At 42.2% G+C, this 144,179-nt stretch overlaps 1 long non-coding RNA gene across 1 annotated transcript; it reads left to right on the top strand.

Moving 5' to 3' along the window:
• The first annotated feature begins 39,200 nt into the window (after positions 1–39,200).
• Positions 39,201–128,509, top strand: LOC119910972. Its single transcript, XR_005445729.1, has 4 exons — positions 39,201–39,299; positions 39,396–39,488; positions 84,034–84,258; positions 127,989–128,509. It is a non-coding gene; the product is annotated as an uncharacterized LOC119910972 (long non-coding RNA).
• Positions 128,510–144,179: the final 15,670 nt, after the last annotated feature.

Here is a 144,179-nt window from a genome sequence, read left to right as displayed (position 1 = left end):
CAAATAACTATGTGTATATGAATTATACCCTCTTAACTCATTGTTTTGGATTTACAGCCCGTAACTTTACTATTTTGGGTCATTCTCACTGCTCTCATTGCGTCATTTTCATTCACAGCAGGCAGCTGTATTCAGTGGAAAAAGTTCAGTGAAAAGAAAAGATCATTTGACTCTGCTATAGTTTATAATTCTTACCAGAAATATAGTGAAAAGTGAATGATTTCTAACACAGCGTTTGCTTTTATTTCCCGGCTTAGTAAGTCTTCAAAATTTGCCCAACTCACTGTAGACATGGCCTTGCATGGGTCCCTCTGAAGGTGTCTTGTCATCCCTCGCATGCAGATTTGCTGCTGTAAGCACCTTGAAGTGGTCAGATGGATCATTGAGAGGCAGTGCTTTTAACTGATCACAACAACAAAGGTTCTCACGGCCCTAATCCTCTTTGGCTCTTATCTCTCACCCCTCCTCACCCGTCACCCATCTCATTGGCTCACGTAGGATCAGACCTACCAGCGTAGACTTTCTCATGCCTTTCTCTTTTGGCACGCTCTTAACATCCCTATTACCTTCTCTTTCTTTCTCCTCTCAGATTATCTGTCTCGCGCAGTCTTTGCTCTCAATGTCTGTCATTTTTCTCTCTCGGTTTCTTTTCTGCCTTCTCTCTCTCACTTTTACCAATTTGTCTGTTCTTTCCCACCAAGGGCATCTGGGTCTTAAAGTACCCTCTTCACCTTTGTGACTAACAAAAGCTGAGTCACTTTTGAAATGAAGAGTCTTTGAACAGACACTTGCTAAGCCTCATTTGAAGAGAAGCTTCAGTCTCTTATCAACAATAGATTCAGCCCTGGGTGTGGACTATGATCAAGCATAAGGCGGTTCACTCAGGATGGTGGGAAACTAAGCAGCAGTGGGAGAGAAAAATCATTTGAATAACAATTTTCTTTAGCTAGGACATCTTTATATCTTTGTGGTGTAATTATATTAAACCCTCAAAACCTGCTGTGTTTTATATTGCCAGTTATATTATCAGTTTGTACCTCCTCACTATGGCAAGCTCCACTACAGTTTGTCCCAGCCAACACAGGTTAATGTGGCCATTTACTTTGATATCAGTAGAATGAATCAACCTTTAAAGGCTATTAGTGTTATTAAAAATACCCCAGAGGGAGCAGCTATGGCTGGTGTATTTCCAGCGTCTGTGTATGGGTTGCTGTTAGCTTTAGATTATTGGGACTTATTGGAGTAACAAGCTAATGGAATTAAGGTGCTGGATTTCATGCGCCGTTGCCAAGATTCAGCATTAAAAGGATGTGTGCTGAATAAATAGTGCTTTAAGTAGATGAGATTCCGACACGAGAGATTCGCTTGTCAGAGCAGCATTGTTTGCTTGGCTCCTGAGCCAGTGAAATTGTCAAGTGTGCTAGTGGCCACGGGTGGATGGATGGATGGAGGCTTCTCTTCTTAAAGTGCATTTTTAGAAGCTGAAGTTGACAAACTCTTCAAATGCTGAAGGCGAAGAAACTTTCCTCTCATATCTTAGTTTACGCATGGAGCGGTTCCGAAAAGAGCTGCTGGAAGCACACCTAAAGACACCAACACCCTCTTGATGAAAAAGCGAGGATTTCTATACAGATCTATATTTGCCAGCTAATTACATACATGAAAAGCAGAATCAAACAGAAATCCAAATATTTACCAAAATAAACTCGTGTTTTGTTTCATTTCTCCGTCAGTGGTGCCAGAACAGAGTCCTCTCCATTACAGATAATTCATCTGATGTTTGTGTTTGTTGGTGGATTAGCTGGGAGGCGTTGCTGTTGGCCCAGGCTGTAAAACGCTCTCATCTGTATTTTAATGGACTACGAAGCAGTGGGAGGATATGGCTCTGTGCCACAATTTCACAGTGAAAGAGAGGATCGTATGTAGCAGGTAATCTATTTGTGAGAGTGTTTTATCCGTATAAGTGGAATTAGTGGATGGTTTGACGACACATTAAAAAGGCAACACTGAGTGCGTGTGTATGTGTGTGCCTCTGTGCTCGAGGAGCCATATTCGATCGACCCTAATTGGGATTTCTGTGCAAAATGTTTCTTTGCGTTAATGATGCTGGGGATGTGAGGTAAAATAAAAATGAAATTAGAGTACACACAGACTGAGAAGTGGGAGTGGATTCACAAAATACACATGGCATGAAATCGGCACTGAAAAGAGATACAGCTGTATGTAGCTGCATGTGTGAAGTACATTAGCTACTGTAAGTAAGATGGAAGTGATTATGTTAGATAGTATGATGGTGTCTTTTCACAGTAGCGGCTATAAATTTGATTTAAATACTCAATCATCCATGGCAGTTTCCGGTTAGGATAAAGAAGACCGTAAGAGAACCTGCAGATGCTTTTTTCCCCTACATTTCACAGACCAATGTTTCAAAGTTGAAAGCTAAATGACAGCATGCACTCACATACGAATACACACACAGAGCTTGCAGATGGTAGGGTCTATCTAACTCGCTCTTTGTAGCCCTTTCACAGTGTGAGTGGAGGAAGAAAAGGCTTGTCTTTTATCAGGCACCGAACGCAGCAGTGTTGACATTGGGATGGCACCTAATTAGGTTAGGCCCAGCACAGCATGCATGGTTAACTAGGCTGGCCCAGGCCTCAGGCTCCACAGATCCCAAGGTGAACGCCACGCTACAGCTGAGGAATGGTACCTACGACTGCTAATGTACTTTTAACGTTATCTATCTTCTAAAAATGTGACCACAGGAAATACACACAGCCACAGTTATTTTTCCTCTCCCTCTGCAATTAGCAGGTAAAATTCTTGATGCTGGCAGAGTTTGATAAATATGGTGACAGGAGGGATTAAAACCAAAGCCAAGTTTTGTCTGTCAGAGTTACAATTCACGTTACTTTTTTTCAAATAGTCTAATGTACTAAATAGGCTTTTGACATACTTCCTGCAGAACTTCCTGTTTTCTTTTCCAAATGAGTTTGTCTACAACCTTCTCTAACCGCTGGTCTTTGTTGCCCCCACCCCACCCCCTCCCAGGATCAATTTTCAAAATTGTTGCGTTCTCAGTTCTCAGTAATTACTTTGGTGAGAATAATGTTATCATAGCTGGAAGAAGTGATGGCCGATCCAAGTTTTAATAAGCCGTAGTTTTCCTTTTAGGCAAGCCACCAGATACAGTTTGGAGGTCAAAATACGTGTAGACATCTAGTTTACTGGGCTAAACTGGGTTGAAAAATTGGTTACACAGGCAATGCTTTGGTTTTGGCTTTTTCATCTGACTGGTTGCCAATAAGAAAACTGTGGAATATCACCAGACTTGCCCTTTTAATTGTCTGCCAGTTTTAAAAGTTGTGGTCACTTTCACCCTTACAGATTGAGGCCTCCAGAGGTAAAAGTTCACAAACCCATACTGCGGTGCACCAGTTAACAGTCCTGTCACTAACAGAGCTGCAAAAAAAAGCCTTTCATTGCAGTTTCCTATTTGTCTGCTGACTAAAGGAACAAGTGGGACAGAGGGAGGCTAACAGAAGCTCTGTTTGGGTTTAGTTTCACAGTCCTCTTACTTCCCCCAAGGGGCTGCGCTTTGTAGCATCATTAACAGTTTCCTTGTGTGGAATCCCCTTTCTCTGATTCTATTTCCGCTTTATTGCCTGTTTGGTCTCAGTGAAGTGAGATGGTCAAGCTGGAAGGGAGATGCGAGCTGAAAAAAAGAGGATGTGGTCTGGGAGTATTCCAGGTTTGTGCTGACATGTGACAGATTTAAATAAAAATGACATTTTGACTCATCGCTGCTTCGAAATATGAATGTAATGTATCAATGTTGATGAGGATGGAGATGCACATTGGATAATAAGACTGGCAACAGAACATCTCGGCCACTTACGGTCACATTAGCTCTTTGCAGGTGTCAGGGAATGAAATGAGATCATTTGAATGTCTGAGAGTGGGTAAAGGGAGGAGAGGAGAGTGTCTGGGCTGCTTATAAAGAAAGACAGAAGGAGAGAGAAGGAGGAGGAGGGAGAGTAATAGGAAGAGAACAGGAGGGAAGGAGGAGGAGGGGGTGTCCGGTCATGCTCAAGCCCGGCGTCTTTGAGAGAGAAGAGGGGAAAGACACGGGGAGAAGGAGGGGGGGGGGGAAGAAAGGAGAGCGCTTTGCAAGCCACCCAGGCTTCATTACCACGTCAATCTGAAGAGAGAGAGATAGAGAGGGAGAAACAGGCCGGCCAGGGCCCAGCAGTGGGGCCGGATCCATATGGTGCTGCCGGCTCTGGAATGAATAGTGAATGGAGCGGCTGGGCGCTGGGCTGCTGGAATCTGCCTCCAAGCCTTTGTGAACAGGATGACCAAAGACAAGAGGGAGCTCTGCAGATGGCCCGGGCTATAAATAGGTAGCTAGTCTATCTCCGTGCTGTCACTCTTCTTGTCTATCTGCCTCCCAGCTTCCCCTTACCCCACCCCACATGCTGCCGAGCCCCTGGACACCACTAAACCCAGGAAATAAAAGCCTATGGTTGCATGCCTCTATGATATCGCCACAGGGCTGAGAATCTGAGTTGTCCCCTCCTTACTCCCCCCGCCCCCATCTTCAACATTTATCATTCAGATGTGTTACGGATGCAGAGAGGTATAGGACTCGGTGTGTGTGTGGGAAAGTGTGTGAGTGCGGTCTGCAGAGAGGCAGATAGAGAGTTGCTAAGTTGCTCAAACACAAGCCTGAGGAAGGCAGAGAGATTGTGCAGTTGTGTTTTCAGTCCAAACTTCTCGCAGATGGACTTTAAAGTGAGTGATAAATCCGTGTCCAGATTGAGGGTCCTTTTGTCATTAAACTAAGCCTTAGCACTGCTGTCCATCTGGCTCTGTGTATGTGTGTACGCGTGTTTGTAGTGTGTCTTTGTGTGTACACACTGGACATGATCCGGTAGCGGGAAGAGCACTTCAAGCCTTCCTTTTAAAGTGTTGCTGACTGTAGCACGCTATAAGCTAGCCTTCTGCTCTTCCTTCTCATACATTTTCTTTCTCTCTCACACACACACACTCACACACACACACACACGCACACACTTTACCCCGAGTTCTTGTAAACACATCTCTAGGCCAGCGTGTGCTTCGTCTGTAACAGCCCCTCTGAGGTGCCCAATCTGTGAGCTAACACCAAAGATAATTGTTAGGAGTGATTGAACTCAGAACCAGACTTGACGAGACAGAGATGACGTGTGTGTGTGTGTGTGTGTGTGTGTGTAAGAACCCACTAGTAAACAGAGTGAAGCAAGTGGCCTGGATGACTTACGTCTGGACCACACAGAGAAAAAGGCATCAATCTGACTGGTGCCGTGTGAAAGCTGTGCCATCACAACCGAGGCTGGGTGGTACTAGAGAGAGAGAGAGAGAGACAGGGAGGCAGACAGACAGACAGAGAGTGAGAGCTCTTTCCAAATTGACCAGGTTTCTGTACCATCCAATGGATTGTGATGTTCCAAGTTTTATTGTTTTGTCCAGTTGGAGTTACATACCAGCTGCTGGCTTAGTGTCTATGTGTGTGTGTGTATGTGTGTGTGTGTGTGTGTGTGTGTGTGTGTGTGTGTGTGACGACTCTGCGCTCTAAACACCTTTCTGACATGAAATGGCTCTCTTGTGGTGAAAGCAGCCAGGTGCTCACCGCAGGCGACATCACCAGGGTCAGCAGCTGATGTGATGCACTGGCTTGGCTTTATGACATCATTGTCTCTCCGTCATCTTGTCAGACTTGATTGGGCCGACCAAGCAGCTTGTGTGTGTGTGTGTGCGTGCGCAGTGAAAGCAAATCTTAATTAAGTCATTAAATCTAGGATTGAGAACATTAAAATCGTATTTTTTCCCCCTGAACCGATGAAAACGATCTTCCAAGAGCTAATTAGCAGATGATTGCAGTTTTTTCCAATATGTATCAAATTGTTTCAAGATTTTCCTGAGGTCAAGTAATATCTTGAACATATTTTCCCCCATTTTGAAGTCTAACTCTTTTGGAAGCAACTACCTCTCCATAACAGCAGGTATTGTTCTGGCCCTAAACGAAACCAAGATTTTAAGATTGAATATGAGAATAAATGGCTTGTTAAGACAGACATATTTGGCTGTGTTCTTTGGGGAGGGAAGTAAAATCTTTAAAAGGCCTTCCCAGATGAGGCCCTCCATCTGTTTAAACTCCAGCAGACACCTTGTATCTGTATCTTCACTCCTAGAAGATGGTACAGAGCAGAGACAGATGAATTTACGCAAGTTATCCAACCAAACAGTCAGATATGCTGCTGTAAAAATAGAAAATACAGTGTTTATCAGCTGGAGTGCATTTTTTTTGTTTTGGTTTGCGGCAATGGTTGTTATCCATCACAGTGGTGCGGTGTTGTGTCAAAGCAACCCAGAGGTTGTTAAACGTCTGCTACTATTGCTGCGGTGTTCATCTGTGAGAATGTGCTATTATCAAGCATGCTCTACGCAGATGAAAATAAAAATATCTGTGCGGTGGCGCCATGACATCACAGCTGCTCTATCTGGGTGGGGAAAAGGTCGTGTAATTGCAACATACTCTGTCATTAGAAGGCCAGAGTGTCATTACATTACATGAGTTACTACAAAGATAAAAAACAAAACCTTATGTTTCTGCTGGTGTTTTCCCAGGTTGGATATATGTCTGTCCATCTGCTAAAAACTTCAACTCCCAGCTGGCCAGGGTGTGATTCAGCTCACCTTCGTGCTGTTTAGGCTTTAGGACAGTGAGGGACTTAGTAGGTTTAGACCACAGCATACAGGAGACCACCCTAGAGGGAGGGAGGAAGGAGATGGAGGGAGCCACGAGAAGCAAGACAGATGGGGCAGGGATCAAGGCCTTGCGTCTCTATGTCCGTCTGCCTCTCTACCATTCTCCTTGACTTATCTTCTCTTCTTGGTTCAGGTCTTTTAGCCATTATGCAGCATCAGATGACAACCAGCCTGTGAGTCTCTCTCATTATGACCACAGATGTCTTCTTGCCACTGCTCTTAAACCGTTGTTACATTACTATTTTTATGATATTATGACATTCTATTTCAACTGCTTTTTATTTTGCACGCTACTTTGGCCTTAAAGGATTTTACCCAGCAGAGCTTAATCTGGTAACCAGTCTTTCCCATGACCCCCCCCCACCTCCTTCCATCACTATCACCACCACCACCACCACTGACACATGCAGATAGAAAGCACCAGCAAATGACAGACAGTGAGACAGAAGTTGTTTTTGTCTTTTCCTTTTTCTCCCTTGCTTCCGCATATGGTCATCTGTTCTGCCTGTCTATCTGTCTGTCTGTCATTACAGTAAATCAGAGGGCTCTTCGGCTTTATCCGAGCGTCCTTCTGGCTGGGACGGCTGCAGCAGATGTTGGAGCCTGGGACAAAATGGATTTCCCCCTGCTGAGAGCAGCTTTTCTTGCCCTCCTTAATGGAGGCTCCTTGAAATGCTAATGCCCCACCATTAGTATAGTGGTGGTCTAGCATAGTGATGGTGGGAAAAAAAGGAAAGACCGCGAGCCCGACTGAAAAACCTTTGTCGCTGGATAACCCCTGGAAAATATACTTTGCTGATCCAGACAGACAAGCGTCTAGTTCAGATCTGACAAAGAGAAAGCAAGAGAGGGAGATATTTGTCCCACCACACACAGAGTTAGGGTGTGTGATGGCATCTCATCCACTGGCCTCCTCCCCTGTCTCTCAACCCCCTCCATCACTTCCTCAAAGTTTAGCTCAAATGAGGGATAATGGTGATCGAGCATATGAATGGAGGAAAAAAAAAGAAAAAAAGAAGTAAAAAATGAACCAATTTCTACTTTGCACCGAGCACTGGCATTTCAAGGATCAGGCAGTGATTCCCGAAATTAGGAGGCTTAACTCGTTGAAATCATTTGATTATCAGCCGCTGCTTGCTGTTATCGGAGGAATCAAACAGCGAAAAAGCAAAGCTGCTTTGCTTGAACAGCATGTACCACATGTTTTCACTCCTGGAGGCGTGCTGTAGGTACAGAGGAGGTGGAGGAGGACAGCAATTGTAGGAATTTACATTCCTGTTTTGTGCAAAGAGTCAGATGAAAGGGTTTGCAGGTAAGAGTGAGGCAAATACAGTATTGGCAAAGACACTTTGACAAGCATATAATGGTAACTTTTTCATGCAAATCTGTGCCTGTTATGTGATGCAGTGACATCTGTGTAGCGTGTAAGGCTAGATGGGGCTTTTTGCTCTTTTGCTATTTCTTTCCTTACCCCATTCACACACACACACACACACACACACACACACACACACACACACACACACACACACACACACACGTGTACACACGCACACACATGCTCACAGATTTATCACTCTGGACACTCTTGTCCCTGTCAGCAGCTGGCGGGCTGAGTCTTGTTTGAGCTTGTGTGTGTATAAATGCTTGTGCATGAATGTGTGTGTGTGTGTGTGTGTGTGTGTGCAGAGCACCAGAAAAGCCTGCTGCTCTGCTCTGCTGTGCTGGCCAGGCCATGTGGCCACTTTAAAGCTCCTTTCTGAGAGTCCTGTGAAGTTGTTAAGGAGCTCCACTACACTGGCAGTTGGCTCTGGGAATCCCTCTGCCAGCTGTAGCGTACACACACCCCTCCCTGCTTCACTTCCCTCTCTCTGTCTCTCATGTTCTCCCTCTCATGCTTACACTTGCACTTCTCTGTGTTTGCTCCCGTCTCTGTCCTCTCTCTCTCTGTCTGCATTTGTTGGTCGCCTACTCTCTGTCTCTCTGTCTGATTCTCGTGTTCTCTTCCTCCCTTTCCCTGTTCCCCTCTCTCTGTCTGTTCCTCGTTCTGACCGCGGTATCTGCATAATCTATGTAGTGAAACATCATTGCGGACCTTCTGTCTCTTCTGGCACCGGTCCGGCTGCACATGTTTTCTCCTGTATACCTGCTCAGATCGCTGGAAATGTACTTTGGCAACCAACACGGAGCCACGTGTGGCAATGATGGCTATTTAGAAAAAAACACTGAGGTGAAGATGAGCTGCAGGGAATCTTCTGCATCACTAATTCTACAAATAATAGAGCATAATAGATATATTATAGATACATATTCAGACTATAGATTTACCATAATAGTTCTTGTGTCACTCTCTCACACTTTCAGCTTTTTATTATTGGCTCACGCACAAACACTGGAAGGTTGCATCCCTCTCTGAATTTGGCTGACCTTTCATCGAGAGCAGAGAGCAGGTGCACCTGTGTCCTGTTCCCTGGCTTATACTCCCAAGGCCTGCGGTGCACATCTGCTTGAGTGCGCTTGCTTGTACACACAAGGAGGACATTTGCTTGTATTGTCATCAACTCCATTTGCAGTGTCCCTGGCTGCAGGGTTAAGGATGAATTGTTGAAGAAGGCCAACGTCTCCAATATCTATTTGCTTATCTGCTCATATTCACTGAGGGCACTTGTGAACATTTTTTTCCCTGACGGAGGTACTTTTTATTCTGTACAGATCATAAAGAAGCTCCTATTCAAAAGAATTCATCACTAAGGCAGACATACTTTTATTTATGGCTTTCTATGGCTTTAAGTTCTCAAAGTCATCATCACCACAAAATCACATGCAGTTATTGCTCAGCTCGCTCATTATCAACTTTATATGGTGGTTCAGGAGTATGACATCAAAGTACACTGAAAGAATGTTGATCTTGAAAAGTAACTGAATGTGTTTTTTTCAGTGTGTATGTGTGTGACAGAAACCTTTTCACTTGATGGAATAACCAATAGTTAATTTTGTTTCATGGCCAGTCTTGAAATACAAAGAATATATATTGCAAAAAAGAAAGGATCCCTACAGAGATAGATCTTTTTGTTTCACTACATCACTCTTGTCAAAGCCACCAGACCAATAAAAACTCTAATTTTACCTTGCAGAACAAAGGAGTTGCCAGCCTACTGCTGCCCCCATTGGTTAGTTTGTTTGTGTTATTGTGTGACTTTCTAGTCTAACTGATAGAGGCAGCGGTAGACCAGAGAGGTAATATGACTCTGACGAGAGGCATATAGCGATTGTTTCTGGTTAAGCAAAAAGGATCTTATTCTTTTAAAAAAGGTCTATCTGTGTAGGGACACTTACAGTAACAACCTGAGCCTGTTAGTGGCAAAAACAAGCACTTTAGTGGACGTACTTTGTCGGGGCTTAATTGCCTGCAAGGATTACGTTGCAGCTGCTGTCGACTGCAGCACGCTCACTTAATACTGGACCAGTTTCAAAAAATGTTGTCTCAATTAGTCACAAGGTCCATGTTAAAAAAATACCAAAGTTTCCCATTAAGTTGGGAAAAATTTAAAGTTCTCGTGTTTTACATCAGGACATAATTGAGAAACTTGTTTGAACATTTTCATCTCTGTCTAAACTAGACGGGACAGCCTCTAATTATCGGCTGACAGACAAGGTTTATAGCTCCTGCCGACTCTCCTCCATCCTCCTTGCCCGTTCCTCTTCCTACTCCTCTCCTCGCCTCTCCTCATCTTCTCCTCCTCCCATCCTCTTCTTTCTCCAGAGACGGCCATGCAAGCTGGCGTCCTTTCACTCCACAGATGTCTCTGTTCCTATAGGGCTCTCGCTGCGAGGAGATGTGTTGGCAATCCTGTGAAACACACCTAACACACGCGCCCGGGCACGCACACACATTCACCGACACACGCAGAAACACCCAAACACACGGTGTGATACTGCTGTTGTCGCTGCTGGAGTCTGTGCAGACTCTCATCTTCGCTCCCTCACTCTCTGGTTCCTTCCTTTTCCTGTGTGTCTCTGTTCAAAAGAAAAACAAAGAAAAGTGGAGAGAAGGAGCAGAATGTGTGTGTATGTGCGTGTGTGTGTGTGTGTGTGTACACACAACACATCCTGTGTGACAACCTGGCGTAGCCTAGATCCGCCAGCGCTCTCAAGTTGGGTGTGAGAAGGTTGTCACCACATACCTGAGGCTGGCAGCATTAACACCTGTTCTGAGCGTGAGTGTGTCATGTATGTTCGTCAATGAGCATCTCGCTGTATTCAATGTGAATGTTACATTTTAGGAAGTTGAGCTGAGACTTTAGGGTAAAGAAACTTGCTATGAGTCAGTCGAGCAATGCTCAGTTCCTTGATTAACCCACAGGAAGAAGTTCTCTGTAAAGTCAAGAGACAAAACACACAGCTAATAGTACCTAATGATGATAACTTTGGCGCGTCTAGTTTTATTTGCATATTTTATCCCTTTTTCCTCAAACGTGCTGCGTGTGTGTCTGTGACGCCTGTTTAGGCTAGCATGTTGGTGTGTTTTTCTGTTTTCAGCAGTCGTGCTCTGATATGTTCTCTCGCTGGCTGTACTGTTGTGTGTCACTCTGTGTGTGCGTGTGTGTGCGTGTGTGTGTGTGTCCACAGCATGGCAGTCCATCTGTCTCCAGGAGAGCAGCTTCCTGTTCTCTCCCTCTCATCTCTGCCACTGCAGGAACACACAACCTGGTCTGACATCCGCTCACACACACACACACGCACACACAGACACACACACGCATGCACAAACACACATGTATATATACCTTCTGTCTGTCTATCTGTCTGTCTGTTTGCCGACACACATTTGTCTGTCTGTCTTTCAGCACACATCCCCATAAAGCTCATCAAAGCCAGTCATCTGCCTTCCTTCTGTCTCTCTGTCTGCCTGCGTGTCTGCCCATCTATTTGTCTGTTATCCAAACGGTCACAAATGATGGGGGGGAACCGTGGGGGTGGGGGGTTTCACACGTGCCATTTGGCATCCCCAGCTGAAGCCCAATAGAGTGCTAAATGGCGGGGACACAAAATGGCTGCAACAAAGTAGCCGCTGCAAAATGGCGACAGATGATAGGTGTGACATCGAGTCAAAGGTTTCCTGATTTCGCCGGCCTTTTCTAACTATGTTGTGATAATTTTGAAGTACCGAGTGAAGTTCAAGGAGGATACAACAGCTGTGTTGACTACCTGCATGTGACGAGCTGATCGATCGCCCTCACTGCCGGCCGCGGTGGTTTATGCAGTGTTTGATTGTTCCACAGATCCTTGTTTGCTGGGGAACAGTGGTGCCCGGTGTGTGCGAGAGCATAGCATGTGTATGTGCGTGTGTCCGAGGGGGACATTGATTGGAGCTATTTCTGCTTTGCCACATGACAGATGCAGCCTGTTCACAGCAGAAACGTCAATGCCCACACCTGCTTGGGTGGTGAATGTGAGGCATCACTGACGATTGCCTCCATGGAGCCAGACTAAGAGACTGACAAAGTAGGAGGAAGGACTTTGTTAGGACACAAATATCTGGTAGAATGTGAATTATTGCTGTGGCACACCATCAGCACTTTATAAATTTAAAATCCATCCAAAGGAGTGTCACATGTCCACTCTGTCCTGGGCGTGCTTGTACTCACTAACACAGTCAGTAACATGGGCTCGCAACATGTGATTTCAAATGAAGGGTTGTTTATTGTTGCCATGATTGCAGTATATAGGCCAAAACATTGCAATGTAATGAAAATAAATATTATTGTGTATGACTCTCCTTTACAGTTGGTGAAATTTACTGTACGCCGCATGTTGCGCCTGCATTTCCAACTAGTACTGTCAGCTTCCAGCTCTGCACCATCGTGGGGCAATCTGTTGACTGTTGATTTAAAGGAAAGATAACCCTATATCATATTATCCTGCACATATGTGTCAACCACGCAGTTTAAGGATTAAAAATACAGAGAGAGACAGAGAGACAGAGAAACTCGTGATGAGGACTTTTTTGGCACATAGAACTGTTTTAAATGAGGCAAAAAAAGGAAAAAAAGAGAGCCAGCCCTAAGCGTCGGGGCGTGTTTGACGCAGGTAGGATTATAGGCCCTAATAAGTTATAAATGATAGTAATGGCCATCTGTTCGCCTATAGGGAGCTCCTAGCCAGCTCTGATTTGGCACGCCGAGCCGCGGCACGACAGACACTCCTTTGAGCATTGGGCATTTAGAACGCAGCCACCTCGTGCCTGGGCATTTGCTAAATTCAGACGTGACACTCTGACAGCAGATGCTCAAAGCTAGACTTCAAGACGAGGATAAGTAGAGATTTTTCCCTCCTCACCAGGAGCATTATGAACAGTGTAGTTATGGAACTGTCAAATGTGCCTCCTCCATGGACGACTAATACCAACCAATTAGGAAGTGATAGTTGCAGCATAGGGACAGAAAATCCACACGCCGCAGAAAATACACAGGTCTAAATGAAAATATGTTCTTAAACAGTACAGAAGCACCTGAATGTCACACTGCTCCGGCACTAATGACTGCTTTGTCCATGGTAACTGTGGCCTCTCCATCTGTGTGTGTTTGTGCGTCAGGGCTCTGGTCTTAGCCCTGTGGCAGGTGTCTCATCCCAGTGCAGTGTTTGCAGTCTGGCCCCTTTAAGCGCTGTAGCCTGTCTGAGGCAGATTACACACACAAGGAGCAGATGGGTGCAGACCTCAGCACCCACAAATACACAAAGCAAGGCCAGGCCAGCTGAATGTACTGGATCTATATGAGTGTGTGTGTGTGTGTGTGTGTGTGTGTGTGTATACATGAAATTATGCACATACAACACATGTCTGTTCTTTCATGTTTGCATGTACAGTATCTACATTATGTGTATCAGAGTGTGTATGTCTTTGTGTTTCTTGCTTCAGCGTAGCCAAAGACATTAGCGGGTAAACATCCTAATCCTGCTGCCCAGTGATGAGAAGAGTCTCTCTGCCTCTTCCTCTATCTCCCACACACGTCTAGTCTCATATCAAGCCTAGCTTAACTGGCATAGCTGGCTAAGATATTTTTCTCTTCCTCCTCAGGTTCGCTCATATCAAAGCAGGAATTACTAGCATAAGATTCCACACTAATGCACCACATGTCTTCTCCCTTATCAGACCTTGTGTAGCTGGGATAAAATGCTACGCCTTGCTAAATGTTAAAGTGCCCAAGGCTAGAACTGCACCGAAGCTTGCTGACACAAGAACATGGGTGGAACTGCTGTTGTAAATCTAGACAGGCATCTTAAGGGTCGTATATTGTTAAAGCTACACTAGGCAAAATTTTTATGTGTAGTTGTACTCCAGTCAGATCAGGGTAATTCACATCGAAGAGCACCCATTTTCCCTTCACTGAAGCACCAGATTCACTTTCACCTCCTGTGGTTATTTTAGTTTTGCCAATATGGACAAAGCTGGAGAGAATAGGCTCACAACAAATGTGTGATCTTAGAGAAAGACCTTTTGGATCAATAATTGCACAGTAAATGAAACTAGTGTACTTGATGTATGCTTATTGAAGCAATGAAACTGACAATTTTAGGCCACTGAAAATTAGGGTTTATTATTATTACTACTGCAGCTATATGGTCTGAATTGTCCTCTAAGTGATTTTTTTACCAGTTAAGAATTGGCAAATATACGTTTATTAGTCAACTGGTTATCAGTCTGCACACACAATTTGCAATCCAAACAAGTTTAAACACTGCTTGGCCAAAAGTATGTGGACCCCTGAACAAAATATGTGGACACCTAAACATTACACCCATATTAGGTTGTTAAACATTTTATTCTAAAACAGAAAGGCTGGGCTGGGCTAAGCTAGGCTAGGCTCCTCCTACAGACAAACCAAAGTTGATATGGTTCACAATCAATTATGTCATTTAAATTACATTTCTATGTAAAAACAATGAAAAACACTTTATACTGATTTTACTAACATGGAAATATTTACAATATAGGTTGTTTGTTCTTTAAAAAGACAATTCCCTGAAACAATAAAAAAATCCTCTGTACATACTGAACATAGTACGGTCTTAGCACCCTCTATTAAAAATCTATTTGGATGCTCTCACTTCTAGTTTGGCAGTTTGATCAGCATTTGATATGGATGGGAGCTAATGCAATTAACATTTGGTTAATTGAAGTTGGACATAACCAATACATGTAAGTATTTAATTTAATGTGAGCATTGTCATGTTTCAAAAGTTGGAAGCACACTATCGTCTGAAATATAGCATGTTTTGGCATCAAGATTTCCCTTAATTTAATTTAGGGTATATATCTTGTAGAACACAGTCAGTAGTGTCATTAATCATTTGATTTGTTATGCCCACAGTGGTGGTATTTGGGTATTTCCAACGGACTCAACTGAAGCTCTTTTGAAAGTACCAATTTCATTTGCACATTCTTACCTCCCAAACTAAAACAAATTGAACAAAATACAAGAAAATATCACATTTTGATTCAACAACTCTAAACAAAGCAGGTGTGAGGCCCTGCATTGCCTTTTTGTGTCTCAATACTTCGTGACAGTTGGCTCATTCTGCTCAGAGATGCAGCTGTGGTTTTACACTGATTTGTTGCTTTTTTTCTGTCACAGTCATTTTCTGGATAATGTAGTTTTACAGAGATGACAAGGTGATGTCAGAAGAAACTTGTTTGGCTCAGACTAAACTGACAAGAACATGCACACACATATTCACACACCCAATGCGTATTTACAGATGCTCCTCTGTGTGTTTCTCACAGCTGCTGTTAGATCCTTCATGTGACCATGGGTTGCTAGTCACACATGAAAAGGAGAATGTGTCACCATCAAGGCTGATATATGGGACCTTATAGGCGACACAGTGTATGTGTGTGTGGATACAGAGAGAGGGAGCGAGCTTTGTCCCATCCCCAGCTGTGCTTGGCCTCAGGGGCCTGATGTCCAAACAGGAAGAGGTGTCAGATGGTCTGGGTACCCATCACTGGGACACAACAACTGGAGAACTGTCTGTCTATCTATCTCCTACGCGCACAAACTGTACGTCACAGCAGCAGTTTGTCCTCATTCCCCCAGCGCCCCGCATAGATGCTCAGTCGACAGCATTCTCCTTCCTGCCGAGTGTGTGCATGCCTCCTGTTTGCATCTGTTGGCACATACACACACACACACACACACACACATAGAAATCCACAAGCACAAGCTCAGATAATGAGTAATTAGCCAACCAAACAGGTACTGCCTCTGCTAATGGCTGAGGGTGCGGTATTGAATCTAGGAGGGAGGAAGGTGTTGGGGAAGAGAAGGATAAAGGAGGAAGCTTCTTCTTTCATCATCCATTGGAATCTGAGTTTGACATCAAGAACCATAAGGTGATTGGTTGATTGGTTGATTGATGCCTGCCATCCACCACAGGAGCAGTGTCCTTTTGTGGCATCAGATTCATATTGTTTGATACTACAATTCATAGCTGTCATGTCAAATTACCGTCACTCATCACCATTTGGAACTGAGATTGGACATGGCTACTATGGTATATATGTGTGTGAGCATGCATGTGTGCTTGTTTGTGTTGTTTTTCTGTTCTTACATTGGTCCGCCTCTCTTATCCTTGCTCTTTTTGTGTGTTTGTGGGTGTTGAATGCATGAATGCATTCTTGTATTTGTGTATGTTGGGACAAATTAGTTTTCAGCTTGACTGCTTGTGTGTGTAAATGAGTTTGAAAGGCTATGTAATCACCCAAGATGGGGACTAAATGTGCCCTGTGTGTGTGTGAAGGCAGCTGGACCTTAGCCAAACCCTTGCCAGGTCCTTTTTGGTGCATCCTCTCAAGAATGAAGCACGCACTTGAGAGAGAGAGGTAGAGAGAGAGAGACAGAGAGAGAGAGAATGAGTGAGAGTGTGTATGTGTGCAAGAGAAAGAGATCACCGAGAGTCTTATAACATAATTAACATCAAGAAAATGTCCATCTCGTCTCTCCCTCTAAGTTACAAACACAAAACAAAATAGTCTGTAGACTGTATGCAAAAAGGTCACAGCGCAGCAACATGCCATCTGGTCCTTTAAGACGCCATGGAAAGTAAGCTTGGTAAATGTTGAGAGTGGGTGCAGAGGTGGGTTATGGGAAATTCCTGCTAATCTTTTTGTAAGTGTAGCAGGGCTGATTCAACTAAACGTCTGGGATGGAAAGTGCCCCTACATAACCCCAAGAATGCACCCACACTCACCCCTCGTCCTCGAACATCCAATTTGCTTGCTGTCTACATACAGATGGAGCATTCCAAAAATAACACAAAGGACAGTGCTGTATAGTCATGGTGCTGTGTAGAGTTTAAGGCCGGTACAGTCTACTCTGCAGGCAGCCATTTTTCTGACGAAAGAGGATTCTCCCTTTGTACACACTTGGCTAGTTGGTGAACTACTGTAGATGGTGAGCTAACGGCTACCCTCAAGAAAGCCAGGAACCTGCTAGCACTAGTCAGTCAAAATAGCTCTCTACTATTTTCTCTTTGTTGTGTCGTTTACTCCCCGCTGGTGTTTTGTTCTCAGTGTTGAATATCATCACATTGAATAAATAGAACTACCGAAGAGAGAAAAAAAGCTCACCAAACCAACTAGCTTGCTAACCGTTAGCTTGGTTGCTAATGTGATAGTTTACTCAATTTATTCACAAGATGTACCATTCCTGCAAACCATTCCTCTTTTGTGTAGCATTTCATACTCTAACAGTGGAGGGTTAAAAGTGGATGGCGCAAGACAGTGTGAGTTCACAAAGGCGCCTTATTGCCTGAATTCTTCATGCTGTTTCAAAATGTTTCCATTTTAATTGTAAAAGTTTTGTTGTATTGTGTACACTTTATCTATCATCCATCCATCCATCCTCTTTAAATGTTCCCACAGTACACATGGTTGAATTCTTTTCCATTTCACTCATTCCCTCTCAGTTGCTTTCTCACCATTTCCACTGTTGTTCCTGCTTCTCTCTCCTCTGATATATTTAAACCATCCCCCTGGGGAGAACAGAAGCCTGTCTCAATCTGGAACCAATTGTTTTGTTCGGTTCACGAATCCAGAACCAAACCCCGACAAAAGATTTCTTGTAAGGGCCGTTTCGTTATTTGTTTTTGCCAGAGTTAAAAGATTGTGCTATTATCAAAGTATTTATTGTGCCACTGTGCTGTATTTGTGGATGCAGAGTGGGCCTGAAGCCTCGCAGCACATCAAAGCTGTCACAAATATGGAGCAAGGGCCAAATGGCATAAAATGCTGCAGGCACAAATGGGATAAGCACACACTGTTACTGATAAGAAGCCACTTTTAAAGGCTGTCTTAGTGTTGTAGTGATTGTGCTCTACAAGTTTGGGCTACTAGTTAATATTCTCACACTTCTATCACTTTGCTGATTTCTCAGAGCGACTGAGTTTAGTTCCATTCACATTTTTCAAAGGATGAATTAATTGGAAAGAAGCTTGGCATTACAGAACAATGATAAGCTACTGATTAATAAGCTGAACTTTGAATTGTTCCTCTATCAAACTACATGAATAATAACATACTCAGGCCTTGCTCTACTTCAGTCCCCACCAGAGGAGCCTTATGCAGTAGCACATGTGAGATCAGGGAATTACAGAAACGAGCAGACTGCGGGATGTCTATCCCCTGGAGGTCGTCTTGGACAGGACCTCTGCCTGTGTGTTCATGGCTGATATAGGTGTGTTAGTGTACATGTGCATGTGTGCGTCTGTTACAGGCTGAGCCACTCAGCTGGGAGCCTTTCAGCATATGCTAACAAGCTGAGTAATGCTGCCGAGAGTTAGTTTAGTGAGTGGAGCCACCTGACCTCAATAGGTCACCTAATGACCTTTACTTCAGATGTGGAGCTCCAGACACGGGTCCAAAATTAACTGCCAAGTGTCAAATGCCAGATCAATCAATAAGTGTCTGCCACACTGCCAAAACGTTGTGATATAATAACATTTAAATGCCTTTCTTTGTGTCCCTGTTGGCCATCATACGCTCTCTTTTACCTTCAACAAGTCAATCCAAATCAACAAATAGCAATTTATTTTAAGCTTGCACATTTCACTTATAATTTAAACAGGCTACCACTGCGGTGTGTTTTGGCTCCTTGACCTCTCACGCGTCTTCCTGTGCAGTCACATGCGGAGACAGGAGGGCTCAGGTCTGGATAGAAGCGCAGGAGGATCTCCGACTGCTCTTAAACCCATTAAGGCCACCTGGGTGTGTAGCCATGCATGGCTAGAAAGATGGCCAGGAGGTGTGCGAGTGTGTGTGTGTATTTGTGTTGTGTATGGGCCAAGAGGTGGCCAGGAGGAGCAGGCTGTTCGGCAAGATTAGCAGGCTCTCACATGTTGCATAACAGATTCCCCGTCTCGTGAAAAACCTGCCTGCATGCTGCCGCCTGTTAAGCGGGATGGCCTTTCACCAACGCCCTGTGTACTCACGTGTGGACACGTATGCATGAACACCCCCAACACTTTGCAATTTCATTGTTAAGCCTCACCACCAAGATGCTTTTGCTGCTATGTTGTGCATCGATTACACAGCTATTCGTTTCTCTATTTATATCAGTGATGTGTGAGAGGAAAGGTAGCCAGACTGGCCTCCTCACTCACGCACGTTGAGTCAAAGCCTTAACAAATGTCATTATCCAGACCAGCCTGGAGGTGATTAGGTAGTGTGCTGCTTATGGCTCTGTGTTTAGCATGGGCCTGCTGCATCCATCCAGGCCAACTGCTGTGTGTGTTTATGCATATGGGCCAGGGCTTGCTTGGGGCTGTGATCCGATGGGTCCTATAACACCAAATCAAACACAGAGGGAGACGCAGCCTGCCTATTTTCCTGTCACAGTGTGTGTGTGTGTGTGTGTGTGTTTGTGAGCAGGGGGGGTTAAGTAATAAACAAGGTCTCCATGGTGACAACAGATGCAGCTGCAGCAAAGAATGAAGTTGAGTGTCAGCAGTAAGGCACTGTGTGCATGTTTGTGTGTGTGTGTGCGGGAAAAAACACCAGCAGTAGGGTCCCAGTGAGAATCGTAAACACCAGCAGGCCATGACTTCCGCAAATAGACCTCTTAGGTGGAAAAAAAGGGAACTGGAGAAGGGGAGGGGGGGGGGGGGGGGGTTGATTTCACACACAGCACAAAAAGAAAGACGTGTAGAACAAGAATGCTCGGAATGTAATGAGTTTACAGTCGTACAAGGCAAATTAAGAAAAATAGCTTACATTGAAGAAAATCCACAAACAAGCAATCAATGCTTTAAGTAAAGTAAGCTGAAAAAAACAAATCTGCGCATTTCTTTGCACTGGAAATCCTAAACTCTGGCATCCACGCTCGAAATGTCAAGTTCCTCACAGAAGCACGTTGTCCTCCCTCCCCCATAGCTAAAGCGCCAACAATCTATTCATCAGTCTTCATCATCTTTCATCATTATATGGTAATCTTCCCAGCTCACTCAGGGTCTGTCTTGACAGCCCTCTGCCGTGTCTCTTTCTAGTCCTGTTGTGTGGTGAGTGTGCCATCTTGATTCACACATCCTGTCAGTGGTTCCTAATCCCTCCTTTATCGAGGCAGACTAGCACACTGCTGTCTCACTTCAACGCCTAACTTCAAGGCCAGATATCCACGCAGCAGCTTCACAATGCGTTTGTATTGTCAGAGCACCTCTGCTGGCAGTCCACGTCTCACCCCAGCATGACCCCCCATCACACCCCCACTGCCCAGGCTATTTTCCAATATTATTTATGCAGGGACTCTCTTTAGTCCTCTCTAAGCTGGCTTTTTCAAGGCTTTTCACTGAAAGGCTAAAAACATACAAATCCACCCCCAAAAAACCCTCCAAAAAACCATATGGAGCACTATACCTTAATCAGAGCAGTGTGAGTGTGTGTGTGTGTGTGTGTGTGTGTGTGTGTGTGTGTGTGCGCGCGCACTCACTAATATTAGAATAATCCCTGGTGATTATGGGAGTGGTTATTAGGATGAATATGGCAGTGGGGTTGGGTCGGGCCGAGCTGAGCTGAGCTGAGCCCGGGCTGTTGTGAGAAACAGATGTCAGTTGACCCACATCTGCCGAGCATGCTGGGACGTTGGAGTGTCAGGTCACAGCTCTGATCACCTCAGGGACACTGTACATCTGGGCCCCGAAAGATCATTGGCTTTTTCTCTTGGTTCACAGTGTCCCCTGAAAGCTGCCTCTAACTGTCTCTCTGCTGCTGTCTCTCTCTCTCTACCTGTTTGTCTTTCTGTCATGCCCACACACACACACACACACACACACACACACACACACACACACAAAAACACCTACACACTTACAAATATTTCTAGCATAAAGGACAGGTTTCAGACACTGATCTTGAAATGAAAGGTTTTGGCCCATCTACCCTCTTGAATTGTGACCCAGACTGGTAAATCTAGAGGTATGTGAATATAAACACACACAGGTGCAACGCTGTGGTTGAAAGGTATATTGGATGAAGCCCTGGCAATGAACTTTAAAAAAATCTCCTCTGCACTAATTTTATTATTATGTGTCATCTTTGACCCATCTCTCTGTGCACGCTGCCAGGCATGAGCCACCATTCTTTTACTGGTCACCTGAGAGCAGCAGAAGAGCATAGAGGATGTGTGATTAAATCTGGATCTAGGATTAAGCTTGTGCAGGATCAAATGTTTTGACCAATATATATTAAAAATACTATAGTTCATGACTTGACGCAGACAAATCCTTACATCAAGTGTCATGTGGAGCTGAAAAGCCGCAGATCAGTACATGTATATGTGCTACAATTGGCAAGTGCAGCTGTAGTGAGGCAGCAGGCACGGAGTAAAGCCATGAAGGTCCTGTTAGAACAGCATGGTTCCTCCCAGACTTTGATCTTGATGTGATTTATACACTTGGTGCCATTGTTGCCATGTGATGCCTATGTGGCTTTATTTTCTATTTTTCTTTTCTGCCTTTTGTAAAGAACGTTGTAGTTTAGCTTCAAAAAGTGTATAAAAAATGTGTGTGTGTGTGTGTGTGTGTGTGTGTGTGTGTGTGTGTGTGTGTGTGTGTGTGTGTGTGTATATATATATATTTAAAGATTTTGTAATTGTGATTTCCCAAACTTATGGCTACTATTTCACCCACATCTGTCTGTCCTTTCAGACATTAGGTTAGGTCAGACACCATAGCTTTTGGGGACATGGCTTTAAAGCCCACAGAAACATGTATGTAAGTATGTTCAAATAAACTTGACTTCACATAATCATTGAAGTGCTGCTTCACTCATACCCCTTTCCCAAGAATATCATAACACGAGAACGTCTTTCAAACACTGCCATATATGTTCTCTGTAGAGGCAATGGCATGGTGCCATTTGTAAATAAAAACGAGGGTGGGGGTAAATTTTGTCCCCACCAGGGATAAAACATTTTCAGCTGAGGCATGGATATATAAACCAGAAAGGGTGAAATCCCATGCATCCCCCCGGCAAATTGCACTCTGGGCTTGGCATTTTCCAATGATCTAGTGGTTGCCGCAGTTGAGTGAATTAGTTTTGTGTTACGTTTTCGTAAGATTACATCACTATAAAACATAAAAGAAAGACTTTGCTGTACCACTGAAGGATAGATACAGCACAAATGCATGTCAGAGGACTTCTGCAGTGGCTACCACTGACAAGAGAAAGAAGAGAAGCACACATTGCCTCATGGCCAAACCAAACATTGTGGCTTTAAGCTATGGTTGTGTTTACTTGAAATGATGCGGTAGACCAACACTGAGAATCAGTGAGCGCTAATTGAAAACAGCTTGTTGGAGCTCCACTGACTGTGGGATAGCGTCTCTTTTTCTATTGTGTTCTAATGTACTGGTTCTCTGGTCATTCCTCTGTGTTCCCTGGAGGCCTGAGGGGTTACGGTCCTAGATAGCTGGAGTATGACTCATATGGGCCTTTCAGGCCGTCAAATAACAAGTTCATGCAGTGTCATATTGCCTACTAAGGAGAGGGACATCAAATATTTCATTTCCCAGATGGCTCCATGATGAAGCCCAAATTGAAAAGTGAATAGGTGCAATTTTCACTCGCCTTTTACAAGACAGCGCAAACTTCATGAGGTTACACAATTGTTGGGTTCCTCAATATCCTAAGATAAATGACATTGGTACATTTCTTACATAAATAATCAGCTTGCAAACAACTTTCTCATACTTTACTCATTTCTCCCTGTCCAATTTCTCTCTCCTGCCTTTTCTATCACTCCCCCTTGTCTCTCTCTCTCTTCAGCAGGATTAGGGCCCATCCTTGTCATCCCATAGGGCAGAGTGGTTTGATTGACAGCTGGGTTCAGCATCTTGACACAGGGCCGTGCCCCTGTCATCATCGCTGATCGTCCCATGCTGGCCCTCAGAGTGACAGGCGCCTGCAGAGCCATTTACTCCTGGTGCAGCCGAAAAAAGCCCTCCTCGATCACTGGCTTTCACCGGCACCGCAGACACACACCCTCCCTCGCTCCCGCCCTCCTTTCTCCCCCCTCCTCCCTTACCTCTTCTTCATAACTTCCTTTTCTTTTCACAGCCCATCCCATTTTGCTTTTTAATCGTCAACCAGTTTTTCCTCTTCATTTTTTCATTCCTTTTTAAAATATTTTTTATTGAATTGTTTCTCCCCACCTTTCTACTCCTCTTCTTGACCTTCTCTAATCCTCTTTTCTCTCCTCTGATCCTCGCTTGTATGTAGTACAAGCTACTATTAATCTAAAGGAATCTGCCAGATCTTAATTAGGGTAATTACTGTTTGTTTTAACTTAACACTGATGACTCCACTTGAGCTACTATCTTAGAGCAGGCCATAACAGATGGGGTGCTTAGTACTCTTTTGGGAATGCTGACAGGAGTCAGGATGGAGCTGTATGATTTTTGAGCTTGATGTTTGCCAGCTTTATTTACCTTGCAAAACTGTTTAGCAAGGAATTCTTACTAAACCTTTCCACATAGGAGGTGAAGCCCTTGTAAAGCTATAGTAATATGCAAGAAATGAGACAGAAATGGTTATGTTTGCACTGGCAAAATGACTGGTTTGTGACCAAAATGAAGCATCACAGTTGTTTTGATTGATGGAGTGTGAACAGGCCCTTTGGCCAAACTTTAAGCTTCATAGCCCTCTAATACAACATACAACAGTGCCTGAAACTGTCTGTAATGTCACTATGTGTTGCATCTCTTTGATGACCGTTGGGCCACACATTTCTGGTTCATTTCTTGTGTTAACACTATTCTTGTTCCTAATCCTAATAATCCTAATTATTTCTATGTTCATCCTAATTATTTCTATGTACTATGTATTTATGCACTTAATATGATATTTGGCTTGTGACCCTTTAAAACTAAGCAATGTCTACATGTGAGTCATTGTCACTGGTTTTCATCCTTACCAGTTGTGACCAGTTTCAGTAAACCAAAGACTGAAGGATATAGCTTGTGGGAGTAAAGTTATCCAAAAATTCTAAATTAAAGAGCAAAGATCACAGTAAATATACATAACCTTGTGTAGCACAAGCATATTTTTTCAGCATTCCTATTTTGTTAATCATCACACAACTTCTCAGATTCATCTTGCAACCTGCTGTGGAGGTGCTGAGCTCAAGGTTAGCAACCACTGAAGTACATTATAGAGACCCAGAGTATCTCTTCCTATCTTGTAGTTCACTCAGGAAACTCCCAGGCTACAGTAGAATGTCACTGAAGAGTATGTTCTGAGTTTTTATTCTCTCTGTCTCTGTCTGTCTCTTTCTAGTCTCTGCCTTTTCGGGGCTGCCACAGGGCCACTCACTGCAGGGCCTCTCAATCTGAAACAAAGATGCAATTCAGGTTGTACGCACTGTAGTACGGTTATGACCAAGTTACATGTGTATGTGTGTGACAGAGAGAGAGCGCAGAAGGACAGGAGGGCATCAGATGAGTACAGACTGTTTCCACCTGCCAGGTGCCTGGTCTGTAATCCCCCCTCTCTGTCTGATTAAACACACACACACACACACAGGCGCAACAAGGTCATCTCTCTGTCAACCATACAATAGCGCTGTGTACCCATCTGGCCTACATCCTAAATACTTCCTCTTTAGAGAGCAAATTAAAAAGGAGAAAAGAGCTAACACTTGGTGCCTTAGAAACAAGTTACAACTAAGTTACTATCATTCATGCAGTTACAACAATACATCAGTATTGTATTTACTTGCAATTACCACATATTGCTTATTTGTCAGTCATTTGGGAGTGTTGCAGACATAATCTTGGTGACTGTGTGAAAAGAGACAAACACTCAGTTGTTTTGTCTCATGGCCTCTCTGTCTTGCTCACTCCTGAGACACGAAGTTCACCTCACATAATACTTTCTTTGTATGATGTCAACAACATCTTTTAAGAATGCTGTTGCGTGTGCTCTGCCAAAACCACATTAAATCCCCCTCCCCCTATACAATGATAATTAATTCTTTCTTTCTTTCTTTCTGTTTTTACTTTGGCATTGGACAAGCTCCCCCTCTGGTGAGTCATATCATTCTGACAATATGTTATGCCGAAGAGTACAGCGCTTTGATATCTAGAGGATAACAGGGCTTTGTAGAGACAGTGACACCCATCCTCCTCCTTCTCCTCCTCCGTCTCCTCCCACTCCTCTGCTTTTCCTTCCCCTGGGGAGGTTTGGCTTCTTTTGCCCCCTCAGACAGCTTTTATGTCTGACGAGGTTCTGTGCTGGCGAGGTGAGGACGAGGTTATACTACTTCAAATGCTGTGCTGAGGAACATCACATTGTAAATGAATAAAGATTAATGCAATAATGTTTGTGTACAGTTGAACGAATGCCTGAACACTGTGGTTTTTGTCTTGCATTTGTTATAGATCCTTGTGGATTTGATCCTGTTAGTAAGACTGACAGTAAATGCATCCACACTGTAACATAATTTAGTATGATGTATTACAATACCATATGTGCTGGAATATGTACTGTACATTATTTATTGTATTTAGTATCTCAGTAGAGAGCAATGTGTATTTGCCATAAATCCCGGATAATGTGTGTGTGGTTTGATCTACATTATGATAGTGAAGGAATTCCATGTGGTGCCATGCTGTCTGCGCTCTGTCTCCTCTCCTCACCTGTTGAGGCTGTGATTAGATACTGTCAACCCCCAGGCCATAGCTATCACATACAGGTAGAGCACAGTCAAGCTATAGCTTTCCCTTATGCTGTGGGATGGGAGAGAACTGGTGAACTCCAGTAACTGCAGACGGTGCTGAAGGTTTGTGTCACACTAATGAGCAATCTGTCAACAAGTGTGTGCTACAGTGAACTTGGAAAAAATGTGAAAAAATAGATTATATGGCAGAAATCCTTGCATCACACACACACACACACACACACACACACACACACACACAATCCTCCATGACAGAATAATATCCAAAATAATAGTCGTGTTACAGACATTTTTGTAGGGGTAATAGTTGTCTAACTCTCATAGTTTTTAAAGAAGTTACAACGCCCAGACCATTGATAGGCTGTGATTTAAAAGAATAGTTCAAGTGAAGATCATTTATAAGTAATACTCTCATGTGTGTTTAATGGTGCGTTCCAGTTGACATGGGAAGTCTGAATTTCCAAGTTCAAAATTTCAAAGGGAACGCCCCCTTAAGTCGATTTCCGACTTGGGAAGTCGGGAGAACTGCACTTCCCTGACTTCGTGATCTAAGATGGCTGTTGGGGTATCAACAGTTAAGGCTTGTGCAGACTACACAACTTGCCGTCTTGTGACAGGAGTCTTGAAGTCATTGTGGCATTCACACTACGTGACTGATCGGTGACAGGTGGTCACACACACACACTACACGAGCTGACAGCGACTCTGTCACCCCACGCTGGTCTCCAAACCACTTTTGTCAAGAAAACACAGGTGAAAAGTGAAATGGGAAATGACGCGAACCTACACACGAAACAGCTGTTGTTTGTTATTATAAAGATACCAATTATAAAGACAAAAAATCTGTGTTAAAGAATGGATTAGCACACTCAGGTAGCAGGGATTGTCTGAGCTACAGAGAGAGCTGAGGGGAGTAAAAAGTGTTTTGCGGTGAAAAAGTAGCTGCCTGCTCTGCCACCAGCCTGCTCTCATTGGCTGGATGTGGATGTCGAGTCGGCCGACTCTGCCAGATATTTGGCATGGTAGATATCTGGCAGACGTCCGCGATGTGTCAGGGAGCCGTTTTGATGTGTCATTGTGTAGTTCAGGCATAACGACTGGCGACCGCCGATCAACCGTTGATTTAGCCCCGATCACAGCCTGACGCTCGCCGAGCGGCAAATCGGGCTAAAAATCGTGTAGTGTGAACTAGGCTTTAGTGAAAACTGTATTTTATACTGTTTATTAGCGCTTCTGTGTACTTGTGACTCATAGAAATGTTTGTACACAAAATACTGTCCAGCTGTCTGTGGACGTATTGCTACAGTGTTTAGTATGAGTACTGTATATAAAAATGGACGTAGCGTCCGTGACATCACCTGTTGGTTTCTGAAGAGCCCTTTTGAAGCTCAAAATTGCAAGTACAGTATGTCCAGCTGCAGCCCGCAGACCTGACGGAAGTTGAACTTCCAAATATGGTTTGTCCCAGAAGACACCGCGCACAAAACGTGATGACGTTAATCTTGGCTCACGTGCAGGATAGATCCTAATGCAGCAACAGAACTTACACTTACACTTCTGAGAAGTATTTAGGCAAGAAATTAACTGTGTAGATTACGAATATCGGCATTTTTACGAAACTTGGCGGCGAATTGAAAATGTGTTCAAACGTTTACGGAGTTGAGAAGCTCCGCAAGTGCTGACCGGTGCCGACCATGATGCCGACGGGTGTTGTATAGCTGCAGTAACATTACCATAGGCTGCACAGCAACACAATGGAGGTTAACCCTATCCGCTAGCGGCCGATGTGCGCCGCTGTAGGGTTAACCGGTCGACATGCATATAATCAATAACTTTAGGCATACACCCTGTGATGGTTAGGGTAAGAAGAATATACTTCGGGGGGGGGGCTGTTAGGAATAGTTAGCTAGCTAGCTCCGGTTAGCTCCCCCAGGCCCAGTCACACAGACCACTGCAGCCAAGACGTGTCCAGCAACAGCTGAACGATACTGTTAATGTTTGTACCACTGTTATTCTATCATAAAATTCTCAGTAATGTTGTAAAGTTTTAACCTAAATTGAGATACATCTGGCTCGTGATGTAACATTACAGAATATTCTTGGTTTGTGAAACTTAAAATTACTTTGGAAAAAATAAAATATACAACAGTGGTATGAATTGAAACATTGCTTTAATTATCATTAGGCTATTATAAAGAAATATTTGCACGAATTATTGTATAATATACTATATTAATAATATAATTATAGTATAGTAAATATTAAGACATAACGTACACTGATTAGTACGTTGACACTTTACACCTCTTTTTTTAACGGCTCTTTTTTTTTTTTACAGCTATGCGTGGGCCGAGCGGTCGAGATAAACGTCATCACGTTTTGTGTGCGGTAGCTTCTGGGACAAACCACATATGGAAGTTCAACTTCCGTCAACATCCGTCACGTTTTTCTGCAGGCAAGGGGATAAAGTGCAATTTATACTTCTGGGTCAAATCGACAGCGTAGGTGACGGCGTAGGCTATGGGGCTACGCAGAGGCTATGCTGTCGCCTGACGTGCACCTCCTTCAAAATGTAACTACACGTCGAGTTGACGCGGACCGTAAGCTCTGTGATTGGTCGGCTGGGTAGCCTCGCAATGCCTCAGAGCCGACCGGAAGTACCCCGCGCTTTAAAGTAACATTTAGCTATCAAAAAAAACCTATCAGAGCAATCATTGACGCTGCTTTGGTGTTTGACAGGTGAACCTTGTAGGTGGGCTGATTAAACAGTGACGATCTGAAACTTTTTGTTGGCGCATTTATACAGCTACCAGAATTACGGTGTTTCTGCAGTTGTTCTATGTCATTAAAACACAGTTATGCTGCACAATCATGCGCAGTAGACGCTGGTGCCAACAGGAAGTGGCGCTGTAGTAGTATTTTATTGGTCCAAAACTGGCTTCACTGCTCTCCATTCAAATCAGCGGGGTGACTTCGTCCAGTAATATACTGTCTATGTCTGCAGGCTGCAGATGGACCCTTCTCCAAAATTGGTGGAGCTGGCCGGCGCCATCTTGGCAGCGCGTCACCGCGTGTCACTCCCGGATAACCAAAAATGGGCAAAGAGGCGGGTCGTAGGTGGAGTTGAGGTGATGTGTTGCTGAAACCACTCCCGCCTAGCTCGAAGTGACCAAGTTAGCTCATGCTAAGGAGCTAATGCTATATGCTATATGCTATATGCTACTCTGCGTTAGCAGAGGTAGCTTCTAAACCCCTGGTGCTGTACGGTGGCTGTTGGAACCTGTGGCCGATTGTTAACTTACCAGTTTATGGTCATTAACAGACACCGCAAAATAGCCTACTAAAATAACTCACATATCTGTTATTGACATTATACTTCACATGGTTTTAAATGCTTTTTAATATATAAATGTGGTAATGTTATTTTGCAACAATAACATTAGATTTCGTTGAGACTAACATTAACAGTTAACTGTTAATCAGTTATTAATGACCTTAAGTTTACTGAATGTGGTAAATATGCACCATGCGTTTTTTTTTTATCAACCGGCAAATCAATAGCTACCTGGCTATTTGTAAACAATGGCTGGCCGAGCAGGTTTTCCGACTATCCCCCCCCCCTTTATTGCAATTCAAAAGCAAGTACAAAGTGCAAACATAGACCAGACTTGTACATGCCATCAACTCGGGTGTGTCCGAGGTAAATGGAACACAGCACCTGTTTTTCAATACCGAGTTCGCCAAATTCGAACTTATGTACTTTAAATTCATTCAGCAATTGGAACAGCAGTGGACTTGATGAGGGCTGGACCCGTTAGCAGGCGGGACCTCACATCTCCGAAAACGTCTTAGCAAATTTTTAAATCAGCTGTGTCTTGAGAAATCAACCACATATTTGGAGTTTAAACAACTTTATTCCCGCACAAAAAACTCTTAAAACTACTATATGTGACACAAGAACAGCAATATTATAACTTACAGTTGTGAGTTTTCTCCTCCGACATTTCCGCTTTTTGGCAGTGAAATGCATCATGGGATACCTGGCTATCCGAAGTCCACACAAGTCACCGCCGATGCAGGCTCGGTAAAATGGGCGGAGCAAGAATACATCCAGGTATTTGACTCTACTTGGCTAGATGCGGACTTTTGAATTGGAACAGTACTTTGGCTGCGACTTATGATGTTTCACAAGTCCACAAGAACACAAGTGCAGACAAGAACGCAGATTGAGAAACCTTCAGCATAATGTGGAGCAAGGAGGTGATTAGCCTAGCTTAGCATAAAGACTGGAAGCAGGGGAAACACCTAGCGTAGCTGTTTACAGCGTTCCAAAAGTTTTGACAAAGAGCACCATCCACTCTCTGGCTTTAGGAGTTACATGGTTTAATTTTCAAAAAACACCATATTTTTTTTGTCATACTGCACATTGCTGCAGCACCTCTTTTCACCCTGTGTGTCGAACGCTCCCTTTTAGCTATGGAGTGATGCATCTCACTTCTAAAAGATCTTTATTGGGAGTTACACATGCGCAGTACCCAGTTAAGGGTAGCCAATCAGAAACAGAGTAGGGCGGACCCTGAAAAGCCTGTAAACAAGGCTTCTGTTGAGCTGGATATGTTCCCTTTATCAGCAACATGGACAGGAGCAAAAGTTTCAGAGTGATCACAGTACAACTTTATGTCCATTGATTGCCTGGAGGGTAGCTAGTATTTGGAAGGGAGAGGGGAGGCAGCAGGCAGACGTCTTGCAGACGTCTTGTGCGGCATGTCTGACTAGTTGCTAGGTGAGCATTATTGTTCTAGGCAACTCGGAACTGGGAAATTTCCGACCTCCAACTAGAAAAAGTACTGTGGACTTGAAGTCGGATTTCCTACTTGTGAACTCGGAGAAAAAATATGTACCCCGACTTCAAGAGAAGCATCTGAATTAGGTCACAAAACAATGTCAGCGCCCATGGAAGCACACACTGTAAATGGTAAACCATAAAATAAAAGGCAATAAAAAATATATTTGCATGTTTTTAAATTACAATAATACATACGATCATATAGTAAAACCTGTTCTGCATGTACATTGATGTAGAAATATGGTTCATCCACATTACAAAAAACATACTTTCTAAGCATGCAAATAGTATCATTTTTACTTGTCTAGTTTATGAGATATGCATCAATGAGATTTATGTATCCCTTCAATTTAAAGGAAGTGAATGGAATTTTTTTTAACTTACAGCGTCGGAAAAATACCGTAAAGAAATTCAGCAGCAACTTCAATGGCCCTGAAATCTCTTTCACAAGATGGTTCCTGATTGTGCACTGATAGGGCTCATCTTGCAAGCAGGGAGGCTGACAAAGTAGGCTTGACCCTGGGCTGAGGTTTGTTATGGCGCTGCGTCTCTGGAGGGCTTGTCTGGAGGTTGGCTGTGTTCTGTCTGGGCTGCACTGCTCTCTAATCACCCTGACATTGCACTTACAGGGCTGACAGCTATGGCGCCAGAGAAAGGGAGAGAGAGAGAGCTTGTACACGTGACAAGGCCCACCTTGGCTCTCCACTTGTTCCCTCTCAAGATAATCACTTTCTATTGATTTTCCTGGAGCACACAGATCCCTGTACTTTTCAGCCTCTCTAATGCTGGTTGTCAAAATATCTAAGGGCCACAGCCTGCAGGCCTGTTACCTATTACCTTTCCTGATCCACTTAATAATTGATAATGCACGCAAACGAAAGAAGTACCATAGTGAAGCTGCTGCAGGCCTTCATTTCCGTGATCAATAATGAAACTTAATCGTAAGTGCAAATTTTATCCGTCCCTTTTGATAATAATCAGGGCTATTATTGAGGTTTGGGGGTGGTGGGGTGGGTGGTGTGTGGTGAAACATAAACCCAAACTCTGTGTGTGAGTATATGCGCGCAGTCGATGCTTCATTCCTTTACAGCTCGTATCAGTGAGATGAGGCGTCACAGCCGGCGCCCTCTGCTACTTATCTAATTAGCTCTAGGAGCCCTTGCATTATTAACAGACCCCCTAAATCATTCAGAGGGGCCCTAATGTGTTCGTGTGAGTGTATGTATGTGTGTGTGTGTGTGTGCGCAAGGGTACACACAGAGGGGGTACGGAGGATCACTGCGATAATGTCCCTCCCTATTCACGACATGTCAGACGTAATTATTCACCCTAGGAAGACATGGGTCCAGAACACTGGTAATGGCACTCTTCTTATCCCCTCCTCCTCCTCCTCCTCCTCCTCCTCCTCTCCCTTGCGCCCTCTCCCACTGCTTTTATGACTGACAAGGTGCTAGATGGCTCAGACACACTCTATAGATAGACAAATAGTGGGGGACTGTCTGTATTGTTAGACAAGAATGTTCATGTTACAAAGGTCATGTGTTAATGCGGGGAGATCAGCAGGAATAGATGGATAATGTTTATTTTATTGTGTACATGGATCTCATTAGCACGTGTGGCTATGTCATTTGTAGGCCTCATTTGGTTATATTACATGTAATGTACTAATCATTTTAGAGGAATATTACTGTGATAATGGTGCCAGTGTCATTTAGCTGCATGACTCACAATTGTGGCTGCAAAGCAGCAGAAGTGCTTGATGAAAAAACAAAGACCAAATGCAGCTGAGTCATGTTCAGCAAAATGTGGTTGTTTTCTCTAGGTTTAGCAGCTGGAAGTGGTTTGGTTCTTTTGTCAGCAGAGTCAGCAAGGCACAAATGAAAAATCAATATACATCACTTCCTCCCTCTCATCCAATAGCTGCTGTGTAGGGAGGGTGATATTGTTCTGTGTGCGATAATATTTGGCTAGGCTGGTGACCAGGAGCTCTTGCCCTGGTAATTCCACACGTGTTTACAGGAATGTGACTGTTTCCTGAAGCTCTGCAGTAGCTCTGGTATGTGGGTTGAATGCCAAAACATGGCTGCCCTTCTTTGCGGCATTGTTCACTCTCCCACATAGATTTTTTAGAGCATTACGGATGAGGTTTGTGGAGAGACTAGGAAATGATGACTTTCCTTTCTGTAAAAATATTTGCATTGGTGATTTTATGTGGATTTCTGTGAATTCTATGAATTCTGTCATATTTTGTTAAAATTACAGTACATGCAATTTATTTGGTTTATAGTAGTGAACAAACGAGATGCAGTGTTGACATGTTTTTCATCCCGCAGTGCCCCTTCAAAAATCAGTCAGTTTAATTCAGTCAATTTTGTATTCACTGTAAAAGGCTTTGCTAGCAAGTGCACTGTCTGCAGTTGGCATTACACCAACATGGTCACTTGTTACAGAGATTTCAAGGAGGATGAGAAAGATGATACTCCAGTTGCCTTCCTCTGCAGCTTTACTTGAACCTAAAAGAGTTTGGAGGGTGTATGGGTGATCGTGATTGTGCAGGCGCATGTATTATTGCTTTTGGTGTGCATAATGTACAGCTACTTTAACACATGACGGTAAATCATACAATTTGGCGTAGCAACATTAACAGTAATTACATATTACATATTGTTTAAACAAAGGTGTTGCAGTACAGCAGTGGATATGCACAACACTATAGTGCACTCATGTATAACTCCTCCATATTCTGGCAACTGAATGCTTTAGTGGTATTAGTGGTTGTGTTTGAATGGTCACACTCATAAGGCATTGCTTCTGTAAATGACAACACCATCGATTTGGTTAACGCCAGCCAATATGTACGTGTGAAAAGGCCTATAGGCTTTTGGCAACCGAGCATTTTAGAGCGCAAGCGGCAGAGCAGCAGCACGGTTCTTCAGAAATGTTTCAGCATAACCCCGTCTCGATTTAAAGATGGGTGCGAGGCTAAGTAGATAATAGGCTTTTTACTGCAGTTGCAGGATGGGGGGAAAAAATTATGGCGAGAACTGTAATGGGAAAAAGAATTAGACAAGATAAAAGTCTCAAGATGGTGGGAGAGTGCGAGTGAGAGAGAGAGGGGGAGAGAAACACTCCTTTACGTCGTTAATCTGGCTGTCCCTCCCCCCTCTGTTTCAATTAAGAAAATTACTTTTTAGTTCAATTAACAATAATTCACGCTTAACTGAATAAAGTTTATTACACAATCATGGGGACAACAGAGCAAGTGAACACACACACAGACACCCCTCCATCCAGCCTCTAGTTCGACCTCCTTGTTGGAGCAGGTGTCAGGGCCCCTGATCTGGGCTTTGGTGAGCTGTGGCTGGAGGAGGCAGGATACTGCTGAGGGCCTGATGCTGGAGGTCGGGGCAGGACGACGTAGTTGAGGGATGTTAGGGAGAAATGTGTCATCACACTCTTAGATGGAGGGTCCCCCGCTATCCCTGGCCTCGGGCAGCAGCTTGCATCACAGCGATTAGCTCCCAAACACAGACAATAACACTAGCAGCCACATTGTCATAATCACCATTATCCCTCCCTCTCCCCCACCCCACCACCATCACCATCACCACAAAACATGGCAGGGACTCATTTCTGGAAGCTTCTGCCCTCTTTTATGCAACTACAGATGAGCTGTCTGGCCATAAACATTTAGAAAAATGAAATAGCTGAGCATATAAATGGTTCTCTTTTTACATTTACAAACCAACAATAAGGTGTTCTTTGCCTTAACCATGGTCCATCCTCCTTTGTTCCATCCCTCCTCCTCTTCTCCCCTCTTTTCCCCTTCTCTCCTTCTTTCTCCCCCCCTCTGAAATGATTTATGCTGCTACAATTATTGGGTAATCTCCACTGTCATTACTCTTAACATCTGCTCTGTCCCAATGCTAAGAGCTTTTGGCTGTGCTCAGTGACACTTATTCTATGTGCTTACAGCCTTGTGATGCAGACAGATACCCCCCCCCCCCCCCCCTCCCCAACCCACCAATCCATTGCCTTCCCACTGTATGTGCTATCTGCATTAGAGAGGTGAAATGGCTTTTATATGTATGGTGGAATGATTTGCTTGTGCTGGTGTGCGCGTGAGAGAAAAGAAGAATCTAATTGGAGAGGTAGGCAGAGTTGTTAGACTTAGTTGACAGGCACTGCTGAAGTATCTAGAGGTCAAAGGCCAACTGATCTGATGAGTCAAAAGTCAAACATCAACTGAGGGGAAACCTTTTCAATATCAGATCTAGGGCTGCGGCGATTAATCGATTATGTAAATACGTCAACTTCCATTATGTGCGTCGAAGCGTCACTGCATCCGGTGTTCCCCCGGACAAGACCACACCTTCGACTGTCAAACTGAAAGTTTGGGAGGATTTTAGACACTCAACAACGTGGTTCTCCGTGAGCTTTACTGCAGCACAACTGCTGTCCACGAATATGTGAAGCGGCATGAACACATGAAGCGAAAGTATCCCGGTGCACTTTATCTAGACGGCAACGGCTGTCCCGCAAATTGTGTTTACTTTACTTTGTTTCCACACAAGCATGGCACATTATCAGCATTATCAGTATTTCTTCATCGCCTTCATGTTAAAAGTAATTTCTAACCAGTTTTTCGTAACCTTACACGTGTGTCAGCTAACGTTCGGCCGTTTTATATTTTCTGTTTATTTAACGACCACAAATGAGCGAGAAAACAGCTGAAACTAACAGTACAGACTATCTGTGTCTGTGAGTTGTTTCAGTAATTTTCTTTTCCCCACGTGCAGAAATCTGCCCGTTTGCCTGTGATTATCATACTGCATTACTCATTATTGAAATAAATCCATGTCAGAAACATTTAAAGTTTTAAGTAAAGTAGCCTATTAATGTCTGTTATTGTTATTATCACAACACATCGGCGACGTGGAAATTTGATTTATTTTAAGATATGCTGCTATTGTCATTATTCTAATGTGCTTCATCAGGATGATTGATTAAAATATTGATTTATTGATTAGACATGTTTTTGATATTGATTTTGGATAAATTGGCATGTTAATCAAGTAATAGGCAACATTTTGTTATCTTTAGAATACACAAAATTAGTCGTTAGATTAATCGACTAATCAAAAAAATAATCGTTAGATTGATCGACTTAAAAAATAATCGCTATGTACAGCCCTAATGAGATCTCACAGAGAAGGCAAAACAAACTGATATTACTTTTTCCATTCGAAACTGACAAAACTACCACCCACCATCTTGATTTCCTCGTACGCATGCACCTGTTCTCTCATGTGCTTCTGTCTGTCTGTCTCTCTGAATGAATAACAAGCAACCATCCAGCAGACAGGCAGTTAAGCAGGCTAACCTTTAGCAAGTAGGGAGAGGAACATTCAGAGATTTCCATCAGATTACCCTCTCCAGTTTCCATTGTGTGTGTTGGCCCCCTCCGCGGTATTCAACCCCCCCCCACCCACACGCAGCAAATTGGAACCATTTGGTATTCAGATAACGACAAACAGCTCAGATCTGCTGGAACAATAAGCGGGTTCTAACCAATCGCCCACCTGGACTGAGCTGTGCTAAGACAGTCTTGATAGTCTTCAGTTCTTTCACCACCACTCAATTGCCAGCGTAGGTTCCTTTTTTTCTTCTTCTAACAGCTAGCGTTTCTAAAGCCTTCCTTGTCTGATTCTGGTTTGACCTCCCTCTCCCCTCACAGCTGATTGACCTTCAGTGTCTTCACAAATCAGATATCACACTGGAGTGCCATACAAGATGAATTTGGTCTAGTGGATGTCACAAAGTGTTGTCACTTTTAGTCTGTAATGGCTCTCCATGCACTGTAGCAGTTGTCAGTGAGAGTTCATTTGTGCGTGAAACTTTCTTTGCTTCACCCCAGTGAGAGGGAATGTAATGACATGGGTCCAATACTGTGTGATTGAGATGGATGACCTGTTTTATTATCTGGGTTTTGTATGTATGTGTATGTGTGCATAAACTCCCAGAGTGCTAAGGGAACACATTGCGACCCTAGATGTATTTGGCCACCAGAGGCCATGCTGGCAAAGGCTGAAATGATGATTAAGGACAGGGGGGCTGGATGGGAAAATGTGGATTAATGAAGCTCAGATAGAATTAATAGCCATGACATCCCACAACAGCGGAGCCGCTAAATGAGAATATGTCGTGGGTCTACCAGAGTCTCAATGCCTGCTTTGCTTTCAAGGTGATGGTAGGAGTAAAGAAGGAAAAGTTGCATCTCTCAACTGACTTGTGTAACTTGTTCACACTTGATGACAGAAAAAATAAAAGCAGTGTTTCTCACAGGTGGAGAATTTAATTATGGTGGCCCCAGCACAATATCCCTAGGAATTACACTCGTAATGGACCGTTCTGCAGTGTCAGTGCCAATGCACAAAGCAGTGCGCCCTTAGCAATTCAGAAAGTAAGGTTATGATGTTTGGGCTGGCGGATGGGCGTGTGCAGTATTTCCTCACAGTCAAACAAGTAATGTTGGCTTTTCTTTTATCTGTATGATCTTTCCCCAACCTTAAAGGTGCTGGTGTCATTGCTTCCTCAATGTAATGTGTTTCCTGTTAAAACAGCATGATTGGGACATCAGACAGTGAGGAACCAATCTTAAGTGGTATGGATTGAAAGGCACTTTGATTTAATAAGACGGCAGTAAGGTGGAAGCTTAGCCATAACCAACAACTCTCCGCACTCTTAACTATATAGGAAAGGGGTAGTATTACACTTCTATAAAGGTGGGGGACTCACAAAAGACAAGCTACAAAAAAACGGTCAAAATTGAAGCAGCAGAGGCTGAGATATCCTGGCTTTTTTTTACTTTGTATTTTTGTATTTTATACTTTATTTTAAATCAATACAAGGTCATTTAATGCCACTCTGTAGCCACCACTCTGCTCAAGCTGAGATAACCCTAATTCTGGGAGACGGTGGGGTGCTCTAGCATCTCACACTTGAGCCTCGAATATATTTTGGAGCGGACGCGTACATGGACAGCTGCGGACACCATGGAGGCGGACTACTTCTGTTTATGCTACTTTGTGGAGTCAGCTTGGCGGACTTGTTCCACACAGCGCAGCTACATTGTTTGGTGCCCTGGTAGTGTAGTGGGTCACAATTAGGAGGCACGCAGATGTACGCACAGAGCCTACGCGTACACCCTCTGATCCCTTGGTACTCGACACAGAAAGTATAACACTTGCTTTAGGTGTCTGCCAGAAAACAGCATTGCATCCATGAGCTAACTTGGTAAATGTTCGGTATAGCGCCTTTCTAGTATTTCCGTCACACACTGTGAAACACAAATAGATTCAGCAATTGGGGGTTCAGTGTCTTGCCCAAGGATAATTCCACATGTAGCCTGGTGGATACAGGGATCGAACCACTGACCTGCTGATAAGTGAATGACCGCGCTACCACGATGAGAGCCACAGCCACCCCAACTTTAGGGAAGTCACATACAAGATGTTTAAATATTCAGCACTCATGGCTGCATTTTCCACAGACTTTTGACATTGCAAAAATAATATTTGGTGCAGATGCATCTATCTGGAATGGATTAAACATAGGAAACACTGCAAAAAAATAATGTTGTTACTGTTTGACTGCAACATGTTTGTCTCTCAGAGCCTCAGATGTTTTTAGCAGCAGCTGCAAAGAGTACAGATTCAACTCCCTGAAGTTTGGCTGCTTTTAGGATAAAAGTTGCTGGACCGACTTGTCTCCTCTTTGATTTCACCACCTGGTCCGTTGTTCAGTTGGTGGTCTTTCACTTCTACCTCCTGCGGGCTACAAACATCCCAGTGTGTGTGTGTGTGTGTGTGTGTGTGTGTGTGTGTGTGTGTGCGCTCACATACACGCACACCTGGACAACTTATTAGCATGTTAAGTCAGGAACCGGAGAATGGTTTAGCTCCAGGTGCTGATCAGTCATTAATGCATGATCAGTTCTGCAGGTAAATGTTTACCTTAGACTGGTTACACATTACTGGAGGCTACAATGATTAAGCCTTCACTGGAAGTATTTGTAACAGTTTGCAACTGTTTGTAACTGTGGCAGCGCATAGTAACAACTAGCTTGTTTCTTTAAGAACTGGAAAAAAAGCAAACAAGGAAAGTGAGTGGCAGTTCATGGAGTTCACTCCAGAGCATCTCACTTTCTATGAAAACATGGCAATGTGATTTTTTTCTGTCAGAGCAGAGTCCACAGGGAGTGAGAAGGCTTGAAATTACAGTTGAAACGCATAATAATCCACTGACATACTGTGCTTTATTCTGATACAGAAGAGCCTGTCAAACCTGGACTGACCAGCTCCTCAACCAACAATCCTGCAGGGCAGCGACCCCTGGTCTGTCACGCAGTGAAGGTACATATGAAAGATTAATTAAAAAAATATATAAATACACTTTTGGGGAAAGTAAAGTTCACAATATCTCTAACATGTACTCTTCATTCTCTATAGGTGTCAACAAAGACTTAAGCCATCCGTTCTGCGACAAAATATGGGTGATGAGAGATAGGTGTCATTTTGTTTCCCCCTCTTCTCTTAATCCCTGTAAGTACATTTTCTCATTCTCACTCTCATCATGTTAGAGAATGATCCCTCATCACGCCACTGTGCTGCTCCCTTCTCAAGTATCTAAAGCTGTGACTGCAGTTAGTACTGACCCCGGAGGGGCGGCGGTGGGGGAATGGGGGGGGGGGGGGGGACGACGACTCTGGGAATGGGTGTAACAAGAGAGAGAACATACTAGACTGAAAGGGAAACTGAGATAGTGAGCATTGACAGGATTGAGCTCCCAGGTGGGGTGTTACCCTCAGGGGAGGCAACAGCTGACAAAGGTGTGTGTGAGTGTGTGTGTGTGTGTGTGTGTGTGTGTGTGTGTGTGTGTCACATGAGAAGGGATGATAACAATTTGACATGTGGAAGCATCCCAGTGGTTCAAGCTGTGGCCATTGTTGCGGAAATGTTGTGTAAGTCAGATGAAAAAGCACAAATCGAACGTTAGTTAGTCCCTATTCACTTAAAAATCATATTTTCACCAAAATAATAGCGCAAGCTTTCACTCGACAATGGCAAAATAATAGACATTTGCCACATTGACCAGCCTGTTTTTTGATTTTTTACAGTAGCTTTAGGCATGCAGTAAGTGTTGTTGACTTTGCCGCTACCTTCCCATTGTGAAAGGGTGACCTTCCTCTTTCTCCCACTCTCTGTTCTGCTCAGCTCCGTACATCTGTGTCTGTTTACCAGCCTGCCTGTGTCTCCCTCAATCTGAACTGATGAGTGCAACTCACAGCTGCTCCTCTCTTGTTTCCCGCTGCTTGGGTTGTGTGTGTGTGTGTGTGTGTGTGTGTGTGTGTGGTGTCATTGTGCTTGGCGGTGATAGCGCCATGCTCCCAAATCAAAGACGACCGGCTTGCTACCGCAACACACCTCTAATCTCAGAAACAAGAAAAGTTTAGATAAAAGGAGCAAACATGTGTTTCTATTCTATTCTACTTTCATCCCTCTGTTTTTCTTTACACACACACTCACACAAAGACACACCTTAGTGGACACGTAGTTACTGTACATGCTTGTGCATGCACAACAAATATCCACATCCACCGGTGTCACCTGAGCCTTTTGGCCTTCCTCTCTTTACTCTTGTTGATGTTTTATCAGTGTTTTGTCATTTCCTGCTCTATCTTTAACAACTCAACTCAGTTTTAAGTTAAATGGGATGTTACGTTAATTTTGAGGTGTATTTGAGATCAGCAATGCTCACTAGAGGTGAATAATGGGAACAGGAAGTGTATAGTTTCATAGATGGCATGGAGACGTGAAGAAGAGGGAGGTTAAGAACTGAATATGGCTTCAGGCAAGGATGGGATACCTTTGAGAGCATGACATCATCAGGACAGGTGTTGATTGCTGTTGTTGTCCTGAAGTTAGGGCAGGGGGGCCTTCAGGTTGTTTGGCTTTCAGCCTGAACCTGTTGGACCTGTTTTGGACCCTCAGGATCATTTCTCACCTCAGATGGCAGCTGAGAGTGGGAAAGTGGTGCGTTTGAGTTTGAAACATGATGAATAAAGAATTTATAGCCATACAGTAGCTACACAACATGAATTCACACCTTTGTTTAGCACTTTTTTTTTTTTTAATTTTAGGTGTTTAGCTGTCATTTATGTTTCAATGTACATTCAGTGTCCCCTATAAATAAATGATAAACCTTGTAATAGTAAACCGAATGTATTTGGATTTAAGACTTGTTGATTGGACACAAAAGGACAATTTGATGACAAGAATGAAAATAATTGTTAGTTGCATCCTTGGTCATGATTGTTTGATTGTTATAGATGGGGTAGGCAATTTATTTCAGAGGCATTTTTGTTATACTTGTTGAAATTGTCTTTACACCCCACCCATCAATAAATCAATTGGTCTGACACAAAAATGAAAAAAATCCAGTATCTGTGGCTACCTGCCTAACTGCCTGTGTACCTACCTGCCTAACTACACGCACTCTGCCCGTGCACTCACTGCGTTTGTAAATGCATTTTGGGAGAGTGGCTTTGGAGAGAGACTTGAAGGTAGATTGCAAAATCTAGCTGTCTCTTGCTAGTTCTCCAATGTTGCCATTCCCCAGCTTTAAGGAACATTATATTATAATCATATTAGGGCTGGACAATAAAACAATAATGATAATTATCCTGATTCCTCAATAACTGTCAAAAATTTTTTAATTTCATTTATTTGAATCCCAAACAATTATTTATTTTGTTTTGTTGAGGAGTCTTAACTGTTTTGAATATTCTACCTCAGATTTGTGATGCACTGTTTGGCATAAAGTTTTTGTCATGTTCTGACCATAAAGAATAGTTCAACATTCACTCAAGAGCAAAAATCTGCCTATAAACTTGACAGAAATTATGATTTTGCATTGATTGTGATAATTATCGATATCGAATGATATGACATTACACAACATTTTTGGCCATATCGTGCACCCCTCAGTCATATTACAGGCTTAGGTTTGTTATCTTAATTCTACATTTAATGAATTATAAAATGAAGACAATGAGTAGATGTATACATGTTTAAAATACAGCAAAGAGCAGAAAGTCACAGGTAGGCGAGGGACATGACTATCATGAGTCTCAGGAAAACTTTGCAGTGCAAGTTGCCTATGAAATGGTAAAAGGGGCTCTGTGTTGTACACAAAAGATTGTACACAGACTTATTTTTGCTGTCTCACATTGCAGAGTCAAAGCTTGTGTGTAAACGCCACAGTTGCTAATGTATGTACACATACATTTGCATTTCTACATACATTCAAACAAACTTCAGTGGACTGCTGGCTTATGTGGACGTTTTCTAAGCCTCCTGTAAATATTTCTGCGAAAAACACTTTCCCCTTCAGGTAGAACTCGTCTCTGTGTCGTTTTGCCTGTCTGTGCTGGTGCGATGTTTCTTTGGTAATTCATTTGCAATTAGGAAATGTAAATCAGACAGGTGTTGCTGGCATCTATCAGAGTCTGTATTTGTTTTACCTAAGGCATTTCAGATCCTCCCTTTGTAATCACATGCACATGCATGCTTACACATTTGAATACACGCATCCACACAGTCACACCAAGGTCACCTCTACTGATCAGGTAGGGTCTTTCTACATGGGGCAGAGGAGAATTCAGACGGCGCTATACAAAAAGAGATGCAAACTTTTTATTCAGAAGAAGGAATACAGAGTCTGCCTTGTTTCTGACTGACATATGTTCACTGTGTGCGAGAGAAGAACTGGGATCAACACTCTCTGCACATAAGGAGAGGTACAGCTGCTAGATAGCATTGCTTAGTTTGTGTGTGTGAAGTGAGGGAAAGTGTGTGTGCAGGGGAGGGGGAGGGCACACGGGAATGCACACTTTCATGAGTGTGGTTGTGTGGTGGTGGAGGTGGTGTGCAAGAAGTGGCGAGTGACTTCACACAGGCGTAGTAGTAATGAAGCGTGCCAGTGTGGAGAGAGTGGAAGTTAAGTGTCAAACTGGTGAGGAGGAAGGAGGAATCTGCAACATTTGGTTTCCAGTATGTCACATTTCCACCGCATTTTAATCACCTTTATTAATGCCAAATACTGAGCATGAGAGATAAATCCTTGTTTACAAAGACTGACCAATGTGACAAATGTGCAATTTTAATATTTGGACCACGGACAAGCAACTTTTAAAAGACAGTTTTTAATATTCAGATGCCCTCCCACACGCGAAGGCACACACCGACCACATTTATAAACACACACACACATACACACTCACACTGTTTTATACCACTGGCAACTGCCTTATTCCCACCAGCTGTCTGAATGCATAAAACCCAGGCTTGTTGTTAAGTCTGGGGCTTAAAAGCACTGCCAAAAAGAAAGCTGGGCAGGAATAACGGCATTAATTCTGTGATTTGAGCCACCACTCAGACTCAGCATTTAAAAGTGCTTAAAACTAGCAGCTGGTGTCAACAAGGTAATAAAAGCAGGCACAAGGGATCACTCTGCCTGACTCGTTTTGGGCAGCGGGTCGTCTGTGTTAGTTTAAACGATAGTGATGCCGACAGAGGGGAGACACTGGCACGAGACACAGCCTGCCATACTGCCAGAGAAAGAGAGGGCAGTTAGGGTAATGTGAGATAGTAATTTGTAGTTTATCAGCTTGAGTCATAGAAATGTGACATACAATAGATTTGATGCTGGCAAGTCACACCCTCCGTGGTTTGTTTCCTGTGTTGTGATTCCAGTTCAAGCTGCTTCTGAAATGGCTTGAGAGAGCTCCGCCAGTGACGTTACTTTCACTGCAACGTCACCCTCCCTCCCTCCCTTTCAGGTGAAAGGAATCATTTGCCGCAGCTCCTGCCAAGTCAGGAGTTTGGAAAACTTTAATTTCCCTGGCTTCGGAGACGGTGCCAGAGGTTTGATGTCCATTACCCAAGCTTTGAAACAAGAGCTGAGGTGGACTTGGATTGAGCTAAGCACTCTGTGGCAACATTAACTAACCCCACAACCTCTGTATCATCTTTCTTACTGTCTCTCTACCTCTTCATTACTTCCTCCCTCTTTGCTGTCAGTTTCTCTCCTTTGTTGTCCTCCCTTTTCTGTGGGCGTCCTCATCGGCAAGGTTGAGATTCCTGTTAAACAGTCAAAAGTCACCCGCCTGGACCTGTGCCACAGAGTGCATTATAATCCACCTCCTCTCTGCTACCCATTAACTTGTCCTTCATGATGTGGCAGCGGCTTGTAAATGCCTCAGCACTTCAGCACTCAAGCTCCTCTGCTCTTAAATCTACACGCCACAGTCTGTAAAACGTCTTGACTGTCCTCACCACTTTGCACTATTGCGGGTCCCTTTGAAAGTGAAGGATCTTCGCACATCTTAACCGCACAAAATGTGATTTTGAAATTTGGCCAACTTTAACATCACAACTACCAGTAAGAAATTGTTTATGCTTGGCTTTCCATCCTGTGGTCGAGATAAATCTGTGGGCTCACCTGATAAAAAAGCATAACAACTTTTTACTTTTTTGTATGAAATTCTGCATACTTTGACTTTAAGGCATTACTTTATTTTAAGAGGTCACAATCCAAAAATTTTGCAACCACTGATATATGTGGTTGGGATATAATTTTGTATTGAAATTGTACTTAATCGTGGGGATGTTTTATAAAATCTACACAGAGCTGTCAGTCAAAGCGGGGGACAAGTGCAAGGTATCCTGAAGGTTAATGGCTTAGGAAACGCTGAGCGTTTTAAACACCATATGGATAGGCTCATCATCTACAAGCTGTTCAAGGTTGAACCCATCCCGAACACTGTAGGATTGAGATAATAGCTTTCTTCGCCCAACTGTTGTTAAGCTACCGATCTCCCCGTCAACTGATAGGCATTAGGACCCGACACTCCGAGCAACTTTCTCCATCCTCTGTTTCATTCTGTCATTGCTCAATCTTTGACTCATACTCTCTAGCGTCAGTCTGTCAGGTCCATGTAGGTGTCGACGACGTATCTTTCTTTACTTTCTTTCTTCCTTCCTTTCGCCCCCCCGTCTTCCCTTTTCCTCCCATTTATCATCTCTCTCCCTTTTACTCGTCAGCCGTACACATCCGTTGGAGAGAGGCTCGCCCTCAGAGCCATCTGTTTCCAGGCAGCCTGTGAGCATTGCTGAAATATGTAGGGCCTAATTAATTCAACCAAATTGTTTTAGAATAGATTAATACAATAATGGCAGCGCATGAAAGGTTATTTCAAGTACACCACTCAGCTAATCTCATCAAAGGGTAGATTTCACTGCTCTGCACTCAGTGAACACCCACAGCCGTATATACCCTCGTATATATACAGGAAGCCAATCTGTATGTACTGGAAAGCTTCTCAGTGTGGGTGCTGATTTCACAATCAAAATGGAAAGGCAATTATTGGAGAGGGGATTGATTCGTGCTACAGCTGATGAAGTGAAAAGTGTTTAGAAGGTAATACCAATGCAGGACATTCACAGAACTCCCGTATAATGGAAATCAATTTGAAAAAGTCTATTTCAAACCAATTACTTTAGGTAAAAATTGCATACGAGTACAGATTTTACTTAGATGGTGTTACAGCAGAGATGGTACAGCACCCAAACTTTAACAAAAGCCTTACAAAAAGGAATATAAAAAAGGATCATCATACGAACCTGTTCCTATTAAATAGCCCATTTTGGCTGTAAAATGAGCCACCTCATCAATATTAGAAGTTATTATTACTTAACTGATGACTTTGGTATTGACACGCAAACACTAGAAACATTTTTAGAGCCTTTTCTCTTTTTGGTACATATTTTGGTGTATTGAGGCATTTACGGTCAAGTCAAGTCATTCTCAGTATTTGTAAAGCCTTGGGGGTCAAAGCTTGTTTTTGAACCTTTTACTTTTAGATGGCTCTACTGATCCTGCAAAGCTTCCAGCTCATACATTATAGAAGATGGATCTGTGATTGTTTTTCTTTTGATGGTTGTTTAGCAGAACAGCTGGCGATGCTTTAAATCCTGTGACCTCTGGAAACAAAACAATAGTCACTCACTTGGAAGCACTTTATAAATGATACGACAGTAAACTCATTATAAAGGGCGTAATTTTTTTTTAAATAGCATACATATTTGGAAAGACAGAGTTTCCTTGATGTATTATTCTTTTTTTGTTGTTTGTGATTGCCTATTGATCTCTGAAGGAGGAATTTGACCTTCTGGGTGAAAAATGTCTCCTCATTCGTTACTACTACACACCCCGCTGATTTTTGAAACACACTTTTTATTTGGGCGGAGAGATTTTGCAGGGAACGTGAATAATATTTTAAGGTAAGAGTGGTCAGTAGTGCTGCGATGGACTCATAGCCTGTCCGTGGTGTATCTTGCAAGCTGGCATGGGCTCCCTGTTGGCACATTAATCACTTAAAAAATGAATTAATTTAACCATCAAGCCAACAACAATTTTTAAGAGCTAGTGTCAAATGTTTTAAACAGTGGGTGTCTCATTGTTAAATGAAGCCGTTCACATACTACTCCTATGAGACATAGAGGCTGCACCATCAGTCACCTGGACTAACCTCTGTAGGGAATGACACAGACAAGCAGAAGTCACAGGGCTGTTGTTCATCAAGATTAATACCAGCTCACTGTCCTCCCCAGAGAAGCAAACTAACAGATTCCCTACTTGACTTCTAGAGCCGGCTCCTATAGACGGCTCTGGTTCATTAACACGAGTATTATGGCTGAACCACTTGCAATTAGGAATGTGTTTAAGACAGAGCCATGCACATACACTTGCCTGGGTACACACTTACCCTAACACCTACACCTATACACCTCCCCCCAACACACACACACACACACACACACACACACACACACACACACACACACACACACACACACACACACACACACACACACACAGTGGCACAGTGGCACAGTGTCGGGTGCATTTTTTAAGAGGAGGAATATGATAATGAACCTGGCTTGATAGAGTAATTAACTGGGCTAAATGGAAATCCCACGAGGTTCAGTGATAGTTAGCAGATGTTCTCTGAAATACATTAAAGACCAAACGTCTTGTGAAGGGGGAGAAAGAAAGAGGGAGCATAGAAGAGGGAGAATATTGCCACTGTAGATAAAGTTTGGGGTTTTGCAAATAAGGATAGGAATTTGAGGTTTGGACTTCTGTGGGAGTCTTTTATTTGGAAACAATGTCTCTGTGGGTTGGGGGGTGAATCAGTTTATCAGAGTCAAAAGGGAACAACCTCAAGTAAGCTTTGTTTTAAATAGAGAGCTTTTACGACCAGGATACATTTCTGGTGAAGTGGTTGGTTAAATTTGCTATTGATTATGTCGGTGAAGCAGTATGTTTATAGTTAGGAACAAGCCAATAAATGTGGCCCAATAAATCTGGCACTAGAAATGTTTCGCAGTTAATAAAGTCTGTAACATAACAATATGTTCCTGTGATAGAGTAACTGTTTCCAGTGACCCTGATGTATAATAGAGGTCTGGTGGAATAAGTAGTTGTCCCCGATTGCTTTAATTTTACCACTTCTCCACATTATTGGGGCCTTTATAGTACCTTCTTTTAGTGACATAGTGTTCAGTTTGAATAAATGGCTGGCTGGCCGTGGCTGACTCAGGCTCAGTTTATAGCTTGGTTGTTGCCTTGTATACAGCAATATCAGTGGTACCACCAGAGGCGGTGAAGTTGCACTCCACAGCTAGCTAGCTTGCTAAGTCACACTGAGAAGAGCCATCTGCTTCCCTGTCTGAACTTTAGAACAAAGACGCCAGGCTGTCAAAGTTTCCCTCAAACAGAAATGCACCCTGACTCAATCACAAGCAGACGCATAGAGGCAGACCGCCATGAACGCATATACATACACACATGCTCGCGCACACACAAACACATGCACTCCACCCACATATGCACACTCATTTTGGACTTGTGTCCTTCTGTTCTGGAGACTAATGGACTTTCCCATTCTTAGCTCAGTGGCTCATCTGAGCAACGGATGTAATTTTGGATATTTCCTCTTTTTTGCAAACTCAAAAATAGTTCCCTCAAAAACACCCTAAATGAGGCATGTGTTAAAAAAACATGTGCATGTGTTTGTGCTTGTGGAGAAGAACACCTGTTAATATTGAGTTTATTACTGAATTTCTTCCAGTCGGACCATGTGGTCAGTAGGTGTAAAGCAGCTGCAGGAAGTGGAATAATGACTTCCTGTTTACTCCGCCTACTCCCACCCACTCACCGGTTACAGCCGGCCATGTGGTCTTGTATGGACCAACTCCTTTATTAATGGACTGGCACTGGACACAAACTTATAGCAGACTAAACGCTCAAATATACACCTACAAGACACACATCATCACGTTTTACCCTAAATCTGATCTGTCTCACTGACTCATGTTATCCTCCTTTGCCGTGAGTAACACCCCAGATACTTGTGAGTGAGCCTGAACTTCCATTGACCTCACACCTTAATGTATTGATCAATCAGGGTTCCATTAACGCCGCCCTTGCCTCCTTCTAATCCAATCTTCGTTTTCTCTTTTCCGAATCCTGCAGGCACATCCACACTATCGCACACAAGCCATCAGCAAAAAAAAACCTGGAAAACCTTTTAGTGAGCCTTATTTTGACATACATAATGTGTTCCAGAAGAGTCCACTTGAATCCTTTGCCAAGCTAATCTGTTTACATTAAGTGTAAAGAATGCCGGAGCATGAACCTTCCTGCCCTAACACGAGAGGACAGCTGATATCAAGCTATAACACTTGGCCTGTTGCTGTTTTTCACAGAGTGTAGCAGAGTGAATTATTGGCTATAGCAGTAACTGTCCATAACCTGAAATAATACTGACATTTTGCTATCTTTAACACCTAAGATGAAAACCAGAAGGCAAAGAGTTACAGTTGTGGTCATATCTATCATAAACAGTGCAGTGTAAGCGTCACTGTCAATAAAACATTGCACTAGCAGGCTGCCACAGAGTCTTCCTCTGTGCTGATGTGGAAATTGATGGATTGCACTTCCCTCCCTGACGGTAGATCCTATTTGCTCTTTGATAACTTAGGGCACAACACAGAGGGAAGTTCTAAATCATACATCTGACAAAGATTCAATTAAGACTGAAACATTGTCAGTGGAGCATTGTAGCGCTGGGACAACTTCCGTGCATTTACCTATCTAAGCCTGTCTTGAGCACCGACATCTGAGTTGACATGGAGTTTCTTTGGAGTCTGTAATCCAGTCCAGCTCATAAACATAATGTTAGAGGCTAGCGAGGAGTTAAAAGATAGATCTCTGGGGAGCCGGTGGTCCAACGACCACTGCAGCCTCAGTGGAGGGAGGATTCCTTGTGGCCCTCACATGAGGGTGTAAATGTGTGTTTACATGCTATGATTTAGAGATCCAGGAAAAACCATCACATAATACTTAAAAATAAGTGGTCTTTTGTGGTCTCAGAATCCATAGAAATAGTCTACATAGATTAGAATCTGATGAATCTTTTGATGGGTTTCTGCTTTTTATTCATCACACATGGTTCACACATCTAAATTCATAAAGCGTTCTCAACATGGCATACAGTGGTTACAGCTATAATAGATTTGTCAGTGTCTGACCACCCTGTGCTGCCATGGTAACCTCTTTAATAGTCCACAGAGTATGGACGTGACATCTGCCATGGTGTGCTTGGCTTGTTTGATTACTGAAAGCCCAGGCAAAAGCACATTGATTAAAACAGAAAATGTTCCTCTCACAAGTAAATGACTGGTGGTTCCTGCAAATATTCAAGATTTTATATTTGTCTTTTACAAAGTAGCGGAAGTGAGAATCTCTGCTGCAAAGCGATCATACTGTTTTTTTGTTTTTGTATAGTAAGGTCTCACTATCTATCACCAGTGTAACCACTTGGCAGGTCTTAGAGACATGCAGAATCAAAAGAGTTTCTCAACATAAATGAATGAGAGATTGGTTGTGTTTTACACTCCACCCAAATTTGCCATCCTCCCACTGAGCACAAGGGTCAGCTCAGTCAAGCCCTTCAGTTAATCAGTGCGACATTCCCAGGAAGACAAAATCACTCCATGCGGGTTAACCATTACCATACTCAATTAATCATTCTCGGAGCATATATTTCACGATGCCCATCTCCTCCTCCTCCTCTCTTCCTCCTTCCCCCTTTCTCATGCCACTGGTCTTACTTCATCACATCCTTGTTGACACCCGCTGTCGCTGCACTGGCGACAAAGCGTGCCTTTCATGTGCTCCCCAGGCGGCTCGGAAACACCGGTGTCGCAAGCACCCCGAAGCGCCATCTGCCACCGCCCCTCCAAGCAGATGATAAAGTTAGCGTCTCCACTTTGCATCCTCCCCCTGGACGCGGGAATACAGACACACGTGGAGACACGTCTACACAAACATATACAGCACACACAGTATGTTCCAGGTATTAGCACAACCGTGTGTGTGTGTGTCTACTGTGAGGGCAAATGACCACCTGACAGCTCTCCAACTCCTGTTCTCCCCAGAGGTGGACACAGAAAACATTTAGTGGAAAGAATGAGAGGAAGCAGTGATGAATGAAATTCAGTGATCACAATGATTGTATTAAAAGCTGCTTAAAGCCTGAGATATCAAAAAAGTGGGAGATTTACTTAACTCTATTAGAGCATCATTAGCTGTTATTGCATGCATTGGGTCCTTTACATAAAACACTATAGATAATATTTAGTATCAATGAAAGTTAACTTTTGTTTTCTCCCAAATAGATTAATGTAAATTGATCAGATAGTGTCCATGTTAGTTGGAAGAAGTGTGTCAGAAAACGCTTGCAACTTCTTTTTTTTTTTTTTTTTTACCGCAGTTTAACATAAACCTTCCTTGATTTCAGGAGCAATTAGAGCTTGAAAGAAATTAAATGAAACTGACAGTGGTTCACTGAACACATCTCTTCCACTGCGCTTCTTCAGCTTGGTTTCTTTATCAAGATAGTGTGACATTTTAATTCTGTCACTGCAGGATTTTAATGTAGGGAAATTTCTCTCTGCTCTGTCTTACTTGCTTCCAGATGGAAATGATAAAGGTGAGTTAAAAATTCAGTGCAAAGGAACCAATGGGTCTCTTTTCCGAACTGAAGGATCAGATTTTGGTAGAGTTAAGTGATTAAAGTCCTCGCCTGTCAGTCAACAGATTTGGTTGAAAGCGGGAGCTTTATCAGGGTACATCATGCATAGATTAATGTAATCAGAGTCCATTTTAAATGCATTTCACTGCCACGATAACCCCAAACAAATCTATAATGACGGCTTTAGCGCCAAACTAAAACAAGCCAAAGTGTCTAATGGAGTCATCAGCCCACTCAGATTATCATCATCTGTTTGGGCTAGCTACCTCTGTGTTCCATGCTCCTGCACACACACACACACACACACACACACACACACACACACACACACACACACACACACACACACACACGCGCGCGCGCGCGCACGCACATGCATATCCCTCAGATTCCCAACTACAAGGAGCAAAGAAGCGTCAGGAGATGTTTAATTAAGACAACAGATCAATTAACAGCTCAATTAGCCTGGCTAATTAGGGGCTCAGTTGGAACAAAAGCTTGCTATCCTCTGCTCTCTCTTTCTCTTGGAGTCTCTCTCTCTCTCTCTCTCTCTCTCACGCACACATGCACACTCATACGCTCACACCCTCTCACAGGGTTTGAGCACAGGACATGGTTGTTGCAAAAACCTCGCTATAGAGCACATAATCCCACTTAATCGTCAGTCCAGATTTTGGCTGAAAATTGCCTGGAAGGGAGGATAGGAGCAGGAATTCTGTCTCCCTCAGCTTTATCTGTGAATCCAGGACGCTGGGGATCTCAGAGGACTAATTGAAGTTACTTGCCTGGAGGGTTGGGGGCGCATTTTAGTTAACCTGGCTTTTTTTTGTGTAACGTGTTCAGATAGAGTGTTTGAATGTACAGTATGTATGCATAAACTCACGTGAAATCAGTTGTTTCAACCTGAACAATATTGTCTTCCTCAGTACAGAAAATATCTGCACGTGTGTATAAAAGCCATGCTGCCAGGTGTACCTGGGCTTTTTGTGTGTATTGAGCCTTCTGGGGGTGGTGGCGGGGACACTGCTGACGTTTACATGCCTCTGAGTCTACATGTATTTGGCAGAAGCTCACGCTCTGGACCCCCGTGCCTAGTCAATTAGGACAACTGTGCTGGGTTGGTACGCAGCCCCATTAGTGTGTGTCTGCGTGTGAGAGAGACAGAAAGTGTGTTTCCATTCAAACACTGCACATTTTCGAAGCAAATTTCCAAAAGGTCAGCAGAAGAAAGAGTGTTTCCATGAACACTAGACAGCTGTAACAAAATTATATATAATGTTAAAATTGCACCTGTATCCAAGGTTTGATTTTAACTTCAGTGTGGAATTTTCTTTGTCGAACGACCAATATGCACATTGTTGTGTGTAATTATTTGTTTGAAAATGTTTTAGTTGTTTCTATATCCTTTTATTACATTCTCATTAACAATATTTCGATCTCAGCCAAGCCTCAGTTTTGGAGAGATAGAGATGTCAAGTAGAGATGTCATTTCCCCCCAGATTTCAGTCAAAATGTGCATAAAAACATTGGAAAATTGGAAACATACGTGGAGAAAAAGGCAGAAGGGGGTGGGTTTGTTTGTGCCTCTGGTGGGTAGTGTAACCTCTGTTGAGTGTGAGATAGATGTCCTCATCTGCCCTTCCCTTTCTGTCCCTGGGGTGTTTGCCTGTGTTTTTGTGCGCGTACAAGCTAGCACGCATGCATATGCACTCCTGTGTGTGTGTGTGTGTGTGTGTGTGTGTGCGCGCCTGTGTGTGTCAAGCAGGGTTCAGATGCTCGGTCACCCCATATGTCTCCAACTCAGCAGACAGGTCTGGGGTTCTGTTGCTGATGCACTGTCTTCTCTCATTACTGAGCAGGCCCAGGAGCAGGCCCAGGCTCTACACACACACACACACACACACACACACACACACACACACACACACACACACACACACACACACACACACACACATTCATGGTCTTGCTGGGACAATTAAATGCAACTGGAAACACTGGAAGAATCTGCCTAAAGTGAAGGAGACGGTTGGAAAACAGCTTCGAATTGGTGCATGTTGAATTACCTCCACAGTACAGCCAGATTCATATAAACCCCCACATCACACACGTACACACAGGCCTGCACACAACCACACAACCACAATGGGACACACTGTGCAAGTCTTGTGACAGGATGACTGACAGAAGGACAGGCTGTTGCTGCATGACTTCCTCTCTCTCTGTTTCTCTCTCTCTCACAAACACACACACACACACACACACACACACACACACATACACACATACAGTTCCCTATGTTCCAGTGTTAATAAATTGTGTCCCAGCAGCTGTGTGCTCTGACTGCAGCCTCCGTCTGCTGTGTGATTTTTTTCTGGCAATGACGTCCAGAAGCCGCAGACTCTCCTCCTTCCTGTTTCTATTCGACTTCCTGTCCATCTGAACCTGCCCACTGACACATCCCTCATCCCAAAGTTTGCAGACGCAGTGAATTGTTTTCAACCATATCCTAAAAAAGCTTTATGCAGAGAATTTGAGAATTACATGAGGTAGTGCTGCCAGTGTTCATGAAAGTCTATTGCATATGTAAACACCATACCCACACACATACACACACTTACCCGTCTCTTAGGAAGCTGACCTCTGATCTTGGCGATCAGGTGTGATCAAGTGATCAAGTGTGGAGACTGTACACCTCGCAAATGAAAGAAAATACCCTAAAGTAGCAGGCTGTGTGATATAAATACTAGCCCCAAAGAGAAATATGTTATTTTTTCTTTGTAATAATAAGAGAAAACCAGTTCACACCCTATCAGATGTTGAGGTACAACATACTGCTGAGCAGAGTTCAATAACCAATCATAATCCAAGTGATTGTCTAAAACCAGTTTAAGGAACTTAGCAAGGGTTTGTCATTGCCGCATACACATAAATAGGAAAACAAGGAAATGTTTGCAAGCTGTTTCTTTCTTCAGCACGGACATCTACAGTATGTGTTTAAGCTGCCATCTTGGCCAGGCCTCCAGGTTTCTAACTAACCTTATTCTCTAAACAATAAAGACTTACCTGGTAAAATAAACTTTCAATACAGTTTTTTTCAATTGCTAAGATGCAATGGTCACTGGAGTCACTTTTTCAAAACTCTTCACACAGTCTGTATTACCAGCATACATCTTGGCCAAACAGTTAATCAAACCACCAAAACACTTTATACAAGTCTCAATATAAACTCGTTCAACCAAAACACTGGTAACAATTCTCACTCAGAAAGCATACATTGTCACTCATAACCTGACCTACAAAACACTAACAACAGGAAGCATTACGTAATTTGATGAACTTTTATCTTCAAAATGTGACCGATTTTTTCATATAAATCAGTATTTCATTATAGAATACAGTTGTTCTCAGTCACTTTGGTAGATTTCTCAGATCAGAAATTATACTTGTTCAACCTCCACTTCACCTCACTTGTGCACATCATATCGAAAAGCAATTACTCAGTCTTTTGAGAAAAGACGTAAAAGCGTAACTGTGAATCCTGTCTAATCCTTTGCAATGTACAGTATAACTTTGTACTGTTGAAAATGATCTATGCCATACAGAAAAAGTTCAACCTTGTGCATTTTCAATCATTGTCATCCAAACCTTAGCCATAGTTTACCAATACAAATAGTTTTGCAAATGTTAAGGATGATTCTAGAAATGTACCAAAGCGACTGAGAAAAACTGTAAGAATAACTGCAGAAAATTGCTTCAGTATCCTTTATTTTTTCCATATAACTGCATTCAGTAATTTACTTATGAAAAAAAAAAGTTTAAGCTCCAACACAGTTTTTCTCCGTTGTCACCGTAAAACCGGTACCTGAGACACAGTAACCACAACCTGTAATTCATGTAACTACCCCTTGAACCAATTCTGCTAAAATACAAGCACATTTCTTACTTTACACTGAGCTTACAGTTTTACAGTAAAACCACATTCAAAACACTACACACATTTCTCTACACACATAGACGTAAACATAAAATTTACGTAAATGTTCTGCTAAGATTGTCTATATATCTATCTGTCCAGTTACTGCAAAATTGCAGGACATTTGCAATCATTCTGTTTTGAATGTGTTTTTAACAGTTTTGTACACAGTGTGTTAGCATTTGAAAAAATAGCATTTGAAAAAATGTGCTGCAGATATATAGTGTTTTGCAGGTGGTGAAGTAGTAATGAGAAAAGAGTTCATGGATTTTGGAGAAAATGGTCATTGAATGCATTTTGTGTGAAAGCAATGAAAAATGATTCATAGTTTGGTCCACATGCATTTCTCTTCCGCTGACTGTGTGAATATAGTTTTGACAATGTGACTTCAGTTTTGAAAAATGCAGATTAGAAACTGAAAAAAACTGTAAATACAAAAGGGAATTTACTGCAAAAGCATTGTATGTATAAGTGTCCACATCACTGCGCTACACTTTCTCTGGTCTCTAAAGCTTTTATCTTTGTGTGTATGTTTGTGTGTACATCCTGGCCTGAGTAGACTGCTATGAGGAGTTGTTTCTGAGATTAGAAATAGGTCACCTATTAGGCCTTCAGGCTACAGTCTAACTGTGCTTAATCACTACTTTACTTTTTTTGCATGTAGATCTCTCTCTGTCTCTCTCTCTTTCTCGATAGATAGATAGATAGATAGAGAGATAGATAGATATGTCTGTATAGATAGATATAGATATCTATATCTATCTATAGATATATAAAAAAGAAGAGAGCGACATTGAGCGCAGAGCAGCAAGTTAGGGGAAGATTCCAGCAGTGGATAATTGGCCTTAAGCTGTTCCTCTGGCCTGCTGCTCTCTGAATAATGCATGGTCTTTTTAATGAAGCCCCTTTTTGTTGTCTTTTTACTTCTCTAGGATGTAGGGTAAAATTAGCATACTTCTGTGTCTGCATCTTAATGAGGGTTTGTCTACTAAGGCTTGGCCATGCTCAGAGCTACGCCCATTCTTACAGATCTTAGTTTAACGGTAAGATAAGGATAGCCTTAACAAGAATTCAACCACCCTGCCAGTTGATGTAGACAATGTGGCATCATCAAAGTCCTTTCACAGAGATGAAGGAAAGGCAGTTACACACTGCTTTGTCTTGTGTTACAGGGAGTGCAGCGGTCATCCCTCTGAAGTTTAGGTCCCTGGGAGGCTCTATTTAATAACACTAAAATGTTTAACAAAAAATTAACATTAATTTACTTGGTAATGCTCTTTTATATGAATTTCTTTTGAACACTTCTTTCTTTCATGGTCAATCTCTGTAGCATACAGTATCTGAATTCCCCAAAGTATATGTACATGAACATTTTCACATGAGGCTTACAGTAAGACCCTCTTGCTGCTGTCCAGATCTGAGAATGCCGTCTTTTTTGCTCCAGACTGGAAGTGTTTGAGCCTTTCCTTGAGTGGGGCAGGAGAGCATTCCTCAATCACTGGGGCATGTACAACAGTTCCCTAATCCTGCTGTAGACCCCCTTTCATCTACAGGCTAATGCTTTGTGAAGCACTGAGCTGAGATCAGGCCCAGCACTAGAGGAATGGTGGATTTGAGCAGGTCAAAGGGAGTAAAGTAGAGACAGAAAGCAAAGAAGAGAAAGGAAACTGTTGGTTTTAACCAAAGACTGTATAAAAGAAGTGGATATAATCACCATGATGTCACCCATTGGTTTTTGAAGCCTGGAGTTTGGCATTTTAAATTTTTGTAACTAGGCACCGAACGTGACTGTATTTGGAAGAGACGGTGGCGCCAGCTAACTTCGATAGCAAGGTGCATCCGTAATTCACAGTAACTGTGATTTTAACCGGGATGCTAATTTTAGCAAAAAATAGGCTTAAAACAAAATGTACAGCCGACTCCTAATAAGGTTTTTCAATGGCGCTAGTTAAATGTACACTGTGCAGTGGATACGAGTCACCTCTAGTCTGATTGACAGGTCGCCATGGTAGCAACTTGTCAATCACAAGCTCCCGCCCTAAAGCAATCCCTGCTTTTTTGTCTATTTTCCTTTAAATGGGATGATAATTTACAAAATAAACATCATGCTGTATTGAAGAAGACTTGAAACTAACGATTGAGATCATTAACTCACCAGGAAAATGTTTACTGAGGTAATAAATCATTTTGCCATTATTTCTAGTGGAATCTGACTTCTTTTTGCTACCAATGGAGGTGCTCCCTGCTGGCCATTAGAAATAATGCAGGTTTAACACACTTACGCATTGGCTTCACTTTTCAGACCCAGAGGGTCTTGCTTGGTTTTAATAGAAATTAAGATGGAAGTGTCTGTATCCTTGCTTGGTGATCTTACAGCGCTTGATGGTTATGTGGCATGTTGCGTAGGATTGAGATGGATGAAGACAATGGCGGCCTCATAGTGTGTGTGAAAATTTATTTGTGAATCATGAAATGGTAATTTCTCAGGAGTCTTTGAATGCTGGTGGCTTTTTTAGGGTGAAGATGACAAATTACACTCTCTACACAAGCAGTATTTGACTACTGATTTGTTGTTTACTGTGGACTTATAACCACCAGCTGAGTGATTTTACAACATCTGCCTTCATTTGTCCAGGCCATCAAGTCACCAGCCTTGCAAATTATACTTGCTTTCTGGCATTTCTTTATTGACTGATTTATCACGAGCTGAGAGGAGTGGTAAGTTGAGAATATCACGGATGACAACAGCAATGCTGGCCTAACAAACCGCACTTGGCTCCGACTATGTTTCCTCCAAACAGAGTTGCCTGGATAATTAACCTGTACATTAACTTCCCAGCTGATAGGAAACGGCATGTGGATATGAGCTCAGTGAGTCATGGAGATTGATCCTGAATGCGATGGGATGGCAGAGGCAGGAAGCATCACAGTTTGGCAGACGCTGCCATACCTGTCAATTCTCACATTCTGTTCAGTCTACCAGGTTCAGAGAGAGTCTCATTTCCTAGTTTGGCTCGGGAAGGAGTTTGGCACAGGAACAGAATAAGAAGTGAAGTTACAAGATTCTTCCTTGCTGGGATTGTGTACCAGCAAACTTTCTGACAGCTTGAGCAACTGACTGGCTCTCTGTGATGGACTGTAGTCACGGCTGTGTTGCTGTTCCAGCTGACAGTATGCACAATTATCACATCTATTGAAAAGTATTACGTTATTTTGACAGTTTGGGAAAATGACTGCAAGCTTATCTTATATTATTACTTTTCATTTCAAATCCTGTGACTCCTCATGAAGAGCGAAGTCTATTTTCCATCTAGGATATAACCCTCCAGTTTAGTTTTTCAGTCTTTGTTTGAAACCAGATTGCCAATAACCACTGGCTCCCTGTGCTGTGTATCACTGTTTGTTATTGTGAAGTTGGTGATCACTTCTCGCAGCTGATGGTGCACACCACTGCACATCTTTAACTGTTGGCACAAAGCTTTCCTCTGCGCTGGGTGAAAGCCTGTGGGACTCCAGGTCAACCCACTGATGGGCACTGGGCACTGGGCACAGAATAATAGGCTAGTGGCAGCAGGCACTGGGCACTGGGCGGTGAGTTGGGACACAATAGTTGAGGGCTAGTCCAGGCCAAAATCAGGCCAAGTAGTTGCAATCAGTGGTGCATGAGGAGATCTGGCACAAGCTTTCAGCTGCTTCTCCTCTCCACAGCAGTGAACTGCAGCGATGAGCGCTAGGACCAGCTACTGCCTGTCTTCTCTCAATTAGCACTATTCTGTGTTCTCTTTAGCCCAGAAAAGAGAGGCAGAGTTCTTCATCTATTTATATATCTATATGGGTCCTGTAATATACTAACAATCTAAAATGAAGTTTCCTGGAAAAGGACTATGTAATTTGGTGCTGAATATAGTGGAAACAAAGAGACAGTACATGTAGCAGGTACCCAGTCATTTCTAAGACAACCAGGAAATTATGTTATAGTTACACCGATGGGCAGAGTTTGTCAGCCATTATTGACATCCAGAGGAATTTGCTTGTAGGAAATCCTAAACCCATTAAAATCTATATAGTTAGTTATTTGTTGGAATCTTCGTCCTCCATTTTTGGTAAATTGGGTGCTTCCCTGTGATTTACATTGACACACAAAGACACATTTCACATCAATCCATGTTGACCTAATAAAAAAACGTTTAGCTACCAATTTGATGAAATTAATTAAAGTTTGCCAATTCAGGCTCAAGAAATCAAAGTTACATACTGTAATGCTGCAAATCGATAAATCTACTGATTAATTCCTTGATTAATCAATAAATTGTTTTGTCTATAAAATGTCACAAAATAGTGAACACTACCAATCACAGTTTTCCACAGCCCAAAATGACGTATTCAGATTGTTTGGTCCAACTATCACTGAAAAAAAAAGGATTTTTAATTAATTGATGATGATGATGATGAAAATGAGCAAACCCCAGCAAATATTAGGCATTTTATTTTGAGAACGGATTCAAACGATTTGTTGAAGAAAAAAATTGTTGCAAAAGTAAGTCTCCTAAGCTACAAAGTTAAATATCGGTTTCCTTCTACAAAATCATCTGTAAACTATTTGACCCGCATAATAAATTTTTGCCTAAAAAGGTAAAAGAGATTAAAAGAAACAACACCCTCCTGCTGCGTAAAAGTTCCTCAGAGTCAAGATGTTTCATGATGAGGAGTGCAAATTTCTTTATGTGCAATTGCAAACTCTTTGGGCTTCTGTTTCCATGCTTGATTTAATTGGTGAATTCACAAGCTTTTGGCTGATATTCGCCACCATCTATTTTTAATAAGCACACCACTGTCATGGAATGGCAATGAACAGGACACCTCCAATCATCAGTGTGGCTTGGAGCCTGAGCAATGTTAAATTAACTATGTGAAGGCAGCTGCTCTTTGAGCTCAAACACTTTTGTTGTGTGGTGAAAACAATGAATAATTCTCTTTATACCCCATATGTGGGTGTTGGGAGCAGGGCAGCAGGCAGGAGTACTATCCACGGCTCAGATCAAAAGCCAGGCAAAGTTTAGAATGAACACACGAATCAAGCGGAGGGGGAGGTGGGGAATGCAGAAGAATGTTTGTGTGAGGAAGATAGCCCCCTGTACCGTAATACAAAAAAAGACAAGATGTGTATTTGTATAAGTGAAAGAGTGAGGATGTTTACATTTGATGAGTGAGCGTGTGAGTGTTAACCTTCAGAGACGACATCTGTGTAAGTGGCTCACCGACGGATGTTCCTGGCGTATGGTGCAGTGCACTGTGCTGAGATCCGCAGCAGCCCAGATGCATTAGAGATGACACCAGATTGTCAGCAGTTTCAAGAGTAGGTGGGAGTCACACATGTAGATATAGATAGATATCCAGACGCTTACCTACAACATGTGGATATACTGTGGAGATGTTTAGATTTCTGCATGAGTGGGCCTGAGGTGGGACGAGCCCATTTATTGTAGTCAGATGCAGCTTCTTTTGCATGACCTTGTAGTGCAATACTTACAATATTATTTGTTTTAATACTTAATGTGCAATATTCTCTGTCCAGTACTCATTATTACTACTACTATTTACTCACTACTACTATTCATCATTACATTTCTGTTAATACTGTAAAATACATATTATTTTCTACTTCAACTTTCTATTATTATTCTATTCCTAGTACTTTGATGTGGAAGTGAGCAATTTGTAACAAAATAATTTACCCTTGGGGATCAATAAAGTATTTCAGATTTTTCTGATTCTGATAATATTTCTGTTAAAATATAATAAAAAGAAAAATTCAGAGGACGTTTCTTTCAGAATAGCTTTGAAATGGCATTCTTTTGGGGACCAAGCATGTAAACACACCCACAAAGACTTTAGTTTTCTACAATAACTTCTTGTAAAGTCATCATGTTTGAACAGTTGATGGTATCAATGCTAACAATGCTGAAAATACACAATACAAATACATTTTTTATTGCACCAAACACACAAAAAAATCTTTTAAACCCACAGGGAAACTATCTCAGCAACTCGCTATGAAGAAATTGTTGGTAAAAAAAAAAACCTTGCAATTTTCATCAAAACAGTTCTGTGTGCAACCTTACGTGCTACTTACCGCAACCTCACCGTCTCCCTCAGATCTATTTCTCTCTCTCTCTCTCACTTCAGCTGTGATTCCTGTGAAGCTTCCGCCAACCCAGAAACACCTTCAGAACGTGAAGTCAGCCTGTTGGTGTGTTGTCTGCAGGGCATTCACCTGTCTGACAGAGGGGGGAAAAGGAAAGGGAGGGGAGGCAGAAAGAAAGAGCGAGAGGGAGGTAGAGAGAGAAGCAACTTGTTAGCAAGCTCCTCGACATTGATCATGACAGATTTTTTGGTTTTGCATCGAAAGTAAGCACCGGAGTGCAGCGGGTTCAGTAACTCACTCAGGAACATTTCTGAGAACGGACGGAGAAGTTTATTATTAGCCAGTAATTCCAGCAGCTGCAGTCAGGCAGTCAGTCTATATGAAAAAATATGGGAAAATGATGCAGTGTGTGTTTACCATGATTTGGTTTGGAGGAGGAATCCAATAAAGATGATGAAGATGCCTCATCTCCGAACCTCGCAGGGCTGGGCTGGGTGGCAGAGTATTCAGCAGAGTGAGGGGAGAGGGAGCACAGGGAGAGGGAAGTGATTACTGTCGTTAAGTTGACAGGAAATGTTGCATCTCCTTGACGTTTAGTAATGATCGCAGCAGCTGGGAACAATAAAACTCCAACATTGCGCAATTATTGGCCTGCCTCACTTACATTGGATAAAAGTAATAATGCACATTATCCCCACATCCCCCTTTATAGTCGCACCAGCAAGGGAGCAGAGGCGGCAAATGAGATTTGCTGCGCAGGAAGCTGAGTAGGCTGATGGTTATGATTGACTGGAGGAAAACTTCCTGACGTGTCGTGTGACCACTCTTGCTATCTGTTTCTCTCCCTTACTTTATTTCTCATGATTCAACTTTGTGCCTTTGGGACGGAGAGGGAAAATTAGAAAGTTAAAACGGCACCCAGAGAGTGTTGACAACAGCTTGGATTCATGACAGACAGAAACCACAACGTTTTTTGTTTGTTTTTTTTAAACCACAAACATTCACCATTGGCAGCAAGTTAACATGAAATGAGTGAGAGAGAAAGAGAGGGAGAATGTTCTCACATTACCATTACATTCACTTATCAAACTATAACTTATCGTAGGCGTACACATTTTTTAATTTTTTTGATGATTTATTTGCAGCTATTTGTTTTAGGATAATATATAATGTCTCAGATTCTAGATTATTATACTTCGTACATTGTAAAAACCTTGTAAACCTAAAACCTTAAACCTTGTAAATATTACAATTAAGTACAGTACAGCATTTAGCTACTATACTATTATTATTATAGTAATGACAATAAAGCAAATTTGAATTTAATAGGGAAGGAGAGAGAAAGAGAGAGAAAGAAATGAGAGTGGGTCACAGGAAATTACATTCAGATTCTTAATAATAAACACATTCTACATGAAATTCTCTTTCTGTCACTTAGAATGACAAAAAATGCTTAGATGATTTTCTTGATGGCCGACTTGATGATGCTGCTTATTCAGCTTCCAAAAACATTCTTTAGTCTCCGCCTGCTGCTCTCATGCTGTCACCTCTCCTGCGCCGCTCTCCTGTCCAACAACAACAATAAACGCATGAATCGTCAAATAATCAGGATTAACGTTGCGTTAACTAGACTAGATATGTGTTTGACGAAAGTGAACCACCACCATCGATACTGATTTCTGTCATATTCTGTCAGTTTCTTGACAGCTACAGATGATGTTGATTGTGTTGGAAGTCAAAATTCCCATTAAAATGTTTTTTTTTGTTTTTTTTTTGACAAATTGTAGTGTTAGTGATGGATATTGTTCTTATCGGTTTGGTTCTTTATCAATACTTTTATTGGTGCTTTGTCATTGCTAAAAGTGCTTTAAAAATATGATATTATTAAAAAAAAAAATTCATAATAGGATTAGAATTTAATATTTTAAATATAACTAAATATTATTTCTAGAGCAGCAACTGTAATGCAAAGTCAATATATGCTCTCTATATACGCTTTGTACAGGTTTGCGTGTTTATGCTTGCGTACCAGCGATGACAACGCTGATACAGAAACGCTACTTTGGGGACTAGTTCCAGGGACCCATTGGCTGTATGGACAGTAGCTGAATTTGTGCTGTGTTCAAGCACAATAAATTATTTGTTTAATGCATGCTTTAGAAACAGCTATAAGCAATTTACCCCTATGAAAATAGATTTTCAAAATCTAAGCAAGCCGGTCTCTTGCGACTTTTACTCCCAGAATGGCGACAGGTATGTCAGTACCCTATATTGCCAATTGGCCTATTACTGTTACTGATTATTTATTTATTGTGCATTTAATCATTTATCATCATGAATTTATCATTAGATTTATTAATGTTCATACATTAAATGGCTCATACGCATTCATACAAATAAAGTGGATTTAAATTTGAGAGATAGCTTGATAGAGATTCTTAAGCATCATCTTCCATATTTAATTGAGGCCTACAGAATGTTTTGACCTTACTGCTTGCCGTGGATGTGTGCATGCATGAGCTTGAGGAGGATATAACCAGTTAAATATTAATGATTGATTAGGCACGTCATGGCTGTGCATAAACATCAAGGGTACGTTTGTAGTACGAAGGGCATTTTGTAGTACTTCTTCTTTTCTCTACTCTTACTCAGGCCTTAATTAAAACTGCCCAGAGTCCCTTTTAATTACCATTACTGATACTGTGCAGGAGAAAGAGGTAAATGAAGTAAATGACTGAGAAGGTCAAGCCTCAAAATGAAAAGCATTTTCATGTGTTTAAATTGCTTGTCAGTTCCCCAACATCACCACCATCCTCCTTCATGTTTCCTAAATATATATTGCTGAGGGCTGCTGTGACATTGCATAGGAGTACTAAAACCATGACATCTTTTTTTTTTGAAGAAGGAAACTAGTTTATCTTTATCTCGTGCCCTGGCTTCCTGTCTGGGTGTTGTTTCAAGAACAAAAGAAACATCTCGTTCTGTTGTAGAGAAGAGTGAAGTGGAGTAAAAAAAGAAACAATCAAATGTACCTCAGAGTGCCTTCTCAGAAACTCCTCTGACACCGGATGCTTACTTCTAGACATAGCGAGTGTGTGGTTGTGTGTGTCTTCCGGGATACTTTGGAGGGGCTTTGAAGGAAGTTATCAAAACCTCGCTCTTTCATCTCCTCTGGCCCCAGCGCTCTCCTCTCCTCCGCAGGTGGTTTCCCCTCCGGTGCAGTCACTCTCTTCTCTCGCTTACTCTTGCCCACACCTTCTTCACCCTTACCTCAGGAAAATACACATGCTACACTACTGCCCTCAAATAGTTTTCCAGTAACTCATAAAAATAGGGCGTTTTTAGCAACCCCCCTGTTTCTCACCCATCTCAGACGGTAGAAGTAGGTAGATGATAAAACAGAAAAGCTGGGTGCAGGCGGTGATGCCGGCGATGATTATGTCATGTTTATTTCTTCTAGGGTTCTATCACTTGTTGTGAGTCATGCCAGGGTGCTGACTCTGTATGCTGATGGTGGAGAAAGAGTTCACGTTCAGTGGGAGGCTTTGGGAAATCGCCTCTTTCTCTCAGTCCCACAGGTTTGAACTGTTGCTGTGTATATTGGCCAAAGCAGTAGCAGCTTTCCTATAACGGTCAGATGGTTTCATATGGTGTGATAATGTTGGTTTGAGATAGATATTGCTGGTTGTGTATGATTATATGATAAACCTGCCCATCAAAATGGCTACATGCCACCATCATCCCAATGCCTGATAAAATGAGCCGCAGAAAAATCTCAGCGCTTGGATTTTATATCAGTCTATAGCTGACTTGCCAATCATTTCAGGTCGATGTTTGTTGCAAGTCTCTCCAGTCAGACAGTGAGACCGAGCGAGATGTGGCAAACTCCTGAAAAATCCTTCTCTGTGTGTTTCTGTTTCTCTCACCCCTCTCTCCCAAAGTTTTCCTCTCTCTGGCTGGGCGGCCGCAGGTTTCCAAACAAACTAGCCGAAACATGTTGTCTGTGAGTCCGTCCATGCAGCCCTCCTGCTGGGCACCAAAGCTGCCATCCACAATGTAAGCAGGTGGCGCTGGCATCCCAGGGAGAACGGGCAGAGCGCGTGGGCGTCACGCAGGCGACGCCAATCCAAAATTCCCAGCTGACCTCCAAACCAGGGCTGTGGCTATGCTCGCCAATCTTCGGGGAACGGTAGTTTCAGTTTGCCTGCATGTGTCTTTCTCTTCACTGTGGTGCGCTTGTTTTACCAGCTGCATTCACATACTCTGTTAAATAATCTTTAATGCTTTACTTTGTTTGCCTGTTTTTCTCTTTGCTCGCATGTCTATCTCTCTGTCTTTCTCTCCGTGTTTGCTTTGTGGGGGTGCTGTTTAGCCGAGTGGGACTAGCAGTAGGCCCCAGGCCAGCCGCCTTCGGTTGGACGTTAATGAACGGAACAGGAGTGGGCACATCTGATGAAGCTGGCCATGCTGTCAACTGATTTTCATCTGGTGAGAGTGTGTTTATGTGTGTGTGTGTGTGTGTGTGTCTGACAACAGGTGCAGACCAGATCTTTATGCACTGACAAAATATAGACTCTGCTGTGCCAACACAGGTGATTTCCACCTAGAAAGGCACACACAAACACACATCCTTTACACTTTCTGCACTTTTTTTCCCATTCTGAAAAAGAAAATGCCTTCAGACCTAAATGACAGTTTGATTGCTTAAATTACCTTGAGAGTTTGAACTTCCGCACTCTCCACTGGGTCTCCTATTGATAAATAATAAATCATTGCCTTTGAGCCGACGATGTAAAACCAGTCTGATAGACAAACAAGGAAACACCTGTCACATACAGCCCTCAGTCAAATGACTCACTCGTGAGAAACATACACACACCCAGTGGAAGGTCTGAGTGACAACATCCTGTTTCTCTCTGGTTGTCAACAGGCCTGAAGCAACAACAGTATAAGCCTGTGTGTTCATTAGAATAGTACCTGTCTGGGACTCCCTTAGCCACCTGGCTTTTCAAACAGAAGCAACTAACACTCCTAATCTTTCTTTCTATATGCCACAGGCAGACAAGATCCAAATCCGCGTCGAAACAACAAAACTAAACATCACAGCGTTCCCAAATGTCACATTATTGTGCATCGTACATGGACAGAAGCTAACGAGACGGGGAGACGGGAACGTGATTCTCCTTGGAGAGAGACAATTTTTCGCTGCCGCGTCCGAGTCCAAAAATAACAAAGAACAAAGGCAGATAAATGAGTGAGTTTTTGAGCACAGGCTAGTGGGCTTTGGCAGCACCGGGCAGGCAGGAGGGGAGGGAGAGACAGGGAGAGCTAGCTAGCGGACCGTCCACACATCTGTCCACACAGCACGGGGCGGGTTCCAGCGACACCCACAGAAACAGGCTTAACCTTCTCTTCCCCCCACCACCTGTTCATTACTATGGGCCCCCCCACTGAGCCACCGCCACTCTGCTCTTCTCCTCTCACCCGCTCCCTTGTTCTTGTTCTCTCTCTCTCTCTTTTGCTACTCGTTCCAGTTCGCTCTTTGTTATCCAGCCGTTTTTTTTTTTACCCAGTCTCTCCCTCTTTCTTTTATCTTTTATCTTTTATCTTTTGCTTTCTTTCTTTTTTATTTCTCAGCAGTGCAGTGTTATCTCTCTTCTCACTGTCTCTTCCCAATGAAGCTTTTGGTTGAAGTTAAAAAAATCTGTGTGACTGATCGAAAAATGGTCTCGCTCTAACAGGAAGGGATCATCAGACAGGTTGTTTTAACTAGTGCGAAGGAGAAAGAAGTGGCCGGCTTACGTGGAGTGGGAGAAGAAGAGGCTTTTGATGAATTGTCTCTGAAAATGCATCAGTCTACCGACATCTTCAAACCCCCCTGGTGCCTCTTGTCTGCTTTCAGACCCATTTTTCTCCACATTGTTGGTAATTTGAGCATTCTCGCCCATGGCATCGTTCATAGTTGGCCCATTTAAATCCCCTTAGAAATTCAATTTGGAGAAAGGAAATGACAAGATTTAGCTTATTGAGGTATGCCAGAATATCCATGAAAATCAGACATGGGAATATGTGAGTTTGGAAAACCCTCATCATCGCTCCCCTTTGTTACTGTGTAAAAATAAAAAAAGCACTCAATATTCTTTGTGCTTGTTGGGGCATTTTTGATCATTTATTTAGCCAAGGTGAATCTTGAAATAGCCTCTACTTCTGACAGTCAGGGAACTATCTCTCTAACTGGACGGACTTTATCTTAAAAACAGCCAACAGTTTGCCATGTAGTAGGAGGGATTTTTGTTTTTAGCTAAGTTTTTTCTATACCATAATATCCATCCAATACCAAACAAAAGAGGAAAAAAAAGAAAACAAATCGCACCCGCAGTCTCTCATATGGTACTGCAGTGAGTGCAACTTGGCATCGGCTTATGCCGTCATTGTACATAATTCAATCCAGCCAATTGTTATTTTTAACTGTGCAAGTGAAATCACATTGCAGGCTGTCCATGTAAGGAATGCAGATCTGTCATGAAAACATGCAACAAAAAAAAGTGTATTATTTTTAAATAATTGCACACGTGTTTGAGACATGTCCATGCTGTAGAGAACAATGATCATCAAAAGCTCATTTCAGTCTGACTTTAATGAAAACCTGGTGGTCCTGTAATAAGCTCTTGCTTGCACTGTAAGATTGGAGACTGAAACATATCAGGGAAAACAAATAACTTCAATCTGTCATTCCAATCATCTTCTTCCTTAGGGTGTATGTTTGTGTATGTTTGTGTGTGTGTGTGGTGTGTGTATGTGTGTGTGTGTTGTGTGCACGGGGCACCGTGTTGACTTGCGTTCTGCTCTCTTGGATTCTGCATAACTCCAGATATTCTTTTTGACTCTTTAATTGCTTTTGCACAGTGGCCCTGATGATGATAAGGAGGACTTGGTGACAACATCTCAATTTCTCTCCCCAACTGAACGCTCCCCGTTTCAATTATCCTCGCCATTTTCCTTGCCGCCCTCACTCTCTTGCCTCTAAATAAATTTCATTTCCCTTAAGCCCGCTGCTTCCAGTATCTGATGGCGTCTCACTCAGTTATCCATGCATGGTATTATCAGGAAGACAGGCCCTTACTGCTCACTGAGAGGGAAAGGCTGCAGGCCCCTTATTACATACCAAATACCAGGCACCATATTCAAATCCAAAGTAGCGGGCTGTGGGGAATATTCTTAAACTGGTTCAGGCTGTTAAGAGTTTTGCGAGTAAATCCACTCGTTTTGCGAAATAAATCCACACACTGTATGAGACGAAGGAATTTGCTTGAATGTTAAAAAACTTAGTCATGTATTTATGTTTTTCAGCAATTCTGACATTTTTTTAATTTGTTAACTAATTTTTCTCTACACAAAATATGTCACTCTGGGAGGATAAGAGCAATTTGTAATCTGAGATGTTTGTAATGGTGTGTAAAATGAAACTAAATCTGTAAATGTCTCTTTTACATGTCGGGAATGTACCCTGAACTGTCATGACACCAGTGGATTCAAAGAGGAGAACTTGCTTGCGCTCTTCAAACAATAAAATCATTACTAGCAGCTTTTCCAGGTTGCTTACCTATTAAAGAAAGAGAATATGGAGGTAAGAAGTTGGATACCGCCGCTGGGTATTGTGCAACTTTACAAATGAATGTAATGAGACAATCAAACAGTGTGATATCATGTTGTTTTATTGCCTCCCAAAAGCTCCAAGTAATATTCTCCTTTTGAAAATGACATAAAAATCTCTCCGTGGACGAGTCCATGCCATTACAGTTTTCCACCGAGGAGGAACTCAAGGTCATATAATAATTACAGAGCAATGAATGCACAACAATAAACATGTAAACTATTCAAGGCAGCTGAGATAAGATAGCGCTTAAGCGTGTTTTATTGCAAGAGCTTCCCACCATTCAGGGTGTTCAAAGGTCTCTTACACAACCACAGATGTCCATAAAAACCAGCAGATCTTGATCAAAGCAGAGAGTGAATAAATATATGTCAGAAATGAGCTACTAGGCAGGCCCTTTCATTTTCAATTTAGCCCAAGCAGCAAAATAAATGTAAAACTCATATGTGATTTACAAAGAACATTTACATGTTGCAGTTTCTAGTTGATCTGGTATGAAAACCTTTTCTGTTTTGCCTTTTTATATAATTTAATTTTGATAATCCAACTTTGAGTGATGAGTGAATTACATTTGATTATATATATTAAAACAATAACAATACATAGAATCATAGAAATGTGGAAAGATATCAAATATAAAGCAACTGTAACAAATAAAAGCGATGTTAAAGTGCTTCTGAGTCTACAATAATCACAGCATTAAAAACAAATATTTTGTGTTTAATTGATTTGAAAAATCGACGTTTATGTTTTAGCCAATGAAGCAGGTCATTCGAACTCTTTGTGAATCCTAAATGAATCTTGAGCTGACGATGGGAATCAGTTGGGTAAGAAATAATATGATGAAATCAAATACAGCGACTTCACATTTGTTTTGTAGGAAGTTGTGCACCAAGTCAGACAGCAAGGTCTTATCTGAAAAAGAATGATTTTCGACCGGCCAGGCTAGTTCTCTGATTGGGGTTTACAGGTTATTATAACAGGGACAAATCAGTTCAAGTATCATGATTTAAGGAGGTGCAGAATAGTATTTGGGAAATGTTGTAGAATTTATAGAAAGGAATGTGGAAGCTAGAATCAGACTGAATTAAATGTGATTTGAGAATGCGGATACAAACTGAGAGGGAGAGGGAGAGAGACCACTGACAACGGAGGCGACTGTGGTGAAAGAAAACTAATGAAAATGTATGAAATTTGAAATGTTTAGATAGATAAAACACTCTTATTGTAGATGATTTTTAAATTAAGGTAATGTCTATCTTGTGAACTGGGTTTCACAGAAATGTCTTCTGATTGAAGACTGTTAAACATTTCCAATACATTTGAGATGACACTTTAACTGCAGCCACCTTGACCCAACTTCAGTCAGCTAACCCTGTTCTCCTATGCTCTGTTATCCAGCCTTCCTTTTTGTAAAAATATATTTTTACAGGTTGAGTATTTAAGTGTAAGACTTCTATTTAAAACACCTTTTCTGAACTACCCTGTATGTTGTCAGCTGTGTTTACGTTAGTATTTCTAATCTGACAACTGCAATCAAAACTGGAGGACACAGAAGTAGGATGTGCTTGTGTCATGACAGAAAAGTTAGTTTACATACTGCAGCTGACGATTGTTATTATTTATATTTTATTTATAAATATTATTATTAATTATTATTAGTTGATCCCCGATTATTTCTCGATTATTCGCTAACTCTACAAAATGTCAGAAAACAGTGGAAAGATATCCATCCTTGTTTCGTCACGGTCACGCCTTTGAGTGTCTTGTTTTGGCCAACACTCTAAAACTCAAAGATATTCCATTGACAGATAAAAGCAATAAGAAGAAATAAATACAAAGCTCAAACCAGAGAATGAAAGTAATTTTTCAAACAACAAAAAAAAAGATTAATTGATTATCAAAATAGTGTAAAAAGGACAATTTTCTATTGTGTATAAATCCCTATCATACAGTTTCTGTGTAGTGACTTAAAACAGTATTAATAGTTTAGGTAATAAGATAAAAGGGATTGGCTAATTGCATATTCTGTGATAATTGCTATGAGAGGCCACTCTGTAAGTGTTTCATGAATGGTGGGGACTCTTGATTTATTTATTGTTGTCTGCTTTATAATGTCTTTGATAACAGCTCAGAGGTGGGCGGGTTTGACTGCTGTAAAAGTGACCGACAAACTCTTTCATGTGTGGACTTCATGCAGTGATGCAACCCTATCTACGTGTTTGTTCACTCCCTTATTGAACACTTATCTTTTGTGACAAGCAGACACTCAATCCTGGAGAAGATAAAGATGAAAAGCACGGAGGTGCTATTTTCTCCTTTCTTTTTCAAAGCGTGAGCCTCCTATTTTCGGTGCCAGTGGATAGAAGAAAGATAGAGATGGCTGGAAATGAGACGATCAGCGTTGCGTGGTCTGAGTCTTAATAACACAGTGCTCCGCATTCAAGGCCGTATGCCTTATGGAGATTTGGCAAACCAGTCTGTAGTTCAACCAACAAGCGTGAGAGTCTTTGCCATAAATACAAAAGTCATTAGACACGTGAGAAAAGTAAAGAACTGTTATCGAAAGAAGCGTTTGTGACACCAGCCCACATTTTGCTGAATGCTATGTGCTGAGAGGCAGCAGTCCCCTACCTCCGCCGGTCTTCCTCTCACTTATTTTGGGGCTAATTCAATTTCCCTCAGACAGGCTCTCACACGCTGATGCCGTCTCCATTACAACGCGCAGCCAAACGCAAGCATTCATTAATTAGTGGCATCGTTGTCTTTTAATTATGCATGTGGCTTATTAGGCACCTCACCCGTTCACCCAAGCCTTTCCCGTCTATACTCCCCTCTGTTCCTCGCTGTGCTCATATGGGACCTTTAAACTTCCACCTGCACGTTATGCCTCTAATAAAGCTGTTATCAGCCCGTGAAGGAGATGGCAAACAGGTGAGAAAGAAAGAGAGGGAGAGAGATGGCAAACAGGCGACTGAGGGTTCTGATATGTCAGCAACTGAAATTAGCTAACTGCACTCCCGACTGTGACACAGGCAGAGAGAGGATAAGCCCACCAACTCTCCCTCCTCTCTCTCTCTTATCCGTTCCTTTAATTCTGTCTGTCTCTCTCTCTCTCTCTCTCTCTCCTTCTCTGCCTCTACAAACCATAGACACGGAGAGAGAGAGAGAGAGCGTCAGCCGGTGAATTTTTACAGCTCTCCAAAATCATTATTGGCAATTAGCGTTCGTCAGGGAAGACAGCAGCTGCTTGTAATTACAGGTAGCCCCTCATTACTTCTCAGTGTAGGGGAGAGGAGGGAGGGAGGTGAGGGAGGGAGAAAACATGTTCCAGAGCCAGTGTTTATATTTATTTATATATTTCTTTACCTGTGATGTTGAGCCACATAATGTATACCAGCTATAGCGGAGGGCTGGAGACTTCAGCAGGTGCAGCTTGAGAGGAGGAGGAGGCAGCGGAGAGACGGAACTCATTGTAAACAGCCAACGTTATCATACAAATATTGTGCTATTGCTGCAGTGCTGTGTGCTCATGAGTGGATATGATTGTATATATATATATATGCGTCAATGCGTGCTCATTACGAGGTTTAGTTACAATCATTTTTCAATCATAATGTTGATCTCCTGCTGCTTGTGAGCTAAATGTTGTGGGGTTGTGAGCGCTCAGCCTGACATGGCACAGGCTGAGGTTAAGATGACCTGACATGTTAGGGCACACTTTGATGTTACCACGCCTTAAAAATCAGTACCGCATGGCACGGTGGTAGTATTCATTGCCCCGAAAAAGCTTTCCTAACTCATGCAGGAGTGGCTGCTGCCTTATAGGCCTAAACTACTTAGAGAAAGAGTGATTTAAGAATAGTCACTCCTTTTCACGCCTCCTTTTTTTCTTTTCTTTATTATTTTTTTTAAATCTCAAGGCAAACCATCTCATTAAATGATAGCTGGTGCCTTTACTCAACATCACATTCAGCCATCAAAGGGTTATATTTTCATACCTTTCCAGCTACGTTCAGCATTTCTTCATGTTTTGTGCTGCCCATTTTTATTGTTTCATGAGGGTTTGGCAAAGTGAAATTGTTGAGCTTTCATTTGGACAGATCTGTCAAATAAACATATTTTCTTTTTCCAGAGCCAAAAAAACGTCATTTGTGTGAATGTTGATGCCAGACTGGGCAAGGTTGACATTAATTTGACCGCATAGTTGAAATAGTTAAACCTTTTCTCATGAAGGTGGAGAGGTGAAGCCTATAGTAACTATAAAAGGAGATATTTCTGATGAAAATGAGGTAAACACATACCTCAGGCAGGGGCTAGACTCCTATGAATGGTTAATTAATACCATCTGAATGCTTTATGTGCCCTAGTGACTGCAAGGTTTGAAGTCCTCCACAGACTCCGCCATAGCCTAGGGCACCAATTAACCCAGGGCATAAAACAGTGGAGGTGGGGTGTGTATGCAGCTAGGTAATACAGTGGACCATTGCTTCTACTTATCCCTTACCTCAGACAGAGCGAGGTTAGGTTCATGGGAGTGGACGCCCTGCTCCGTGTCGAGGTGTAGTTTTCAACATGGAGGTCAGGTCCGCTACATGCAAGGCCTCTCTGCAAGACTAACAGAGGGCATGCTAATAGCAGCCAAGCATTCGCCTCTTAGCCTCCGCCGAGGGTTTGGCTCGTTCTCAGAGGAAAGGAACGTCTGAGTTTGTTTTTCCTCTTTGTTGCCGAACATAACCATTAGTCTCACTTACCGAGTGAGTCATTTTGGTTCATATGTTCCACAAAGGGAAAAAAAGTCACAACTGTCAATCTCCGGCTGACTATCATGACAAGCCGTTGCCCTTGATCTCCCTCACTGTTGATCAGCATCATAACAGTATAAATAACAGTCGGGGTAAAAAAAAACCCAGCTCTTTCTGCCAACAACATAAAGCCCCTAACCATGTTCTTGCTAATTCATAAAGCATTGCCATTTACAGTCTCTTTCAATAAACATATACTATGATTGTCTGTTACAAATAGAAAAAAAAACTCTTTAGACCTTGAGGATATCTGCAAACGTTATTCGCTGCAAGGGTGCTGGTATTTATTTTCTGCACACACAGGCTCCTGCTCAGTTACAGTAGAACAACCGGCATCCTGGCAGCAGAATAGCTCACATTTGCAGGGTATCTCTCGTTTCCACTGTAGACCGTCCAACGCAAATACAAAGAACAACTGTCACATTCAAACTGGAGCTGAAATGACTGGCTGGGTTTCGATTCATCTTGTCTGTCCGGGTCTCTCTTTTTTATTCGCTGCCATGAAAAGTTGGAACTGTATGAGAACCCCGCGCTAGAGGGAGAAGATCAAGTGTGTAAGGATTTAACAGATGGAATTGGGACTAAATGAAGCGCTAATGCATGGATGGTATGAATCCACTGTGCATTTTTTAGCAGGGACATGAGGAGATGGTTTCTGTTCAAGGTGGAAGTGGGTTGTGGATTTGATTTCCACTTACAGTTGTAGAATATGTGTTATGTATCCCTGTTAAAATAATATCAGTGCTTTCAGTTTTTTTCATATGATAAATTTGCAGATTATTTTCAGGAAATCATATAGAAAAACTGGGATCATTTATGTTACTTAGTCAACTTTCCCACAGTTAAGAATGTGTGGATTGTTCCCTTTCCAGAGAAAATCTTTATGCCATACAGTTGCTGTGAAGTAATACTGGTACTTAGTTTACATGTATCTTTCTCATGTGTTGAAACAGCATTAACTATCACAGTGAATGTGTAACCAGGCACCGGTTTCATCAAATGCTTTTTTGGTAGAATGAAGAGAATCTCTGTTTTTAAATCTAGGCTGACCTAGGCACATTTTTATTTTTATTCCTTTGCCCTTTTAGCTCACTAATCTTTTAATCGGTTGTCATGTCTAAAACTCTGTATTTTGTCCTTGTTGTTCATTGTTGTTGTTGGTATGTGTCACTTTACGGTTCTTACTTTTTGCTTCTTATTTTAATTTTCTTTTTTGTACAGCACTTTGGTCAGCTTATGCTGTGTTTAAATGTGCTCTGGAAATAAACTTGACTTGAAATATAGAGAAATGACATGTCACTTCGTGTGCACTTTTGATAAGTTTTTGCACCCTGACGAATGCAGCTGGTGTAAAATAAAGTTGAGTAGCAGGCTTGTGAGGCTGTACCTAACGTGCTACCTCTATGCTAAAACAGGGGACATTACACTGTATGTTTGTACACTCAAATAAATTTTTACATTACACAGAAAACATTCTTTCTCGCATGTCCGCACCGGGCTACATGCAGTGTTCACGAGAAAAGCGAGATCTTAAAACAAACCCTTTTTTGGATGCTCCTGCCTGTGGTTACTGTAGCAGCCTTGAGAAATATTGTCGTTTTGTTCTACTGATGCTCGCAGTGCTGCAGTGCTGCATTTTAAACTGTTGAGTCAGATTTCATTTACCAGCTCTTTCATCTGTTTTAACTCAGTGAGGCGAGGTATCACACAGTGTGTGTGTGTGTGTGTGTGTTTGCAATTTAGCACCGTGAACATGTGTATAAATTTGCGTGTATGCATTTGTGTGGGCCTGTCTGTGGACCATGTTGTTTTTGCTTATTTTGTTTGTGTGTGCATGTGCACCCTTTCGTGTGTGTGAATCCATATGTGTGTGTGTGTGTGTGTGTGTGGCTCCCAACCCAGAGCTATTATGTGGAGACAGCAGGTATAATATCTGCAAACCTTTGCCGCTGTGCTGGATAAGTAATGGCCTCAAGACGTCACCTTTATCTGTATCCACACTCCTGCAGCTGAGGCCGTGTATTCCCTGCTTCACACTCCCTCCATGCTACACAGGTGTGGCATTATGTGTGTGTGTATGCCGTTTATCCCGCAACACCTCCCTCCCCCATTATGTATTTGCCACACACAAAAGTGGTCGTGAGAAAGGCAGATAGGGCCAAGACTGACACATTCATTTCCTTAACGGCCGTGGATGTGGTTTGCAGTGCTGCTGCCTTTTAAGCGGCTTTTGCTATATATCCCCAACAGATGTAGACACTGGGTGAGTGCAGAGTGAGGTGCCACTGGGAGCATCCCATCATGCCCTGCAAACGGAGAAAGAGAAGCCATGGTGGGGACAGATAGGAGGATGGAGGGGAGAAGAAGGGGGAGGGCAAAGTTTAGACAGAGATGGAGAAGGCAGAAGCAGGGAGATGCAGGAGAAAGAGACAGAATGACGTGTGAGATAGATAGGGAGAAAAAATTGAAATGAGACGGAGGGAGGGAAAGAGAGAGAGAGAGAGAGAGAGAGAGAGGTGAAACAAAGGGAAGAGTTAGATGGGGAGTGAGTGAGCTTTGTGGTCTCAGGCTCCATGGGAGGTTCAGCCCAATCATTTATAAAAGGTAAATGCTGTCAGGACGCAGGGCGTTTAAAGGCGCGGCGCTGCAGGTGTGATTTATGCTCTCAGTACGGGGCTATAAATCACCCTGCCTTTGTTTCCACAGGCTGCTGCTACTGCTGCTGCTGCCTCGTCAAGACATAACCATCCCTGCCTCATATATAGCAGGCGCGCGCGCACACACAAACACACACACACACACACACACACACACACACACACACACACACACACACACACACATACATAGTGGACAGCAATAAAGACAGAGCAAAGAAGCATGATGATGGGAATGGATGGCTGGATGGAGAGTGAGAAGAAAGGGGGTGACTGGTTGGAGTCTATGATGAGATGTGTTGAGTCAAAGAGGTGTGGATGTACACACACACACACACACACACACAAACACGCAGTCACACACAGCTATCAGTGCGGAGCAGGGAGAACCTACTCTGACACAGAATTCATGTTTCTCCATTGTTGGAATTCAAACGGTGTTTGTGAATGTGACCTGCTGTCTTCTAAAGTTTGACTTCCCCCAAAAAAACAACCAGACTCCAATCTGTGAAGCTGTCAGAAAGCAATTTCTGTTTTGGTCCGTAGACGCGTGCAGTATTACTTTATGCTCCTTCGCCCTTATTAACATTTTTACATGCACATTTTAGTCATTTCTGCTGGTCTAATCTAGATGTACTTGAAGCAGTAGAATGGTCTGTATCTTGCTTTTCTCACAGTTTGTCTTTTGTTCTTTGTAAACCGAGCTACTCCGGTAATTGTCTCTTGATGTCATTACAGACAGGATTCTTGTTCTTGTGAGCTCTCTTAGTGCAGACAAAATGGATTTATAGATCCATAGAGGACTTTTGTTGTGTAAAACATCATCTCATTCATTCAAAGCATTCTGGCTCTTTTCACCATAACAATGCAATGATAGTTACACTGTCATTTCTCTGGTGGATAACGCAGCATTCTAGCTGCCAATGTCTTGCCCTAGTCACAAGCCATAGCTTACCAGAGTCTGAGTGGTGAGAACATAGGCAGTATTGATATGAAGGGAGTGTGGGAGGGAATGGCACTTCAGCAAGGTCACAAGTCCTGCTTATGCCAGTCACGTTGTCGGCATTCTTTAACTTGCATGGATAAAGCCCTTTGTTCTCTTCAAAACACCTACCACTTTTGATGGGGTACAAAATGGGTTAAATTTTTGTCAACTCAGCGGAGGTAAGCTGTAAAAAAATGAACAAAAAAAAGTGACATTTATGAGGGTGTGAGCAAAGCACCTTTGCTAAGATTCTTCATGTGACAAACTGAGAGTCTGTTTCTCATTAGAGCGACACTGAGTGAAACCAATATCCATCACTCGTAGTGGAAAATTCCACCCTCTATCAGTCAAAATATTCAAAGCATTTCAGGAGTTATGTTATGATGTGGTGGTTTGATTTACTTGTCGCTGAACCCTGAGTCATCAGCTACTACATTTCTTTGAATGAATTTCAACAAATCCCCGAAAACGAGCCTACTTGTGTTGCAACCATACTAATGGTTCTATAAGATGGAGAGATCACTGGCCACACAATAGTGAGTAACAGAAAAAGAACAATAAAGTCCCTTACTTAAAGTACAACTTGTCTTGGTATAGAAATTTTATCTCCCTGTCGTCCCACTTGTTGGTTATATAAATACTTCACTGCTGATGTTTTAAATAAGTGAAAATAGTTATGCTCATATGTACTGTAACTAACTGGAAATACACTTGAAGTAAAAGTTTGGTTGTTTGACTTTCCACAAAACTGTCCACAAGAATCTTAAAAATGGAGGTCACTCACGTACACATTCTGCATTTCAGATTGCATACTTTTAACTTTTAGTACGTACTGCAGCTACCCTTACAAAGTACATACTGTTGCTTTCGGTATACATATATATGGGACATACTCAGGGACGTGCACAGGAATTTTGAAGGGCAGTTGCTCTGACCTGAAAAAAGGCACTAAACACAGTATCCAAAATGTATTAACAATATAAATGTCACCAAAATACATATGAGAAAAAGAGTTCCTTATATTATTGTTTATTGTTTTTTTTAATCATTATTTTTTTTTTTTCCTTTTTTTTTTTTATTTGAAAATAAATAATCTAGATTGAATTGACAGATGGGGAAAACTCGCTTCTAATAAAATATTAAATAAAAAAAACGCTTAGATTTCGGAAAAAAATACAATCCTTTTTTAACCTTTTGGCTTCCCGTACATTCAGTTGCGCTTCTAGCTCGTATTCACTTCTGTTGGTACGTATCACGTATGGTAACTGGGCAAAACTACGCATGATTTGTTGTAGTATGATTGCATAAAGGAAGGAAACAGGAATTCCGGTAGGGATCAGAATCGACTGACGTGCAGGCAGCGCTGCAGCAGTGCAGCCACTTAAACAGAGTTTGCCCTTCCCCTACTGACTTTCACTTTCGGTGCCCGAATGGAAGTGAATGAGGCTTTGCGATAGCGATTATTTTTTTATTTTATTTTTTTTCTCGGAAGGGCGAGTCGGAAGGGCAACTTGAGTCAGGAAAGGCAAACGGGCAGTTGCCCGGGCAACCAGAGCAACCCCCCTGTGCACGTCCCTGGACATACTACTTTGTCATAACATTGTGCCTTGAACTTTGACCTTCTTGCTCGTCCTCATGCTGCACATAGTGGGTCAGAATAGCCAGACAAGCATGCTGGCTTGCATATTTCAAAATGCGATCAGTCTAGTAGGACATCCGTGTACTTTTGCCATACTGCATTGACATACTATGGATTGGTACATACTAAATGTTTTTTCTGGCATACTAAATATGGTAGCATCAGTATTTGAATGCACCCAACCACAAAACCACTGGTGACCTGGAAGCATATACCATATAGCCTGGGCTGAGGATAAACCACCGTGGCATGAATCAGGCAAGGCAAGTTTATTTGTATAGCGTATTTCAACAACAAGGCAATTCAAAATGCTTTACATTAAACATAAAAGACATATAAAAAGACATTTCAGTACAATACAAGAGTTAGAAAATAGAAAACAACATAAAACAGGACAGTTTGTTACAGTTACTGTGCAATATTTTAGTAGATTCAAAAATTAGAGTCTAGCTTAAGAACTGTAGGAAGATGCATTGTAATGTGTCTGAAACTTGCTTAATGTCTAAAATATTACTTACATATAATATAGTTTGAACAAATAATAACATAGTCTGTAAGAGAAAAGCAAGAAAAGCCCTCACATTTGATGATCATTTTAGCACCACTCTCTTGTCTTTTATTGCTTCTGTCTCTTTCCGGTTTAGTTTCTAAGAAAGCAGAGCTACTGAATTACCACAAAAATGATGTAAACACACTCCTCTAGCAGCAAAAGCAGCACTTCTTCACACATAATCAATCCCTTCACCCAAACTGTATTTCAGCCTTGTACGCATCGCTCTCAACAGAAACCCAATTGTATTCCGGAAAGCGGTCAACAATGCTCTCCACTCAATACATAATACAAGTGTATAAATCACCTCAGAAAAGGCTTTCTGTCTGTCTGGCTGCGAGGGGTGGGGGAGGAAAATGGAGCTGTAACACGCAGCGAACACGTACATGCTGACCTGAATGGCTGCTGGTATTCTGATTTCCCCCAGGAGCTCCTCTCTGGCCTGTGCCGGTGTTTTAGATTCCAGAGGGAGGCCATTAATGCTCAGCCTGTCGACCTGATCCATATGTATGGCTGGCTGTTCGTTCTGTTCAGCTCCTGCCTCCCTGCCTATACCTGACGGTCTCAAGGCCTGCTGGAGCCCAAATTGGTTCCTCATCCCGCAAAGATAGAAATAGAATAGCAGACATGGCCGACACAACGGACAAGCAGGGCTGGCTTTACGAGGTGATTATTCAGACCGTGAGTCTGGATGTGTAGCAGCAGCTAATAGCCTCTATTTGCAGACTGAGGAACACAAACGGGCTGCTGTCCTTAAACTCTGTGACCAGTTGGAACGGGTTATCAGTACATGACTGATTACCACGCTGTCTTGTCAAACAGACCAGTTACCCCTCCTGACACTACAGACTGTACAACAAACGAGGGATGGAAATGCTTTTTACTGCACCAATTATCCCAGCCTTGTGAGGTGAATATAGTTTATCGGTTCTAGTGGTTGCAGTTCACTTGGTCTCTCTTTTCTTGCCTTTTTCTCCCTCATCCCCTCTTTACTCTCCGATACAAGAGGGTGTGATTTGTCACTCATGATGGGATTGGACTGATATCCTTTTAATGGTCACATACACTTATTTGCCACAATCTCCAATTGGCCAGCTGCACTGAAGAACAACGTCTAGACAGTCTAATTAACAAATCATCTCTGAAGCACTATTATCCCACTGACAGAACAGAGAACACAGAAAGTAAAAGAGAGAGGGCCAATGATTCCCTCTATGATATTTGTTTCATTGCTGTCCTTCTAATTCATCCTCCATGACTTTTTCTTGCTCATGTGCATCCGTTGTGAGTTACCTTCTGCATTGCCTTGTGTTGATGTGACGGGTTAAAAATAATTTTTGAGGAATGGCCGTGCCTCACTCGACATCAATTTATAATGCAAGTAGTGTAGGGTCTCTTTGTCTCTCTTACTGGGAGCCGTTTTGGCCTGTGTTAATATTAAAAATGTATAAAGCTAGACCAGAAAATAAAGTGAACGTGAACTGTGCTGTCCAGATATAGCGGGCTCTCATCGCGTCCATTTAGCACTCAGCATGAATCAAAGTCATCTTCTGGAACAAATGGTGATCCCAGCTTGTATCACAATACATCCCATCGCATTAGGGTGCGCAACGGGGACAGGGTCTCTGTAGGATGGAGGAAGAGTCGTTAGATAGCCTTTTGAAACCAAGCAGAAAATTTAATTATAACCCCTTTTGTTGTGGGGGGATGTACTCAATAATATTTATCATATGGAACATTTTTTGGTCTTTTCTCTGCCTCTGCAACATGGAAATACACATAATTCTCCCATCATCTGTATTTACTAAAAATATTTGCTTTCTAAAAATATTAAAGCAGCTTATTTATGAGAATAGATGCAGAACTTCTGTACACTGTAAAACAAAATAAACAGCACCATATCAATACCAGTTATTATCAGTGTTTTGAGCAATAAACCGCAAAATTAAGTAATAGCATAATACTACGCTAAAGCTGACTTATGTCTCCTCTCTGTTACGATGTGTAGTTTTACTCTGCCTACTCTGTAATGAATGAAGAGGCTGTGTGTGCAGGAAACAACTTACGGTCCTTGGCTTCAGCAAATAAAACTACAGAAAAAAATAGGAAGCTAGACAGAAAGGTCTTTATTCAAGAGGAAGCACATTTCTGATGAACTGAACAATGTGTACTGCCGTGCCATGTGTCTGCATACTGTATGTCAATTGCAATAAAAGTTTGCCATTCATATTTTGGCTTTTAAAAGTATTAAATACATTCATTGTGATTTCCACTAAGTTTTAAAATGTCATAACAATAAATGACACACAACTATTCCTACGTGTTTGAACATGGAAATTCCTTTTTAATCGCCAGATGATGAAGGAAGATCTGTGCTCATGAAATATCTTGTAAAGCAATTGTAAACATTTAGTCCCGAAGCCTTCTTTAGGATTAGGGAGGCTTAAGGCAGAAACATTTCAGAAATATTTTTACATGTTGTTTTTTTTAAATCCGTTTTTATTGGTTTATTCAACAGTACTGAAAGCAAGTGTCCACATAAACTAGATGTGGACAGAAATGTTAGATCTGGAAACTAATTTGAAATCATCCATTCACATAAAGGGATTAATGACAGTAGACACTGTATTTAATTTTTATTAATTTAATGCTTTTAATTAGATGAGAGAATTATAATGAACAAAGTGGGCACAATTTGAGTAAAAGATAGTATATTATTATTGAATTAAATGGCATACATTCACATAAATATTCCCTATTCCTACCCCTATCTCAATTAAATTTTTTATTTTAAATTAATTTGGATTTAAGTTCCATGCATACATGTGAGTTTAAGACAGACAGTATTGACTCAAAAGAGAGCTAGACCTATATTCCCCTAACCTAACAACTCTCATCTAACATTTTCTGATTTGTATTGCTAGTAAATACTATTATTATAAAAATAATACTAATATTATTGTTATTATACTATTAAAACTAGTATATAACTTTACTGACATACTGTATGCTTTTATCTGTTTTACTTTGATTATCATAATTGTCATGAATCTAAAACAATTAAGATTTACAAGTCTTAAAAATAAGGCTTGATGATTGGCTGAGAAAATGATCAAAGAACAGTTTGCCCATTACTTGTTGTTGGCTAGGGGTGTAATCCTAATGTTGGCAGTCTAGAAAGAGTCGACTGCATTCCAGTCGACACTCAGGGAATAATTTAGAAGTGTGGTTTTTGCATTAAATTCCAAATTGTTTCTCTCAAATTTGTCATCTGCATTTGTGTTTTAAACTGTATTTGTGTTAATTTTTAAACGGTGTAATAAGAGCATTCAACTTTGAAATATGTGCAATTCAAAGACCTTTTGCTGTTGGCAAAATCATTCCACATAGGCAGTCTTCTCTTTACGGTTATGAATGATTTAAAAGAATGTCTTGCTGGAGGAGACTCTACAGTGAATTACCTTCTCAGACTTTCATTAATGACAGATATAAGGCAGTGCATGTGAAGAACACACACAGAGGGTCACAGCTACTTGTCACAGCTAGTCTCGCTCCCCACCCCACCTACCTTCCTTCCCTCGTATCTTTCTCTCCATTCACCGTCTGCCTCTCTCCACCTTGTACAAAACCCTAGTAACACTTTACTTGTATTGTGCATAATGTGTTTATGAGAGTGTAACAACACTATGTAAAAGCAAGTGTGCAGAAGTAGCTGCTTGTCTTGACATTGTTGTTTGCTTGCATTTTACATTTACTTACTGATATAAAAGGATTTTTCACTGTCTACTTAGACTTTTCCTAGTTGCACATTTAAATAAGGCCACCCGAAAGTAAAGTGTTACCAAGACAATCCCTGAGGCAAGAGCTTTGAGAGCTATAATGCCTACACACTATCATCCCCAGTTAGAAACAAGGGGATTTATCAGGGAAGGCTCTGCCTCGGCTGGGGCTATAGGGGGACCAAATTACAGCCCCAGTGTCTGGTTGGAGGCGGAGAAGGAAATAGATGGGTCTAGATATAATGGTGATGGCCCCTGGGTAGTTCTCCTGTGAGGGAGAAGGGGGAGATTAGAGTGGAGGTGTGAGCTCACAGTAAGATTACATTTTCCCTCTTTTTAATGGATAAGTGCTTCTCTTTTTTTTTCTTCTTATTTCACTCCCACTATTCTGCTTCTGTTTCACAGTGTTCCATCTCTCTCTGCCCTCCATCACCACACACACACACACACACACACACACACACACACACACACACACACATATACACACACATACACTTAGAAAAGCATACACATGCACGTCCACATGCACATATGCATGCACACCAAACACACACTTCTCTTCTCTCCCTCTGTCACCCTCTCCCTCCGTCCTCCCTCACTTGATCCTTACACCTACGTGCTACAGATGGTTTCATTTTATAAGAGATAAAACCACATTTGGTGGAACTGATTAAACAGAGGGAACAACATCCCCATCTGCCATTTATTCCAATCTGAAATTGCTTGGGCAGATGCTGACATCTTTGGAGATGATTGATTCACCCCGTCTGGCCAGAGAGGAGTGGAGAGGAGAGCGGAGCTGGATACTCCCTGGGGCTGGAGCTTCCTGCCGCCCTGCCATGGCACCACCACAGTGTCACTTCACCAGTGATGGAGCCGACCCCGCCCCCAGCCCCCCATCTCTTGTCTCCAGCAAGCTGCTGCAATCAGCACAGGCTCTGATTGGACTTGGGCAGGTGAGCGCAGTACACTTTAATCATGGGGCCAGTACATGCCAGATCATACCCTCTTTATCGGTGCTTGGTGACAGAGAGGGAGGATGGTCTGTGTTTGTGTGTTTGGGGGTGCATGAAAAGGTTGGTTCACCCAAATAACAAATAAACATATTTTCTCACTTACCTCTATCTAGCCGTGCAGATTGTTTGGGTTTTATTTGCTTGGATTTCAGATCTTTCTCACACAATGTGGAATACAATGGAGGCGATTTGTGACACTCTCGGCACTGAGAAATTACATTCAAACAAGAGTCTACAGCCGTGCTAGCAGCTCTGTGAGGCGGTCTTTAAGCACAGTGCTGCTTTAAGGTGAATGCCAATGTCAGCGTGCTAACAATAAAATGCTACCATGCTGATGTTTAGTAGCATGTATAATGTTTACCATGTTTACTGTCTTAGTTTAGCATTTTTGCAGGCTAACATTTCATGATTAGCACTGAACACAAAGTACAGCTGAGGTTGATGGGAATGTCATTCATTTGTATGTATTTGTATCATAAACCAGTATTGGACACATTCAAATTTTGACCTCATGATGGTGCAAGATGAAATAGCCAGGTGATCAACAAAGTTCTATATATAGTCAAATAGTTGTTGAGATATTTAATTGTGGAACAAATTGGTGGACTGACAGACCGACTCTCCTGCCAACATCGCCGCACATACTGTAGGGCCATGCCTCTAATCTGGATACCCACACGCCTTTCTATTTAGGCTTTTTCATTTGAACTACTTTCAACAAAAGAGCAATCCACTACTATCTCCTAGGAATGTGCCGGACTATTGTAACCTTTGAACAAATAATCAAGGCTCTTTTAACATCATCCTGTTTGTGAACTTTCCTGATGGTGCGGCGCGTGAACTTGAGTTGTTGGCGTGCTCTGTACCTCTATGGCCATGTCATAACAGTTGATGGAAAAGAATACCAATGGGTCCCTGATGATTAGATATTCCCCTCAACCTTCATCTAATCAACATTTATAGTGTCCTGCCTGTGGAATTACACTGCCCTCCACTCAATCCACTCTGCGTCATCACTTGTAAACACTCAAGCATTTTAAGATGGAAAACTCTTCCTGCAAAAGTGCCATCAAAGCCAGCGGTGTGTGAGTTTGAGTGTGCGCTCAAATGCGCGTAGTCTCATAAAAACTGCTGAGCTGGGCTCTTCAATGCAATCAGGCACCGGTCGCAGCTCATATACTTGTTTGATGATAACTGAAGATGGAGGGAGAGTGATGGAGCTCTCCAAGGGACCGCAGTGATAATTTAGCTCGGGGAGTGGGTGTGAATCATGGTGAAGGCACAGGGGGGCTGGAGGTGGTGGATGAATCATTAGGGTGGGGGCAGGAGGGGGATGGATAGAATGAAAAGAGGGTTGAGTCCTCGGGGACTTAGATCCATCAGACAGCACTGCTGTGGCCTCGACTGCAGCATCGACCTGTAGGACTGCAGCCCAAACCTGTCCATCTTTTTTTCTCGTCTCTCTCTCCCCTTTGCAAACTGTTGATCTCACTATTCCTATCACTGTGATTCATAGCGGTCTCTCTTTCCCTATTTCTCCTTTCCCTCTATCATGAGGCATGTCATTCCACATCAGAGGCCTCATCTCTCCCTTCTCCATGTCTCTCGTAAACCTCTTGAAGTATGACTGTGCCTGAGAATGGCAAATGAATTCCCAATCTGAATGCATACTCTCACCCTCTCTGCTGCCCTCCATCTCCCGCCTCAGGCTACTCATTCTACCTCTCCTCCCCTCTATCCTCCTCTCCTCCGCTCCCCCCTCCCCACACTCATGGCAATCTCTGATGGGATTCAGAGCAAATTGCTCACCCCTGGGAAAAAAAGCCACAGAATAACATAAAAGGACGAAAGTGAATTGTTTCAGTTAGCTGACTGCCATTTTGCATGACGACATGGCGAACAGTGTGCTCTCCAAAACATAGCCCTAGACTGCCCTACTTCTCCCAGTGCAATAATCCATTACCAGCAACATCCACGCCTTTTCAAGAGTTTCAGCTCCCCAAGGCTTTGACTTTGGACATGCAGAGGTTAGAGGAAAACAACCTGAAAACAGCCTTATCTCTCAACACACGAATGTTTGTTAAGGCTCCCCATTAAGTCTCCCCCTGAATTTGCATATTAATTGCATTTTGGCTCTCCTTTCCTGCTTTAAGGCTGCTGTTTATAGGTGCTTTATTTCTTTGAGAAGACACAGACGTCCGCGGGGAGCTCACCTGCAACGGAGGACAAGAATTGAATTCCGCAGGAAATTGCTTTAACTTGAGTGTAATCGAATTTGCACCCACACACACCTTGACTCAAAGACCTGGAGGTCACGAATGCATGCGCGTCTGCGTGTACAGTACATAAAAATCCACAAATCCACACACACTGCTTACTTAACACTCTACACACACACACACACACACACACACACACACACACACAGAAAGAAAGTTGTCTAAAATAACCTGAAGACATGAATACTACTACAATGTGGTAACGCAGACGGATATTACTTTCAAGCTCTCTGCCTCACACGTCTTACATATTTTTCCATCCCTTTCCTGTTTTTTTTCTTTCTTGTGAATTGTGTTCAACGATTAGACATCAGAGCAGGGTTTGGCAGCTTTCTCAACAAATGTTTGAAAAGATGTGAAAGTTTTAATGACTGGATTGAGTAGGGGATAAAGGAACAGCTGGAGATTCTGTAATGTAGTGGCTATTCTCATATAGGAGAGGTACACTCAAGCTGTCTCATTTGAAAACCGGCACTGCAGCTTTATCCATACTTAAGAAAAACAGGTGAGCGTTCTCTTGTCCCTGTCGCAGAAACAATGTGACCGTATGGGACTTATTTGAATATGAAGTACTGAATGGCACTCTATCTGTGTGGTATCACATTATACAGAGTGGGCCTATTTATTATTTTCAAGATAATAGTTTCATTTCACATATTATGACATACATGGATTTTTTCCACAAGCTTAGTTTCACTGATAGCATGCCATTTAATAGAAATGCCAGACAGTGACTGTTATAACTGAAGTAGTCATCATTTTGATTATCATCCATTGCCAGTAACAATGTTTGTGATGATCTGTATCTTGAACATAACTATTATACTCCTTGGATGCAACTAAATTCCACCACTGGAGACTTGATTTTATGGTAATGGTCCTTCATTCAACTGAAAATCGAATGATATGCACTCAACCCATCGGAGTAACTCAGTTCCGGGGCATTGATTTTCTTTGTGTTGCAGATTGATCTGTAGCCTGTTTGAGCTCAATATGTCACGGCCTCTCCACAAAAGGGCCACAATACAAAACAGATGCATGAACACGCACTAGAATAGAATAGAAAAGGGTTTTGAGTGGACCAAATATCATGAAAAATATTCTACTCAATGCATCTTTCAGCACGTATGACGGATTACTTACACATATTCTAAATGAACTACAGCATGAATAACGCTAATGATGATTTCATAGATGCCACTGGATCCCCATTTGGACTCTTAACGTGATCATTAATGTGCAGCTATGCCACTGGCCCTAATGCCTCTGCCCTCTTCGCTCTAGTGTGAATAATATGTGAGCGGTTGCCTGGGAGAACAGAGCTCATTATGGCTCCTATTGCAGTGGACCACTCCCCAGATCTCCCTATAGCAGCATCATCTCCCTTCACTCATTGGACCACAGCCCCCTAAGGCAGATCCATGTGCAGGCACACACACACACACTCACACACACAAACACGTGTGCACATATTAAACCCTTAGTCTTTCCATTAGGCCCTATACTGTAGCACTCCTCTCTTAACATGGTTGTCTGACTTCTCTGTCTCGTCTGCACTAATGCAAGCTGGGCACAGACACCTCCCGCCCCAAGCCTCCTCCCCTGGCATGTGTTTGAGAGAGAAAGAGATCCATGTCTCACTTCTGGAGCATTTTATCGATGAGGAAAAACAAACAAAGAACTGCACAGGGACCTCACAATGCAGTACATGTAATGCGCAAGAGCCCTGTAAGAGCATGCATGCTGGTGCACGTGCACGTGTGTGCACCCACATGTCTGCTTTGAGGAGGTTTCTATGTGATATGTGTGTATAATGTGTTCTAAGGGGTTCGGTAGGCGCACGATGGGACACATAGGGCTGCTCTCCCGCAGATGCAATTAGGCTAAATGGGATTATGCCTATCACATTTCAGACAGGCCGGCCCCACGGCCACCTGGGGGAGAGGGTGATAGGCGGAGGATGGGGGGGGGGGTGATGAAGAGGGATAGAGAAAGGGGAAAGGGGGTGGAGAGGTGGAGAGGATGCAGAGGAATATGGTCTCTTAGAGACAGCATCCAGGGTAGTTGTAATGCTGGCTGTAGCAGAGCACACTGATGCTATGCTGAAGGAGAAAACATGTCTCGCTTCTTAATACTGTTTTGAAAAGGTTTGTGACAATACAAAGTATGAAATTGGGTCCGTATCAGATAATTCAACACCCTTTTTCCCCTGCATATTGTGTCATTTTATGTTGTTTTTGATGTGACGTACTATAGTGAACCCCCTCTCTGATATCAGGCTAAATGTCAGCATCAACAAAGAAATCGAGGGAGGGGAGGTTGACATTTTCACACCGGGTGATTGTGCCCATAGATTCTCCCATAAAAGCGTTACTCTATTGAACTGTGTGGTCACAGGGTGAAGGAAAGGACATGGTTGAAGAAAAGAGACAGTACACTTTGCTCAACCACTGATTTTTCAGAAGTAGCTTTATTTCTGAAGGGCTTGTATGCAATCGAAGGGCTGCATTCTTACAAATAGAAAACAATATATTTCTCTATGTTTTTAGTTGTGACAAAAGTATTTGTTTCTCCATGTCTCATAACATTCAAAACAGCAGATTATCCCACAGAATAACATACAAGTAAATTGCAACTGGTTTCAGTACAGAAGTAATAGATTTTTGTTGTAGCTGGTACCAGCCAATCTTAAACTTGAACCTGTGCAGATTCTTGGGAAATTCATGGAAAATTTGTCAGGTCATTATCTTTACATGACAACATTAGAAAACAGGCAATCACCGTCCCTGGTTTCTACCTTAAGTGTGAGCTCAAAATGGCCTCTGACAGAAATGAAAGGTCAAGGGACTGAAGGTTTAATTATGTGCATGTAAAACATGTATAACTCCCTTGTATTGTAAACTGTATCGCAACTCTCTCTCACACACACACACACACACACACTGAGCAGTAAGACATTTGGGCCAATGGTGGACCTTCCTCACCTACATGCACCTCCTTGGCAGGAGCAGAGCAGAGCGGGGCACAGTGCCGCCATCCTTCCAGTCTCCCACGTTCGCTCTCACATTAATCAAAAGGGATGTGGTGGTTCCCAGCTCACCTCGCAGTCCCCTGGTGCCAGCTGTGTTTGGGACGGGCCCTGTTGGCCTGCCTGCCCCTAATCACACACTGTCATTGTTCCTTCGGCCTTGTAAACACAGAGCCTGCTACAGCTGATCAAATCCAGGGTCATATATGCTCAGACTCTCATGCACAGATGCATGCATGCATATATAGACCTGCGCAAACACAATTTGATATGTTTCTATGCATATAAATTCATATTCTCAGAGCCCAAAATGCACACATTTCTTACTTGTGTGAATCAGACAGTCTTTTCTTATTTTGGGATGTCCAGCTTATATAGCTATTCAGAACTGAAATTAATTCTGGAACCGTAAAGGGTCAACTAATAAAAAAAAAAAAAAGAAAAATTTGGATTTTCACTCTTTGTGCCAAAATACATGCTGGTTCCCTCTGCCTCTGGGATGGATGCGTCATGAAAAGCCTATGTGAATGTGAACAGTGAGTGTGTGCATTTGTCATTGCGACCAAATAGCTGTCTGGGTACAACTGGACATCTTTTAATGATGAGGAATTAAACGTTCATGGTAGACCACTGAGAGAGACTACAATATGCTCCTGAACACAGGGGGACTGAGACTGGATTGGGGGGACTAAACTGGAGAGCTGTGATAGGATACGGCCCATTAATTATTGAATTTGCTGACGTTATGACAAATGGCGTTGTCCTAGCCCTTGCTGGTGCCTGTGACTTTTACAAGGCCAGCTGGACAGCGTCTCAGCATTTCTACTGTTAAACCCCATACGCAGATTTAAAGTCTGTGCTAATTTTTTTTTATTCTTCAGGCTAAGAGATGTTTTTCAGCCCACCTGCAATGTGGCAGAAGTTAGATTAAGTAGCTGGAGTAAAGTATCTCTAAGCTGGGGTCATTTACACTGTTGCCGAAACTGAAATCCTCCTTTAGAAGCTCCGTGCAGGTTTGCTGTTTTGGCAATGAGAGTTATTGAGTGAGGGTGCATGTAGGTGAGGCAGCAAGCAAGCCAGTGTGAGAGACAGTTACACCTCCGTGTCAGGGTTTTTTGCAATGTGAGGCCAGCAGAGAAAGAAAGGCAACAGTGTGCTGTGTTTGCACTGTGTGGGATGGCCTCCTGCTCTTGACGTGTATGTGGTCAACTGTGCCCTAAGGAGGCGTCGACTATGAATTATGGGCTAAAAACCCTGGAGGCTCTGGAGTATATATAAACCCTGCACGTTCTCCTATCCATGCCGTGAACACAAAACACTGAACCTGAAACAGTAAATAATTTGTGCCTTCACCGAAAACCTGAACTACTGTCCACTGTGTGCTTGCGTCTGTCTTTGTTTCTTCTTGTTCTTTGTCCGTGTCTCTGCCTGCCTCCAGTCTATTGTGAGCGATCTGTCATAGATGCATCATTTCATTGTTCATCTGTATCTGACTGCATGTAACCTTCAAACACCTCCAACACACCCAGTGAGAAAAGTGAAGAAAAAAAAAATGTGTAAAGCAAAATAAGAGGGAAAGAGAAAGCAAGTGAGAGAGAGAGCTCTCGAAGAACATGCTCTACTCCACACTGAATACAAATGGGTCTTGTTTGTCTAAAATAAGCCCCATTACAACTGTTAACCTTTAATAGCAACGATGTATCACCTGAAGAAGAAAAAACACACCGCTGTTCATCTTTATCAATACTTTTAACATCTTGCAAAAATGTGTCTCTATTGAATTGTGCAGGGCTAAAGTGTTACTAATTTAAATATCTAAATAACTGGGGGCTGCATACTGAATAATGACTTCTTTAATAGCACACTTAAGATTGACCAAACTGGAGCTAGAATAATAGCACCATTTATTAGTCAAACGTAGGGTGAGAAGTCACAGAGGGCAGCCTTGGTGTATTTGTCTCATGTGGTGTTTGCCTGTCTCAGAATAGAGTGACTGTCTGTGAGGGAGCCAGGGTTTGTAGGCCTTATTTCTTTGCTAGCTACACCACCGTTAATGGCCATCCCTGTAGATACAGCCTGCTGCCAGCTGCTGCTCTGGCCCTCTGGAAAAGAGGCTAGCAATTAGACCTTGCACTTAAAACAAGGTGAGTCAGGACCTTTTAATGGTGCACTATTTCTGCGCTCCCACACATGTGGCCGCTTAAATTTTCGCTGCGCCAGAGAACTTTGAGTACTCAGGCATGGAGGTTACTATGTCCAAATAACTGAGGTAGTGGGTGGCTCGGTAATGGTGCAGAATTGTTCTGCAGAAAAAGCTTTTTGTGAAAGTGTATATAATGTGCACTTTTACCTCCCACTGGAAGCCATTTGTTAATAGTCTTTTTCCAGCATTTCTAAAGCAACTACTGCTCTAATTTCAACACAGAAGTGTAATTTTTCCAGCCACTGCTTAAAATGAAGACCATACAGGGTACTCTGCTGGAATATGCTGTAGCTAATGTTTTGTCTAAGAGCTACAGTGCTACTGCTGCTGCATGTTAGCACTCAATAGAGCTCTCTGGCACTTTCTATCTGGAGGGGGTGAGGTTAACTTTGTAATTCTGTCCCGCCTCTCATCTCAGACCCTCAGATCAGATGGAGGGGAAAGGCTGCCTATGTTTAGACTGCTGCACCTTGTTTCCTTGGACCATACCCAGCTGACCTTGAGTCTATACGATGATGACCATAAACCAGTGAACACACTGACATGCATGCTCTCTCTGTCTATCTTTCTCTCTCTGTTAGACGCAGAGAACCATACACAAATATGCATATAATATGACGAGGTCGTACGAACATGAGCGAGGAAAGAAATGATTTGCTGTTGCACAAATAGAACTGTGTAAGCTGAAATAAGAGGGCTAATATCCCTGCTATTTTCTGCTGCGTTTAAAGAAAGAAATCTTATGAGTATAGAACCTCACATATGCCTATTTTCATCTACCTTTGATTTTCCTTTATGCTGTTGAAATGCTACTCTTTTTGTAAGAGTACATAACAGAGTGTGACAGCAAAATATTTTCCAGCAAAATATTTTTAAATACAGATGCTTTCAACCTCTGGGGAATGGGCTTATTCAAGGAGTGGCATTGAGTGAGAAAAAGAAGGCTAATGTTGACTTAGTGAAATCTACATGTTTGCCAGTTCCTTCCTCATGCTGCGAAATTCTATACCCCAGACCAGACTGAAAGAGATTCACAGTCATCCATACACTGTGACAGACGTAAAGGCCACTGGACCTAGACTCTGGCTGGATGGATCAGTCAGACTACCATCTGAGGAGGGGCTATACAACCATGATAAATGACCTGGCCAATCTAAATAGATTATCTTGGCGGCATCCTCCCCCGACCAGGTGCCAATGTGTAAAATGGACCAAGGATGTATAAACAGTACAGTCACTTGCTTTATACCGCCTATTCATGGCAACATTTACAAAGAGCAATGAATAGTAGATTCAGTTGTAAATGGTTTAGTTAAGTTGGTTTTAATCTTGTGACAACTGATTTTTAATTTTCTTGTTTGTTTTTTCAAGTCTGATCAACCATTTTTAAAGTGGCAACATGCCTTTTTCGCTATATTATATACGCTATATTTTAAGCAAAGTTAAATGCCAGCATTGTTTTTTCTGCCAGGTCAAAAAAAAAACTTCGATATGCAGGTAATGATGTCAGCTTGCATTTATGTGAGTGATCATGGATGCATATTGTGCACATGTGTGTCTGCAAAGAGCTCTCTGTCTATTGTTCTCCAAGAGATAAAGAGCATCCACTGCTCTGTAACAAACACATAAATATGCATTAATCTGTTCTGGTTGGGCGAATCTGAAGAACTGTCAAGCGTCAAATGTAAAGGTCATGCTTTGGTTGCTGTAAGGGGAAAATCCTGGAGACCCCGGTTAGGGCACTATTTGAATAAAGTATGCAAGGATTACAAGAAGTTACCTTCAGGGGTAAACACGACCCCTTCCCTCACTAGGGAATAGCTACCATTATGAATGTGTTCTGTCACCAGCGTCACCCTACTGCATCAAACTATGTCACACAGATCATGATAGTCAGCTGGTGGGCACTGGTATGGTTTTCTTTGAGAGTAGATGTTGTGCTTTCAAATGAATGAGACCAGTTATACTCAGACGCCGCAAATGCGTCACGAAATTCATCTCTTCTCTAATGCTTTTTACATAATTAGCACATTGTTTATTTATTAGGTGTATTACTGCAGTGAATAATATTGTGTATGGAAACAGTGTGCACAATGGATTACCTTCTGAATTTTGAACAAAGTGCCCCCCCTCCAACCCCCACCACTCTCTGTGTAGCATGACAGCCGAGCAGAACGTGGCAGGTGGAGGTCTTTGAGGCAGAGCGAGGGGTGACCTTGCCACTTTCTCTGTAGAATTGGTTTGGTTGGTAACGTGGCGCCAGGTCCCAGAAATGTGCTACAGCTCTATAGACAAGCCTGGTGAACAGAGGGCCAGTCCCAGCCCCAGCCTCATGCCCAGCCCCATGGCAGCAGATGCCACATGGCGGCCCCAGAGCCTTCAGCCGGCGAGGAGACGTAGGCGAGCGCCAGCCGGGTCACTGAAGCCCATGTCCATGTCATGCACAGAGAAGGCCTTCTCAGCAGGCAGGCAGGCAGCCTGCCGTCCTCTCCTGTCCCCCTTTCTTGGAGGCAGAGTGTAACAGCTCGTTTGCACGTGCTTTGTGTAGATTAAAGCAAGAGGCTGTCAGGAATAATTAAAAGTAATACAGCTTAGTGCTTTTTGGATTAGTGTCGTAGACAGTGATACTACTGTCTGGGTAAGTGTGTTTATTTATGTTTACTGTGTGTGTGTGACTGTATGTGCATCCATACGTGTGTACATATAGTATGTGTATATGCAACTTCAAATGGCTGTTCACAAAACACTGATATATGTACTTACATACGTGTTGAGAACTAATGATAATGTGTCTTGTTTTTAACCTTGTGTATATACTGTGTGTGTGTGTCTGAAAGAGAACACAACAAAGTCCTCTCATCCCATTAAGTCTGTTCCTCAATCAACTAAATGGTTGCTTGGGCAAAGTTAATTGCGATTGTTCAGTAACCCACGTAACACATGTAAAAAACATGATGCATAATTGACATGGTTTTGCTCGGTCATTTCAAGCATTAATCTGTCCTCCCACAACCATATAAATAACTCTTTGTTTACTCTCTTTTTGTTTACTCTCTATGAGCATTAAAAAAATAGGATTCTAAGATTCATGCTGAGTAAATTACCACAATAATGTTCTGTGGCATCATATCCATTGTCCATTTTATTCTCAGTAGCTGTTCATCAGTTTATCAAGCTAGCTTTATGTAATTTGCAAGCTACGTATAAACAGATTTTCAATGTTTCCTGCTTTAACAGTAGACCCTAGACTGCGAGTGTAAAACGTTCAGGTTAATTTGAGTCTTAGCAACAAACAGAAAAGCAATGTGCACCAGTGTACTATAAAAATTCAAATGTGTCTATCTGTTGTTATTATCTATCATTGTTACATTAGCTACTATAGCTAATAGTCTAGTTAGTCAACAAAAGTAAAATCTGATTTTACTTGTATCTTCAAGAGATTCTAAAAATATTTCATCATGTGTCGACATAAATATTTTGTTACAGCTCCGACTCTCTGTGGAAAGAGGGCTATGCCACTTAATGTTGTAAAGTAACTCCTATGTGTCTGCATCTACAGTATGTACAGTTGTATGATGATATGCATTAATGTTGGTCCACTCCACTCTGGATTTAGATGTCAAACTTTTCTTGGCAGAAACTGTTGGGAAAAAAACATGCAATTTAAAAAAAAAGTACTGTACTTTTAATAAACTAAATGGGGGAATGTAAAGGAAAACGGTTAGACCAAAAGGTCATTTAGCAGAAACACTGCTTGGATGTGGAAATTGGTGTGCAGCAAATTATGAATCAGCTGATGTTTATCTAAAAAATGCACTTGTGAATGCTTCACTTAGCAACAGTTATTAGGAGGTTCCACTGGACTCGGTCAATTTAGCCATTATTCAGAAAACATCTCTAGATGAGAGAACTTGGTTCTTTAAAATACCATTTCCTGTAACAGAATCTTAACTAGTGATCTTTAGCGGTCAGTTAATTTTAGCAAAGCTCTATGGTGATCTTTACTAGGGCAACACATTTTTTGGACAAAAGAAAGGTGCATATATTCCAATCCAGATTTGAGCTTGGCTGTTTAGTTTGAATATAAAATGTGGTCTCCCCCATTATAAAAGCATACAGGAGGATAAAAATGCACACCATAATGAAATTAGAGGGGACAAAATTACTATTTGGACTTGGTACAGTAATAGCATGATGAATTATGGCACATTTCCTTTAGGGGACATTGCTTGAGGAAATGTTATAAAACGCCCATGGGAACCGGCAGTCATCAATCACACATGGTGTGGTTGGGGGTGTTGTGGTGGCCCTGAGGACTTGGGTCTGCACAGCAGCCAGTAATCTACATGGTGACACCGAGCTCCAAGGCCTCTATGGGGCTGCCCGCTCTGTCGCCTGCAAAGAAAACAGATCAGGGGAGAGGGATCAAGGTTTGTTTTCTCCCTTTTCTAGGTCATTATTTATTATGTGAAATATCAATGTCCTTGGCTGCTGCATGGGATCTTCTTCCCCCCAATTGACAGATCTCATTATAAGATAAATGTGACAAAGATAGCTCATAATGCTTCAGAGAAATGTAACACCATTAGCAGGTCATTGTCATCGTTCTAATGTGTCCTTTTAAGCCGCTTAGTGAACTGGTGCTGAAGTGTGATACAGGGATTAACCTATCAGAGAGTTACTGCGGAGGAGTTGAGCCGCCATTGATGGAAATTTTTGGACGTGCGGCGATATCTTCCCAGGCGCTACGCAGAGTCATGGTGGAGCCTGATTCCTAAACACACAGAGGTTTCTTGGATACGGGGGAGGATGTCTGGAGGGTATAAGCAGGCACAGGGCTGGGGCTGGCAAGTATTTAGTGTACGAATCCCTTAGTGTTGCAGTGGAGGAAATGCTTTGCATCAAAACATATGGATCCATTTTTTTTACCATACGTGCCTGGGATTTATTTGTCATTTATTTTTATACAGAACCTGCAACAATTATCTTCATTACAGAAACACAGCAAGGACTGGTAGTTGCACGACAAACAACATAAATCTTAATATACTGGCAAACTACATCTCATTTTTAGGACAACCCTCTATTAAAGAATGTGCTTTTAATGAGTTGACAGAACTGATATACTGAGGTTGAGCGTCTGCCTCAATGAATTAATGAGTGAATTTCACATTTGAGTTGTGGAAATGACTTCAAAATGTGAATGACAGCAAATGCTTCCAGGGTTAAATGGTTATTTATGAAGCCATTGTTTAATTCTACCGTACAGTAGAACCATCTGCAGTCATGAGGATCGTTATCGTTCCGTCATTCATTGTACTTTTGGTGACTGCTAGCTGACACAGTTTCACTGATCAGTTTCACGACCTCATCAATCATTCTATTAACTCTCAGCATCGCATTAACATCATATTAAAGTGAGTGAGCAACACAAAGACGCGTGTTAATGATGATACAACACACACTAGCTGGCGTATTATCTATAGTGCACACAAATATGCCTGCACTTGACAAATATGCTGAGATGTCTTTGTGTTCCCATGTAAGTTCTGTTATTCTAGACACTATAATATTCTATTTACATGAAATAAATCTTAACACAAAAGGTTACAATGGGGATCATAAATGAGACAATTCAGTTTCATGGGAAAACTGATGTTTACTGTGTGTAGTGTGCCAGCCAAGTTTAATGGAGGTAAGACATTTCAGCCAAGCTTCACTATTGCATTTTCTCATTTCATGGCTCAGCAGGAATTATCAAAGCTTTTTTGATTACATTTTCATATGACCTTGATCTTAAAGGGCAGAGCAATCAATACAATAGCCATTATCATCCTGGTAATTGTAAGTGAAATAGTAATCATTTCTCGGGCCCCAGAATCTCTTTTAGCTTCTTATTTATTTATTGGGCATATGGAGGGAGAACGGGGCTGCTAGCCGAGATGGATGTGATGAATAGAGCCCCTGGATGCAAATTAAAATGTTTGTAATTAAACCCACTGATCATAATGGCTTTCTAGCTGCAGTCCTGATGGTTCTGGCTGCAACAGAAATGGATTTTAGTGGTAGAATCTTTAAAAAATCAAGACATAAAGTCTGCTTTTTAGCTCATGAATTGGGCTATTTTACGTATTTGTTTACATTTTTGGTATGTTGGCATTGCAATCCGAAAGCAGAATTGGTGTTCTGTAGCCATCTTGTTTACATTCAAACATAAGACAACATGTAAACCGGCAATGCACCAAATCACAACGCAGTAGTCAGGGTAATGGGACTATTTATTCAGCTTTGTTAGGAGAAGAGGTCATGTGATCAGGGGATAGTAATTATAGCATACGCTTAATTACATTAGCAACCTCCTGTCTTTTCATATTATCTCTGACGCAAAAAAACACAGAGAGATTTGATTATGTTAATAGGCAGCGTTTTATACATGGTAATGGAGGCCTAGTTCAAAGCCATTAGTGCTATGAGGAATATCCATTTGAGTGTCGGAGCTCTCGAACGCAGCTCGGCTCAAAGTGCACATTGTTTAATGGTATTGATCAACGGTCTAGCAAGCTCTGAGGCTTTTGCTCATTACTGTGTCTTATTCATGCTTTCTTGGGTAATGATGCCCACACAGCAATTACTGCCACAGCCATTTAGATGATCTAAGAGAGAAATCATAATCACAAAAAGATGGAGGAGAAACACAAGACAAAAGAATCATGTGTCATTATTATCTGAGAGAGGCGTATTGAGAGGAAACATGTCAAGATTTCAAGTACATTGACTTCAGAAAAATCTCCGTTAACTTCCATCAACCTCTCATAGTTGAATCTAGTGTACAGTCCTAAAACTTTGATTTTCCAAACATAAGAAAATAACCTTTTTATAGAGTGGGATAAGCTCATGTGGAAATATAGCAGATTTGTTCTTTTTCACTGCCCATTGGTTATCTTGTTTATTCTAATATTGCAACCACTAAAACTATTATGATAGTTATTTCTGCATGTTTAGCAAGACACTAAAGGATTTGTCTTAAGCATTTGTTGTCCCTTGAATTGCTTTTAGTGCAAACAGATGTGGACACAGCCTATGCAGACAGCCAATGCAATATTAACGGAAGCTCTTGCTATCCCTGTCCGTGTATATATACGACCCTTTAGGCTCTTTCATTGTGAAGCACTTATGCACATTTGCAATGTTGTACCCAACTTTATTGACAAAACCTTAAAAAAAACTTGTTTTCTGTAGTCTAATTTGTGTACTTTTGTTGTCTGTGATCTCAGAATTAATTTGTCTATTTGGCTACATTTTCTGCTCATAGACGCTCTATTAAACCAATCAAAGCAGTTTCTGAATCAACCTGGTTCCTCTCACATAGTCTTCTGTCTGTCTTGTTTTCCCATTCTGTCTTTCTTTCTCTCAATCTCCCCCGCCCTTTCCCCATCTCTCCCTATCAATGAGGCGGCAGACATCCCAGACCTGCTCAGTCAACTGCTTCAAGATTTATTCTTTGTAACAAATCTGCAACAGCTGGAGAGCCGGGGAATGCATGTAAACTTTGTGTGTGTAATTTGGTGACAAGTCAGGCTTAATCAAGCTCCCAGTGGCTGGATGAGAGGAGCGCAAGGGAGCGGCATATGGGGAGCTGAGTGGTGAACAGGCAGTGGGCAGGGAGGGAGACACAAAGCTCTGTTCATGTGCATTAACATGCTGTACAGTAGCAGTGGCAGGCACACAGACAGCCAGCAGCCAGCTAGCTCCATCCCTAGTCTGCCTAGACATGTGGACAGGTACTGTAGTGGCTGTATCCATATTGACAAATGTTTTTATTTTGTTAAGATCATATAGAACTGAATATTTCTCTGTTACACTTTATTCACACTTTATTCAGCCAAGGGATTTTTTTGCTTTGCGCCTCTTGACGATGTCTGTGCAGTTTGAGAAGCTCATACCTTATTTATTCTGGTGGTTATTTATTTTTAATGTTTTATATTGTTATTTTTTCTCTTTTAAAGTCATGATTATTGGAACCTTAAATACTTTTGTCATGTTTGTTCAGTGGGTGACTTGCATGTCTGGCTAACTACCTACAGTAGTAACTTAGCGTTACTTCCAAGGCCACTAGTTGACATATCATTATTTAATAATAGTTACGCTGTTTCAAGGGGTACAACAGGAACTACATTAGTTCCTGTTGTACTAATTAGTATCTTCAAAATGAATCATCAACTAGTGAGGTTTAAGAAGTCAGCTAGACGCATGTTTTCAACAAACTCATAGAGCAACAATAATGTGAGCTTAACTACCTAGCTAGCTACAGCTAATACAATCTGCCTATGACATTGTTGTCATTTAAGTTAAGTTAGTAAGTAAGTTTAAGTTAGAAATCATAAGATTGCTTTTTTCTGCCTCGGTCTGAAGTCAAAGATGTATTTATTTCAAAATTTACTATGATTTTAGAATAGTAAATCTGCCACCGTTATCATTATACTGCATTATGTGCGGTGTGAGAAAATAAATCTTGAAAGACAGTAACAGCAACAGTAACTAAGGGCTTAATATACAATCATTTGTGAAAATTGTGCAATTATGTGTCTTCCAAAAAGTATCTGGCAAATTAGTAGAATATGCCTACCTATGCATACCTATTTTGTAGGAGATAGGTTTGGTCCATCACATCATTCAGAATAGGTAGAGCAGCACCATAATCTGACCCGACACAACACAACATACATGGAAGCCATTGGAGAAGTCCTTGCTGCTGGTATGTTGTATGAGTGACACACACACACACACACACACACACACACACTCTATCTCTAACGAAGACACACACACACACATGCACAATGACCACACGCCCCAGAACTGGGCCACTCAGGGGGCTTAATGTCAATGACAGGGTCTGTAGCTGAACTGAACTGTACAGCTGGTCCCAGCTGCCCTGCGCAGTTGCAACACATGACCGAGAAAAGAAAAGAGGAAGAGATAGATAAATATGGAAAAGACAAGTGTAAAGATAAATGTAATAGATTAGAGAAAGTGACAAAAGAAAACAGTACAAGAATAAAAGCATATTAAAGACGATTCAAATGTTTGTGTGCTGGTGGGGAAGGCAGGCTAATGGGCGAGGTCGATGTCATATGGAGATGTCAGAGCAGTTTGGCAGAGAGAGAAAGAATAATAGGGAATAAAGGAAAGAGCTTCATATCGAGACCTCTCAACTTCAAAGTACCTATTGAAACATCAATCCACAACATTTCTGCACTGTCTCAGTTGGAAAAAAAGCTATTCTGTGTCGCCCATGGTTCAGGGCATTTCATAAGGCACTGCATTTTCTCTACCCTTGGAATAATTTATTTTCAATAGAAGAACCTTTGGCTGTATTCTGTACAGTATGTACAAAATGGCAGTAACCATGGTTACGCAATTAAATGGATTGAGACCCTTGGCTGGAGTTGATTGTTACAAAGGAAGACTGTGCATTACATTCTCTATTAACTTTGGAATGGCCATCATAAAAGTGAAGTGTTGAAACCTGGAAACATATGCATGAGAACACTATTTTATTTTATTTTTTAAATACAAGCAAGGCTTAAGTAGAAGATGAGGGAGGATGGCGTAAAGAGGAGTGAATTATGTGAATGTGGTGTGTGAGCTTGGGCGAATGTGCTTGTGTTTTGTCAAGATGCATTATAGTTTCTCTTCAGGAACACATGGCAAGGTATTTACCAAGCCATCTGCTAAAATCGCCTGGCTGAATTGAGCTGACGTCCAGTTGCTAAGGAAATGGATGCTTTTCAAAGAGGCCAGCCAGTGTTGCACACCTGTCAGTGTAAAAGGAGCCACTCTCTGTCACTCTCTGCCTCTGTCTTCATCTCTTTATGCTTGTGTGTCTGAAGCTCATCAGTCATATACTATAGAGTCAGATGTGATGAGTGTACCTACCTCAAAGAAAAACAATATTGTCTAGAGTTCTGTGATTTGGTGCTCCTGTGTGTATCTTTGCTTGTGTTGTATATTTCATGTGCAAACCTCTACTGTTGGTTGTGCTGACTTTTTGTCATTGATTTCTTCTTTAAATTACAGTAAAACTGCTAAAGCTTGTGATGATTAAAGCGGCCCAATGAGCGAGCTGATGTGGATCAGCTCTGTGAGAAGCATGACAAATCCTGGCTCAGAATTAAACGTGAAAAAAAGGAGCATGGTGCACTTCAGCACAGTTGGGCACGTCAACGAGCAGGTGGTTATGATTGCTTTAGTGTCACAATCCTACGGCCTGCAGCTAGACACTTTTCCCAGAAGAAGTTAATGCAGTTGGAGAAGTGTGTCCGGGGCTTATGATGAGTCTCCGAGAAAGTGGCTGCAGGGCAGGGCATGACCTTCGGAGAGAAGCTTTGTCATGTCGGCCTGAGTGCCACGTCCCTGTCTGGGTGACACCTATAGAGGTCATCGCAGGGGCAGACTTCTGGTCATAAATCAACAAGGTAACTTGGGACATGGTGTCCTTTTGGTCCCAGTTCGACTGTCCTGCTTGGGCCTTGCCCTAGATTCAGTTGGATAAATGATATCATAGAAGATGGAGGCTTTCAAAATAAATGAAAGCTTGATATATGTCTTTCCCTGAGAGCTTTATGAGTTATCGGGACAACTACTATGAATGCTGCTTGTGTAAAATGCTTGGGTTTTTTCTTAAATTAAATTTGCACACATTTTACAAAATAGTAGTAATGCTAGAAAGACATGCCCTTTTGTCTTCACCTATTGAGAATGAAACAGGGACTTAATACAAATACATGATATACACTATATGTATATCTAATTAATAATTTTCCATCCTTCATCATATTCAATTTTGCCTGCTATGCTCTGAAATAAAACATTTTGAATTCACATCGGTGTAACCTGTAAGGTGAATATTGGAGTGCAAGATCAGAGCATTTGCTTTGCCTTTGTACTTAACATCAGCGTTTGTATTCTACACTCTCTACAATATATTATTACTTAATCATAACAGGACCATCAGCCTTCCATTAGTGAAATATTAATATGCATCTCAGAAAGATAATTGCCCTCATTGCTCTCATCACCCAGACACCATGTGAACTTAGAAACAATCCCTTCTGTCTCTCCACCGCAGAACAAAAGGGCCTTGGGTGGAGGAGGAACATCTTCATTTCCCTCACAGAATACATTAGGCCTGTAAGTGGGCTTGGTTATTGCCGATGCCTGCGTTTGCGTCGGGCACCTGGGATTCTCCAGACCTGTTTGATGTGGCCCTTTTCAAGCACTCTGATCATCCTGTTAAATTGCGGCTAATGGACAGGGCCTGCCACTCGGAGAGGCCCAGACAACGGGGGGACAATTTAGTGACACGCACACACCTGTCCTTTGTAGTTGAGCGAGACATTGTGTGCACAGGCGCATTAGTCTCTGCGGTGCTCATACAGGCACTTTGTGAGCTGCAGCGTAGCCAGAGCTGCCATTTAGGCCTGAATAACCCCAGGTGCCATTACCTTGGGTACCTGAGTATCCCCCCCACACATACACTGTGACCAAACAATACACAGCCAGTGGGGGCGGAAGGTGCTTGCACATATGATTGTGTGTGTTATATATTGTAGGACATGTGTTTGTGTGACTGCATGCACACGTGTCTTTTTCACTCTGGGGTAGGGCTGATGCATAGCTGCACCTGTCCCTTCAATGGAATCCCTTCAATGGAGAATAATAGGGGGGGAGCGTGCGGCATTGTGCTGGAGTATTGCAGAGACAGACCATGTTTTCTGCTGTATAACATTGGTCCATGCCAAAAATTTTGGTGATTTTCTCTTTTCCTTTTTTAAAATATGTCCAGTATTCCCTGATTTATTTTTAAAAATTCCCATTTTCCTTTGAGATCAGCAGATCTTCACTATTGGTTTATTGTTGACTTAGTATTTGTATTCTGGATAAGACCCAAATTAAATAGTTAAAATAAAATAAAAGGTTATGGGACAAAATTTAGATTTTCTCAGTGAAAAGACCTGCTTTATCATTTATACTACTTTATATAAAAAGCGTTAGCCCGATGCCCTGGCATGTCAAAATTAGCTTATTTTCTGTCTTATGAAATGTTTGCTGCAGCTGTGACATTTCTGCTAATTGGCTAAACCTTTAACCAAGCAGAATCTCCTGTCTGTTACCTATCGCCAACAGTCTTTTTAAATTAAGCAGAAGTAGCTCAAATTATCATTCCTCAACAACACCCAAACAATGAAAAAAAACAGAAACCAAGGCCCAAGTAAGGAAGCCGACACTGCTCACACAAACACACCGCAGGCTACTTTTCTGAAGTATGCTGGAACAAATAACTGAGCAGGTAACTGAGCAGAACCTTTGAGAAATGTCCGAGGCTTGGCTCCAAACCAAGCCCATATTGAATGGCACCTAACAGTTTTAAATCAAGTCTGTGTGCCCAGCATCTGATGTGGGAGGGACTGGGAAAGGCTTTCTGTGAGCGCACCGGGAGATTTTTATATTTGAGCTTAGTATGGGTGTGTGTGTGCGTGTGTGTTTGTGTTTGTGTTTGTGTGGACAATGACAGTATCTGTTGTGCCAGAGGAACTGATGAGCAGGTGGTCTGAGTGGGATTCAGCATACTCTCTCTCCCGCCTATTCACACTAGCACTCATCTCTCTCTGCTTCTGTATCTGTGCGTGTGTATGTGTCTGTCTCTCGGGCGGTCTCACTCTCTTTTTCAGTTCTTGTTTTATTTCATTTATTTGTTTGCTATATGTGAATCATCGTTTAGTGTGCTGCTCAGGCCGAGAAGAAAGTAATGCAGCCTACTTTTGAAAAATGCTAGAAATGTGAGGCTGTGGGTCTCCTCAGAATGGGAAAAATTTTTGAAAAAAAAGACACTGTGGAAATGACATGCAATACGGGCGTTTTGACACCTGTGCTTGAATGTATCTTTGATGTTGCGATGAATAAATCATTACAGGAACTCTCCTCTTCTATTACAAAGGTAGTGCAATGTTACATGACTCAGAGGACTCTGGACAATACCCTTCGCCTACACACATGCGCGCGTGCACACACACACGCATACTTTACATACCAACAGTAACCAGATGTCTGTGTCTATTGATTGCTTCAGTGACATGGTTCAGTGACGTTCCATTTAGCTGATGCAGCTACAGCATACTGTCCACGCGGACACACACACGTCCACACGCAGACAGACACTCGAGCAGCTCAGGATAATACACTGTACATTGTCCCTTGCACCATTCACGGTAGGTCTAATATGACCCATATGTTCCCAGCACTTTGTTGACCTCTTTGGACAGTGACACAGTGTTGAGTATCAGGCCCATTCAGAGGATCAGGTTATGGATCTGCATCTGCAGCCTCACAGAGACGTGGTGTCCCATGTCTTTCTTCCTGTTGCTCGGGGTCATGCTACAAATTCAGCAGTGGTGACTTTTATTTTATTTTTGATAGTGAACTGGAAAACAGGGCTTTCGATCAAACATCAATAGTGTGTTTTTGTTTTATGTTAAATTAACTAAGTACGTTTACTCAAATACCGTCTTTAAGGTACAAATTAGAGGCACTTGAGTACTTCTGTTTTAAGCTAGTTTACACATGTGGTCCATAACATTTATTTGTCAGCTTTAGTTTCTTTACAGATTACAATTTTACACACAAAACCATATGATCAGTTTACAAAATATGATGCATAAACTACCAAACGGTTTATGAAGTGGTTGAAATTAGTTCATGCATCAATAATAATTACCCAGTAGTGTGAAGATATCACATTGAAAGGAGCCATTTAGTAGTTTAGGTACATTTTATTGCTAATAGTAATGTACTTTACTTGAGTAACCGAAAAGTCAGATTATTCTTTGATCAGACAGTAGTAGGTTTTTTTTTTAATTTTGGGGAATGGCTGCTTGTGTAGTTCTGTAGAAAATAAAAAAAAAGTTTAAATAGCTCAAAGCAAGAGATCCAAAAATTATCGTACAGAAACTCAGGCATTGTATTGGTAATTGAACATTTTAACATGATAAACAGCCTTAGCGGAAAGCACTGCATTTCAAGTAAAGGAAAAATAATTCAGTGTAGAGCTGAAATGATTAGCTGATCGATTAGTCCATCGACAGAAATATAGTCAGCTCTGACTGAACCATTTTCATAATATTATGGACTCATTTGATAACGTCACCTTCGGCTATAAGAAATTGTGATTGTATTTTCATTCATTCATTTCATTTTTTTATCATTTGACTAAATGGTTAATCAATGAATTGAGACAATAATCAACAGATGAACATATCATGAAAGTAAGCATTAGCTGAAGCCCAAACTTAGTATAATTCTTGTGTTTTCATTTTCTTTGTCTTGGGCACAGTTGTCTGTACTTGTCCGTGTTAATCATTGTGGTCATAAATGCTATGCAGAAAAATTAATTCACATGGTATATGTGACACATTCGAGCCATGCCGTGTCTGCCCCGATGACTGAGCAAGAAGTGAGCTGAGTAACGTTCACTGTTAATGTCTGACGTGTCATGAATTATAAATAATAGAGGTGAGCTTTCTGCTGGCCCATGACAAACATTCCCACAGGAACATTTAAGTGTCGGGGTCTCCACCACTGTGTCTCTAGCTGCACTATATTTGATGTGCATAATTTCTCCAGCGTGTTCACTGTTTTTCATTTCTATCACTGTGACTTGCATCAGCCTAAGGCAAGAAAAAAAAAGCCAGCCAGTTTTAAGATATGCAAATATTTTAGGAATTAGGGGCTTGATTTGAATAATGATGTGAAACGATGAACTAATTTTTACTGGAGAGGAAGAGACATGTTAACTGTGGTCCACTGTCCTTTCTCATTAGCCACAGCACATCAAGCCTGCAGTAGCCGTGTTACTCTGTGTGTGTTATATGTGTGTGTTTGGATGTGCAGTAGAAAACCTTCAGTCTTCCTTCATGGCGCTTTAATTAAGGAGTATTTCTCTGCATTTTTTTGTCAGCTCTTTATCAGTTATGGCACCACAACTGAAACCTCCAAACCAAGGGGAGAGACGGGTGTAGGGAGGAAGATAAACACTGAAACTGTGGACTGGACTGTGGATGTACAAATTCATCTAAAAACATAATTATTTTTTGTTTTATCTCCTGCTTTAATCTTACATGAAAATCTGCTACTGTGGCTCCGTTTCATCATTTATGCCTTTACGCTCTCAGCAGATATTTAATTGAAAGCTTCAGTCAGATGATCTTTGTAAGTAATACTTTTTAATGGGTCTGGAAACTGTGAGAGAATTTATCATTCATGTTTGGATACATGGCTGTAATCTGCTGATAATTTCCACCAGGGCTGGGGCGCTTGTTAATATTTATTGGATGTTTTGTTAAGTCGTAAACCGTAGATCAATAAAGGGTGCACTTAAGGAAATTAGATACAGGATTTATTTTTATTGATATTGATTATGAAGTCTGGCAGAGGGAGGAGGGGACGGGGGGATTGTCTCTGCAATACCTTTGTGAGAAAAGAGGGAGGATAAAAGCTGATTAAACTATTGCCTGATTATTTAGGTATTTAGATTTTATTTTATGGCCTTTGATCAGTTCTAACAAAAAATGTAATACAACCAAGCAGAGGAAATATAGAGTTTTTCATTGCTTTTGCCATAAAAAGAATTTTTTTTTTTCATGTAACAGCACACTCTTGAAGGGTTAGTTTTTCCTACAAAGACCTGTATTTCATTTACATTGGGACCCTTACATGTAACAAGAAGAGGATGTGTGTAGAGGAATGTGTAATGTGTGTATTTCTGAATGTCAGGAGGTTTGTATTTGTGTATTTAAGGAACTTTGTCCATTTGCCAGAATGAAGCACCACCACGACAATGACAACTTCACGCTTTTTAGTATTTGTTAGCGTGTTCATCCTCTTGCTGCTCATGCACATCATGTGGTGTGTGTCTGTATTTGTGATTACTGTGTGAATTGGGCTGCCAGTGGGTGTTGTCCATTGACCAGTACATAGCAAGCTATGCCTTGGCAGTGGGATGCTATGTGGGCTAACTGAAGTCCCTCAGCCAGCCTGTTAGCCAGCCAGTCATCCACTCAGTCAGTCAGTCAGTCAGCCAGCAAGGCAGGCACAGAAAGAGAGGCAGAACACAGCTGTCTGAGCAGGCCTCCATTATCCAGCGCTATCTATTGATTCACCCTGTGGGATTTTTCCTCTTTGGCACGGGATCATCTATGAACACACACCAGCACACTAACACAACCCCACGTACAGACATAGGCATTTACACATGCACACCCTCACACATGTATGCACAGATGCAACACTTACAAAAATGGAACACACACATTTGCATCACCATGGTCTGAGATCGATAGCCAGGGGGGATCTGGGACCTTTTATCCATTTTTTTTAATATACTTCTTTTATTTTATTTTATGGTCTCTTCTCCTGACATTGGGGGGGGTTACTCCTATTCATTCTGTTGGGTGGTGCTGCTATGCTGTTGTGTTTTCTCTAATTATAGAGCATCGCAATCGGCAAGGACCCATAAAGACGCTATAATTACTTTGGCTGCTTGCAAAATGAATCAGATAGTGTCAATAGGATTAACAAATGGTTTGGGTTTTAATTGTGTCTCCACTGTAGGGCTGGTTGCCTCTGTTTGAAATGTTATTATTTCTCGCTTTTTAAATAGAGTACATTGCTGAAGAAACATGCATGATGCATGAAACCGACTTCCATTCCTTCTCTTTGATCTTTTTTTATTGGTTCTTTGATGAGAAATTCCAGTTTTTTGGTTATTTGATATAAATCTAGTAGATTACAACATTCAAAACAATGAGTAGGTTATTACACAATGCGTCACATGGAAACAACAAAAACATGCAAACATGTCTGGATTTTTATCCGCCCACGTGCAATCGTATGGACAACCCCATAAGTAATGATCAAACAAATAAGCATCTTAATCAGCGGGTGTGCACAAACAAACTAACAGATACAGTATAAGCAAGTGTAAACTCCAGATGATCATATGATTAATGTATTCGTCCTATGCACTCACTCTTAGTATTATTGCCAATAAATAATGCATGAACCCCAGCCTTTGTTTATGGTAAGATGTAATGCATAGTCCTGAGTATTTTGCTTTCTTGCCAGGAAATGCCTCTCAATACAACACGCTTCTCCATCCTCTCTTCCCTCCTCTTTTCCTCTCACAGAACGTGTACTGTATTCTGTTTGTCTCATTCCTGTCATTTCTCTGCTACTCTGCTCACAGTGCTGGCAGCAGGCTAAACAAGGATTTGAGAGCAGGAAAAAAAAGTTAATGAATAATAACAGCCGTTAATCTCTGATGGAAAACATCTTTTCATATGAAAATCTCCAGGTTGATCTCCCAATCCCACTGCATTGTCAGTCCAGAATATGGAGGGCCTAGAGGGAAAGGCTCTGTAATCTGCTCTTAATCTGTGTCTCCCTCCCCTCCCCTTGCACAATATCCTCAACAGCAGCTGTTTAGCACGCTCTGCTTGTTTTCATCACTATGGATTGTCTTTGAATATCACTCTAATATTTAAAGTGTCTCTCTCCTGAGATTGTCTCCGGAGATGATAGGACAACCATTTAGGGCTATTGTACAGAAGGAATGTGTACTTGGCCAGCCTGTATCTAATTTGGAAATTATAGTGATTACGAGCTAAATATAAAAACCCGGGATTTTGAGGCTGTAAGAGGCCTGCAGCGAAGGCTTACTGTATTGTTTACCAGATGTGCACACACACACACACACACACACACACACACACACACACACACGCACACACGCAGGGGAATTGCACAAACACAAACATGTACGCACAATGGAGGAAAAAGCCGCCTGATGAGTTAAGTGCTGTTGTGTTCTGTCGAGTGCGTGTCAGCCTTGGTCTCCGCTGCCCTCTCTTCTCGCTCTCGTTCTTTCTTGGTCCGTCTGTGCAGAGGAAAACATTTGGAGCAGCGCAGCTAAAAGCCTGCGAGCAGGGATGCAGGGAGCCTCCTTGGGCTCTTAGTCCACTCTGGACTTTAAATGAAGCCACACACATGATGGCTAACAGATGTTAGCCAGATTACACGCGACATGGGTCCAAACTCGCTTCAACTGCCACTGTTTGTTTACCTCACTCAAATGCTCCAGGTTCGAGTCCTCCCCCTTCCCTATCTGCTTCTCGCTCAAATTCAGTGGTTAAAGGGTCATGGATGTTGTCTAGTAGACCCCTGGTTGCTTGCTCTGAGGGTAGTGCATACATATTTGTATGTGTGTGTGTGTGCATGCGTGATGGGTTGTATTGTTGGGAAAAGGGGAGCGTGACGAGAGTCTGCTGTGGATATAATTAATAGGCCACATGCGGCTGCACCAAATGTGTCACAGTGAGGGGAAATCAATCGATGGAGTCTGCCGGCATATGTGTGTGTCGTCTGTGTGTGTGTGTGTGGAGGGGGGGTTATGGAAGGGTGAAGGGGGAGGGGCAGGAGAGGAAGGTGGAGTGGGAAAGAAGAGCAGGACCATAGAGGGGAATGAAAGAAAGAGAGGGAAGAACCATGGGAAAAGGAAATAAGGAGTCTGGAGGGGAGTGGAGGAGTATGAAAATGTTGCAGAGGTAAAGGGGAGGGGTGTTTGAATCTCCCATCTCAGCTGGGTAGAAATCATAGCCTTGAGCAATATCCTGCTGAGGCATTTGACATTGAAATTCATGACCATGTCAATATATGGACATAATGTAGATCTAACACATACATCAGAGGAAACTCCCCAGCTGCATATTTAGCAGCTGCTTTCATCCAGCCGGATTCAACTTGCTGTGAGTCCATACATATAGTGTGGAAGTCACATGCAAAAATCAAACCTTTATTCCTGTTCTGCTGCAGATATCGCCAATCCTACGGAACCAATTGCACCAAAATTAGGATAGCTAAATGCAGCAGCGTCAATACTCTGGACTCACCACCCAAGTAGTGAGATATCTTTCCTTCTCAGGGCCCAAACTCTGCAGTTGGCCTGTTTTTAAAGAGTGCATATCTAAGTTTGGAGGCAGGGGAGGAAATCAATGAAGATAAGAGGTGGATAGAGAGCTGTGTGTTGAACAGGCTGGCAGTAGACTGAGAGAAGCAGCCTGTCACCAGCTGCAGGGCCCTCTGTGTTTGATAGTGTGTGTATGTGTGTGTGTGGGACACAGGGACACAACTAGGCACACAGTTACTGATAATGCTGCCAGGCGCCGGACACCCATAGATGAGACAGGGGGCGTTATCGCAGACTGCTGCTGCGGTTGCCCTTGGAACTTTAAGTCATGTGGATAGGTGCACACAAAAATGCATGTGCATGCACATCCATACACTGACACATATTTAATGCACATCACTTGTGTAGTTTGTGACCTGAACCTCTGTTCCTCCTCTACCTGTCTGTCTGTGAGCTGAGGACAAATGTATCCACCAGATTATGGAGTGCATTATGCACTCTGGGCCTAAGACCTTCAAGGATGAATGGCAGCTGCTTAGCTATGCTGATTATATTTCCAAAGGTTCACTGCAGAAGTCAAGCAGCATTTTAAATATGAATCTTAGGCTTAAATAATTTTTTTTAAGGCATTTCATTTAGAATTGACTTTGAATAAGTAGTATTTCCCTAAATAACCTTTAATTTCTGCACCCAGGTCATTACTGTTTGCCAGTGAGGTCGTGTGAAAAGACAAAGCCAGGCCTTTCCCTGCTTCCAGTCTTTTAATGTCATATTACAGGTTTCACTGCCAAATAACATTCTTGATTCAACAGTGTTATATATAACATGATATATATTTGTATAATTCACTGGACATGCAGTTTATGTGCATCGATGGATCAATATCAAATTAAACATATTATAATTTATGTTATGTTGAGTTTCCTGGATCTTGCAGAAACCCTATATTTCCAAAACAAGAGCACATTTTCACCACAATTTCACAACATGCATTTTGAATTATTTGTAATATTTACTAATTATATGGGTACAGTTTAGTTTCTTTATGGTGCAAACAATGTTGAAAGAGGGGATAAAGACCAGATTGGTCATTGGACAGTGTAGTGATGTGTCCAAAGCAGGAGACGTTTTGGCAGAAGATGCGTCACATTCTGCAACATCTCAACATTTCTGTGGTCTTGTCACATGGGGAAAGTTTGACACAACTGCGTTTGTGCGTGGGGTGTCTGCAAGCTTGGATAATAGTTTCTGACTAACACAGCACTTCAGACATCTCATGCTGCATAGTATATGTCCTACAGTAACTGCGATTTTGAACTGATTCACAAAACTTGCTTTTGTTTTTGCGCTTTTTACAGTACATTTTGTAAAATCGGGGCTTACTCATAGGGATTACTAGGCAGAACATTTCCATGAAACAGAAAGCGCAATGCTATTTGCTTCTGTGTTTCCTGTAAAAACACAAAGCTAGGGAGGGACCCCGGGCACCCTGGGGCTGAGTCAGCTAATAGGACTGCTAGCTGCATGGCTAACCGAACTAAGTAGCTACAGATACAGGCACATAAATAGGCTACTAGCAGCTTTTAGTGGTTTAGCAAAAGGTAAAGCTATCCATCAAGATCATATGTCCATCAAGAAGCTCTGTAAATCTCAGTACCATATTCCCTGTTGGTCTTTGAGGCTGTGTTTGGTCCTGTTCATGCTGTGTTCACTGGGAGGCAGTGGAGAGCAATTACGTTGCCCGCTCACCTGGCTCCGGTTCCCAATCAGGCGCTGTCCCTGGTCTGAAAACTTCCAGTGCTTGAGAAGAGGTGTAAACATCTTTGTACAGACTATGGTAAACACTAACACTCCCCCGGTGCTCCAAGCTCCCACTACAGGCAGAGTAAGATAATTTGACCACTAGTTACACTGCTAACTGTGCTAATTAAAGAATGGCAGCACAGCAGCAGTTAGCAGTTAGCTTTACTTTTTGCTGAAGTTATCTGTCCATCAGGAAACTCTGTAAATCAATCAAAGTTGAGACAGAGCTGCCCGGGGACATCAGAGAGTACACCAGAAAATATTTTCTCAATATTTATAATATTTTTTCCATCAAATATGATCCAGTTTCAGCAAAATCAGTGAATAAAGTTGTGTTTTGTACAGTTATCAGTGGGGCCCCTAGAAACACATTCTTCAGCAGCATCATAAAAATTGAGATAGCTTATCATAGGACAATAAATAACACAATAAAAGTGCAAAATGAGTCATCAACATTTTAAAATCATTTTCCAGGAAATGACTCTAAAATATCTTTAAGAATCTGCTTTTTGTCAATGATGGGCCAGATACTGCCAAGTAATCAGGTTACATTACTTTTATATTGTGGTACTGATTACATTTGTAATTGTTCAATTTTAAAGTAATCCTCCCAACCTTGTTTATATATTTCCTAGTGGTGTCTGTGTAGCTTTAGATATAGCATTTTGTCTAACCTCTAACCTCAACATCCATTAAAATTCATGTTTTTTATTCTTCCGCTTCATAATTACAGATTCTGAGTAAGAATTACACTTAAATATTACAGTGGCTTTGGTGTTTCTGCAGTATGCCAGAAGTCATTACAGTGTCTACAATTTTCTTAGGCCAGAAACATGTCGCAGTTGCATGTTTCCCCTTCAGCCAAATGATGCCCATGATCAATGCCCTGCATGTATTGGGATTAAACACTGGAGGGAAGGGTTATCTGATAAGCCCAGCATGAATTGCAGCATCACGCCACAAATACTGAAACTGGACAGGGTTCCTGAGGTGGAGGTTCAGTGACTTGGAGAGCAGTCAGTTGATTAAGAGCCTACGGTATTTGCCAAGACATCAAGCTAGGTTTAAAATGAACTCGATATCTAGTTTGCATTTTGGAGCAAAACATCTGGTAAAAAAGTTATTTTACTTAGATACAAACTTACGTATGGCAAGCATTATAAAATGAAATGTAAAACTAAATGTAGTAAATGAGTCATAAATAACACCAGTGGGGGCCTGAACCTTGTGTGGAGACAGTCTTTTAGTCTTCCACTACACAACGCTTGCCAACCACTGTATACAACAGTCACAAATCAGTCTTGAGATTTATTTGACCTCAGAGTAATCCAGCCATGTTTCTTTGCATTTTTAGTCCTCAATCTGATGTCTTTATTGGGGACAGCCAGTCTAGATCAGGTGGTTTGCTGGTTTTGGGGAGATGAGGGGGGGGGGCAAAGGAGCTGTCATTTGGTCTAAGGAACACACACCCCAGACCCAGTGCTGCCTGGTCTCTGTAACACCCCTCGCTGCCTCCCCCTAGTAAACAGTCCATTAGCGTAGTGCTCCAAGGTAAACATATTTACTGGCTGGTGACGGTTTGCCAGTGTGGCTCCTCAGGCCCCATGGCAGAGGGGATTTCATTAGACAGAGGGCAGGGGGAGAACGGAGGAAATTAATGTGCCATTCAAGATGATTTCTTTGTTTCCCATCAACATGATCACAGACAGGCCGCAGGGAAGAGATGATTTACGCACACAAAGGAAAGAGACAGAGAGAGAGGGAGGGTAAGAGGGAGGGAGAGAAAATATCACAAAAGGCTCCCAGTGCGTGAAATGTCTTCCTTTTGGTGAAAATGCTCTTGTCATGATTTTTGTTATGGCTTGAAGTACTGGAATTGTTTTCAATCAGAAAAGCTTTCTTGTTTGTCATTAAGGATTCGAAATGGAAGTATTTCTGAGCAAAAACACCAACAGGCACAACAATGTAATGCTATTTTCCCCCCACACTATCTACACACAGTAATCCAACCAATACGGTGATGTCCTGCAGCCCTCTTAAGAACCTGTTTCACAATAAGAGTTCTTTCATATAGTTTGCTTTGCATCCTGGAGGATAATATTCTCTGGCCTACCTCATATATTAATAACTGCGGTTCACCAATTAATTATCTGAAAAGTATACATACAGCTGATGGCAGAATTGTGGGGCATCCTGGGAGGAACTTTATAGGAACATTGCTGTATTGTTTGTTCACAGAAGTAAAACTGCAAAAACTTTTCTTGAGTGTAATTTTGTTGATAAACAAATTATTACTATAAAATGACCACACATAACATTATTCATTTCATGTATACAGTATGTTTAATACTACATACAAAATTTTTATTTTAAGGCAATTAGTGCTTAAAAGTAATTTTTCTTTAATATGCAATACTTGAAATTCAAATTTACAAACAGCAGCATTTATGTAGTGGCGTCCGGCTGAGGTAATTCGACATTTTTGAATTTAAATGAGTGAAACATAGTAAAGGAAGGTTCTGGTGAAAAGTAGGCGACTTGGACTAGAACAAACACAGAAAGCGATTCAGATCAGCTGGATCCTTGCCTGTCTTTAGTTGGAGAGGAGTATTCTTTAAAATGACTAAGCTCCAGTCACAAAGACTTACCAAACCTGGTACTCTTAGAAAATGATGGGTCTCCTTTGTAAAAATGTATATAGATGCATAAAGTGAACATTGTTGGGAGGATTACTTTAAAAATGTAATCCGGTACAATTACTAATTACTTGTTAAAAAATTTAATCAGTAATGTAATCCAAGTACCACAAAATAAAAGTAATGTAACCTGATTACTTTGTTACTTTTGGATTACTTCAGTGCAAAACAGGCAAATGAAGAAAAGAGAGTATCAATAATGGGTTTTCTGCTCAAGTCTTCCATTGCCATGAAATCAAAATCCATGTTTAAATGTTTATATGCTTTGCACTATGTTACCACTATGGTAGTATCAGGCCCATCAATGACAAAAATGTGTTTTGTAGGTATTCTTGGTGATATTTAAGAGTTTGTCATTTGGAAAACCATTTTAAAATGTTGATGACTCATTCTGAATTTGTTGTATTAATTTAGTGTCCAATGAAAAGATTCTCAATATAATGGAATATTGATTCTGGGACCGGGCCCCACTGATTTCTGTACAAAAAAAAAACTTTTTTCACTGATTTTGGTAAAACTGAATCATATTTGATGGAGAAATATTATATATAAAATATAACATTTTTCCATAAATAGTTTTCTCTCTGATGTCCCCCTGCTGCTCTGCCTCAACCCTTTGATTCACAGCTAACTAGCTGTTGTTATTAGCTCAGTTAGCTGTGCAACCACTGGTCAGATTAGCTCTGCCTGTCCTGGGAGCTCGGAGCACCGGGTAAGTGTTTACCATAGACCGTATAAAAGGTGTTTACACCTTTATTGAACCACTGGGGGATTTCAGGACCGGGGCAGGGGGCTCAGCACGGAATCATAGATGGTGTCAGGGTTGAGGGTGAGCGCAAAACAGGTGAGAGCCCAAATGCAAGACTCAGGAGGGGAGATACAGTTCAGGGACTTTAATCCAAAACATGGAAAAGGCAAAACAAGACTTACAAAGTGCAGGGATTGGCAACATCCAAAATCAACAGCACAGCAAAAGGCAGAACACTCTTCCTCCAACACATAACAGAGCATATACATGCTACAATGACCGGACAGGGAATGAACAGAAACACAAAACATTTATACACAGGGACTAACGACAGGGTGGGAGAAACACAGGTGACAGGGATCAGGACTAACGAGACAGGCAGACAGAGAGACAGCAGGGGAAAACAGAGAGACTAGCAGGCAGGCAGATTACTGGGTGGGAACAGACAACAAGATACTGGACACTAAACATATATACGTAAATGACAAACTAATACAGACAAGCAGACAGATCACCAATAACTACAACCAACAGGGAAAACAGACCAAAGCTGGAATTAAACAGAATTCAGAGCAGACATGGGCAAAACAACACAGAAGTACACAGACCAGAAGACATGAACTAAGGCACAGGACTAGGAACTAAGATAAGAGACTAGACAGATACTAAGTAAACTTAAACATGCGGATGAATAAAATAAACAAGGCTACACTGAGACTAAAGCAGAATGATCAAAATCAGATCAGATTAATTAAAGAAACTGGCAGAGAACATAAATTGACACCTAGCAAACAGAGAAAACTCCAGTATGATGGTACAGAAACTAATACATGAGACAGGAACAGAACTGAACAAGAACTAAGGCAGACACCGAGATGACAGAACAGATCAGACCAGAACCACCACACAGAACAAGCAGAAGACAGAAAAACATAGACCAACTCCACAAGACATAAACAGACAGGACCAAATCTAAATGCAAACACACACCAAGAAGACTGGATACAAGACCACAGACAGACAGGTGAAAAACCAAAACCCAACAGACTATATAACAGATGCCAAAAACTCACAGAGTGCTAAACTTAAATATAGCTGACAGGCAGAATGTGAGGGGAGCAGCGCCTGATTAGGAACCATAGCCGGGCGAGCAGGCAACGAGAACTCGCTCAGCAGCTTCCCAGTGAACACAGCATCAACAGGATCGAACACAGCCTCAAAGACCAACAGGGAATCCAGTATTGAGATGATTTACACAGAGATTCTTGATGGATAGCTTTACTTTTTGCTAAACTGCTAACATTAACTGTAGCCTATCTGCCTGTATCTGTGACTAGTTAGCTCTGTCGGTTAGCCGTGCTGCTACCAGTTCTGTTAGCTTACTCAGCCCCGGGGTGCCATGCGCCAAACCCGGCAAGAAAACCACCTCAAGATTGTATTCCCAGTGGTCAAACTGGCCTCTGGCGGTCTCGGAGGCTGTGCTTTGTCCCGGTCCAGCTGCTGTGTTCACTCACTGAGAGCTGAACTAGTCTGCATAGAGTATAGAGTCTGTGTGATGGCGTAAACACACATTCGGCGCTACTGGCTACTGTACACGGCAATCAATGTCTGTGACACGTCCCTTTCTAGCTTTGTGTTTTTACAGAAACACGTACATATACAATAGACTGTATATAGATAACATATATGGAAGCAAACAACACTGCGTTTTCTGTTTCAGTTACTTTATTTTTGTATCCTGATTACGTAGCGCCATTACATGTAATCTGTCACTGCCCAACCCTGAAAGTGAAGAACACTATTGGCAGGTAGATTTACATGACTGTGCTCATGTGGACGTGGATAAACCTTTTTAATAAAGAGGCAATGCTCTTGAATTATCAGTTCTCTACATTACAACCTTATCATATGGTCAGAAGCCTTAGAAAGCAACCAAAACCATGATTGACATGCTGTAGATTGCAAAGTTTCTTGGCTCACTTTCATTGATAGGGTGAGGATATCAGATATCTGGGATGACCTTAGAGAAGAACCAATGTCCCTTTCCTTTGAAAGGAGCCAGGTGAGGTGGTTAAGGCATCTAATTACTGCAGGATGTCACCAGGGCACCTCATACTTTTTGTGCACATTCGACTATCTCTAGACTAGGGTTGCCTTCTCAGAGTGGCCTGGAGAACATGCAGGAGAATAAGGCTGCAGGGGTTACTCTGCTTAAGCACTTCGCCGGTGTCCACAGAAATGGATAAGTAGCTGTAAATGGATGAAAGAATGAATTAGAATTAGAAATTCAATTATACTACCATTGCAGTTGTACTGTCTGTCCAGTGAGATGTATTTTATATTTTTCAAAATACTGTTTAGATTTTTCTTTGGAATTGAATAAAATTGAAATTATATATATATATATATATATATATATATATATATATATATATACTATACTATACTAAAGTTCAGGAACAGAACCACGCCTCTCTCTTATTCAACCACCTGCGCCTCTCAAATCAAATCACGTATGCATGTACAGTATATAAGCCTGTTTAACCCCCTTTTCTCCCGTTTCTCAGTTCCCTGTTTTCTCACGTCTTTCAATGGCCAGCATGGTGGCCCAGTGGACACTACTGTGGCCTCACAGCAAGAAGTTCCTGGGTTCAGACCTCGGTCAGCCAAGGCCTTTCTGTGTAGAGTTTGCATGTTCTCCCTGGGTTTGCCTGGGTTTCCCCCGGGTGCTCCGGTTTCCTCCCACCATCAAAGACATGCATGCAAAAACCCATAATTCTGCCGAAGTAATCATTATTTTTCTACAACAGGAACCACAGAGGGGTTCATGAGCAAGCTGCTTTATCGAGCTTTATCGAGACGAACCCCTACCCCGAGTCGCGACCCCCGGGTTCTTAGTCGCTCCGCCCACCAAACCCTAAATAACCCCCCGTAGTCCCTCCATTCTCGACCCCTCCATCCCTGTTCTCCCGACCCCTTCATCATAAATATTCCTCATTATCCCAATAAACTACCTTTTTATACCTCACATTGGCGTGGTCTTTGTCAGTGAATGGTACAGTAGGAAAACAACCCACACAGTAATGTTTCTCAACTTCTAGAGTAGGTAGTCTCCTTTGAACGAAGGCACTTCCCATAGATAAAAACCAAAGAAAAAAACAAAAACCAACATTAGCAAAACTAAACTTATTTTCAACCAGCTTTGAATCATTACAATGTGGGTAGTATATGGTAACAAATGAACATTGGTTAACTTCCCTCCATGTTGCCCGCACCAAGAGCTCCCCCGTTCATTTTCCACCAGTTTTGAGTCATCCGGCTGACTTTATGCTTGAGACATACTTCAGGATCCCGATAAAGAATCAGCCAAAACCAACAGGGCAAAATGGACGTCTAGGTGAAGAGTAAGTGCAGGTGTCAGTTAAGTAATAGCAGACACTGTGAGTGAGGGATGACAATCTCAGTAATATCAAACATAATACATGAGACATCTTCCCAAAATCTGTTAACCACCAACATTGCCAAACCATATTTGCCAATGGTAGTGTCAGGACAAAAATCGCAATATGGATTAGCGCTGAGTTTCATTTGTTGTAATCTTCGAGTTGTGAGATCAGGCCTGCAAATAACTTTATATTGCATAAATTGATGGTTTGCGTTTCTGGATTTTTCACTATAATGCACTTTATTATCATTCAGCAATCAAGCAAAAATTTTTTTGAGCAGTGTTGGTTTTGTTTTAACTTGACAGTCTAGTGCATATATATCTAGTAGATTTAAGCATATTGCCATTGTGATTACTACTGTACTACTGTCTGTTGTCATCATAAAGATGGAGACTTCATGTCACTTGGATGCATAAAGTTTTGTAAAAACAGTTGCTGTATATTTTAGAGCATAAAGCCTATGTCTGTATGTTTCTCCCTCGGATACTTCGACCCCCGCTGTTTCTCTCCCTTTAGCTCTCCTTCCCAGGTCATATTCAGGCATGTATGACATCTGTGAGCGATGTGCGGGGTTGCACGAGCTGCATATAAATAACTGTAAAAAAACAAACAAAAAAAACCATGCCCCTTTTATTTACACACACACACAGACACCCACACAGAGTGTATTTTCAGATGCCCGTCTGACTGTGCTAGGAGGCACTTTTATGTAGTTGGTGACCTTAGACTGTGGAGCAGGTGTTTAGGGTCTGATAACATCATGACAGAGAGTACAGGTGTGACTGCATACAGACTGGAAGGACACACTCGCAAACAAATAGACACGCACGGACACAGATTGTATGTCATACTGGATGGCACAGCTCTTTTTTCACTGAGGACGGTAACGTTGTACGGCAGGGGATTATTCTCACGTTTAGATACAATATGCATACAGCTGTGAATGAATAAAATCTATTTAAAATGAAACTAGCAAAGGCATGGATTCTTTCTACCCTGTACTGCCCACTCAATATAAGCCTTTAGACAAATATGCATCTGTTTAATACAAACAATGCAAACATAATTAATTAACAGCGGTTATTTGGATATTGTGTTTACTTCCTGTGAAATCCAAACCATTTACATACATGTCACTTTCACATTGGCAAATAAGTGTTTTTATGTTTATTTGTATGTTTTACCTGGTAGATCTTTTGTTGATGCAGCTGAAAGTGATCAGAAACCCCTCCCCCGCCCTCCCTCAAAAGCAACAGTATTTGGGTATGTGTGTATCTGTGTCCATTGCCATGCACATCTAAGATCCTAAAGGTAAAATGTCAGCTTTCATGCTGTCCAGCGGGAGACTTGTCCTCTGCACCATCATGTGGAGAGAAGCAGTACAGCAGTGACTTCATTGACATTCCTCTCATAAAGGCAGCGGCGAACCTGGCCTTCAGAAAGTAATCCTTCTATCCTGAGACGTGGGAAGGAAGGGGACACAGTGTAAAGCTGATCGATTTGATCCCAACCAGGAAATTGTACATGTGGTTCGAGAGTTAAGAAGTTTGTCCGCTACGCTGCTATTCATTCCCATACCCTGAGGATGAATATATAAACTGTTTCTTTATAGCACCAACCCGTGAAGAGATGTTTATATATTCTAACTATAACAGAAAGTGCATTTTCTTTTTCTTTTTTGAGAAGTCCTAGCCTGAGGGGTGATATTTTGTTGATATCCAGCGAGGCCCAAGGTACAGCCTTGATAAGGACTGATATACAGACAGAGAATGTTTTGTCTCCCCAGTTCTCATTGAGCATGACAGAGAGGATTTCAGAGAGACTGCACTGCCAGATGGGAGATTGTTCCTTCATGGGTATTGTCTGCGAAACGCCTCGGAATATGTCAGCTTTATCTGTGTTAAAACATACCAAACATTTTTGCATGCGATACTGTGGTACAGAAGCTATAGCCTCTCCCATCTGTGCCGTTGCAAACTGTATCTCGGTCCTGCAGCATCCAGCACACGAGGCAGAAATAACTCCACTGATCTGAGGAGAAGGCTGCCACTGCCAAATTTGTGATACGTAAATGTGTGAAATATTGTGATATTGAGACATGGTTCCAGATAGATTATGCTGTATCAGTGAGCTGTGTTTTATCCCTCTCCCGACTGCTCTCTCCTGCTCACTCTCTCCTTCTTTCTATCTCATTCACATACACACACTGACACACATAATGCTCTATCATTTCCCTCATCCCGTGCAAGAGGTGTGAAAGGCAAATATATGCTCTCCTTCACTGTGGACATAATACTGAGGTCATGAATGGAATGTTAATGAATGTTTTACCACATACCTCCATCAGTGGACACACACATGCGCACATACAGAATCACACTCGCACACCAGGATTTGCCGAGCGAGTACCAACCTAGCCAAAACCATAACAATACACTTTTTTCAAAAATGCATTCCTTTGCGAGCGAGTGGGTGTGTTTTTTTTTTTTTTGACCACGGCAGCTTGCTTTGATTTCTATGTTGAGCTGCAAGAATGTGAAAAAGAATAAAAAAAACAAAACAAAATATGACTTACCAGCTAGGTAAAGGGAAGGAAGCAAAAAGAAATGGAGATGCATAGCCAAGCAGGTCTGTTCCTGAATGCGACCTGTGAACTTCAAAATCCGTGTCACATTGGGAACTGCAATAGAGGAAACAAAGGGGACAGAGGGTGTGGGAAGGAAAGGCTGTGGCTCGCAGATCACTAGGCTCTGTTTGAGTATCTTATCGCGGCTGTCGCCAGCTCAACCTAGCTCCATTGACTTTGTGTGGGGATTAGAAAGGCCCACAGCTTCTGATTATTTGGGTGAGTGAGCGGTTCTGTGTAAACAAACATTGTGGCCAGGATTGTTCCAGTCACAACACGGCTGGTTGGCCCCTGACAAACCCTACACACACACACAAACACACAAACACACACACACACACACACACACACAAACAAAATGTGGAGAGTACACACACTGTGGTACATCATGCCTCTCCTGGTGTGTCCTGATGGGTTTGGGTAGCTGTTTTATTAACCTTTTGTGGATATCAGTTGTGATTTCTCAGTTGTGAGGAAAGAGTTGCTTCAGACCTTTTTCGACCTGAAACATAAAGAATGTATGTCAGGATACAAAGTCTGTAATTTTACTACGAGTGGATGTGTTGTTCCTTTGAAAAGTGAAACATGCTGAGAGATGGCGAACCAGACTGAAGTTACTGTAACCAAAAAACTATTGGTATCTGTACACTTGTTAAAGCCAAGTGGAGTCAAGCGGAAGCATATTGCGGGTGAAGGGAGTCTAGAAATCTGAAGTCTGAAGTATTATTTTATCAACAGCACAATAATGTTAAGCCAAGCAGATGGGAGACGAAGCAAAAAACTTATTCATAAACACAAATCCTCGTTTTATTTTTTCCGCAACTTTTCACCGTGCACTTTTAAAAAAAGACAAAGGTAGAGTAGGAAGCACCCGTGAAAGGGCTGTGAAGACGGCTGCATCTTCAGATATCCATTCCAGATGCTGGCTAGACTTGGTGGAGCCAGGGCCCGCTGTACTGGGGGCTGGATTTAGTTGTCTATTCCTCCAGGTGTGATGCCTCATGCTGATTCCCCCACATGTTCCATGGGTGTTATCCAAACACGCTGGGGCCAGTGACAGCGCCGGTAGGCCTGCCCTCCATCCTGCCCGCCTTCCTCTCTCTCTGCCTCCCCTGGTGGCCCACCCACCCACAGTGCAACAGCAGTAACCAAACAGTCCTTTACCTGTCATCGGAGTTGCTGCTCTGAACGCCTGTCTGGCGCAAACCTGAGAAGCGCCTTCCTTTACTCTTTTATTTCACGCTTTCCCCACTCCTTCAGACCTCCGTCTCCTTCTTGGTTTGAACCCCTTTGATGACGGGTTATGTTCACACTGCTGCTCCACAGGCTCTGCTGCAGGCTGGGACAGGCCAGTTGTTGCTCTAGTAACTCAGTCATGCTCAACGGTGATGTAGGACGTATTAAACTTGTCATATTTCAAGCCTGGTCAGTTTTAGGACGAGACGGCATCAGGTAGTGTTAAGCGGTAAAAAAAAAAAAGAAGCAAAGTGGGGTGGAAAAAGAAAACAGAAGCTCTGCTGTTTTGTGTATCTGTTCCCCAGCTGAATGTTCGACGTCTGTTTCCATTAAAAGTGTGGGTGAGCAAACTTCAGTCTTTATCCCACTGTAAACTAGGCTGGCTAAAGGTCTTTCTTCTTGCAGTCGTATTTCACTGACTCCATTCTTCCACGACTAGATAAATGTTTCCCTTTAATGTACATGTATTCCACCTTCTCATAAAGTGTTTTTTTCCCCCCAGGGCAGGAACAGATAGATGCTGTCGGGGCAAACCTTATTAGCTAGCCCACACAAAATATGTTGTCTCATGGCTCGAGTTGGACGCTTTCCAGGTTTGGCATATCTGAGAATAACATATTTATGGGAACAAGAAACAGGCGTCATGTATTGAAACATGTTGGCCTTCGTTTCTTTGAGAGGAATGTGTCTTTGTTTATTAGTATTACAACAAATACTGAGCTGATTGATTGTTTCTTTCCGCTTGAAGTTATCAGTAAAAAAATATTTTAGAACTTATTTATTACTTCATTATGAAATTACAAATTAATTAAAAACATAGGCGTACATGCTGTTATTTTGAATAATGAAGTCAAACAGATTATAATGTATTTTCTATTTTCTATAGAAGCTCTAAAATGATATTAAATATTTTTAAGAATTAAATAACCACATATTAAGTCAGATCATACATAAACATGGGTTAGGCTAGTGTGTGTGTGTGTGTGTGTGTGTGTGTGTGTATTTGTGTGTCTACATGCCTGTGTGAGCAGACTTGTGTTGTCATAACTTTGCTGAGATACTTTGAAACTCCCCATGAGCCAAAGCAATGTAAATGATTTCCTGATGTTTAAGCCATCATTGCTGTGATTAGACTCACAGGATCAAGATTTCAGCATATAAACTGCTTGGACGGTCCCCAGAGCTCATTACAAAACACACAGGCGATGGTAACACTTAACTCTTTTCAAATGTGCAGTGACAGAGTGACTGTGATGTGATTTTATTGTTTTTACAGTATAAGCACAACGTTTCTGTCCCTTCAACCGAATGACGGAGAACAAAACGCATCAAATACATGACGAGCCCAATGTAAACAACACAGTCATCTGTATCTTATCAAGTCATTTTCTCATCATGTCCAGCAGTTCATAATATTGTAATTTCCAGTTGAGGGTGATTAATATGTTGTGTCAAACTGAATCAATGTTTGGCAACTTTAGCCTAATATGATCTGTGCAACAAATGTCAGGAAGCTGTGGTTTGGTTTGGAAGCTGTAGTTCAGCTTAAACTCTTCATCACTGTCGTACTTCTCCTTCCTTCGTTAGGATGGCTTAAGGATTTGTTGTGTTGTTCTGCTGCACAGCAAGATAATGTTTAAAATAACAATTTTCTAAATGCCATTTGATTAACTAGAGAAAAGGCTGATATGATAATTTAACTGATAATTATTATTATAATGACATTGACTGATTGTCTTTTATATAAGATCCTCTTTGAACATATTTTACCATGCTGAAAATTCAAATCTCTCAGAAGTTGCCAGTCAAATTCTCAGCAGAGCAAAGTTATGCTTCCATCTCTGGGTTTTACTCATCAATAGGAGCCAATGATTTCCCACTATTAGTTCCAGGTGGGGCATCACTAGCAGTGGCGCAGAGCCCTCGAGCCACCTTGTCTCGTGACATCATTGCCATTCATCCATTTCGTCTCCTCTACTCCAGCTGGAGCTGGAGCTGGATATTGGACCTCGGTGAGGCCCCAGTGCTGGTATTAATTTCTTGGGCCTGTTGGCGTCCGTCCCCTGGCAGCCCAGCGCCAGCTCCAGTCTCAGCCTCAGCCTCAGCCCCAGCTCTGATTCCATCTCCATGTGAGAGTGTTACTGGAAAGCTGGCCAGTGGGATCTGGCTCTGATAATCATTTCAGGCTAAACCTGCCAGCATCTGTAGCAAAGCTTGCAGGAGATGGGCTATTAGCATTCAGATGGGACAGGCAAAAAAAAAGAATCGGTAATAAAATAAAAGAACACACATCTTGAAATCATACATCATCTTCAGAAAATTTTAAAATAAAAAAAACCTTTCTGTGGTCCATTTTTCTACAATATGGCCTTATAGATTAATACCGATATGGTGAGTGCTTTTCCGGAATTTCAGTGTGGTTTCCAAGATTTTGAGCAATTTCTATTTGTAAGGGAAAGTTTCCAATTGCAAACAGAGGGAATAGCTGGATAATAAAGTGGAACCTTTTCTACAGGAGATAAGGCACTGAAGTTCACAAGTCGTTTCATGTTTAATGCATTCACCACTTAAGCAATGTAAACTCATACACTGAGGAACACTTTTGGATAAATAAAAACACATTTGATGACCCATATGCAGTGTTCAAAGGTTGGAATGAAGCCTATGTACTGCAGCCACTTTGGATTATGTTACCATAAGACATGGATTCCAGGCAGAACTCTGTGTGGAGGTTTATTCCTTTCAAACAAGCTAATGAAAAACAAACTTGAGCATTTGCATCCCTATGTAGTCAGCAACCTTCAGTATTTCATTTTCACTTAAGGGGACATCTTTCTTGTTGCTGTTCTTTCCATGAGCCAGTTTTAAGGATTTGTCTTTGTCTCATTCTCTCTCCTTCTACTGAAAAAAGGCATGTCCTACTTCTCAAACTTATTTTAACCATAACGGCATACTTGCCGCATCTGCTAAAGATTGCTACGTGTGCCTTTGCGATGAAGTGTATATTACTTGAGATTGTGGGTCTGTGTGACTTGAGGTGGTCAGAAATTCTCACTGGGTCCCGCACAACCAGTCCTAGGATTCCGGTGGCTTCACGGGATGCCGCACAGTTTCCTAGGCTATTAGTGAATGTTTAACCTTGAGTCATCATGCGGGAAAAGTGTACCTTCCCTCTCTTTATTGAACCAAGATGCAGAATGATTAAACCTCATCTCAGACAATCATTATAACAAGGCGTACATGGACTGGAAAATCTTTTTTTTTTTCTTCGCCTCCTTTTCAAATGAACATTTTATGGGTGGCTGATTTACACATTTTCCTCAGCTAGATGTGTTGGCTCTTCTTAACGTCGAAGTCCACTGGGTTTTGGTTTTGGATAGATCAGCGGCCACTTTAACCCTCACAAGTATTTCATTCTGAAGAGCAGGGTTTGAAAACAAGACATGGGAAAGTGGTTAATTTATTCCCAAAACTTGAGAATCACACAAGAATAGTAGGGGCCAATTCTGTCAGTGTTGCATACTGTAATAGCAAAGCTCACTTGCAGTATTACAGCATCCTCCTTTTTGCATGCTACAGAAATAAACCATACATTAAATTTATTCTTTATTTTACTGAAGCTTTCTGTGCATGAACACTTCACCACATGACTTGCTGACCTACACTATGATGCCCATGCATCTCCTCCTTTCTGGACTAAGAACTCCTGAGAGGTTTCTCCAACAAGCTGTTGTCCCTTCTGTAAACACACGTACTGTAGAATACTGTGTGTCTGTGTGTGTTTGTGTGTGTTTGTGTGTGTGTGTGTGTGTGGATGGGGTTATTCAAAAGCTGTTCCACTCGCATGGCAACGCCTCATTACCCATACTGCCTCCTTCTTTGCCCCGAAGTGGGGTGCAGCTCCCCTCGCTGGGCCCAGTCGTCAAGGTGACCCAACATGCCCCAGGATGGCAGGCAGACAGGCAGGGAGAGAGGGGGCTGTTCACTCTGTCTTTATTGTACTGGGCCCACCGTATGCTAGCTGGTGCACTGGGCCCTGGGTAGTTCCAGACTGCCGCATGCGTCCCGGTGAGCAAGCAGCTGATCTCATTTTTCAACACACAGCTGCCCCAACATCAGGCCCAGGTGAAGGTGACCTCCCTTGCCTGTTGGAGTGCCTCTTAAAGTGGTGAGGTGCAGGCAATGCTGTGCCAAATCCAAAATACCTTAACTTCTGGTGATGTTTTGTTGTCATTTTGATTGTAGATCTTCAGTTCAGGGGTATTAAAATCACCATGTAAGTGTTGCTTTAACATCTACAATGTGCAGGACTTATAAAGACACTGTACAGCATTTTAACCTCTCTACTTTGCAACAACAGACAGATCAGACAAGCAACAAAATCACAGACAAGCATCTAACTGTATATCTCACCCTTTTATCTCTCCAGACATCCATCTCTATCTCTTGTTCTTTCTGACTTAATTTATCCATCCATCCATCTATCCATCCCCTCCTCTCATTTGCCTCTCTCTCTCTCCCTCCTCCATCCCTGTCTCCTCTTGTCACCCCCCCCCTTCCCCACCCTCCCCCACTCTAACACAGGACAGATTGGGAAGCCGTGATGGCGGCACAGAAGTTGAGGGAGAAGCTATTTATCCCAGACGGATCAGGAGGTGTGTGACGGAGGTGTGGACGGTTGCTGCAGGTCAGTGACGTTGGCAGGCGCCAGGCAGGCCGGCCCACATGGCTCGGGGACTGTGGGACTACAGACAGATGGCACCTGGTGGGTGACAAACAATTAACAAACCAACAAGAATAGCTGGATCGGCAGTATACCCACAAGCACAGGAGATAGCAAGAGAGCGGGTGCATCTGTGCTCTGAACACTTTCACTCTTTACTTTTCCTCTTCCCGAGTCTTGTTTTGTATAACAGTTGCAATTTACCCATGTGTCTTTTTCACAAAAACACTCTTGTTGTCGTGTCGCTATAGAACTGTCTAAATAAAGCAGTGTTGAGCATATGCAGTGAGCATATGTTTCTGTTTATTTCAGTGCAGTTTTGAGACACGCAGTGGGGTTATTTAAATGTAAAATACAATGAACCAACACATTTGATATCTACTTAAATGTTAAACAAAAGTTATAAGCAATCATATAAAGTTTCTTATAACAAAAGCATCACCTAGCATCGTTGAGCTGTGTTTGTGCATGCTTTTTTTGTAGAATTCTTGCTGCAAACTGATTCATTGTGTTTGTTTAAAAGTGAGCATGGTGGCTGATGGTATTTCACTGCCTAACTACATCCAAATGTCATCGTGATAGGGTGTTTCTGCACTCCACTCCCACTTACTGTACAGTGAAGATGTCCTCTGTTGGTCATAAACAAGAAAATCTGCAATTTTGTAAGTAGTATCTCTTTCAGAGTAGGAAAAGAAGGATTATTATTCATACCTAACTGAATGTAAGTAAACGGCTGTCATCTGGTTGAATTATTGCTTTGGACTGGCATTGGTCCTAGTGTGTGTGTGTGTGCGTGAACACATCTGGAGTCTAGACTCTGTGGCTCTGTGGGCAGGGTCCTATCTACGAGCAGCATCGGGTCCGGAGAACGGCCATGTTGACATAGGTGGCACACACATACCGGCATCTGTTTCAACAGTCAGTACTCTCACCAAATACCCTCCTTCCACACACACACAAACTTTTATCCTCCACTGAGGGATGGGAGGGGGGAAGAGGGGATGGAAAAGGGAGACAAAGCGGAGGTAGAGAGGGGGAGGCAGGGCTGAACCTGCAGAGGTCCCTAGTAACCAAAAGCTAATGCAACTCCTCAGAATCAGCACTGTAAATCCTCCAATCCCCCCCCCTTTTTCATTGCTGCATCAGGATATTAAGACATGGAGGGGAGGACAGCATGTGTATGTATGTGTGTTTGGCTAGTTGTGTGTGTATTTTTGTTCAAATGAGTGTGTAACAGACAACATATAATGAATTTCCTCTTGAGGAGTTATAGTTAATCATGAAAATGGCCCCATGCTAGTCTTGGGGGGAAGTGTGTGTGTGTGTGTGTGTGTGTGTGCGCGTATGTGTGTGTGTGTGTGTGTGTGTGAGAGAGAGCGAGAGGTGGGTGGGTTGGTGGGAGACTGCCAGTGGGCTGCATTGCAGGGTGTATGCTGAAGGGGCCTTCAGCGCTTCCAGATCAGGGAGTTTTATTAGCCCATATCAGAGCACTGCCACTTGTGATTTACATCTATGTGATGTCAAAACACACACACACACACACATATGTGCATGCACACACACACACAAATGCACGCAAACCTATTCATAAACACTGCTTAATGTGCACACTTGCACAAATAGCATAAGAGAGTAGGGACACTGCAGTGGGTCAAAGTGTGAACAACAGGGAAGGCAGATGGACAGACACAAAAGAGTAAAATATGAATAAAACAAATCTAAGTAATGGAGAGCCAGTGAAAATGATCACTGCAATGCTCTGTAGCCAGTTTACATAATGGCTTGACGTATTAATCAAGTAAACACAACGATAAATCTTGGTCAGAGAAGGACATGCAAAGAATGTGGGAGCAATACGCTTTTCACAGTAGGAAAATCAACACTGATAAGACTGTGGGAATAATCACAAAGAGGTATGACACTGGGTGCATGTGTTTGTGCATGCAAGGACACATACACACCCATACACACTTAGATTTCAAGAATCTTAGATTTCATTGAATACAAACTACTCAGAAGAGGATGGAGAACAGTTCATATTGAACGTATGAGTCTATTTCAGTAGATGGTAGCTGTAGCAATAGAAGTGTCCATTTAGTGTCCCTGCTAGCTCTTTCTATTCTTTAACCATCCAACAAATGGAATACCTAATGGCAAACTGAGTCAGTACAAGCATTTAATCAATGAGAATGAACGAGCTTCTGGAAAGTAAGAAAAAAAAATCAATTTTCATATACCGTGACTATTTTAAGAGAGCAGGGCTGAATGCGCTCAGCTGTTTATGCCTAGTCAGGGTGTCGACGAAAACAAGGGGCCTCTCTTCAATGCATGTAGCAAATAGAGAGCCGCTAATAGAATCTGGGATATAAATTTTCCTGTCACCTTCTCTACCTCCAAGGAGCCTCTTGGTCGATAAGGGAGAAAGATTGGGTTGAAAATTGATTTTCCAGAATAATTGCTATTCTCCTCGTCAGGGGGACTCAAGTGCTTTTTCCTATTACAGCTCCTGGCTCTCCAATTTACCTGCCCCGAGAAAATACATGAAAGGGCACAGCCTTTGGCCTCTGTAATCGTCAAGGTTGTGAAGCTTCCAGCAGATAAGATTTATGGTGAGTTCAGTGTGATTGGCTAGCGGTATTCTGTAGATTGATAAAGTTTGACCTTACGACACAAAACCTGACACATAAATGACTTGTTAACTTTTTATTGTCCTGTTGTGCAGCACAATGCGGGCTAAATGGACTCTGCTTCTGTAGATCTCTTTGCAGAAATGCTCTCCTCGTGTTAATGTGACAGATATTGACACAAACCCACTCCTGTTTTGCCGACAGCAGCCTGTCATTATGCTGCATGTGTCATCACCACTTTGATCTCCTGTGTCCCTTTAAGCAGCAACAAACAGGCCATTTGTAAGGAGGGTGATTAGACAGAGTTTTACTGAGCCAGATCTAATTCCCCGTAGCTTAGCCGGTACCTGGTCCAGCCCTCCTGTGGCTGATCTCGTCCTGTTGTACCACCCAGCTAACATTAATAACAGCCATTTATCTGAAGTAATAGCATGACACTGGAGCCAGTGATGTGCATAGCCTTCTCTATGCTATGCCTGAACCAGACATGGTGGCAAGAAGATATTTGGAAGCATTTCAAAGGCCAGTTGAAGACTGCCAGACATCATTAACTGCCTCAAAAGTAAAAACATTGCTTTTAAAATAGCTCAAGTTAAAACTAAAAGTAGAATCACTCATGGTTTTATTTAAACATTTGACATGAACTCAACAAACACTGTATCTTGCCTGTGACTGGTCTGTGCAAAGAGCAAAAGCAGTGCGTATGTAATAGATGCCGGGTGAGCATGGAGCTGTGCTTCATTATTAGAGATGTGCGGTGTGTTGCATTGTAACGTGTCATTGTGTGGAACAGGGGGAGTGATTCCCTAGCCCTCTGTTTTCCTGCATAGCATACTTGGCTGCCATATAAAGCCTCCTCGCTTTGCTCCAATGTACAAAACCCTATTGTGGTTTCCCTGAGATAAGGAGAGAGGGTGAGAGACTCCTCTGGAGGCGCCAGGCCTATCTCCTCTATCTCCTCCAGGGAACATGCCGGCATTCCCAAAGACACTGGTGCTAAGAGCCTCGTCGCCCTGCTGCCCTCTTCATGCGCACACAGGAGAAGGAGACGTAGAGATTTATGTCATGGTAACCCAATCTCTTCCCCTACTGAACTCCCCGTCTCCCCTGACTGCCTGTGAGAACGAGGGAGAGTTTAAGAGTGGAGGGAGACGCTGAGGGCTGCTGATGTTTTTGCAGAACAGAGGTGGACTAAGGCAGACACAATGTTCTCTTTCTGTTGTTTCAGTCTGATATGTGTGGGATGCGATTTGTATGTGTCTTCATAGCGCTTGTAAGTCTGTGTATGCATGTATGTGCACGCATTAGTGTTTGATATCTGATACCAGTGACCCTAGTTTATTTGGGACTGAGTGGGATTGACTCCCACGGATGGCTATGAGAAAAGATGTAACGTGATAGCAAAAAAAAAAAGAGGAGGTCGTGTAAACACATTCACACATAGACACACAGTCACTCACGTGGTAACACATTTCAAGCCAATATTCACACAGTTACATTTTTAGGATGCCTTCCTCATGCTCTTTTAACATTTTTAACATTCACCAGATTTTTTATTTTCATCGAGAAAACGACTGAAAAAAACAGTGCGAAAAAGTTGAGACTTTACAAACTAAACAGATGCTGTGAACAAGTTGTAAAGCCAACATGAAGATTGCACTACTTCTTCCTACCCATACCTATTAGAATTCAAAGAGTCAACAATGTAGTGTAGGTGTACATAATGGATGAAACACAGAATGTGACATCTCCTTGAATTCACAGGTTTAATATTTCATGGTTTGGAGGCACACCTGAGAGCTGAACATATGACTCAATCAAAACTTAATGTGGAACATGCAATATGCTGAAATGATGAAGTCAGGGGGAGGAGGAGACTGAATTACTGCATCAAGGATGACAGAGATGGATAGTAAAACACTGAACTGCAGTCACTTTTTATTTTAAACTTTCTAAAAGATTTAATCCTTCTCTGTTTAAAGAACAAATTAAATGAATGTGTGTACTGCATTTCCTGTATTTGTTTCTGAATCTACCATAACTCAGTAACAAATACAACACAAATGCACTCAGTGTAACAAATTTCAATCCAATTCTCTAGAACCACAGAAACAGGAAGTTTCACCTGCACAAACTGCGAGATAGAGAGAGACTCAGTTAAATTAGACTCCACAGATTCACTCTCACCTCCGCAGCATCTAGCAAACATGTGTCGAACCCACCAGGAGTCGGCCTTATGGAGATGTGTGTATGTGCGTGGTATTTGAGTGTGGAAGGAGGCCTTTCCTGCATGTGTGTGTTCGGCATGACGTGGCAACCCCCTGCCCTGTTCAAACACGGTGTTGGCTGTGCAGGCAGCCTCATCGTCAGGCTTGGCTTGCCACTGGTACACGCTGTGCCTGGCACCCTGCGGAGGGGGAAGGAAGGAGCACAGCGGAGCCAGGCCGCCTCCAACACCTCTCCCACCGAGCCAAAGGCCCCTCTGGTGGGGCTCTGAACATCAGAACAGGCCCAGGGAGAAATGATAATGAGGACCAAGACTGTGCTACACAGGATAACACGTAGGGACGCCATCACAGGTTTTAAACCACACACACACACACACACCCAAACATAAACATGCAAATATAGAAACATATGCGCACAAGCATGCCTGCTCATAATCAGGCTGGCAGGGATGCAAACAATCGAACACACACACACACACACACACACACACACACAAACTTGCAATCTAGTTTAGGTGGAGACTTGGTAAAAAATGTAAAACTTACATTGTGTTTATTTTTTAGCAGTAACGTTTGAGATCTATGTTTTCTTTGCACTGCTGGAGATCACTCTGCGTTCAGTCAGTATGGCCAGTGCATCGTTTTCTTTGGATTTTGTGTTGATGGGGATTTAGTTTCAGTAGCAAATAGTCTGATAGCTGTCATTAATTAATGCTGTAAGATAGTAATTTTATTACAAAGTAATCACTGCTGCTGCAAGATTTAAAAGACCTACTGTAACTGCTGCTAGGTACAACAAATGTGCCAAAGATATCTTGAAAAGTGAAAATCTGGAATTGTGTTACAAAAAAAATATCTCAACTTTTGATGAAGTTGCACTGATATGGTCTTAATACACATCTAATTTGTACTGCCTGTGTAGGTTGTTGACACATGGACAGTATGTACATAGCCAGACAACCCACAGCTGATTAATAGACATGGGGAGAACATGCAGTCTCCGCACAGAAAAACCACAGCCAGCGCTTTCAAACCTGGAACCTTTATGCTGTGAATGCTGTGAACGGTCCTAACTGCTAAATAAGACAGTGTCCCCTTTAAGTTGAAGGAAAGTAATTAATGGCTTAAATCTAGTAATTTTATGCCATGAATTAGAAATTCGATGAAACGAATGCATATTTGTTAAAAACTAAATTTGAGGACACAATTAGGGTACAGTTACGTATGAGTAGTCTGAAAGCGCAAATGACTCATTCGAGTGTACTAATTTGGTCATTACAGGTTATGAGTTATTAATTGTTAGGAAACTTAGTAATTACTACATTTATCAAAAACAAATGATCAAAAACTTTACCCTTGATAACTGCTTTCCCATAGTAAACGTAGATATAATTTGTATAGCGTACAAGCAGAACAAAGGTGCATCATCTTCAGATGAGGAGACTGGGAATGATTGTGTTGATAATAGCACTGTGCTCCATTTGCAACAAAGATCAAGTTAAAAATGTGAGCAACCTGAAAACAAAACAAAAGCAAAAGTGGCAGATGTCAGCTCATGTGTTGATAGAATTATGCAGATCCAACATGTGATTACAGCACCAGGGTTGTAGATATAAAGCATAGCATGCATGTGTGACTGCTTTGCGAGATGTTAAAGATGAGAGGGGATGAAAATTGGATTAAATTGTGTGTGGCAGCTCACTGTAGGGAGGTAATTAGGGACAAACATTGAGACGCAGAGTCTGATCTCTCCTGCTGGAGGTTAAGTGAAATAGGAGCTGTGAGTCCCAGCATCCCGGTGGCACAGTGATTAGAATTTCCTAATGTGGGGCTAATGGGATGTCAGCCGGGAGCAGAGCCCCTACACAGAACCACTCATAACAACAAGTGGTCAAAGATCAAGCCTGATTAAAAAGATAGAGAAGAGAAACAGGAAGACAATGCCAGAGTTGATGAAGAAGTGGACACTTCTGCGAATTCTGAATCCTGATTATCGGCTGTGTTATCACACCATTCAGCAACGGGAAGAGGAGAAGTGGGACATTACGGTTTTGAAATTAGATTCATGATTGGGATGTGAAAAAAACAATGCTAGCACTTTATTTCAATGACCCACAGCTGGAAAGTTATTTGCTGTGTTTCCACAAACATGTTATTTTACTACCAGCTCTTTATATGTACAACTCAAACATCAACGAGTTACAAATCATCAGATTTATACATCATTAAGATGAACCACAAGATAAAAACAATTGTAGACAGATGTCATATTGAGTCATATTTTCAACTGATTTGAATGGTAGGCCACTGTTATGACTGTTGTTCTCTCTCCATTACCAGTCTTCTTTCATTTCCCTGAAGCTCAACATACCTGCTCTTTCTCCGCTTTTGTATCTCTTAATCAGCTTGTTAGTTTTCTGTGTTCACCCACTCTGGCCCCAGCTTGTGTGTGCATATTTGATCAAACTCTGCTGAGGATTTGATAGTGTCGCTAGTTGCCAGTTGCAGTGGGGCTTGTGGTTGAAATAACAACAATAGCACCACAACTTGACTGCCAGCACCTGATGATGAAACGACAGGGGGAAACAAAAGCAGCCCCCAGAGCTGCAGATGCTGACGCTGGAAGGTGTTTGTTGTGTGAAGGTGTTTGTGAGGTAGAGGTGGTGTGTTTTTGTGTGAATCTATGAGTGCGTGTTTGTCTGTGTGTGGGTGTATGAACACATGTACTTGCACGTTTTTGTGAGTGTGTGTGTACTGTATATCTGTCTGTGTGCATGTGTGTCAGTGCTGCGGCCCTGTGGCTATGAGGAACCCAGCTGGGAGGAAGAGTGAGTGCATTCATCCTGGCTCTCAGGGGCCGGGGGCCACACAGGTACCCAACGAGGGGATGAAAGGCTGCTCTGCAGATGTCACCCGCTGGGGTTCAGTGGCCTAGCCAGCAAATGTCATGTTTGGCAGCTGGCACGCTGCTGCTCTCCCACCAGTTGTTGGCAGAGGCGTCTTCTAAAGGATGCTAGAGTGGGATGCAAGCACTGGGAGCGCCCTAATGGGAGCAACATTAAAGAGAGTTGCTGGCTTCTGTCTGTCATAGAACATTAACCTTGTCCTGTTTCCTGCTTCTCAGGGGCAGCTGACGCATGTACTTGCTCTCTCTCATTCTCGCTCCCTTTCTCACTCCTCCCCCAATAAGTTGCGCACATGTGAGTAAGAATTTATGCACACACAGAGTACTCTAGTACTCACTATCTGTTTAAAGGGTCATTTCAGCCATTTTTTTTGAGATATGTAGAAACTGGACAAATAAAAAACTTTGAGGTTTTTTGTATTTTTGGTGGACCAGCCCTTTAAATAACTGACTAAACTGTTACAGTGGAAAAATAAAAATGAAAAAAATGTTTTATTTTGACTCTTGCGTTTTCTCAAACATTGTCTTTTCACAGCATCTGCCTTTCCTTGTTTTTGCACAACATATGGTTGTTCAGTGTCAAAGGTCAAATGACCGGCCAGTGGTTTGTAGACCCTCCTGCTGTCCCACAGCTGTGTTCCCTGAGGTTACTTACACACAGAAACATCACCCGCTATGAACATCGAGTGTCAAACATGCACACACACACATGCACACTGAAAACACATATTTCTTTTTTACATATTTACACAACTCAAAATAAGACAAAACTAATAGTATAATATAATAGTGTGTGTGTATACATTATATATATACATATATATATATATATATATATATATATATATATACTAGTACTTCAAATAGGCCTACATGTCTACAGATGTTATCCCCAGTTTCTGCCAATGTTTTTATGACAGTATTCCAAGTGTGTACTATAGAACAGGGTGGCATGTATTTTTTCCTGCTAGTCACGCAGTAATTCCATTGGCATTGACAATACTGTTCCAGTTGTTGGCCTTTGTGTTAATGCTCACCAGGCCTGTACATGAAAATCCCATTTGTGCAAATGCTAAAAGAAAGCATTAAAGAAAGGTCAGTTTCTCACTGTAGCATTGCTCTTTAACAACACATCAATCTCTCCATAAAACGAGAAAACACATGGGGAGAAAGCTGATGTTTTTGTGTGTGTGTGTGTTTCATGCTTTTATATCCTAGTGGGTACTTAATGCACACTAACCAGTGGGGAAATGGAAGTCCCCACAGTAGAGACTGTTTTTTAAGGGTTAAGGCTTGGTTTTAGTAGTTGTGATGGTTAAGGTTATTGTAAGGGGCTAGGGAATGTATTATGTCAATGAGATGTCCCCACAGGGATAGAGGTGTGGGTGTGTGAGAGTGAGTGAGTAAGTAAGTGAGCGAGAGAGACTTTTTTTCTGATCATTTTCTGTCAAATCACTAAAACGGAACATATACACTGTATTTGGAAAGAGAGATGAATCACTGGGTTCACTTAGTCATCAAACTACATCAGGAATTGCCTGACATTTCCATTGACGCTCCACTGTCTTTATTTTCGTTACCCTGCCAGTCTAAAAGAATGGTAATGCCCAACTAAAGGTTTGTGTTTTACTTTGAATTTGACTACTCCAAATATAGACCACTGGCAGACACATTCTACTATGTGAAATCCATTTATTGTACTATTTAAAAAAGTTATGTTATCTCTTTAGGTTTGATCCATAAAAGATCCGTTGTTGGAAAGTTAGACTTTACCAACTTACAAATAATATTTGTAATATGTATATGTTATATATTGTGTTTTGTAGCTTCAAATTTAACGTACAGACATGAGAGTGGTATTGATCTTTTCATCTTACTCATTGTAAGAAAGCAAATAAGCATATCTCGCAAATTGTCCAACTTTTACTTTAAAAGATTGATATTTTCAGTTAAGATCAGTCGAGAAGCGTAAAAATGTCTTCTCCTATTATTTATATTTAATAATGTAATTATATGTATAGTTTGTATGATCAAAAAATCTTTGATTGGGCCTTTAAAGAGCCACGTCTGAAAGAGTAGTGTAGTTAAACACCATATGCACATACAAGCACAAATATGTACAGTTTGATGGGCAGTATTTATACATTAAAATAGGTATTTCAAATACAAAATATGATTTTTGTAATTTGTATTTCATATTTTGTATCAAAATACTTCAGTGTTTTGTATTTTGTACAGAAAAAATACTGTAAAATACTTTGTGAGAAGTCTATGCGATGACATAATAAAAACGCTGCCTCTGATTGGACTCGCTGAGATCAGAACAGTGAATTGATCCAGACCTGAAAAAGAATGTGAAAAACATTTAGGTCACTCGCCTTCCATTGATTTTTTGCACAAATTGCTACAATTCTTAACAGTTACTGTTAAGTTTTGCTGTTTGGTTTGGTAGCCTAGGCTGAATTGTTTACCAACTATTTGACCCAAGTAGCAGCCCTCACAGTTAACGTTTGCTTGCTACTTGCTTTTGTTAAGTTTTCATCAGTTGTGCACGAAAAAAATAATAAATCGTTTCAGAGTTGAGCAAATTGTTAGTTAAAAATTAAACTGGTGGTTACTTTAAATCTGTTAACTAGTTGCCTGTCAGATTTATCGCATGAAAAAAGCTGTTGCCTTCAAACACTGTCCACTTTATCATCTGAGTCAGTGTACTGGTGAAGTGAGATATTGAATAGGCCGATTTGGTTGGAGGTTTGCGAAGTGATTTCATGGCACCTTGGAAAAGTATTTTTGAAATACAAAAATGCAGTAGTTTATTTTTATACATGGCATGGCTGCTGTATTTTGTAGTTTATTTTGATACACTTAAAATTAGAGTATTTGGGATGTTATTTTAAAATACATTTTGATGTATCTTTGCCCATCCCTGTATGTACTGTATACTTGCATACACAAACATACTGCTACACACACACACACACACACACACACACACACACACACTCGCCAAGTGGACAAATCACACCCAGGGGATTTGGATGCATGCAATTAAGATTATGATCAATGACAAGTCAATCATGTGAGCCTGTTCTCCTCTCCCTTCCCCAACTCAGCAATTATTCTCCAGCTGGTGGGGTCTGCCCTGAACCATTGGAGGAGACATTATACTCCTTTTTTTCCATCATTTCTTTTTCCTACTGCCTCCACCCCTGCTCCTCCTCCTCTTCCCTGTCTTTCTCATCCTCCCTTCCCTGACTTCCCATACAGAGCAGTTTGCTTTGTCTTCCTCCTCCTCCTTCTACTCTTTCTGTCATCTCTGTGGAGCATTTAGCTCTGTCAATCACATCTGACAAGTTAGGGCTCTTCACCATTAGCCCCTGGCCTCCCTACCTTTAGACTCCATGTTAGGTCAGAACCCAACCCCCCCCCAAGACTAAACACACTGATGAGGGACGGGTGTAATGTTCCCCCTCAGTTGAATGTTGAAACTTCAAACCAGCTTAGAAAGGAAAACTGGCCAAATATGGACAAACTTGTTTCAGTTAATATTGTTTTCTGTGTTGTCACTTGAAAAAGCTGCTTATTTAGTTGACCAGTCGGAGCTGTGTGGAATGCACACAGACAACAGCAGGAGAGGAGCTGCACCTGTCCTCTTCCCTGTTTTGTTCGATTTTTATTGGCAGCCCAAACATGCTGGATTTCACAGTTTCTCAGGTACATTTGCTACTGTGCTACCAACTGCACTGAATAATAGTGTTCTGTGTGGTTGTGTATGTTGAAGAGAAGAATGTGCTCGGCTCTGCCCATTATTCATAATAGAAAGGCAGGCGGTTCTGCCAGCAGACCCATCGCTCCTGTGCTATCTGGGAGCAGATAAAGGAGGCAGGTGTGAGGAGGAAATTAATGTAAATCCATCAGTCTTCAATTAGAGCTCTGCTCACACCCAAACTAAAGACTCCATCTCAAACCAATAGGACCCCAGCTTTATTCACATCCCAACCCCACCTGCACGACCACAACAGCAGCAGCAGTCCTACTGTGTAAACACTCAGGAGCTATATAATGCAGTGTTTAATGATGAGCGAGCACGGGATGTGTGATATGTGCAGGTGCAGGGTGTTATCTAGCTCGCGAACGGTAGCCATGGTGTACACGGTTGTCCATTAAGCTCCCAGTGTGTGGCCAGTCTAATTCCGTGTGCCTGGAGGTGCAGGGTCAGAGACTCTCCATGGACTGTGGGCTGGGGGAAGAACTGCAGTTTAACCTAATTTGGTTCTAATTACAAAGACAGGAAGTCCACCTGCCACACATACGGCTGTGATGTCCTCCCCTCCAAGGGTTGGAGAGACTCTGGAGAGAAGGGGGAGGGGGATGAGAGAGGAGTGAGAAAGAGCTTGTATGATTTTTTTCTTTTATCTTGTGTCCTTCTGCGTGGTACAAAAAGTCCCATCGTCACACAGCATATACAGTACCCTCACAGCTGATACCAAACTGAATATTTTAAATATCTGCCTCAACAATAAATATTTGAAAAGCAAATAGCCCATTAGATAAGAATTTTTAACGAGCTCTGGGAGTCTAATAAATGTCAACATGAATGTTATCTGTCAAGAACATAACAGTATTATCTCAGCAGTGCCATTACAGCTATGCCAAACATTGAATCAGCCTTGATATGTATCTCTTCGTTGGCGACTTGAGAAGATTTACATCTCATTGTTATTAGTCACAGGACTTTGGATTGTTTGGTGATTGCTGGGACTTAACCATAACAGCTTGCCACAGAGAATCTGTGTGGATTGAACATGAGGCTGGAGTTCTCATTTAACACATGACGTCATCATGGGAGGTTTTAGTAAACCAAGGAAAGAATTGGTGACTGAAACCCAGAGAGTATAGTTACATGCTGCCGCCCTTGTTTGTACATTCTTTGTGTTGCCTTGACCTTGCAGCTAGTGTCATGTTTACAGCATCTGGCTGCATGACTCAGATTTTTAGAGCTCTACTTAACTTGCATCTTTCTCATTTTCCAAATTATAGGTTCATAGAATAACTTCCTGTAGTAGATGTTAGACAGTCCGTGGATTCCATTTATTTCACTATGTCATTAAAGGGGCAATATGTAGTTTTCAGCGACCACAAATTTTTAAGATTGCAACCAGGTGTGTGTTCGTATGCATGCTTAAACCATAGGCTTGACTCATGAGCGAGCATAATCTGAAACACAACTGCTTTCATACAGAGATCCCACAATCAACGCGTAAACACCGGCATGCCGGCTGAAACTTTTCACACATACATGTTCAGGCCCTATTTCTACCAACATTCCCGGCTCATACACTGCAGTGGGCTGTTATATTGGAAAAAAAGCAGCGTGAAAGCGACTATAGACACACAGGGAGACAGCTTCACACAACATGCTGGAAACTCAGGTAAACTCCCACTGCAACAATACAGTAGTATTTTTATCAGCTTGAGGTTGAACAAATCCATGTTTGGTACATGATAATGGTACATTTACTGCATTTAACCGACGTGATACATCAACGTTAGCTTGCTAGCCGCTTTCCAGTAACTAACATTACTATATGTGTGTCTTTCAGTGGAGGCTCAGCATGTCAGCACAGCTAAATGTATTGGATCATAACGAAATGGTTAGTGAACTGGACTGAATATTGAAGATTGTTGCAACACAACACAACAGTTAGACTGCAGAAACATTACTGTAGCGGATGGGTCTTGTACTGTGGTGTTGTCCCTATCTTGCATTATTGTATATTATGTGGCTCACGTAAGTTACAGCGACTGAGACAGTGGAAAAGCTGTGCATCTGAGTATCGGTAAAATGTCATTAAATCTAAATTGAACGTTATGAAGCAAACAGCTAAAGTAGCTGGCTGCTCCTGCCTTGCATCAAACCTAGTATAAAGAAATCGCTCCACATTTGCTTTGTAGCGTTACATCCTTTCTTGCAGGCTAAATTAACACTTTCACATAATACTGGTGGTACACAGGATAGCACGCGCGATAGCTGGTGAAGTGATGTGGAAAGCCATAACATTACATATTATATATTGAACCAGATAACATTAGCAGCTTCTCAGCATTGGCTGGTGAGCTAACGTGACTCTCTCTGTGACTCCAGCCTTTCTGATGTCGACTGTGTTTTGTACCCTTACGTGTTTGTGTTGGAGTGTACTGGGAGCTGGTTGTTTTATGGTGTTAGTGGACTGCATTTTGTTAGCCGCGGTGTTGTTGCTGTAGTCGGCGGAGGCTTGGGAGCATGCATGCAGCTACATCCTGATCCGATACCTTCACATTAAAAACAGAATAGCTGGAAGCAACAGAGAAAACAGGCGTGTGCTTAATTTCTAAATGATGAACTGATTTCATTCAAAAACTACATATTGCCCCTTTAAAGGAAAAGGCTGTTAATAATATCTCTGTATTTTTTGCCAACAAATCCCATAAAAATATCCAAATCAAAAATGCACTAGTCTGTCTCAAACTTTTAAACTGCTCCCCTCTGTTTCTCTCAGTCCTGACCCATACATCTTAAAAACTATTTTGCAAATAAATACTTTATTTAAAAGCCAAAATCATTTCCTAAAATAGCTGAGCACTGTAGATTTTATCAAATTTTTATCAAACAGGAGTTATATTTTGGAGGCTATGTTCAACCACGACAGAAGGAAGGTGTACATGGGATTGACTTAAATAAACTACAGTGCATAGGCTACACAGAAAATACTTATTTATACTTGTTTGTAGAATTAATTCATTGTTGGAATTGTTCTCCATGGGATTTGTTGACAATAAGAAAAATATAGAATATAACAAGATGTATGTCACGGTTTTGAGGTGAAGGCAGGGTTGAGCAGGTTGGAGGACCCAAATGCAGGACGCAAAGGCCAATCGAATCGAGAACAGAAAAACAAAAAGTCTCAAAGGGCCAAATACCGGCAGGGCAAGGTAGTTCAGGAGGCCGACCAAGGTGGCCAGAGGTGAACAAAAGTTCAGGGGGCAGACCCGGCGGTCGACACAGCAGACCAGGAGGGCAAAACAGTTCAGGTGGACGTCCCGCGGGACGACCCATGAGGCCAGGCAGACCAGGCGGGAAACAGAGTTCGGGAGGCTGTCCCGGAGGACGACCCAACAGGCCGGGCAGAACAGGGGGGCAACAACGTTCAGGAGGTCGTCTGGGAGGACGACCCAACTGGGCGGGAGGACCAGAGGGTCCACAGAGTTCAGGTGGCCGTCCTGGAGTACGGCCCTGGAGGCCAGACTGTTCAGGGAGACGGCAGGAAGGCCAACAAAGAGGCTGGAAACCCACTGGAGGCCAAGCGGGGGACCGGCAAAGGTGGCGAATCCTCCCTGAAGGCCGGTGGCGAAGGCGAGACCTCTCTGGAGGCCGGGCAGGGGGCCAGAGACAGAAACTAATCCTCCCTGGAGGTCGGCAGCAAAGAAGAGATCGCTCCGGAGACTGAGCAGGAGGCCGGTGATGAAGGCGAACCCTTCCAAGAGACCGGCGACGAAGGCGAGATCTCTCCAAAGGTCTCAGCAGGGTTTGCAGATGACGGAAGGGACCCACCAGAGGCCAAAGAAGGCGAGGCTTCTCCAAAGGTCGGGCCGGTGACCGGCGTAGGGAACCTGGGATCTCCGGTGGCAGAGCACAGCTGAGGACCACGGGCGAGACTGCTGGGCTGAGGACCACGGGCGAGACTGCTGGGCTGAGGACCACGGGCGACAACTCCGGGGAAAGCCTAGCCTCCAGGCTATCAGGCCATAGGCTAGCTGCCCGTGCTGCCTCTGACTCCCTGGCCTTCATGGTCAGGTAGGCCAGGAGAGTCATAGTCCCTGAGTCCTTGGTAGGTAGGGCAGGCAGGCGGACGGACAGGCTAGGCGGAGGACTAGCCGTGCTAGCCGAGCAGGATACAGGCAGGACAGGCGGAGGGCTAGCAGCGCTAGCTGAACAGGTTACAGGCAGGACAGGCGCAGGGCTAGCGCAGGTAGCGACAGGCAGAGGACTAGGAGCGGTAGCCGGGCAGGACAGGAGGATGCTTCCCGACCTGCAACTAGCAGGCCGAGAACAAGTCCCCTGAGGGCTAGCAGGCTGGATGTTAGCCGTTTCCAGGCTAAGGGACTGAGGAACTAATGAGGACTTGGCTGGGGGATCGGCTGAAAAACAGAATCCAAAATCCAAAATAAGCAGGGAAACAGGGAGACACGACGAGTAGGCTGGTAACACAAGGTAACACAAGGTAACACAAGGTAACACAAGGTAACACAAGG

This window comes from Micropterus salmoides, unplaced genomic scaffold, assembly GCF_014851395.1.
Source record: "Micropterus salmoides isolate LMB-PRFRI ecotype aquatic unplaced genomic scaffold, ASM1485139v1 Ms_hic_scaffold_19, whole genome shotgun sequence".
NCBI classification, from domain to species: domain Eukaryota; kingdom Metazoa; phylum Chordata; class Actinopteri; order Centrarchiformes; family Centrarchidae; genus Micropterus; species Micropterus salmoides.
The sequence above is the reverse complement of the archived record's forward strand: the minus strand, read 5'-3'. Positions and strand labels throughout refer to the sequence as shown.